The following is a 124,444-nucleotide window of genomic DNA, read 5'->3' on the forward strand; positions in this document are numbered from 1 at the left end:
TCTTGCACACCACATGTGTGCAAAACTGATTTTCAGCCCCATTACCATTATTAAAAGCGTAATTTATTCAGTGGCACACATGCAAGAGTATTTCCTCCCTTGCTGTATGAACAGCATGACTCAGCTGGGGACGGTCCACACTCCTGCTTGCACTTGCATCGGCTTTCTTTTTCCTTTTCCTTGCTAAATGCCCAGCGTGGAAGAAAACAGGCAGAGGGCGAAGTCGCACGTGGTCGGTCCACGGCCTGTTTTAGCTGGGCGCTTGGAACCAGAGGGCTGCAGTTGTCCCTAAGGGACCACAAATGCAGATCTGCCCAGCGGGGCCCTGGCTGCCAGCAGATCATCCCTGAGTTCTCCTTTACTGCTTCTCTGGCCTTGACTGTGAAGTGGTTGATATGGGCTGCTCCCTGCTTCCTCTGGCAGCCCGCTGCGAGTTCACGAGCTGCTGGGCAAACACTCATTGTTTGAATTTTATTGCCTGTGCTATCTCTCTCCTAGCAGCACTGTTATCTGCAGCACATATAATATGCCAGCTTTCCATAAAGCTGCCCGTGTTTATGGTTTTGTCAATGAGAACTCTCCCCTACGACACTTCTGTACGCTAGGCAGGCGTTGGCAGGAGGATCAGGGATGGCAATATTCCTTGCTGGGGGATCGGGAAGGAGAATTAGATGAGTCACTGATGCAGACATTGAAACTTCCACACTGCTGGTCTGGATACACGACTTCAAACTGCTGGTCTGGATAAAGTGACTGTCCCTCATGAGTTGGAGACCCACTTTAAATGCAGAAAGCTAAGGAACCACAAACCAAGGAACCTTACTGTGCTGCGTTACATCTCCAAAATGCTTTGCTGCACTCAAAATCCTCTGAATCTTCATGTTACAAAGTAAGAATGCTTTCAGCAGTGACAGCTGACCTGCAGCATGGCAAGGGACAGCCACCTGCACAGCCAGGCACTGTCGGCGTGGCAAGGCAGCCACCTGCTCGGCTGGGGCTGACAACTGGAGCTGGTCCCATGCTACCCCACCATGCGGGAGACGGCGATGGGGCCGTTTGCTCTGCTGCCCACCCAGCAGAGGTTGTCTGACAGAGTGGATCAATAGACGACATAAAACTCACGACCAAAGAGGACTGTGTCCCCGTGTGTCTCTGGAGTACTCCCAAGAAAGGGATGAAGGGTAATGCAGGTCCTCAGCCTTGGCTCTGCCCAAAGCGAGATGTGCAAGAGCACCTGTTCAGGTCAGATTGGCTCTTTCACAAATAAAAAAGTCCACCAATGGAAAGTGTAAGCATCTTTCCATTCTCCTAAGAGAAATCTTGATGCTGGCACTCAGGGGCACAGCAGGTTTCTGCAGCTCCATGAACCTGCTCTGCCGCAGCCCTTGGCTGCAGGGCTCAGCGTGGCTGCATCTGCCGTCGCAGTGCTGAACATGCCTTTTCTCAGCTAACAGAGAAGAAAATGTACTGGAAAGCAGAGATGAAGGCTTCAAATTTGAAGAGCTCAAGGCAATTGAAAATGCTGCGAGGAGAAACATGAAACGTACTACGAGGTGCTCCTACTGCAATGGTGTTACAGCCACCCTTGAGCAGGCACAGGAAGGGGAGCGTTTTCCAGCTCAGAGGTAAAAACAAAGCAAAAAGAGAACAAGTCTGGGTTAGCAAGACACGGAGGAGAAAACTATTTAATCTTGAGCAATCAGAAGCACTTAGTTCAACCTGAACATTGCTATGTTTCCGAACACTATATTTAACTCCCCTTATACTTAAGGTCACTTGTAATGGAAAAAATGCATTTTAAAAACTTCCGTTGGAAACTCAAATAGTTACAGAAGTCCTAAGGTGAAACAAAAGGGAAAATAGAAGATGTTGAAACAAACATGTTTTTCAGCTGTATCTGTTGTCGAAATCATGTGTAATTTCAATTCTCCCCAAATGCCTTTGTGCATTTAATTTGTGAAGGGGAGGTGTGTGAACTACTCATGGGCAGCAGCTCAGGGGCTATCCAGCAGAAGAGCAAATTATTAAAGAGTTTAAGAAGAAGGAGGCAGCTCAAGCCTGTACCTGTGCCCTCGTGTGCACAAGTTGAAACAGATCCCTGACTGCACTGAACTGACTGCGTATTTGTAATGAACATAAAATATCCAACTGCAAATAGCAGTGGGTGCCACAGTTCATCAACCCTCGAGCCTGGTGTCTAGCTCGTACCCAATACACCCCCTATGGCTTAGTTTTTGGAGTATCCAGTGCTGGAGGCAGTGACGAGAAAATGAAGCCTCCTTGCCAGGGAGCAAGACAGGCTCAGCAGCTCAGAGACTGTTGGTACCAACCGGAGCCAAGGGTGCTGCCAAGCAGGGGAGCCTGGGGTTTTGGGCTTCTACGTTTTTTAGGGCAGGATGGTACCAGGCACACCTTTCAGGGCCAAATTTCCTTCTGAGTATTTCCAGGGGACTTGTCGCTTAGCACCACCAAAGTCAGCGGCAGCTCAGCTCGAGGGCAGCAGTGCGTCGAGGGGGTGAAAGGTGTGAAAAGTGCAACGTGCGGCACCTTTTCTTCCCACCTCCCTGCTGGGATGGCTCCCAGCCTGCGGACTTTGTAGCGGTGCTTTGCAGGTTCCCTGTACGGGAGCATTTGCACCTCAGTGTACGGCACTTTGCCCCCTGTTCTGAAAGGGGATATAACGTTTCCAACTGCTAAAGCATGAAGCAAACAACTGATTTAAGGGGGATTTGGTTATGAAGGGTTTTGGAGAGCTGATTTCGATTCACGAGCTGTACAGATGAGAAGGGCAAGCACGGCTGTGCAGAGGGGCTGCTCTGCTGGGCTCTGGCGCGGCAGATCCTGGTACAACATGCTTTTTCTATTTCCCTTCCCAGAGGCATCATCCCTGCCAGCCGTGCATCCCAAGGACGCTGGTGCCTGGTGGGGAGCACTCAGGAAAGATCCTGTCCCACCCTGCAATGGTATCAGTGATCGTGACCCATTTTTCAGAGTTAGCATCTACCTCCACAACACCACTTAAGATGCATTAGAAAAGCGGTGTCAGCATTAGCAACAAGAGTGTCCCTCAACTAGTGTGACAGTCTCAGATTTGGACTTTACCTTGGACTGTATCCACTGCAGAGTGAAGGAAGTCAAGGCCTTAAAAAACCTTTGTAATGGCTTCTATATCAGAGGCCTTTCGATCCTGATAAGATTTTAAGTTATCGCATGCTAAATGCCAGAGGTTCTTTGAAACACTCTCTCTCAGCTACTCCACTCGGTAGGAGGACCAGCTCCTGCCTGCAGTACCGAAGTGGCAGAGAGAAGAAATCACCCACAGCAGCGCCTGTCCCTTCCCCTCGCCTGACACAGCGACCCCGGGAGCACAACCCACGGGCTGGCTCCCGCACCGCGGGAGCTCCCATGCTCCTGTGCTGCTGCTGGAGACCCGGCCCCCAAAATCCACTGTGTGCACAAACCCAGGACACAGCCCGAGCGCTGGCACCCGGTTTCCACTTGTGCATTCTGAGAAGCTTTTCCTGCCATGTCCCTTCCTTAGCTCTACAGAAGGCACTGTGCAGTGACCGCAGCTCCTGTCATAAATAAGGTGCCTGATCCCTGAAATGGTATGCATGTATCAGCTAAATAAGGATGCACTCTGTGCTGTTTGAGGTGGATCTTCCTGGTATGGGTTGGCTTTTGGGCCAGAAATGAGGGTGAGCAATGCTCTGCCTAGCACGCAGCACCAAAGCAGATGAGCTCCTTGCAGTCTTCACCATGTTACGCTCCTGATGCTGCCAGGAGGTAAGTGAAGACCCCGTGGTTTGTAGGCTGATGCTCTGATGCAGTTTGGCCATGGGCCACAGTACCAAGAACCTGCAGAGTCCCTACTCGGGCTATCGCCAGCAGCCAGTATCATCCCTGCAGCACAGCGGGGGCCACCCTGAGCTGGGGGATGAGAGCCGGTGAGTGCCGCCTGCTCCTCTTTCACCCTGCAAAGGTCTCCCACAGCACCACAGAGAAAGCTGGCGGTCAGGCAGCACTGCTTGGCCTGATGTTCTGCAGAAATGCCACAGGACTCTCAGGCTGCTGAGGCTGAAGGTATCACAGTAATCAGGATGCTCTCTCCCTTTTTCTTTCTTTTGTTTACACTGTACTTACTGTTTCAATTTAAATATTAACCCCTCTGTTACCCAGCATAGCCAGAAAAATCAAACACCTGTGTCTGAAAAGTGAAGGCCTGATTCCTCCATAGGATTTTGGATACCAATGGCAGTAAATCAGTGGCATTTTCCTAAAATGAGCTGCCAGAATGAGGACCGGGCGGCAGCCTGTTTCAGCTGCGTCTGTGATTCCTTTGTTATGATTCACCTTCCACAAATATCCAAATAAACAAGTTTGCTGGCAGGAATATGCTGGTGAGAGGCAAAAAGCTGCAAAAAAGTCACTGAACTCTCTACTTTGAATAGAGAAATCTCCTCCTGACAATTTAATCATCGAAGATGCCCTGGCTCACGCCCCGTGACCATCTGCGCTGGAGCCAGGTACCCGCACCATGTGCTTGGCACGGGGCGCAGTCACACCAGGAATATTCACAGCACTCTCTTCGCACTTCTCAAGGAAATGCATATTTTTCTCCTGAGCTGTCTTTTTGAAGCCTTAGAAAAGTATCACTAAATGCTGTTGCAATATTTTCCTCGTTTTTGCTGATCCTGGTATTTGGAAGCAGATGATGTTGTTATCAGGACTTCACCACTGCAACAAGGATTTCTACCTTAGCAGATACTTCCACAACCTCTTTTGTTTTTTGACAGATTCTATGATCCTAAAAAAGATAGCTGATTTCCCAATTATAGTGTCTAATGTATCAGTAGATCTAATGATTTCAGTAGATCAGTGGATATCTAGTATTGCTTTTACTTATGTGGACAGAATCCTTAGAATTTTTGAGCATATAATATAAATCAAATTTATGATTTTTATGCGTATTGAACATGTCTCTGCCTGCCATCATGTTTTTAAGAATCGGATAATGATCATCTGAACTGGCAAAGAACCACTTTTGGAGAAGAGAGAAGTAAATCACAAAAAATATTCACTAATATATATGGTTATAGTACATATATGTATTTCCCTCTCTGTTCCATGAAAGCAAGAAATTAACTAAACTCTTCACTTAGATCAACTCTGTAACTGGCCACATGCAGTTGTTTGCTTTGGTGTCAACAGTATCATCGAGACAAGGTACAGAGTCCCTCCCCAGGATTTCAGCGTGTGCAGCAGTGCCAGGCTTACAGTGTGACAGTAATGAAGCGTAATATGGCCTCTTTACCCAGAGTGAAGCCACCACGGTGGTCTCTGCAAAAATTCAGTAGAGTTGCACGAGAGAGCAGCTTGCAAAATATTTGAGATGCTGAAATATGTCCAGAAGACAACTGCTTTGGACAGGATGACAAATGAGCCTGTTACCCTCTGTCCCTCAGTAGACCTTGTGCCATATGTTAACTCCTGCCAGAAATGGCTCAGGGCTGATCCCCTGCGTGAAACGCTCCAGTTTTTTGGGTTGTACATAGGGGTCATGCAGAAGTCCAAGGCCCGGAGCACGCACAGCCTGAGGTGCGCAGCTCACTGCACCGCAGCGGTCTGCCACCTCTGCAGTCACCTACAGCCATTGCACAGGAAAGTGGGTCCACGGAGGGCTGAAAAGACAGCAGAGAGATAACTCTCTCCCAAATCGAGAGCTATGGACTGTCTCCTCTTTCTCCCTCTTAAGAAAGAATTCACTGAGCATTTCTGGGCTTGGGCTGTTTGCATGCTTGCATTAAGGCATGGTTAAGTTGATGCTTAACAGGTATTTCAGCAAAGGAAAAGAAACAGCAGGCCAAAGTATTTTTAAATGTACTTGGCTGTCTAAATTCTTTCACTAAGGCTAAGCTCAAAACCAAAACTATTCCTTCCCTTTTTCTCCAGGCAGTGCACACTTTCAGGATACAGAAATAGCCCAGCATCCCTTTTCAATAGTTTATGAGTTGTCAATTGATGCTCACTGTGTTCTGTATTTAGAAATCATCCAGAGCAGCAGGATGTATGTACCAGGCCCAAGCAGCCTGTTTGTATTTCATACACAGTTATTTAGACCAGCTGTGCTTGTGAGATTTCTTCGCATTACTGCTATTGTGCAAAGAGACATTGAAATACTGCATTTCAGAAGGCTGCTAAATGGCAGTGTTTGAAGTCTTGACTATGGAGCAAAGCCTCTCTAATTCGGATTTCTGGAGCTTTTCCTGGAGCCATGTGGATATTTCGGGAAGTCATTCAAAGGAGCAGTTTTTGGGAAAGAAGATGGTTCACAGGAGGATCTTTTCCTCCCAAACCAGTCCAGGTCTTGAGTACTTCTGAAGAAAGAGCAGTGTGTTATTTGAGTTGTGTGCTGACTATTTTTGTACTATTTCATAAGATGTGTGGCCTGAGGACTGCCGTGAGCAGCATTCGGGGAAGCAGCTTGCAGGAGCACACACGCATGCCTGGTCCCTCTCGGTAGAGAAACCCAGCATCCTCCCCTGCTGACAAATGGCAGAAGGAGATAACGCGCAGAAATAACGACCACGAAAGAAGCTGGGGAAGGGGCAGGAGCAGATAAACATGCAGAGACACTGGACAACACCAGGCTTTCTCTAACAGAAGAGAAGTTTGCATGGGAATATGGTGTTCTCTGCTGTTAAACTCCCTCTAGTTTATATGATGCTGGCTTTTCTGCCTGCAAAAGGGCAGAAATGTACGATGAAAATATTACAATAGCCATCACAGACTAATGCAGAAAAAATTATTAATTGGTTGTGGATCTTCTGTTGAAGCATGCAGCTCCATACAGCCTGGGCTGTGGAGCTCAACCATGCTGCTGGCTGTCCTGAAGGACAAGTCCTGCTCCAGCTGCAGCTTCCCAGCCACTTTCAAAGCTCTTGAAACTAGAAATTCATCTTCCACAGTGATTCAAAATATTCCAGGAGACTTCTTTTTTTCATACATAATTATTCTTTACTTTTTAAAAAGAAAATTGACTAAAGTGGTCAGCATTTTTCAAAAATCAGAAATGTAATTGTAAAGGATGCTAAAAATGTCAGTCTATTTTCTGTAAATCTTCAGATTTGCTCCAAAATGACCATGTTCATTTGGCCAGACATCAGCAAATTTTGATAAAAATTTCCCTAATCCTGCAAATGTAGTGAATTTTGTCTCTTTAAACAGCAAACAAATTTTTTTCTTTGTTCTTTGTCAGGTTAGCAAGAGCTGAGCTGAGAGGCTTATTGTGCCCCTGTATCCTGCTTGCTACGGGCAACAAGCTGTAGATGACCTGCTAAAGTGGGAGCAGAGGGATGCTGGCACATGCGTGAGGGACTCAGAACCACCCTGCGAATGCTATCGCTATATGAGCTGCTGCCTAAGAGCAGCTCTGCCTGATACATTCCTAAAACGCTTAAATGGAGGTGGAATGGGGCATTTCCATGCAGGTATGGCCAGGCATCTCCCTAGGTCGCTCCCTTGGGGTGTAGGAGACTGGTAACGTCAGGGTGTAGCCCGGTGCAGAAATCAGCTGTCTGGACCGGAGGAAAAATGCTCCCCAGGGCATTGCCTTTCGCATCCAGTGCTCTGCAGCACCCAGCACTGTTGCAAGTAATAACCACCACCAGGCAGGCAGGAATGTTCCAAGTGAGGCAGAGGTTGCCTGCAAATGCCCATCGGGTGCGATAGGAAGCACGTGGTGGCAGCACCCGGCCCATGGATGCAGGCTCAGGGTCCAGAGGTGGAGCCGTGCTTGGGGATGGAGTCATCACAACCCTCTTGGGACTCATTTTGAAAAACCTTTTAGAACCTAAAAACATATAGGATCCTCATTTTTGTGCCTCTGAAAGGATGGCAAGAGGTGAGCTTTCTGTCCTTGCCAAATACGTATATTTAGGAGACAAAATCTCTTCCAGTCTGGGGTGGAAGCACAAGCCAAGCTGTTCATGAAGCGATGCCCTGTGTCATTTGTGACATGTTATGATTATGAGTTACTAAACTAAGCTCAGCTGAGTAACTAAACAAAGCTCAGCTGAGTAACAGTTCCCCACATGGCTCTCCTTCCCCCATTCCCTGAGAAGCCATTTCACCTACATGCTGTAGATCTGCCCTCCACAGCCCAGAGGTGTTTGAGGTGAGGAAGAAGAGACCATCCCTGTCGCCATCACTGCTGCTCACCCCTTCCCTTCAGGGCTGATCCGTTGGCACAAGAGCTGCCCGCTGGCAGCACAGCTCTGCTTTTGCTGCTCCTCACTCCTCAGCTGCCTTAGCGAGCTGACCCCGTGCTGTGTGCCATCTCATGGCTTTTTTTCCACCTCTGTCTCCTCTTACTTTGCAGTACAGAAAAATCTGCAAATTAATGTTCCCCCAGTGGAGATTTTCCTTTCTGAACCCTTTTTGGGGAGGAGTAGATGGGATGTGTGCAAGAAAGAGACAGCAAGTCAGGCTGATGTTATGGAAAAGCAGTGCTCTAACCCAGGAGGGGCAAAGGAAAACTTCTTTTGTTGTTTTTGGATTAGTTCACCCAGAGTTTCTCTTTGTTTTTCTGCCAGGGTTGCTCCTAAATGTCTGACTATACACTTTTCAGTGGTTATTGAAAGATCATTGCTTCCCACAGCTCAACATTTTTTCCACCCAGCTCGCAAGCACTCAAGTGCCATGCAGCCCCCACAAACCATGCTCAGCCTCTCTGCAGCCGTGTGCCCGGTCCCGGCATGGCTCGTGGATGTGAGGAGGGGGCCAGCAAGAAGAAGGGCATCTCTGTAAGAAGCACCCTTTCCAGATTTTATCGGCTACAAAGCTGGGAAATCTCAGAGGAGAAATCAGGAACAGCTTTAGGTGTAAACGGTCCCAAACATGGTGCTAACTGTTGGCGGGGCTGGGTGTGCAGGAGCTGCTTCCAGCTGGGAAATTGGCGTGGTTAATTGAAGAAAATAGCAGAGCAGAGGTGGTGTCTGGAGCTGAGGAACACTGTGTACTTGTCCCTCAGGCAGTCCTGACATATGGCTGTGGCCAGCTTACCCGTGGGACATCGGCTCTGTAGCCCATGCCACCACAGTGAGCTGGTGCCGTGCTGGAGGATGACAGGGTGCTGGATGTCAGGGTGCTGCCCTCTCCCTGCCAAATCCTCGTGCAAACCAACCTCTTCACAGCAGTCCTGTCCTCAGCCTTTGGTTAGGCAAGTGGCTCAGGCCAGCACCTTCTCCTGAACTGCGAGTTTGGGGCAGTAAGTTTTGATGGGCTGGAAGGAGTCTGCTTCGCTGGGCTGTCTCAAAGGCAAATAGGGACATGGTATTCTGCAGGCCTGGAGGGAATATGCTGTCCTGCCGTAGCTTCCTTCCTTAGCCAGTAGAATAGATGCTGAATGCTCTCTTCTTTGCTGTCACCCTCACAGGTCCCTTAATTTTAATAGCGACAGAGAAAGTAGAGGCCAAGCAATGAGCATGTCAGGTATGTAAATCCTGACTGAGAACAAGTGAACCATAACAAGGCTTGAAATTTACTCTGGCAGATCACCTTGACCCCCATCTGTCTGCAAGGAGCACCAGCAGTGCGGAAAGGCAGGTGAGGAAATGGGATGCTATGGGTGGAAGGAGCTGAGCAACCCAGTCCTCTGGGCCGGGTACCATGCCCTGTGTGGCAAGGTCAGGGGTGGCCCCAAGTGGGACTGGTGAGACACTGACTCTTGCGAGGTGTAAGCCAGAACCTGCTGCCTATCTCCTGGGGACAGTTAAATTGACAGCCTCGGGTGGCATGCAAGGCTGATGTCGCTTTCCTTGCTTCTGACTGTGATTCTGTTTCAAAAGTGTTTTGCTATTTCTGGCTCTCACAACAGCAACCCGTGTTTGGTCACCAAACGAACTGGCCTCCTGTTGTTGCTCTTAGGTGCTTTCAATCCCTGTGTCCTGCAAGGCAAAAGACTGGCTCTCGTAAGAAAGAAATATGTACAGTAAATTCAGAAGCATTTTAGGCATCCCAGCAGAGCACTAAGAGGTTTAAGATGCATTTGAGGAAAGCTGCCCTTTGCTGAACTGTTTCACCGCACTCTGATTAATGCAATTTCTCTCTCCTTCCCTTGAATAATGTATATAATAACCACAGTTAGCCTTGGTCTCTGGTGTATGAATGAGAAACAGCAGCAATGGATGGAGGCCGGCTCTGGTGAGGAGGCACGGTGCTTCCACTTTCATCTCCGCAGGAGAGGAAGTCAGCAAGCACTGCCAACCCTCATAAAATAATGAATTAACGCACCCCGCTGTGCACACAGTGCATTACTCATCGGACACCTTATATGCACCCTCTGCCCAAAACAGTCAGCAGTCCGTATTACCACCCAGCTGAGATTGCATGTGCTGAACCGCACCATCAGCTGTGAGAGGGGCTGCAGCATTCGGGAATGGGGCAGCCAGAAACACAGCAAAGGATTTTCTGCCCCAGGGAAGGTGAACAGAACTGCTCCAGCCATTGCCAGGTATCAGGATGAGAACTGGAGGAGAGGTCTTTTCCCAAGCGACATTTTGTTTTAGTGGCCCCTGGAACAAGGATCATCTAGGAAAAGTTACGACATCCATATGGTTAGGTGGCCATGGAGTCTACAGTTAACAGCGAACAGCGGCGGTGGGTTACAGAAGGAGATGGGAGCATGAGGGGGAGGGTATTAAAGCAAGAACCAGGGCTGTGGCAGAGCACCCAAGAGAAAAAAGAGGCATTAAAAAACTTTTTTTCCACTAGGTTGCAAAGCAGGGTTTGAAAACAGTCATGGAGCAGTTCAAAATGTTTTAATAACAACGTCTCGTCTTATAAAGGGAATTTCTCCAGTGGATCTCAAACACTTTACCAACGAGGTTAACAACCCTTGTGCCCAAAGGACAGATAAGAAGAGTGAGGCTCAGCTAGCGGAAAACACCTAGGCTATCAGCTGTGGAGAGAGCTCTGCTAGAGCTCCTGTCTCGCACCAAGGGCTGCCCCGTATCCCCACCGCAGAGATGTGTGTAGCAAAATTCTCCTTCTCAACACGTGTGGCCCAAAGTGTGATGAAAATAGCAGCATTCTCCAGTTACATAGTCTTAATATTCCCTGTGGCCCGGCTGCTACCACCCATCGCACCGTGCACCGTGACAGTGGAAATACGTTGTCATGAGGAAGGTGACAGTGCAGCACATTGAATACACAAAGATTACTCTTTGCTTTTTTTGAGACTGAGATGTAACACACACAGAGAAATCTCCCTTCTGACTTGTCTGAAATGTCCCCTGAATTATCTGATTACCCTAAATATTACAGCTCAAGTGAAAGTTGAAAAGAGGGAAATGAAAAGCCTGAAAGCTTTTCTGTGAAACTCTCAGCTCTCCATAGCCCATTCTTCGCAGGCCAGGCATGCTGTCCTGCAGATGCCCAGCCAGTTTTGCTCATATTCATTTCCAAGTGGAGGCAGGACCTTGACCAGCACTGGGTCAAAACCCCACAGCATCCCTGATTCTGACAACAGCCTCGGTCGATTCAGCCGGCGGGCAGCATCCTGCGTCCAGCTGACAATGTCATGCAGGGCAGTAAGAAACCTGTTGTGATAATTCCATCCTCTTAGTCACCAGCTGCTCCTAAATTTCTCTGGAGCATGCTTGAAACCAGTTAGTGTTTCCATAATCCTGCTGCTGGGCTGGAACTTGACAGCTGCAGAGAGGACAGGGCTCATCAGTTGCTGGTGCGCACAGCCGTGTTCACCGGTCACAGCCTCAGCAGCTCCAGGGAGAGATGCTGCCTAGCCCCTCACGGGGCGTGAGCCAGCCCCAATGGAGCCTTTGGGCACCATCTCAAGGGAAATGTGCAATAGCAGAAATGATGTATTTGTGCACGCTCCAGAATCCCGAGAAAGGAGCGGTAGGACAGGGTGGCCTGCCTTTAATTTCTGGAGTTTCCTGCCAGAGCGCAAAGCTGTTAGGCTTTCAAAGGGTCTAGACTTCCTTGTGTATTAACGCAGGGGAGAGAGAGAAGGCAGCAAAGTGCCCTACTTCTTGCTTTCATTTTCATCTTGGCTTGATGATTGCTGCCGCTAGCACATCTCCTTTCTAATTCTCTTTTATTAGCAAATGCACTTTGACTGGTTGAATTATTCATTGCAAACAATTTACCAGGCCACATAAGGCCAGCTTTTCTCTGCCTGTGAGTTATCCACAAATGAACATGTACTTTTTTATTGATGTATTTGTTGTCAGTAACTGTTCTGCAAAAAGCCTGTGTGTACTTGAGATGGCGAGTTGCTTGTGAGCTGCTGTTTGCTCGGGCTGGCCTGTCTCTGGGTAAGAGGTTTCTGGGAGAGAAGAGAAGGGAACAGCCAGGCACGGAGTGAAGGTGGAGCAGTCTGACCCCATTTTTACTGGAAGACATCTAATAACCATCTTCCCTTCTGTCTCACAAGTGCCCTGATTTGTCAGAGCAGCAGCCACTGTGAACATTAATGCCAGCAAAGCCCTGCATGCATGGATGTTTGCACAAATGGGACAAGGCAAGGGGATGCACTCGGTTGAACACAACGTCTCAAGTGAACGTTTTGCAGCATTAGGTCAGGCCAATTGCTCACAGACTATCCATTTATGCCGTAGGAGAGATTTTAGCCAAAGGAAAATCCCAAACTTCCCAGACTTATTGTGCAGTATTCATCGTAGTTCTGTGTAGCCAGAACTAAGACCAACCACAAGTTTAGAGAGCCTTAATCCATTACCAAATCAATGGGATTTTCTTGAAGTGTCACCAATGGGATTTTCTTGAAGTGTCACATTTTTCTAGCAGCTCACCCATCTACTATGTAATTTTTCATTTTTAAGAGGAAATTTAGTGCTGGTTATGCAAAATTTAAACATGTCATCAGGTCTGGAGGCTCTTTGTAGTGTAAAAGTACAAACAGTCATCACTGCAAAAGAGAAAAACTTGGCTTGAGGAAATGAAACAGCACCCGTTTACACCAGGGAAACGTTTCCAGTATATACCACAACATCGTCCAGCTATTTCTTTTATGGAGATGTCATAAGTCTTGGTTGCTGGAATACAGTGCACTGTAAAGAGCGTTTCTCAGCAAGGAGGGTGCTGTGCTCCAGGAGATAAAGACAACACAGCCTACAGTGGCTGCTAGATCCACCTGTATCACTGGAAACAACTAGAAACCATGAAGGATGCTTTTGTGACTGATAGTCTGAGAACAAATTGTGTTATACTGTCGGAAAAAACAAGATGTGTTGTGAGAAGTGCTCTTTGCAACACAAACTTTCTATCTTGGTTTAGCTTAATGTAATGAAAGTGTTCCATTTTTTCCTGTTCTTACCACATTTTTGTAAGTACACTGTTTGTTACCTTGCAGAAGGACTTCAGTATCTTTGCACACTTTCCTCTTTCCATAGAAAAAATTTAAGGCGGGGAGAGAGGAGGAGCTACATGGCATTGCTCACCTTTGCCTGCATGCTCTACAGACAGGCTTGCTACCTTCCTAATTCTGCTATGCTGCTGTAAATCCTGCTGGACGTTGCGTTTTATTCACAAATTCAGGGTCAGGCTTGAGCATTAAACTTTCATGGGCATATCTCATCTTGACATCTGCAAGTGGGGAAAAAATCATTGCTGTTTGACTCTGTTCTGCAGCAAGGTAAATGGGTACACACAATTTACAGTTGCTCACAGCACTGCCCGCAGATGCACACTCCCAGTTTCCTGCCGCCACAGACTTTGTCTGAAGAAAAATCTCCTCTTCTCATTTACTCAGTGAACAAGCTTGATGAGGGCTGAAATTGGGCTGCTGAATGCCTGAAGTTCCATCTCCATGACCTCAAGAGTTCAAAGGAAGAAATGTTATCATACTGGAATATGTCCTAAAAACAAGATGCCGTATCTTCAAAAATAGAGAATTACTGCAGAAAAACTATAGGGAAGGTACCGTACAGCCACTGCAAGTACTTTCTTTGGTGTTTTTGCTAAAAAGTAAAACAAAGAGAGATTTAAAACTGATGGAAGATCAGTATTAACTAGTCCTGCAGATGCCACTACAGTCATCTTCTCACTAATGAGCCGAAAACCTTTAAAATATGCTGTCAAGTAGAGAAGACTTTTGTTTTTGTCTCAGTGGAGCCCTTTTCCTGGAAACTTATTCACCTCTTTACTAATTTCACTTTCCCTCCAGAATATGGGCTTTTGGAAATGACCAGAACCATCTCCTCTTCATTTTACCCGCTCCATCTGCCTGTACCAGGCAGAAAGTGCAAAAAAAGCAATACAAGGAGACTAACAAAGTATTCAATCAGCATTTCTAATTCCTAAAATCCAGGAATGAAATAACAGAGGACATTGAGTCATTGGCCCCATTCAGCTTGGGGCAGTCACTCCTTGCCCATTGCCATCAGTCCCAGCAGGCTGAGACTGGAGCAGCTGAGCTCACCCCATCACCGACGTTTTGTGGCTGCCTGACCAGCTCCATCACATGCGTGACGGAGAACAGGTTATCAGCAAGACAGGGAAATGACAGAGGAGCTGACAAATGGCACTCAAGGCAGGTGCTTTGTTTGACCTGGGCAAATTTCATTGTTCCAAAATACTTCCTTCGGTAATGGGACAAAAATAAAAAAGTCAAATAGTTGACTGCTGGTGGCTTGCTCTGGTTTGAGGGCACAGTGCTTTCCAGCCACCCTTGCAAGACGTGGCAGCTGCTGTCTAGACTGCTGCAAACCCAGACCTTGTGCTGGCGCAGTCTGAAACCTCATTGTCAGCCTCAGGTCCTGCTTTAAAATGCTTTTCCCCTTTTTCAGTGGAAACTTCTTAGAAAAAAACATCTCCCTCCCAGACTACAGGCGACTCAAATCATGCTCAGGCAGCCTTTCTCACGCAAAGTAATTCATGATAACTTGAACTTCACATCCATACGGGATCGTCACTTGTGCGTATGAAGCAGAAGCTTGCCCTACAAAGCTGAGGCAGTGAAAGGGGGAGAAACAGGCAAACAAAATCCAGCACCTCCCATTCAGATGTCAATATATTCCAGGATGCTCAATGTTTGGAGCAGCCACAAAAATTACTTGCAATGTAGAAACATACCTACAGGGTGAAAACATGGAGCTGAGCGGTCTGTTTATCCAGGAGAAGAAAGGAGGGTGATTCAATCACAGTCTGCCTACAGGCAGATGCATTTTCAAGAGCAAGCACTTTTCAAATTGACCTAAAATGAGAAAATTGAAATGAAGATGCAAATACCTAGTAAGGAAGATAGGTAATCATTAAGACAATTTAGAAAGAAGGTAAATTTTTCCATCACATTAATAGCAACAGAAAGAGTAGCTATTGCCCTTTTACAAAATATTCCATAGCACAATCAGCAGTGACAGGCTGGACGCAGGAGCTGCTCAGTGAGGATGTACAGCCCACATTAACTTCTTCCAAGGGATGTCATCCTACATCCTTTCCTTTTGCTTGGAATATATGCATGTGTAGCCTTCCCAGGTGAGTGATGCCATCTGTTTGGCTCAGGGAATTCTCATCCATTCAGCATCCTCCTTTTAACAGCAATAAGACTTGCATAATTAATTATTATTAACATTAATGAGACCTTTCTTCACATGCCTCAAAGAGCAAGAGAGAACTGCTGGGCTGATCTGGATTCTGCAGCACTGGTGACAGATTTTTCTCTAACACTGTGAGCAAGGTCTTCTCAGGAGCCAGGCCATTACAGGCAGGCTGATCGTATGAGCCTGTGCAGGTAGTAACTACACCTAGGTAAAATGTTCCAAGTCTGAAAGCAAAGAACAATTCATTGTTGTCTTCAGAACATCCCAGAGCTTTTGGAGCAACTCTGGATCTCATTTGGGGTTGGAGCAAGTCATACAAGAGTAGAGAGAGGGTTTATTGCAGCAACCTGTGCAAGATGATTGTGTCAGCCAAATTTTTCTTCAAATTCACAGTTCCTCAGACCTGGAGCCTGAAAACTGTGTGACAGTGACACAACAATTCTGGGATCAAACGATACAAGCATGAGAAAAATTGTTAACATCCTATTGCAAAATGATGCAGCATCTCTATAATGTTGAACTGTGCTTTTGCTGTACAGCCCTGAGATTCTTTTCCAACCCACATTCTCCAGAAAATCTCTCTGCTAGTTTGTGGTGGCATTCTTTGCTGGATCTGCTCTGTCTTGACAAAGATAGAGCACATGCAAGGAATTAATTGGCCAAGATGAACACTTGGTAGCTATCTTAGACCTTGCTAATATGATTTTTCTTTGTTGAATCCAGGTCCTTAAAACTGGCTTTTATGTAGACTTCGTGCAGTAGCTATGAAACCTGTTGAAGAAGCACGTGGGGTGATGGTGCTACAGAGAAATCAAGACAGCAATCTGCTAGCTAGCTGGTCTTGGAGCCAGCTCAGGCCTTGCCATGGCATGTGAGGCACGGGGAGGAGGTAGCCAGGGCACACGATCTCACTTTAGCCCGGCATCCACAGAAGGGCACAGGAGCCCATGGAGCGTCTGGGCTGGGATGTGGCACGGGGAGTTCTTGGTGGCTTATCCCTCCTCCCCTTTGGGGATCTCCACTAGCAGAGCTGTCAGGTCAGTGCGAGGCAGTGTTAGTCATGATCCCATGTGCTCCTCTACCTGAAGGTGGCTCATCTCACTGGACTGGATGTGATTCATGGTATATTCAGCTGTGGGTCACAGCCATGGGCATCCCTGAGACCCACTGCCCTGAGCCTCAGGCTCAGCAAGCTCGTCCTGTCACTGCTCTCTCTCCCCAGCATCAGCTTTTCCTCCAGGACTTGTCATTGCAAGTGATGCTGATGTGGCGGTTCAGGCTTCAAGCGCCAGGCACAGCGCTGGCGTCTCTGCAAGCCGGCTTGTTTCCATGGCTTGGACTGATCCCTGAGGTACCTTCCCAGAGAACTGAAGGACTATTCCTAAAAATACAGAAGTGTTTTAATGCTTACGGTCTTGGTATGTGTGATGGCAAAGGCACAGAGACAGTATTACCATTACGCATTACACAGACTTATACCACCACATTAAAACAGTTAAACACAGAGCTAGCTGGACACTGGACCAAAGTGTCTCCACTGTGAAAAAAAACGTTCAGATATAAAAACTTGTATTTTAGTTTTTAAATATGAAATAAAGTTCTTAGTTTGCAGTTTATTGCTACATGGTTTGGTTCTTTTTTGTTCTTTTCAAAAAGGAAAAAGGAGTCTAAGACACAAATAACATTTCCTGATATGGAAAGCAGAAAATACTCCTAACACATTTTCCAAGGTCAGCTCAGAAGAGGAAGCTGCTTCCAGACTACAGGTACAAAAATTAACAAGCCAAAAGTTAGAATCCTCTGCTATAGTTACTCTGTTTATAAAAAAAGACCGAGCACCCCAGAAACACACTGTGTGACCTTGGTGGGATATTCTGGGTATTTGGTACTCTTAATACTTCAGCAAGTGTCTAAATATGAACTCAGGAGCCAACGTTTGACTCTGTTACGTAAAAAACCCTCGAAGTCTGTCATTTCCAGCTATGAGACAGCAGAACAGTAATCTATAGTTTCCATGTCTTCACATAAATGAAGTCTGAATCTGTTCTCTCTCCTCTTTTTTTACTGTGCAAACTGCTTCCCCACAAAAAGAAATGAGCTTCCCAATCCAAACATCACTTTATTTAAAGCAGTGGGGAAGGAGTTTACCCTGGGAGGTGGTGACCACACCGCAGCGCTCACTGACCTCCCAACGGGCTCCTAAACAAACAGAAGCCAACGTGCTGATCATGGCAATGCAGCCATGAAATGATTCAGTAGCAGGCTATACACGTTCAAGGATCGGCAGCCAGGCGAAGCATCATGATGAGTTTTAACTCGCATTTGCTGAGGGAAAAAAGCACACACAGTCACTTGCTGTAACTCAGCAAATCTGCAGCATCTCAAGAAGCTGCAACATGTGTCTAAGTATTCACATTTGCAATGGATGAATACGGGACATGTGCCTTAAAACACTTGCAGCTCCCCAAATGGGAGTCCACCTTAGTCAGGATGGGTCAAACACACTGGTTATCTTTCCATGGTTGCTTAGAGAAGCCCTAAGGACAGGGTCCAAACCAGATCAGCTGCTCCTCCACAGTCCTCGTCTGCGGACGTGCCCATGAGTGCACCCAGCACCTCCTCTGGAGGAAGAAGGGGCAGGTATCTGCTCGGTGGCTGGGCCTGGTGCTTGGTGCACCTGCAAATCAGAGCATTATCCCACCTGCTTTCTGGGCGACAGTGCCAGGTAGAACCAGCGGTGCGCAGGATGTCTCTGCAGATCTTCTACTTACAACAAGGTGGAGACATTAAGAGGCAGGACAACCCATCAGGCCAGGATGTGTTAAAAATTACCAAAAAATACAAAAGCAGATGTGTGATTTCTTTGTGTATTTTTTATTGTCCTGTGATCTTCCTGAAATACCCTGCATGATTCAGAAACAAGCCCAAAGCCACAGTCGTTCCCCTGACACCTCCCTACCAACCTGCTCACAGCAGCCACAAGACCTTGCTGCCCAAAGGCTGTTGTTCAACTGTCCTGGCTCTGAGTTTAGACAATCCTGGGCTGTATCTGCTGTAATGAGTATGATCAAGACTAAGCACATGGGACATAAATAATCTAAAGGCAAGTTATACTCACAGCCTATTCGAGTTACAGCTTTAATTTGCACATTTCCTCTTTGAAAGCAGCTCTGTTATCTTCTATATAGAGCTGAACCTCTCCCAGATGACATTAGCAAGCCAGGAGAGGTGCTTTGCATCACAGCCAAGGCACCTGCAGGAGCATTTCTGACCTACGCACTGTGCCCTGTGTGAAGTGCAGGACAAAGTCCTTCCGTCAGCTCTGTTCATCAGCAATTCTCAGGCTCTCCCACCTTTCCAGTTAGCTCTGGGTCCAGATGGGAGAAAAACTCCAGAGCTTAGCATCAGTCTTTAGCTGAGCTTCCCACTCTCAGTTACTTATTGCAAGCAGCTATAGCACAGAGCAGGAGTAGCTACAAAGAGCTGGTTGTTACTAAAGCAGTACTTGTGGCTCTTAGTTTATAAACCTTTCCCCTTGTTTGCCTACCCGGCACCCCATTACAAAGCAGAACAAGCTACCAACTACTCTCCTTTTCTAGTTCCTCCCTGAATTCTCTGCTCCTTTCCAGGTGAGTGGTGTGGCTGTAGGTGTGCTTGTGTAGCTGTCTTGGGGCAGAGCAGTGGCATGACATGGAGCAAAGCTGCAGTTCTCTATCTCTGTACAGCAGCAAAGAGGTATGTGCATAGAGATGGCTTGTGATCCATTCTGAATCTGGGCTAAAAAAATCCCAACTTGTTGAAAAGCATCAGGAAAAGTACTCTAGCACAGCTCTCTGTTGTCTGGTCATCCCAGGAAAAAGATGTGGGTGTTTCCAGCGTCTGTGGATAGCGCTGCTATCATGTTAGTGTCTGCTTTGATGTCATTTGTTATGCTCCTGTAGAAACTGGTGTCATCCTAGCAATCACAGGCAGCCAGCCCCTCTGAGGACGTGCTGTTGGGGCTGTGATAACCTGGGCACACACTCTTAGGCTTTTGTCTCTCTTTACAGATCTTTGGCTGTACTTGTCAAACAGCAAAGTATCACAGAAGCATACTATTTAAGAGACCTTGTAGAAGAGTCTGCCAGCTGCATACAATGACAGAGGCAGAGCACAAGATATAGCCTGCTTTTATGAAAATATTTATTATTTACCATTCCAGCATTTCCTGCAGTTTTGGGATGTTATGGCTAAAAGATTTCATTAACAACTCTTTCATGAGGCAACTGTTCTGTTCTTTAAGAAATCTCATATTTATAAAAACAAATAAAACATAGGAATACCTCTTGGAGACCTGGCTTGGCCTTTGAAACACCTAAAACTAATTCCAGAGCAAAGCTGTGTTTGTAAGATCTTAACTGGTTCTACTGCTCTGAGAGCCCAGGGGCCAGCTGAGCTGCCTCTGTCTTCACAGCTCTGCCTTTACCCCACTCCTGCCCATGTGACAGGGTCTACCTGCCACCACCTATCCACCCATGGGAGGAAGCCTGACCTTATGTGCTCCTAAGCAAGGCTTCTCCCAGGGCAATCAGGGCTTTAATCCCCAAGTGAAGCTATTTTCATGTATTTGGTGGGATAACACAGGCCTACAGCAATGTCTTGGGGTGTTATCCAGGACAACAGGTTCAGGCTTAGCAGCAAAGCGAGGAGCAACGTCAGAGCTGGTCAGTGACTCCTTTAGAGGAGGGCTGGGAATTGCTATGAAAGGTAGGTCAGACATCATGGGTGCTGCTGGTCCATCTGCGTGGCCTCTGAGACACGGCTTACTGGAAAGTGTAGTCTGACGTCAGAGCTTCTCCGTTCAGGAAAAGCTTGGACTGAACAGCGCTTTACAGCTGATGATATTTCCTGGTGGCAGAATCAAAAAGTACCATTAGCCATGGAAAAGGGATATTTACCAACTAAGGAGAAGCTTGGATTTTCCTGTGCAGATAAATGGAATGACTTCATGTTCACAACTGGAAAAAAAAGCAAAACAAATACCTGGAAGTGGCAGCTTTGTCAAAGAACCATATGCCTGGCTTGGCAAGAAAGTTTAGCAACAAAATTTTAATCTCAAACTCCTATGCTAAGCTGATGTTTAGCAAGCCTGTTGTTTAGAACAATTACTTTGCTTCCTCTTTGAGAACAAATGCCAGCCAAGACTGGGGAAAAGGTTTTTGAAAGAAAAGTAACAGGACAATTCAGTCATGGCCTCTCAGCAAACCATGTTTGTGTTTACTCACTAGAAGCAAGACATTCTCTGGATCAATATTTGGACTAGATCCAACTATTCACTGTTTAGCCAAGAAATGGGACAAATCCACTAAGAATTGTTACTTATTTGGAAATTGGTAGTGGCTGCTATAAATCAGCTTCAGCTGGCCCCGATTCAGCTTAACATTTAGCCTTTGGGCTTGTTTATTTATTCTCCTGAATTCCTTAAATCCATTCAGTCCAAGCTCTTTGCTTCCAAGGCCTGACCTGGTGTGCTTGTCCCCACCAGGTAACAGTGAGCGTTGCTGGGTGGATACGCAGCTCTCGGAGGAGGAGGAGGAGGTCAGTAAGCTCAGGACACTAGCAGTAATAGGTGTTGCTGTGAGACACAATGATTGCTCTGAGGAAAATATTATGAATGACTCAGTTCTGATCATTAAAGTCCCTCAAACTACTGTAGCAGAGAATTCATGGGGATGTTGGCATACTTCTCTGGTTAGGAGTATTTGCCACAGGAGATGAACAATTTCCTACTCAGTTTCTGTAGAATATGTCAGCTAAAAATCATTCTGTAGTTTGCAGCAGCAGAAAAATCACAAGTGTAGTCAATACAACATCTAAACCCACACATTTGAAAGAGATGCACATGGCATGGCCAAAACCTTCAAGAGGCTGTACATAGATGGAGCTGCCTCCATGGAGGAGCTGCTGGTCTGGAATTCAAGTAATAGTATTTATTTGGTCTTGCCCAGCAGTGAGTGTCTTCGGGGAAGGGAGTACACTGTCTAATCCCAAGCAATTAGTTGCCTGGGTTTGATGTGAAGTTGTCCTTAATAAGCTTGATCAGGACATGGACTTCAGAAAGAATGTGCTGTCTGGAGAACTACACACTGAGCCTGCTTTATTCTGTGTTGATCACGAGGCAGAGCAGCAAGCCCAAATAGCTCTGCCTTCCGAAACCTCAAACACGATGATCCACGTCTGTTGGGATGCCAGAGCTTTGCATGGTGGTAAGAGACTGCACTGCCGTTTGCACAGAGATAACGGCCAGATTTAGGAAAGTTTCGCTCCCACGGGATTTTGACATTTCAACCTTCCCAGTCTTTCTGTTTAGGGGAAGACTTACTGGCTTCAAACAAAGCTTCCACCCTAATGACGCATTTAACTTTGTGCATCTCTGCTCATGCAGTTTCCTTATCATTCCTGCCACGTCACCTTCTTTCAAGCCTAACTATTCACGTAACTACAGCCTGTGGGACTCTGAGGGTGACTCTGAGCACCACCTGGTCGATTCGCTGTCATCTTCCTTGCGGCAAAGGACCGAGCTCTGCCTAGCGGCTTCCACGCCATAAGCGGTGGCTCCGTGGCTCCCAGATGCCATCTGCAAGCCAGGCGAGGTGCTGTGCATCAGAGCCAAAGCAACACAGAGCCCTGCAGCTTGCGCGTTGTTTTCTGCCGTGGGTGCTACAGGGGCTGAAACCACTCCCGGCAGACCTGGCTGCCACCCAACTTCCTTCCATTGATTAGATGAAACAAATAAACTCATGCAACTGCTGCAACAAGGTATCTGCAGGCAAACAGCGCTGCCAAGCAATTAGCGTCCAAAACACACCTAATTAGTCTCTTGGGTACATCTTATTACAGAACAAAGCAGAAGATGTCTTTGTCTGGGTATTATATTGGGAGTACGTGATTCTGATCTGATTTTGGCTGGTGCAAGGCCGGAGGAGTAGGGCTGTTAGATGCTCATTTCCAGGACATGTCTGCAGAGAGACCATCTCTTGCTCTCACTGCAGTGATGACAGTTCTGGTTTGTGCAGGTGGTTTGTGCCGGCAGGGGAGGGCAAGAGATGGGCTCTCAGTCTGTAAGCAGTGCAATATAGAGAGACGCAGCTTTTATTCTGAATTAGTAGTAAAAGATAAGATGCAGATATAAAGGCAGTTTTGTGTAGACTCTTAGACATACACTGTAGATCTTAAAGACTTTGATATACAGTCATTTTTACAATAGAAGTACTGGAGAACACTTACGTGTTGGTTTGGGGGATAGTCATGAGAAATAAATGGTCTGCTTCTAACAGATAACATAAGAAATTGCTTAGCTAAAATCAGCCAGATATGCAAAGTTGACCAAATGTTACCATTGAATTCTAGATCCAAAAATAGACAGAATCTGAATGGGCACTGAGATCCCACTCAGTAACTGTTGGTAAATCCCAGCAAACCACACTTCTGTGTTGAAAGGAAAACACAGGCATGCATCAGTTGGCTTTGGCAGAGCAAAACCAAATTTGCTTTCTCAAATCTGCTGACGTGTTTATCGGGATAACATGAATGAATGCACTGCACTTGCCAGTACAGCACACAGTAGCAGCAGAAGATAGAAAATTGTCTGAAAAGAGATGACAAACTCTTTGACTGCGCACACGGGGCTGTTACTTGCCCTTCCTCCACAATGAATTGCGCTTCTGAGGAAGATGCGACCTAGCAGCAAACCTGGCTGCTGACTCTGGCTCTGCGAAAAGAGTGATAGGGAAAGTCTGGGGCAGAGACTGGTCACCCAAGACCTGCAGCACCCAGTGCACCCCTTCTGCTGTCCCCGTGGGCCTGCACCTCTGCAGAAGTGGAGAGGGTCTTTAGTCTTAATGGGTATCTATTTTTTTTAAGCCTGAGAAATATTTTTATGCCATTTGCTCTAATTCTAATGTAGAGTTTGGGCTCTGTGTTGCCTGGGTGGAACAGAGAGCACGCAACAAAAGGGACAGGAGCTAATGATGAAAAATACCCTTTGCTTTCAGCTTTCTGCCTCTGCGTTTGCTGAAAAATAACAGATTTTCTTGGCAAATATCAAGCGAATATTTGTGACTGAGCTTGCTCTAGTGGACATGAACTGTGCTGTGCCTCTTAGGCCTGTTGCACTTTCAGATGATTTCACCACTTTAGAATTCAGCTCTTATGATAACATTTAACACACACTTGTTAAACCATTCAGTGCAAAGGCGGCACAAAGTCCGGCGAAGGGTAGCATTGTGCAGAATCTGTTTCTAGAGGGTCTCCCTCTTTCAAAAATGCAAGCAAACAACACAAAGGGCTGAGGTGTTGTAACTTTTTAGGGTAGGGAGTAGAAATTTATTGACAGTGCTAATGGGATTTAGCAAACTGAGCAAAATAACACGTGGAACTATCTTTTGGTTCTCTTGCATTGTGTGGGTTTTACTTTGTCAGTTGTTTTAAAAAGCACCCAGCAGTTTCTGGGAATGCTGAGTTAAAAAAAAAAAGTAGAGGGGGAAGAAAAAACTTATCAAGCATTTCTACAGCTTAGTAAATATGATTAATGTAACTCAATAAGACTGAACCAAAGACAACTCGTTGACCAGTTGATATTCAGAAACATTTTTGTTTAAATATGCCTTAAAATGCCACAACAATTGGATCTAGTCCTGAAACCCTCACACATGCAAAGTTCTTATTGTCTGTATATCTGGGTTTATGGTCAGATCTATTTTAATGTCTTTAAAAAATACAGCTGCTAGTAGAAAAGTAGAGAGTCATCAGGGCTTTTGCAGGGCTTAAAGGAATGCAGAGCAAAAAACAGCTCAAAATGAAAGTGCCTGGCCCAAAATATGTTCTTCACGTTCCCTTTTACCTGCTCCTTTGCATGGCTGCACAGTCCTTCGCAGATCCACTGCCTGCAGGGCGAAGGACGGGACTCCCCTCGCTAGTCCCTCAATCTGCCTCCACACAAAGGAGTTGAACGTGCCGCTGGCCCATCAGTATAACACAACAAGCAACGTTGAGGAGCGGCAGGCACGGGGGCAGGTGGCTGCGGTGCTGTACATGTGACGTGTCACCCAGACCTGCAGAAGCGGAGGACGGCAGCCCAGCTGTGTTCCTTGGCCCCGCAGCCTGCCCTCAGTGGTGCCCCCCATCCTTCCCCTGCTCCAGGGAAGCCCCTCGCTGCAGGGTGGCAATGCAGCAGCTTGGCTGAAGGGCCAGCAGGCACTCAGCAGTGCGTGTCTCAGTCCGAACTGTAGAAAATGCAAGGCTTACGTAGCTGCGGGCAGGATTGTTGGTCATTTTTGAGCTACCCGAGATATTAATCCAAGTTCAGGCAGGACGAAATTCATTGCTGCTGCAAAATGATGCAGCACCTCCAAGCAAGGCCTCCCTCAGACAATGTGAACTTGACATATAGGTCACATTAACTCCTATAATTTGCTGAATATTCTCTGAAAACCTTTTAAAAATTTTCCTTCACCGCACCCAGAGTTACAGCTTACAGTTCCCAGCGGCTATCGGGAAGGAGAGGACAGACGGGCACAGATGATAGCAGCTGTTGGGAGACCTGTTATAATGGCACCTGCAGAGACTGATACGATGTAGAAAGGAGCCCATAAATTGTTGAATGGTTCTGGGACTTGATTTGATGTATACAAAAGAACCTGAAAAAAGACTGAATGTCCCCTATCTTGTCAGGACACTGGTATGTAATAAATAACCCCTATAAAAATGTTTACCTCCTTCATCCCCAGCAGTGAGAGCTTCTTGATGAAACACACCATTTTCATGAAAACATTTCTGTTTCTCCTCAAGAGCTAGGAGGAAGTTCACCTGCACAGCTGACAATGTAACTTGTCCATCTTTGCCACCAAAATGATCAGTTTTAATATTTGAATGAAATCCAGAATTCCCATTCCTGGTTCTAACTGTCAGCTGTAAGGATTTTGTATGTAGACAATGGCTGTTTTCTAGCTGCTCCTAGAGACCCACATGAGGGCATTCAAGAAAAAACACTGTCTTGTTGGCAGTTTACTGCAAGTTATCAAGTGGTGTGGGTCTGGGATGAAATAACTTCCCACAGCCTGTCTGTCACTCAGCCGCTTGCCTCTGATGGACACATCTGTGGGAATCATGAACGACTGTGAGCTAGTTTTTAGCAGCTCCAGGCTCTTTCTCCACTCTACCTCCCTCCAGCTTTCCATGGTGGCTGGAAGTTGCTGACGTACGTGGCTGAGCAGAGCAGGACACCAGCAGCTGAGATAACAGAGGATCTGCCCCTGGCCCTGAGGTAGCCAGAGTCCTCAGCAGCCCAGATGAGCACGACGTTACCCAGCTATAAATCAGCAACCAAGCAAATATACCAAAATTTTCTGATTAGATGGAGTGAGTGCTGAACCAAACACTTCTGCAAGGGTTTTCTGCACAGAGATCCAGGATGGAGTTGGGCTCTGACAGCTCCAGCACAGTAAAACCCTCTGTGGCAGTGGCTGGGCTGGTGGAGCATGGGCCTGACAAGTCCAGGGTGGGCAGCAGCCATGGGTGCTTTTATGCTATGAGCTTGATTCTGCGTTTGCCAGGACACTGCAAGCACTATGCTGGAGCAGGGACTGCACTCTGCCCAGGACCGAGGAGCTGCTGCATAGCAGCTAAAGAGGTCAAGGTCCTCACAGCATACATGGGGATGCATCAAAAGCAAAGGAGAAGGTGGGGAGCTAGTTAATGAAGGTGAAGTGTGGCCAGCAGCTGCGTGCACTGTGGTCTGTGTGCACACCGTGGTCTGTGCGGATCTCATTTCTAACGCAGACTGCAGCAGGATAGCTCAGAGAGAGGAAAAACTCTGCCCTGGCCCTGCCTAGGCTCTGCGTGGCTGCCTGCTGAAATCCTGCCCAGCCCACCAGCATGCCAGTTAGCTCTCAGTTCATGATGTTTTAAGTATTTTTTTCCTGGTTGGCCCTAGTAAGAGAGCACCTCAGCAGAGAACCAGCTTGTAATTTGAAACGGATATAAAAATGCACTTCTCTAAATATATATGATCTAAACCACCTAGCCTATTTTCAAGCAAAGACAACCACACATCAAAAGACGTGATCGGGGGCTCTAATTAGAACATCAACCCTTGCATTAAAGCTAGGTGCTGGGTGGAAATTGCTACATTTTCACATTCTGTTTGTGGCTATGTTCTGTTATCGCCCTGCTTTAAAAGTGCTGCAATTACTGTCTATTTTAATGAACACTGCTGGAGCTGATATAAATACATCACCAGAACATCTTGCATGCAGTACAAAAAAGTCCCTTTTCCTGCCAGCAGTGCTGAGGTGTTCATTTGCATCATAGATTCGCGATCAGGCACAATTAACAGCATGAATCAAAGAGCTGCTAAATGCAATGTTAGACCCATTGCACCCAACGAGGCTCTGCATGCCCGTCAGTCAGTCCAGGGCAACTCCAGAATCAGAGCAGGCGTAGCCGTACCTGGGGCTGTTGGTGTGTTTCTGGATTGCTGTAGAAACGTAACAAGCCAAAACGCTCCATTTTTCCCCACTGGGGTTGCTTAGCAGGAACTGCAGCCACGAGCTGCCACAAACAGGGTGCCAGTCATCCAAATGCCTGGGCAGTGCTCCCCTGCCTGAGGAGACCCTGGGAACAAGGGTGTCTTGGGCGCTTGCTAACACTCAGATGCACCCTCCAGTGTTTCACGGCTGTGGTGGGGTGCAAAATGCCTCTGTCTCACCAGCTTCCTTCCAGCTGCAAGGTTTTCCTATCCTTGGAGGAGGTGATCAGGGAGCACAGATACGCAACAGAGGAGAGATTTATGCCAGCAGCTGGAGCATCCCACCCTGGGCAAAGGAGATCTCCACAGTTCCTGCAGGGCTTTGTTTCCTTTTTGCTTCCCTTTGCAGTCTCTCCATCCTCCCCAACCCTTCTCAGCTGTTTGGTGCCGAGGTCCAAGCAGGGCCCTTTCCTGATGGTCCTTTCCCTTTTCATCACTGTCAGCAAGGGGAACACACATATGATTTTTTCCCCTCACGTAGAGCTGGTGAACTCTTAAAAGACTGGTGGTTTTTTCTAGGAATCGAGATCCCTGAGGAACCTGCCTCCCCTGTATCATTCTTGTGTTGAGGTGGAATTAATCAAATTTTTTGCAGATAGCAGTTCCTCAGAAAAAGGAGCAAGATCTGGACAATTTATAGGCTTATGTAAAAAAAAAGGAAATCAATCTTGTTCTAGTCTCTAGCTGTTTGGGCTGTGTTCTCTTTTCATTGCACACAAGCAACTTCCACCACCACTAATATGCAAATACAGATATTTGACCTCAGTCTTTCCTGCAGGGAGAAAACCCTCAGTCGTGTCACATACCCTCCAGCCAAGGCTTGTTGCTTGTCAGACCGTATTTTCTTCCCTCGCCTGAATCCATGTGGGCTGAGGAACCCACAGGCTCCTGCACACCCATAGCTATTAGAGAAGACCGAGACATCTAAGGATGTTTCAGCTCAGTCCTTCCTCAGGTGAGGTTTTCCATAGTTATTTTCCATATCGCAGAAGTGTCGTAACTACAAAACCGTAGTGATGGAAACTGGGACTCAACTGGTAAGAGCTGTTTAGTCTGTTGTTAATACATAGCAGGCAGCTCACAGACACTGAAACTGCAGCTAGATTCCTGTCTTTGCCCCGGCATTTCCTGCATACCAAAATTAACTGTGGTCAACAGAGAAACCTTGGATTGGTCGACAGTGAAATCCTTTAAGCAAATGCACAGATGAAACATTGTGCCGGGTCTAGGGCAGGGGGAAAATCTGAATTTAGGATGTGTGCTCTCTGCAGGCCCACAGGAGGTGTGAAACCCAGGAGCTCCTGCAGATACCTCCTTGGCAAGGCTGACTTCGTGTGGCGCAAAAGTGGCTGGTATGAAATATTGCTGTCTTGATTGGTGATGTGGTTGTTCTTCCCAGCAGAGCTGCGCTCTGTGGTATGACACAGAAGAGATGCGAGGTCCCTGCACGACAGCAGGAGCACCATTCGGTGAGTGAAGCCAGAGCATCCACGGGGTGGGTTTTTGCATGAAGCTATGAAAAATTCAAAAACTGAAGGGCTGTCTACCTATAGCAGTAGCTTTGCTCGTATCTCATAGGTAAGACAACTTCTTCAGTTACGGCGCATTTGAGTACAGGATGTTAAGACCGGGAATTTTCCATTTGTGGGCTTTGAGAAGGGCTCTTAACAGGGCTGGGAGAACTGTGCTGAAAGAGGCAACTGCAAGTGCTGAGCAAAATGTAGGCTGGGGAAGGGACTTCTGCCTACATACACTCCTGTGGGGACACAGGACAGAGGAGAGGGGAAAACCATTTCAGCAGAGGATAGGGCTGACAAGAACAGGCAGAGAAGGATGCAGACTCATCTAGGTTGGAACGCTGAAGCTAGGAAAGGTCTTCAGAGCAGGGGATGCTGGATGTCCCTTGGCAGAAGCGGAGGGAAAGCCTGCCTGACCCAGGTCCTGTGGATTCCCAAATCCCTTAACCCCTTGTCTCTGGCAGTCCCTTACTTCTCCAGTGACATTCACTGGGAGGACAAAATACGTGCAGATCTTCACCTGTTCCTGGCACTGCTCATAACACAGCAGGCTCCCTGAGGTTTGTGAACACTCCCAGCAAGAATGACAAAAAGTTCCGCTCCTGGAGCAGCTGGGGGAGGCATTACCACCTGCAAATAAACTCACAGACAACATAAAGCAGCCTCCCTCCCTCCTTGGCGCTTGGCTTCGCTTTGCACCCCAGCCTGCATTACCCTTGGGGGTCCTGCCAGTCACCACGCTCCATCTTCACCCCATGGTACAACTCCTCAAGCCACGGCCAGGGTCAGGGACACCCTCAGCCTCCAGGGATGGGTGGCCGGAGAGTGACAGTGCCATTACTCATCTGAGGGCACAGGGCAGGAAGCCTGCACTCTGTCATCTTCCTTCTGGAGTCTGGCAAGAGGAGAGTTAATAGTTGCAGCCTGGTGTGATTTAGAGATGAACATTCTTTTCTCTAGTCTTGATCCCCGGAAAGAGCAAATCTCACATTTCTCAGGCATATGTGTTTCTGCAACAAGCTGGGGCTATTACTGCTGTGCAACTATGTGCTGCTGCAATGGGGGATGCAGGGACAAAGGTCTCCAAATGCTGGTGGTGGCACAGAGATCCCTCTTCACAATGAGATGTGACTATGGATTAATTCTGGTGCAGCAGTGAGCTCTGAGCGTTTCAGCCATGAGTCAAGCTCCAAACATCATGAGGTTGACTTAGAAACGTGACATTCAAGAAAAATAATTAAGAAGTTCCTTGTTTTTTTGGCATCTAATGCCCAGGTTTTGAAGTTACTCTTGGGTCACGGTCTTCCCCACATAGTCACAGCATTGCAAATTGACTTTTTAATACAGGCAAGCTGAGATTTTCACCTCCTGACCTGCCTCCAGGAACTCGGGTTTTAACTGCACCATTAAACATCACAGGACTTTCAATAAAATCACGAGAGCTGGCAGCAGTCCTGACATAGCTAGGAAGGATCTGCTTTAGGACATGGCTTAATACTAAATCCTAAACCTCTGATCTTGAGTGGATAAAGCCCAAATCCAACTTTTCTCCGCCTCTTGCCTCTACATTTTAGCATTGTATGTTATGTTGCCTATAAAAGTGGTCAGAGATGTAGATGAAACAGTGGGAATAAGACTTCAGCAAATGAACCTGCAATAGGGAAAAATAACTCTCTGTCTCGCAAATGGAAGTTAAAGGCCCATTAGTAAAACTCTGGAAGAAGCTATCCCTTTTCCAGGGTACAAAGTGCAGCTAACGCTAGCTCGGAGCAGGGCTAGCCGTGAAAGCAGGGCATCCTGCCCATTGCAACGCCTCAACTGGAGGCACTGGGATTGCCTGGTGCAGTCTGGAGGGATGCTGCTAGTTTTCCTGGTTGTCTAGGAAATTGTGGTAAACCCTTCAGGTTTGTAGCACTTTCCTACATCCCTTTCTCACCTAGTGCTGTGCTGGGGTAGCACACTGGTTTGTTCAGAAATGATATGAGATTTCTGGAAATGTTAGTTGATAAAGTACCGTTCAACCTTCCACAGACTGTTTCCACCCTCCAGGTAGCTTTGCTGTCCGGGGTCCAATTTGGTTCTTGCCTCACATTTCAGTCTAGGGGTTTGTGTGCCTTTTCTCCGCTTGTTGTGACTCCCTTTTCTACTGGGTTGCTTCCTGGCAAATGCTCTGCCTGTAGCTCAGTTTGTCCCAGCCCCTGAGGGAACTGCAGTGCCTGAGACGCTGCTTGGATCTCAGATTTCTGTTTAAATATTTTGCTTGTGGTTTCTGGCTGCCTGAATCCCTCCAAGGACCCCTAAAATCTAACAGCTCCCGCTGCTAACAGCGGGCTCCACCTCCACTGACGATTCCCCCTGCACCTTTGAGCGCGGGCAGCGAGTTCACACCCTGCCTGACGTCGTTTGGCAGCTGGACTGACAACCGCTGGCACAAAGACCCCCGTGCAATGCAGGAGAGGCTGCCAGCCCCGCTCTGTGATGCCTTGGCTGCTGCTGTGTTACCAGGACAGATTTGACCAATGGGTCTGCCCCAAACCACACATTTTTATTCTTGAGGCCCCTACTGCCATGCTGCTCCTGAGGCAGCACTTTGGGACCCTGCCCTGTGCTAGCGTGGCAATACATGTGCCCCAAAACACTGGGGAGTAACCTGATGCACATCTCCTCCTGCTCATACGGCACTAAAATCAGAAAGAACTGATAAACGGGGAAATTCGCAGGGAAATCTGGCCTTCTACCCCCATCTGTTAAGCTCATTAAAGGTAGCTTTTAGCATCAAAGCAGACATTCCGTGAACAGCCAAGAAAATACCGAAGGTCAGCGCTAGTCTTAGCAGGGAAAGTCAGACCCTCGGGCACATCCTCTTGCAGCCAGCCTTCCAGGTGCCCTCTCTACTACCGACACGTGGGCTGCGAGACTGGCTTCTGCGGAAAATGTTCCCTGGGAAGTTGTTTCATTAAACCAATACAAATGTGCCTTACCATTTTCTACTCCAAGCGGCTACTCTGGGTTAGAAAACAACTGGAATGTTAGGAATTATTAGGAGAGGAACAGAAAACAAAGCAGAGCCTCCCTATTAATCCATCTCAAATACCATGTCTGCTTCAGCCCTGCTGTCTCAGGCAGATGTAGCAGAGCTAGAAAAAGTAGAAAGGTACCAAGAGGGATGGGTTGGCTTCCAGGCAGTGGACAAGCAGACACACCGAGGCTCTTCTCCTAGCAAGGAGGCGAGCAAGGGAGAACACAGCACGGGTCTAAAAATTGCAAAGGGCATAAAAGAATGAATATTCACTTGTGATACCGGCCTTTGGAGGCATAGACGAATAAACAGAAAGTGAATAGCAAAATGCAAGTGGAAGAAAACCCCACCAAATGCTGTTAAACATAATGATACAAGTGGCTAAAGAAATAAATCATGGGTACTGCGGGTGCAGTGCGGTGACTGACTGGGGCCACACACATGTGCTGGTGTCCCCCATCCCCTGGGACGTGTTACGGGGACTCTCTTCAGACCCTTCTACAGTTTCAAACCTCTCGGACACCATCAGAGGTGTTATTCTGGAGATGGCTTCGGATGGCCTGAAATAGAGGAAAAACGTTTCCCAGGCTGCACAGCTGCCCCTTGCCGGTGGCCCCACGCTGCGAGCAGCCGTCACGGTGGGGGCTCAGCCAGCAGCCACCTGCTGGCATCTTCTCTGTCGGGGACCGCCGGACAGACTGTGCAGCACCATTCACCGCCACGGAAACCATCCAACACGGCCCGGCCGGACAAAGTCATCTCCCAGGAGACGGTTAAATAAGCGTGCTGAACCACGCGACACAAACACCCTCCCCAAAGAGCAGCCGGGCTCCACGCAGCAGCTCACCCTATGCACAACAGCAAGGATAATTTTAGAGATAATTATTCTGTGGTTTTAGTACTGTGACAGAAAGGGGCATTTTATGCCTGTTGGAGTGAACTGACTCTGCCTCCTCTCGGTCATTTTAGCATGATGGCTACACCTTTTTGCTACATATAAATTCGGTGCCCTTCCGTGCATAGCCTGTTCCATTTCACGCTGCATGCAAAGTCACCTAGACCTGTGGGGGAATCAAGCTAGAAAAAAAGCATAGTTTTTATCATTAAGCCCTCAGTTTAAATCTAAGGAGTACTTAAAAAAAATATAAGGTACAGATTGCAGAAAAACATCTATTTGGAGCATAGTATCAGGGTGTGCTCTGAAGACTGAGGGGATGCTGCACACTCAGGTGTTCTTTCAGGACTGAACGGCTCCATGCCTTTGCAATCTGGTTTGAGAAGTGATCAGGTTTTCTTAGCGAGTCCACCATTTTTGTCAATAGTTATAGAGAAGGTGCAACTGAAATCCGTGATATTGCCATTTGTGACAATGTTTCTTGTTCATCTTCCATGACATCCAGATCATTGGCACAAAGCAGTGATGTCTTCTCCTGAGTTCACTAACCTGAAGTCAGTTTGCATTGGTTTCGCTTTGGATGTACTCAAAGCCAGGTCTGCTCTGATAATTTTGCCAATAACGTTAAAGGCGAAAGAGATCACAGCAAAGATTTTACACAATATGTATTGAAAACTTCCCACTGCTTTGGTTGTGCTTTGGAGCCAGCTTTGCGAGCAGCAAACTGCCTGCGGGTGGGCACTGATGGGGACCACAGCCTCCCCAAAAGCGCCGAGATGGCAGCCCATGCAGCCACACGTACTGTGCCCCGCAGTGCCACGCTGAGAGGCTGAACCTGCGCCAAAAGCCTGTTAAAGGAAGGGAAATAACCAGAGGTGACATTTGACAAGTTAGTTTTTTATTCAGTGCATTGGACTCGTACATCACCGCTTTGTCAACTAAGAACATTTCACACATTCCTATAAAACCAACGCCGAGTCCAGTCTCTTGCTAAAGACGCTCGGTGTAAAATGTAAAGCAGTCTATCAAATATTTACCTTAATAAGTATAGCTTAGAGCCCAGTAACAGGCCGTGTCCAGCGCGTTGGTGCCAGGTTGCAGTAGTGGGTGGAGAATGGATCAGTGACTCATGGTTGGTGCAGGGCTTCGTTAACAAATGCCTAGACCCAGCTCATTAACATCTCAGCCAATGTTTGTCGGACTGCTGTAGGGCCTGGCCTCGCTCCTGCAGCTGCTAGTTTGATTATGTCGCTGCTTTGAGCATGGGTGGAGCTGCACGTATGAAATCCCTAACGCAGAACTACTGTAGCACTGGAAAGCCTGCTTTGGGCTGGGGCAGCCTGTCTGTGCTCCGGCACGGCACAGCACGGCACATCCCACCCTGTCGTCACAGCCAGGCTGGCAGCAGCAGTCAGAACAGCACAGCAAACCAAAGAGAAATGCAAGGTGCTCAGGCCTGACTATCGGGGCAGAGCGAGAGGTTTGCAGCATGGGGGAAGGTCTTACACTGCAAACCTCCAGGCAGGGATGCCTGCACGCACAACAAATCAGGCACGAGGCGGATGCTGGGGAACACAGGCAGCCGGAGCATCCCCGCTGGTGCCACTGCTGGGGCACATCCCTCAGCCCCGCACACGCTCTGCTCCCCGTTTCGCCTCCCACATGGGCAGGCAGTGTCCTCAACCCTCAACACAGGGAAGGCTCCACGGGTATGACCTGGAACTGGTTGCCCCTCTCTCTTGCAGGAGGCACCCCGGGGAGCACAAGGTTCCCTGGCAGGGGGACAGGGCTGGTGTCAGCCCCGCGGCTCCCCAGCAGAGCACTCCTAGAAAATCCATCTCCACTCATCCCCCTCCACCACCCTGCTCCTGTCCCACCTGCCGTGTGCTCTGCCCCAACGCTCCTCCTGCCTCATCCCTGCCCTCAATCGCTCATTCATTCTGTGCGTAAGGAAGGAGACGGCACATTGCCAAATTAGCTATCTCAGAGGAAATCTATCGAGTTTTATTGAGCTGCCCATTAGGGGCCTGGACTGTTACGGGCAGTCCCTGCGATGAGCATGTGGTGCTAAGGCATGGTGACCGTCCGACCGGCGCTCCTGGCTGCTGTAAAGCGCCTCTTATTCCTCAGACCAGAGAACCTCTCATCCAGCGTCAGGCTGGTCTGCAGGGGAAAGGGAGAGCGAGTCAGTCCCGCGTCTCATGACAAAGCATGGCCAAACTTGTAGCAGGGTATTGATTAGAGCCCATCAGTTAAGATGGTGCTTCACAGCCAGTTAGTCAATTAAACCACTCAGCACACGGAGACAAGGAGCTTGACAGACTGTGTGCAGCTGGAAAACCTCCAAGCAGCACCCAGCCCCAAGACACTGGGCATCCTCGGCAAGAACAGGAGCAAGCAGATGGCATTATAGCACAAGGCATCAAGTAAAACCAAACCGTCCAGACAAGAAACGCCGGCAATGAAGAAGGTGGAGCAGGATTTCTGACCTGCCCTGGGACTCTCGGAACATACTTCAGCGTAAAACGTGGCACTGAGAAGGTCACCAAAGCAAAGAGAGAGCAAAGCCCAGAAGTGCTGTGTGTCTCTGAGGAGCAGGGAGCACAGACAGTGAAATGGCCCTCCCCGGCCAGGACCACTCACAAGGAGCCTCTCCCTGCTCCAAGCAAGCACATGGACAGGCCAAGAGGGGCCAAAAGAGCAGGGAAAATCGGGCTGCATCTGTAGTTGCTGAACAGTCTTCTCGGGTGCCTTCAGTTTTGTGAACAACCTAGCCACCATGGCTACAGGACTTTCCTCCCAGGTTATGCTAGATAAACCCAGGTGGCTGCCCCAACAACCTGTGTGTGATGTTAACAGCTTTGTGGCAGGGCTGCTGCAGGGTGCAAGGCGCCTGCTCCGTCGGCAATCCTCTACCTGGTTGGCCATGGCACGGAAGTTGAATCTCAGCAGCACCCCTTTGGGCTGGGGCTTGGCCGCCCGCGGCGGGGGCCTCTGGCTTCGCAGGAACGGGCGCTTGGATCCAGGCCTGGGGAAAACACAGATCTGCAGTCACTCAGGACGCTAAGGCAGCTCACTTCCTATCATCTGCAAACCAGCAAGGAGGAAACGAGAGACCTGCACGCCCCATACGTCCCATGGCATGTCTCACAGCAGCCTGGGGGAGTCCAAAGGGTGCCAGGAGAGCTGCTGTGCAGGCAGAGTTCCAGCACTGGGGTCTGTGTCACGCCGAGGCTATCATGGGGTGCTGTCTGTGTCCACGACATGCCAAGTGCCCTCACCCACCCCTCTCTCTGCCCCTGGCTGGGTGCTGGTCCCGCAGCTGCAGCGGCTCAGCCCAGGGGTGAAGCTGCTCCCTTCCAGCCTCCGCGCTCCTCTGACACAGTGCGCGTGCCACATCCCTTTGGGACATGCAGCATCTCCCCTGCGACACTCCACAGCGAGCACAACCAGCCAGCTGCTCCCAGGTGCTGCTGGTGCTGCCATTTCTCCTTACTCTGGATAACAAACGAGCCACATGGTAACTACCATCCCCTTTCAGCTATGCCAGGAAGGGAAGGAGACATCATTTGCTAACCATTTTGGGTCTGAACCATTCATTGCACGCTTGTTACAGAAGAAGCAAAGCTGCAATAATGCTAAAGGGATTTGTGATGGCTTTTGTAGGGCTCCCATCCTAACAAATCTCCTCATTTACTTACATGCCGGTCTGGCCCGCCTGGGGATTAGCCACAGAAACCGTCAGAACTGCTCCAGGGCTGGGTTTTACTTGCCACCTGCCAAGACAGGGAGATGCATCCAGCTTCGACTGGAGCGTGAAAGAGCACGTCATGTTTGCAGCACACCTTTGGTCAGAAATTACCTTCTCATCCTTGGTGGTTTCCCTTCTCCATTAGCACCCATCTGCTGTGAAATATATTTAAAAAAAAAAAAAGACTTAAAGAATTAGCTCCCAGAAACAATGATTCCTTTTCCAGTATTTCATTTGGCATATCTGAATAGCTCTGTCCTTGCTTGTTGTCAAGAAATTTGCTAATCTTGGGTTTCCGGCTGTCACAGTGATCTGTATGGGGTGGCTTTACTTTGTCCTGTTTGTGCTGCTGTATAAGCTGCAAGGTTTACTTTTATCACCTGCTCAGGTTTTATTTCCCAGCTGCCAGAATATTAAGCTGCATTAAAAATTGCCTGTCCTGCAAGTACTTTCCTAGGAATATATTGAGTGTTAAAAGTCATCCATCTCTACCAGTTACTTTTGGAAGCAAAGATACAACTGGGCAAAGCCTGGTAAAACTGAAGGCTTGTCACCATCAGCAGGTTGCAGAAAAAAATGTCTCAATACTGACCCCTCTCTGAAAGTTGACTTTGGAGAACCGCTGCTGCATCCGCTTCTGCTGGAAGCCTGGTCCCCGATTTAGCAGGAAAGGCCTGCTGCTAAACGAGGAGAGAGACAAGGACACAGGTGAATAGGATGCCAGATCTCTCCTGGAGTTTAATGCTGAAATGTCTAACCCAGTGTGGCATTAAAAAGCAGTAGGAGAAGCAAATGAGGCTGTGTGTTACCAAGTTCAGCCCAACAGGTTTTTCCGCCAGCAAAGGATTTCAGAGGAACTTGTTTTTCTGCTCAAATGAAACAACAGCTTGTGTTTGTTCTGAACTCTGCTCATTAAAAAAAAATAACAAATCATGGAAGAAAACCATAGAAAAAAATCTGGTCAGAAGGGACCTCTGGAGGTCATTCAGTCCCTGCTCTACTCAGACCAGACAAAGACGGGATTGCGATGGAGCTTCCTTTCGAGCTCGGAGAACACAAAGACCACACAGACGGGCACTGAGACCATGCCCAGCGCCCAGCAGCCTGCCTTCATCCCAGCTGCTGTGGCACAGTGTCTGTTCCTGCAGCCCCTCACCGGGACAGACCCTCTCCCTGCCTATCCGTTATGGCTGGAGTCTATATTTCCTGCCTTCATGAAAATAAATGTTATTTCATCCTTCAAAAGTTTTCCTCAAAGTGACAGAGGAAAAGTTTAATAAAAATACAAAGGTCACATTTTCCCTGCTTTCTAAAATAAAGTGACAGATCTAATAGCTGAATTATTAACTATCAGCACGAGGTTGTTTTATTTCCAGGTGCTTTCCTAACATACCCAGGGGTATTTTTCTCATGCTGCATGTGCTCACGGCTGTAGCCACTCCCAGCTGGCACAGACCGAGAGCAAAGCCCCAGGAGCTGCACAGGGAATCGCTGAAAACCAAAAAAGCCCAGAGTTACCAAAGATTTTACCTTCTCCCCAGGGCATGGTTGCTGGCAGTGGCTGCTCTGAATCTCTTGGGGCCTGGGGGTTGCCGTCGCCATCCCTCTGGCTGCCCACTGCTACTGCTCTTGGCAAAAGCATCGTTGTTCTTGTTGCCCTGAAAGAGCAGTGAGAGCTCAGCAGTTGCCACTCGTGCCGCAATCTCAGTGCACGAAGAGAGAGCGACCGCAAGCAACAGAACGCAACCATCCTTCCCTCCGCCGACTGCGGCTGCCTGAAAAGCTGGTGCATTTATTTAGCATTTTCTTTGGCGCTATCCAAAAAATTGGCTCTGGGAAATCCAGCCTGCTCCAAATTGCGGGTGGTGATTGCTGACACTGCGGCCATTCCCTCGCTGCTCCTGGACATGTTCAGCGCCGCTTGCGATTGCTTCAGATGGGGCTCAGCCCCGTGCTGTGTGCTCTGCTTTCCCTGAATTGTCATTCCCAACTGTTTTGCCTTTGCAACTTCTCCAGTCTTGCAACAGAAAAATCCTTCTGTGCAAGTGCTTTTTTTTTCCTCCTTTGGTGGAAACCAACTCGCTAAATCCGTTAAAACCTGGTCTCTTCCACGGTCTTTTGTACCTATGGCAGGAATATTCCTACCGAGCAGCGTCACTGTAGTCTCAACATCTGGACTCAGTACACACTGTTGTCAAAAATCAGTATGTGTGCCTCGGTTCCTGGACATGAAACTACAAGTACCACAAAGAATGTTTCAGTCTAATGGTGTAGAAATACAAAAAACAATTAGTCCATGGAGAGTAAATCTCGCACAAGCCAAGCATTACAGCTTTGCTCAGATTTCCTTTCAGTCATTGACTCTTGCTTGTTTGGACATGTACATTGCTCGCTCCAAGCCCTGAAGCATGAAGCACATCAGAAGACCCCTCAGCAGTGCAGGTCCTCCTGCAGTTACTTATACAGACTGCCACGGACTCTATCCCACGTATTTCTGAGGGACAACCACCATCACTGTTACTACCCACTAACTGAGACGTGTTTCCACATTCTTCCCACTTGGTTTATTTCTGCAAAATGGAAGCCACCATAGAATTATGCCACCTAGCAATTACTTATTACTTTCTGTTAACACCCACCCACACTCCCTATCTGAGTCATCACAGTCTTTATTTTCAGGAATAATCACGCTCCACGCACATGCATGCTCAGTTTAGGGATCTCTTATTTATACCCCCAGGACACAGCCATTAAATGTGCCATCATGTTCACCACTTTCTTCTAAAAGCTTACTGAGCATATGCGACTTCCTAATTCAGTGGATTTCCATCCGTGCAGAAAAAAACAACCCCCTCTCACAGAGCACTATCCGCACACTTGATTTCCACCTTCTATGCCAAGCCAGTTTAATACTAGCGATACCTAGAAGAAACCTGTAAGAATTACTTTAATGGTGAACACTAGCTTCCTTCTCATCTCTTGAGTCTCAAAAATAACTGAAAAAACAAATGAAAATATTTCAATCTTTTTTTTTAAGCGTATTTAAGCAGAGACAAGACCTAAACATTTAAACTTGAAAAATGGAAAGCCATGAATGGAAAAAAAAAATGCATTTTACAGTGAAGCACGCGGGCAATCTGACCCACGACTGTCACAATACTGAGAATCAGTGTCTCTTGTGGGAATAACCACTTACTTTGTGAAAAGTATGTCTCTGAACCAAAGCCACCTGAAGCCAACAACAGTCTGTCCTTTGACTTCACTGGACCTTGGAAAATGCTCTGGGCGGAGGACGAATAATGGTGAATCTTAACATATCTCCTCTAAATGATAATACTCAGATGAGATGACATGGAATTTGTTTTTATGGAAATATTTTTAAATATTTTAAAATACATTTTTTTAAATCTTTTTTGTAAAACCCATGAGAACTGATTCAGTAAAATTATGCCAAGTCATAAGCTTATAAAACCAACTGGAAAATTCCTATGTTATATGCATATGTGTCTGTACTCAACAATGCACACAAATACTGTGTACAGGCATGTAAAAGATGGTGCCTGTAAATTTTTTATGTAGATTGTTCTTTGGGGTGATCCAGGATCATAGAACCCAGCAGATTTCTACATGACATTTGAGAACAGCTGTACCTTCCTCACCCCCCCTACCTCTTGAGCCGATGGCTGGCGATTTAAAGGGCTCACTCCATTTAATGCGGCAGCTGCTCTTCTCCTGGGACCGGGCACAGTATTCCTGAATTGTCTCCAATTGTACTGTTGTTGTCCAAACCCTCTTCTGAAACGGCTGGGTCCTACAAAAATAAACTCTTATTTTAGCATCCTTCCAAACTCGATTTATGATTGCAGTTTTGCAAATGGATTACAAGGTTAACTTAATATGATATAGGAGGATCTATATAAACAGTGATGCAAGAATCACATTAATTTATCCCAGAAAAGTGAATTCATTTTGCAGAATATTAAATAATTTATATTTCCAATGTCTCACTAACATTCTTATTATATGTAGGACTGACAAACTCATTACTTGATTTGAAAGAATATAGAAGAGAAAAGCCTTCCACAATTCTGACTCCTAATAAAGGCAGGAACACTCACATCAGGAAACTTGTCAACCTGTTGTCAGAGCTCACATTGCTAGGAATTAACTGTGAAAAGGAAAAGCCTTTTTATACAGATACACAAGTGATTCAAGCATCCAGAAGCCAACCCCAAAGCAGCCTGGAACAGCTCTGAGTGCCCACATTACAGCACTTGATAAGTGAAGACTGGACCATAATATATATTTTTTTTTTTTTTTTTTTAGCTTGACATATCCCTACTTACTGCATATATTGAAGGCGGCACCTTCTGCTTTTTTATGTAACTGCACAGTACATACACAGCAACAGCTTATCTTGCATTTAACGCTTTCCCCTAAGCCTATTATGATTTTGAAGTGTGCCAAAGTGTCGACCGAGAGAAAAGCACTCCGTCAGAAGGAGGCACAGTGCATTAAAGCCTAATTACTACTCCATGTGATACACCTCTGTACTCATAATGAAGTAGACATTTTCCGAGTCACTATACCAGCAAAACGTGCACATACACTCAGAGGGGTGCATAAATCAGGCATAAAGCACTGCATGGCAGAGGGCAGCAAGAGCGCAGTTAAACCCCTGCACCATATAGCAGAACCTCACTGACACAAACCACACAGCAGTCAGACTCATGTATTGATCCTATACCACTGATTCCTACACCACAGCAATTTATAATGACTTGAAGCAATTAGAAATGAAGTGTTCTGAGGCAGCGGTGACACTCCTGTCAGGGGCCATCACCGCAGTGATTAATGAAGGCTCCAGCCCCAGGGTGTAACACCAGTCAGCGCCAGCATGGGCTGGTTACACTGGAATACAGGTGAAGACAATTTGAGCTGCTCTGGCTCTAAAACAAAAGGACACCAGGACATGCCCGTGGGCAGCACCTCCCAAACAGCACGTCAGGGTGCTTCGCTCCCTACGGCTGGGGGTGCTGGTTGGGAACACTCACAAAAATGCAATGCTGTTCACAAGCGCTCCGGGGCCAGCAGTGATTTTCTGTGCAAAGATGCCCTCTCACTGCAGAAGTGCAGGTGTGTAAACACTCCTCTCCTGACAAACACTTGAATTTTGGCAGTCTGTCTTTTTGACCAGATGTGGTCTCGCTGTGTTTAACAGCCCTTTTTTCTCCTCTTGGTTCTGTCCCCACGGTTGGTTTTTCCCTTTCTTGATACCTTCAAGAACCACCCTGGGCTTGCCGCTCTCTCTTGCCTGTTTGCCAGACCCCTCTCCTGGGGGTCACCAAGCTCTCCGGCACCCTGGAGAAGGCATCTCCTCTGCAGCGAGACAGACCGAGCTCAGCTGCTTTTCCCAGGTATTTCACTGGTGCAACGGGAGGGACCGATGCAAAAGGCAGCCCTGGCTAGAAAATCATGCCTGTCAGTCAGTTCATATTAGAGAGCCTCTGCTCAGCGGTGCACTCGGGCATGCTTCAGCCAGCATAAATAACTAACGATGGAGCCATTGGCCTCTGAGGGGTGCCCCGTGTACTCCAGCTGGGGACCAAGGCCTCGGTCTGTCACGCATATCCCCAAGTGTGACACATGGGAGGCTCCATCTCTGCAAAAAGTCTGCCAGATATTTATTAACAAAAGAACATTTCAGTAAAAACCCACAGCATCAGCAGCTGGAGAAGACCCCTGTCTCATTTGGGTGCACGTTCAGAGACTGGTGCTGAGCACACCTGGCTTGGCCAAGGGGCACCTCTGCCCAGTAAGTCCAGTCTGGGGAGAAGCTCCAATGTCTGACAGACTCTTTTTCTGAGGAGATTTGAAATTCAAATTTCTTGCCATTAAAAAACATCTTTCCCCCACTGGGGAGATGGTTTAAGCCATATTCCAGGAGGGAGAACAGCACTTCGCTTGCACGAATTCTCTTGCCGGTTTAATCAGCGTAATACCCTTCTCCATGCTCTGTCATTACAGTGCTGGGCTGTTCTGATCGTCGTTTTGATAATGGTTATCACGTCTCAGCCCAGAAGGGACTGCATTTCAGCTGGGACCAAAGTGAAACAAGTCCCCGAAGAATTATAGGCTAAATTCCTAGTCGTGCTGAGCTTCCCAAAATTGCTGCTGGCATCAGCTCCACACACCATGGTGGGTCTCTACACTCGGCAGGGCTGAATTAAAACCTATGAAATACTAAGACTAGCACAAATCATTCTATAAATGAACAGAGAAGTTCTCTTTTCTAAGAAATAGCTAAAAAAATACTTTGTTTGATTTATTTGACTCTGCGTGCAGTAGTGGCTTGAGTGCAGAAAAATACCAAAGCCTGTGCTTCTGACAGAAAAATCAATTTGCAAAGGGCAATTATCATCACTCTGTTTTGAACCAGAACGATTCTCAGTAAGGCAATATGTGGTGCAGACCAAGAACATGAGAATGGGAGGTAGATCAGAGACAAGCAGGATCGCTCCCAGCAATCCCACTGTCCTGATGCGCCATTGGCACTCCATCGGGACTGCAAAGACATTGCTGCAAAAGTCACTAAAATCTTCAATGAAGTGATTTAGCAGTAATTTAAAAAAAAAAAAGCAAAATTTTTTTATAAAGATGCGTTTCGTGCAGCAGATTGCTTTGATTTTGTAGATAAAAGCCTGTAGAACCAAACACAGATTCGTGTATGATTACACAGTACTATAAAAAAACTCATCATAAAAATAGCATGGTTGGCAAAAGTGACAAATTAGCTCCAACAACTGAGCTATGAAAGACAGTTACTGAAGGGGTAATTTAAGTGTGTTCTGGGAAAAAGAGGATTAGGAAGAGGCATAATTAAAATATGCAAAGCCGACAGGCAATAGAGAATAGATATTAAGTCACTTTGAATTAGTAATTCATGACAGGGTGGAAGAGAGAGAAATGGATGAATTTATGCTCTGAAAGGGCCCTCATATTCCTTTGTTGCAGAGAGAAAAGCTATTTAGAGCCCGAATGCATCTTATATGCAGACAGGAATTAGACAGGAGAAGTATTTAAGAGCTGTATTTTGTTACACAAACATGTTTTCCAATTTGGCAGGCTCCGCCATCCCAAGGCGCTCACCTACCTTGCAAATTCCTCTGCATCCAGGCGCGGAAACGGGGCCGCCCATACCCATACGCCGAATTCCTGTTCTTGACCTGCTGCCTTCGCCCGTCACCTGCAGCGCTGGCATCTGTTTGCTCTTTCCTGTGGCGTTTTATGATGTCATCTAGATCAAAATGGCAAAGGGGAAACCCATAAAACCTGCACTTTCTACCAACAGTGATTCCCCACTTCCGCTGCTTGCAATTGTCCGCAGTAAAAATGGAGCTTGCAGTTCTGTGAGCTACGTTGGCCAGACAATAAAAGATTAAGCTTAGCTCAGAAAGTATAGGATCAATTTACTTGGCTCCTGAGGGCTGGAGATTAGAGTGCAGCAAATTATTTAAAAATATGCTACCACCCGGCACATCTCCACCATGTGCAGGACAGAGATTTCAGACCCACATCCCACTGACGGATCTGATCCTGCAGATTTCCCACAAGCATAAGGGCATATGTTTTTGCAGGGGCACCAGGAGCTCAGTGCCGGGCAGAGAACATTTTTTGAGAAGGTCTGATCTGGGAGGCTGTGGGACAGGTGATCAAAGCGGGGAGAATGGGCAGAAGCACCCATGGGTGCACCCACACTGTGACGGCCACTCCAAGGGCTGCCCCTGCCACACATGGGACAGGGGCACTCCCATGCAGGGGATACTTGCACCCCTGACATAACCAACAAAAAAGCTGTTCAAGTGCCATGCAAACACAAGTGGGATGAATGTCCCCCTAGCCCCTAAATTTGAAAAGGGGAGAAGTGAAGCTTGGTGCAATGAAGACTGCGACACGAGGGCTGCGGGCAAGGAATCTCACTTGTACGGGTCAACTGTAAAGAAAGGGGACAACAGGGTCCTGCAAACACTCATGGTTCACCAGGCGGTTCTACAGTTTCCTTTCAACTCCCATCTCCTGGAGTCAGCTACCTGCACGTCCCTCCTCAGTGCTTTAAGAAAACAAAGCAAGTTTCTAGCCCTTGGTGATAGAAGATGAAGCTTGAAGCCACAAATCCCCACAGCTCAAAACCCAGTAAGCAAACAGGTGTAACATGCACAACGAATATCAGCAGTACGTTGTATTTTAAGTGCCACAGTATTCAGGATCTGACTCTTGATTTTCTGACCATCTATCTGGAGTAAATGCTCCTGCTTAACTACTCAATAGAGCTAACCTAGAAACAGATGGATAAAGATGTATCAACCACAGAGCAAGAACCTCCTAGCTTCTGCTGTTGCCTGGTGAAGCAGAGGGAGAACATCTCAACTACAAGAGGACTGTGCAGGCGATGCTGCCTCTCCCCTTGCAAAACTTGGGTTTTCCCGCATAGACCTGTGCACCGCACCGAAAGAGCCAGCTCTGCTGCTTCACGTTGAACACATCGATTCGATTTCCATGCTTGCCTCCAAGCCAGCAGCAGTAAGATATTTTGGGAACCCTGCACAGCTCTCTGCAGACAGAATGGAGGGCAACCAGGCAGCTCCTGTGCTGCTGCAGTACGAGCGCCGGGACCGGGCACAGCTGCCTCTCACCTCGGAGTCCCCATCGCCGCCCCGCCACAAAAGGGGTATAAACCAGCCCGAATGCAGCAAAACGGACGCAGGATGTCCTGCCAACGTCTCCCCTCATCCAAACTGCTTACTAGGCAGCTCTGAACAGGTGCTCTGCTGAGATCTTCCATGAACTACGAGATGTTTCTCACTTTCTTTGTAAGACACCATCCAAATGCGGTTCCCAAGGCGCAGAGCCTGTATGAAACAACCAATTATTTTCCCTGTGATTTAGACACTTCTGGTTTAAAACTGTATTAGAAGCACTGAGAAGATGACACAAAATTTCTCCCAAGGACATTCTGCCACTGTGCTTCATCAGTTTGGACCCAGCCAAGCATCCTGGATGCTTCCCTAGGCACTGCTGCTGTAACCAGCTGCACATGCCCTGAGCTGCACTGACGTGCTCTGTTTTACGACAGAGAGAGCACAAGGGACACAAAGGAAGGTGGTATTCCTGGCAGGGTTTTGAAAGCTCTTTCCCATCCTGAACAAGTGTTTTCATCTCTTTAAAACACGGCATTGGAAGTTGGGGGATCTGGACCATGCACAAGCTACTTTTAGATGCAGAGGCCTGTGAAGAAACAGCTCAACGCCCCTCAGTTCTCAAGGAGTTGGTCTGAAATCAAGGGGATCTTGTTAATTCAAGCTGTTCTGATGAAGAGGAAAGGCAAAGGGACATCTCCTCATTAATTTATATTTTCCAATGATTTCTTCTTTTAATCTCAAATCTTCCAGAAAAATATTAGCAAGTAATAATGCCACATCCGTTAAGCTCCAAGTAGAACGTGTTAACTTTACTTTAACAAATCAGCGAGGAAAGAAGTGTCCAAATCAGGCCTTTTCCCAGGCAGTGGCTACTCCAGCTCCTTAATGAATCACTGGAGTGGAAGCACAAAAGTGCCATTAGCTTCCAAAGGGTGATCACCATGAACAGCACATCATACCTCCAGCGCTTGTCACTTGTCATTTACTATCAAGAAACTCCTGTGTCCAAATTAACAGAAATGCCAGGGAAAGCAAAGAAGACCAGATGTAAGAATACACTGCGTGACTGCTTTTGTGATTTCTCCATAAAGTCTGACAGAAAGAGCTCGCTGGGAGAGGCTGGGCGATGTTCCCGGTACGAATGCACCGATGTTCTCCGCTAAGTGTGCCTTTGGGACATGTGCTGTTTGGGGCACAGACTGCTTTGAAGCGTATCGACAACATCCCTGCTTGCTCTGCAAAGAGGTGGATGAAGGCATCCAGGGGTGGGCTAACTACAGTGTAAGGAAGAGCTTGCTGGGAACAGAAAGGCTGCCCGGTCTGTCACCTTTCAGTGTCTTTTTTTTGTTTGGGTACGAGTTGTTACTCTGCCTTTTGTGCCCATAAATATGATATGGGGTTAACAGACTAATGTAATGGAGTACCGCATGAGCTGGAACGGATCCTGAGAGGTCATTTAAAGTACCCCTATGCCCTCAAGATATAATTAGATCTACCAGGATTACTCTTCAGAGTAACTCCCCCTGTTTCCCGTGACTGCTAACTCAAGTAAGGCCCAACGTATCTGAACGCACAGAACAAGCACCTGACGGGAAAAATATCAGTTCTTTACCAGGGCTCTTGTTTTCCAGTTCTGTCTTCTGCCCTGAGTAAAGTGTATCCTGGCTTGAGGATAAGGGGCAACGGGCACAAACTGAAGCAGAGGAAGTTCCGTCTGAACATGAGGAAGAACTTCTTTCCTCTGAGGATGACGGAGCCCTGGAACAGGCTGCCCAGGGAGGCTGTGGAGTCTCCTTCTCTGCAGATATTCAAGACCCACCTGGACAAGGTCCTGTGCAGCCTGCTCTGGGTGACCCTGCTTCGGCAGGGGGGTTGGACTGGGTGACCCACAGAGGTCCCTTCCAACCCCTACCATTCTGTGATTCTGTAACCCAGGGAAGTGCTAATGAAGAGCAAAAGCAAAGGCAGTATCACACGTCAGCAAACAGAAAAAGGGTGTGCACCACCATAGGAAAAAACTAAATGAAAAATTATTGACCCACTATAGGTGTAAAACCTCACAGCACCGTTAAAACACAGGTGTCTCAGCCAAGGGATCAGTTTGAGCTTGCAGTGGAAAATGTTCTGCTATTCCTGACAAGTGGCTCATTGCTGGGAAGAAACGACACCAGGTTTTGGTTAGGAAGCTGACCAATAGTAAGAGGTGCTGGTGGACTTTCCTTCCGCAGTAGAGACGTCACCACGCTAATCCACCAAGATCCATCATCCAAGCGTCAGAGCCCAGGCCCTCGGAGTTAGCGAGAGGGCAGCTGTTTCTGCGCAGTCCACGCACCCGGTGCCAGAGGAACGGCGAGCACCACGAGCAGCCGCTATAAATAGCCCGCGCCCCCGAGGACCTGCCTCATGTCCTCATTCCAACAGCGGGCTGCCCGACGTCCGCCCCTCCCGACCCGCCGCGCCTGACGCTCCCCCTCCGAAGTTTCGGGAGCCGCCAGCCAGGCCCGGAGCTGGGCTGGGAGCCGCCATTCCTCCCCCCGGCTGCTTCCCCGCCGTTCCCACCCGGTCCCCCTCCACCGCTGCCGGCTGCAGGGGCGCCGGGGAGCACCGGCACTGCGGGGCCGCGCCGCGCTCCGCTGCCCGGCTCTGCCTGCCCCGCGGCGGCACGGGCCGCCACGCACCAAACCCCCGCGCCGGGACCCCCGCCGCCCCCCGCCCGGGCAGGGACCTCGCCCCGCCGGACCTACCCAGGGACATGTCAATCTCCTCGGCTCCCGGCTCCGGCCCTGCCGCGGAGCCCGGGCCCGGCTGCGGCCCCGCCGCCTCCATGGGCTCCGACCGCGCGCTGCCACCGCCCCGCGCCGCCCAGTGCGCGTGCCCGGAATGTGCCGGCAGCCGCCAGCGGCACCCGCCCCGCACCCACCCACGGCACCGCGCCCCGCACCCACCCACAGCGCCCCGCACCCACCCACTCACGCCACCCCGCCCCGCACCCACCCACAGCACCCCGCACCCACCCACTCACGACACCCCGCCCCGCACCCTCCCACGGCACCCTGCCCTGCCCCGCACCCACCCACGGCACCCCGCCCCACACCCACCCACAACACCCCGCCCCGGCACCCACCCACAGCGCCCTGCCCCGCCCCGCACCCACCCCGGCCAGCCCCGCCCCAGCACCCACCCATAGCGCCCTGCCCTCTGTGCCCGGACACCCCCTCTCCCTGCCAGCTGACCGACCAGCCCCGCCGAGCATTGCCCCCAGGCTTGCTCCACACGGGTCCCCTCCGGCCCCCTCCTCTCCAGCCCCGCTGCCCCCGGGCTCTCCCTCTCTTCCCAGCGCTGCCCGGCCCCTCTGCACCCCCTGCACCCCAGGAGCGGCCCTCGCTGCCTCCCCGCTTGTTCGGGGGCTCCTCTCCAGCAGCCCTTCCCCGCTAGCTCTCTGCTAAGCGCCGTTCCCCAGCCTCTCCGCTAACGCTCTTCTCCCCCCGCATCCTTCTCCTCTGGGGTGCGCGCCAGGTGCAGACACGTCGTAAAAACCCACCAGTCATTTCTGAGCGATGTGAAATAAGGAATGACTTTGCCTCATGTTGCAGACTAGAAAAGCAAGGTAACTTTCGAAACGCGGACTCTGAGCTTGCATTCAGTTTGCGAACCTCTTGGGGAGCGAGCTTCCATTTGGGATTGGTCTTTCAGCACCATCCTGGTCACTCGCAAAAGCCACGCTCTGCAGGGGATCTGTCAGTCTCTGCGTCACGCTGGTTGCAGCACTGGTGCTATTCTGCAGTTTGAATACAAGATGTGAGCTAAACCATCTTCCTCTACTTTTAAAGACATGATAAAAAAACCCAACCCAAAGCCAAACAAAATGGAAGAGAAGAGCTGGGAGAACAACCACTCCTCTTCCAACAAACAACCTCAGCCGTCTTTTACAATGACACTGCAGGATGTTCGTTAACACATTTTAACATGAAATGTTAGGAAATGAGGTCACAATCTCCCACTTGCAATTTTCTGTGATATGCAAGGTGTCCTGGGGGTGCTGGTGCTCTTTGGGGTGCCCTGGCTCTAGTGTTCCCCTAGTCCAAGAGCTGTCCTTCAAAGGGAATCATTAAAATATCCCAACAATTTGGTCAGAGCAGCCAGGGAAGCCGTGGCTGCTGGGAAAGGGCTGGAGGTATCCATGTAGGCCAAGCCTTAGCGATAGACAGGGAGAGGAGGTCTATCGCAGTGTCGTTTCCTACACGAGCAGTGTTGCAGGGTGAGGGGAAGGGCTGTCCGAGGAGGGCTCTCGAGGGCTGTGAGGGTGCTGGAGGAGGGCTCTGGGAGGTCTCCTGGAGCCAGCTGTGGAGCCACGAGCCACGAGGGAAGGACTGCAGGAGGGGTCTGGGGTCTCCTTTGGGTACAGGGTCAGCCGTGTGTTGAATGACCCAGGTTTCTGCACTAGGGAGAAGCTGGAGTTCGTCTCGCTGTGAGGACAGTGTAATGAAAGGTTTTGTGGCTTTCTACAAAAGCATACACGCTTGGATCTTCAGAAAATCTGAAAGCAACAGCTGAGAGATATCCAACGGTGTTTGCATTTGATCTCATTTAGTGAAAGATTTGAGATAAAACAAGACAAAGGCAGAGTTTAGAAATACCAACCGAATTCTAAAATAGTAAGTAGTTTCAAGTGACAGTTTTTTTGTTGAACTACAGCACAGATTTCATAGCAAATTCCACTTCACCAGGTGAGAGGTGTAATGATCTGTTTTCCTCTAAGCACATAGCTTTGAAGGCAGTGATAAAACCTTTACAAGCTGTATTTCTTCATCTGGGAAGTAAGAGCTGATATGTACTCTGTTATCTCCCAACTGCCAGTCTGTGACCTCTGAACATCTTGGCAAGTGTCCCATTTGCTTAGTATGTCTAAGCACTGCCATTAACTCAGTTCTGAGTAATTTCTCACATCAACAGTGTCGGTGACACATGCTGGAGTTGGTGAAAAGGCCTTAACCAAACACCAGAACCTCCTCTAAAGTGCAATAACCCTGCACTGGAGAGGACTGCAGGTGTCTGGCAGACGGACTTGATCCTGCATCCTAAGAATGGAATGTCAGTAATGTGACTTTCTAAAGGTTAAAACTGGATTATTTAAAAAAAGAAAAAAGAAAAAGAGAAATAAATAAAGAATAAAAGGATTCCTGTCATGCTTTCCTCGTTTGCATTGACTAAATAATACTGTGGCAACAAGCCTTCAAGTCAAGCCCTCGAAGAAAACCAGGGCACCTCTGCTGAAGGTGCCAGGTATTCCTTCCCTGGAGGGCCATGCATAATGAACTTTTTCACAAAGATCAAGTGTTATTTTGGGACACCGAGCCTTTCAATTTACCAGGTGCTCTTATTGTCACATAATCAAACCACAAAGAAGCCTAGAAGGATTTCAGCTAAAAACAAATTAAAATAGAAGTCAGTGGGAGAAGTGAACACATGCCAGCATTCAAACACTTTTATTATCCAAAATGTTTTCTCAGATCACAGCTATCTACCACAAAATTAAAAAAAAAAAAAAGACTGTTCACTTCCAGTGAAATGGACCCAAACTACAAGACGCAATTGCAAATAAATGATTTTTTTGGGGAAGTAAGCCTGAGAGGCTGTAGGAATACATGTCATGGAAACGTTGAGCATCTGCATGCATACGTTTGTACTTATGGGTGTGGAAGCACCCCACGCTATATCAGAATTGCTCCAAGCATAAGCAATTTGCTTATGTCAATGGGCCAAAAAGCCGATCACTTCTGTGGTGTTTTGCATTTTGCCCACAAGGGGGGGTGTTTAGGCCTCTTAAGTGGTGAGAACCACGGGAGCGTAACTCTCGGCTTTTAATGAGGAACACTGGTAGCAGTGCAGCTTTGTTAGCTTGCTCCAAAACCGGTGCACTGCTGCCGAAGAGCTCGTGTTTTATTGGTAGATGCTGAACATGGTCTTTTAACCATATGTCGCTACTTGAAAATCATCTTCTTGAGAAGATGGAAGAGAACAAAACTGTTCTTGAGAATTTTTGACAAAATAAAACTCCAGATTATGCCAATATTTCTTTACATTACCCGTTTCCAGAAAGGGAGCTATGTGGATGATGTCAGTTCTTATGCAGAAGTTCTGACTGGATGAAATAAAGTGGCTGAGGTGCACACGTCACTGTGTTCTGCTCAGTGAAACCAACCGTTCCCTGACAAGTCAACCACTTCTTGTTAACAGTTAATGACAAATTCCATGATTTGCTTGTTACATATTTAGCAGATGCAGCCTGTATACTGTAAGACTGCAAAGTATTTAGAGAAGCGGTTGTTTTGGTTTTTCCCTCTCTCTCTGCACGTGTATTAAAACTGAGATCTCAGCCTGGTACACGTAAAACTATTCTTACAATACCCATTAGCTATACCTCTGGACTATGCAGAATTAAAGTCATCCCATAAAAATGCATATCTAGATCTGGAGGTCTGCAGCGTGCTTTAACGTTTGTGTTCAAGCACAATACAATTGATCATCCTATATGCAGTTATCTAGGACCAGGTGACAACAGTTACTTCTTATCTTAGCTGTCTTTTGTGTATCAGAGATGTAGCTTGTGAAATGCATGGCATACTTGATAAAAGATAATTGCGATGGCACAGGCTTGGACTCAACATGCACGTGTGCAGGATGACAAGGGAGTTGGTAGATTCTGTGCAAGCTGTAACCAGCCTAGCTACATCCCAGTAAACTGAGATATACAGATACACCACACGGCTGTGCTTCTGATTGCAATGTAGGAGTAGTTTTAGCTCATATTGCTTCTTGGGGTTCCTCAATATTAAAGTAAGCCTTCACTGAAAGGGCTACATTTCTAATTTTTACCAAGAAATAAGCAAGGCAAATATGCTACTGCATGGCAAACACATGTTATTCAAAATAGAATACAAGGAAAAATCCTGTTAGAAATCACACTAGACTGGTCAGTTAAGGATAAAGTCCTCTGCAGCACCACGAGGAAGTATTTCCAGTGCATGTAATTGGCATAAACGGTACTTGAGATTACATGTTTGAGGGTAAAAGCTGCCCTCCCCCCTGCCTTCAGAAATGTATTTTCTGGTGCTCGATGATGCATTGCTAGCTGTACACTTAATCAGATGCCCCGGACAGAAGAGGTACCAGGAATCTTCTCCTTAGTGGATCTGCTGTCTTATGGTGAACTGTGCAAAAATACTTTTAAGAACAGATACTGGTCACCAAAGCAGCCACAGGGAATGCTACTTACTTCTTTTCTGTTCAAGCATCAGATGCTGAAGTATTTTTTCCCTCTAGCTCGTTCAGAATGATGTGTTGGGCTAGATGACCTCTAAAGGTCCCTTCCAACCCAAAGCATTCCATGTTTCAGATAAATCACTACCTGTTAGCACAGACAGCGTGGCATTTGGCTTTTGACCAAACTAGGAGCACATGGTTTGCTTGCTTTGCTTTCAAAGTGGGCCAGATGATGCCATTTTAGTATGAATCTTGACTTCAGTTATTTGGGGATTATATTAACTGCCTGTGGGAAGCTGTGGGTGCTTGCAGGTCTTGAAGAAGAAAAGCAGTAGCAATTAGGAATAGAGCATGCACTGATACACAAAGTAAATGAGGAGGAACTGAAGAGTAATCAAGGAGATGGCACAAGGATCATGTGAGTGCTGAAATAACAGTGAATGTGTTAGCTCAGTACCTCACACATGTAGGAGGACTGAGGCTACTCATAAAGAAGCATAGTAAGAACATTATGTAAGCTCTGGTGTTTAATTGCTCAAAGCAAGAAAGTCTCTAAAGGATGCAAAAAAAGGTCAGTGCTGAATCTCAGGAGGAATTTGTTTCTCACAGCAAACGGCAATCTGGACTGACAAAGATCTGCTTTGTATTCAGCTCAAGTATTTAATTCAGAAACACTGAAAGCTTCAGGAGTGTCTCTGCTTTTGGCAATCTTGGTTGCTTGGCCAGAGGTGCCCAGAGCTTGCGTTGCCTGGCAGAGGCCTGCAAGTCTGGTAGGGGCGTTGAGGGAGCATTGCACAGCATGACACCCCAGGCAGCATCTCGGCTTTGTTACCATGCTTTGATGTTCTTATCGCATGCACTGACCTGACTTGGGACACAGCCTGCCATATACTCTGCAGAATTATCAAGGTACGGGAGAGATAAGGGACCACACTCTTGCTTTCCTTGCTCTCATAATCAATTTTATACTGACATTTCCAGTACAGGTGAACCCATCTGGGTCTCTCCAGAAGGCAGTGCTCTGGGGAAATTTGGAGCTGTGGGTGACGATGCTGAGCAGGGGTCAGAAGAAGAGTGGGAGCAGCACAGGCAGAGCAGCAGGATGGGCACACAGCTCTCGCGCTTGCTCTGAGCATGGCTTGGGCTAACCATGCCAAGGACTACGTCACTGCAAGACTTGTGAGTAACCACATCTTGCAATCCACGCTGGAAGTTAGACAGATCAAAGCCTTATCAAACCTCATGCCTCTAGGCACTAACGTTACCTCTTAAAGTTTGTTGATGTCATATCTTTATGAGTTTTTATCTCATCTACAGCGGATGTGGGTAACCACAAAGACTCTCAGAGTGGAAGCTCTTCATGGAAGTAGGGGATTTTCAGTGGTTTTCAAACTCCTGAAACATAGACTCTGCCTATATAGTTTGACAGTAAGAAAATATTGTTGTCTTGTGCAGTCTCATTACAACATTTGAGTGTTTCCGCCTCTTCCTCTACTCAGCTGGCTTAATAAATAAGAAAATGCTATCATCTCTGTTTTACAGAAGAAACAGAAGGATGGCACAGCTGTGACTTACTACTCATTGTGAGAAGGTTGGTTTTGGGAGCCTGCTGCCGCCAGACTAGTGACTTTGGTTTTGCTTGTGAAATGAAAAAGAGAGGGCAGTGGGGGGCATGGGGAGAAAGAACTGTTGAAAGGCTGTGAAATGCAGTATAAATAAAGTGAATCAGACTTTAGCATTCCAGACATCTGTTCTGATTGAGCAGCTATTTGAGGTGATAAATGACCCCCACAGGTAAATCTGCATGTAGCTATACCACAGGAAAGTGAAATCAGTTCCCAAGCCTTTGCCTGACTAAGCAGCAATTTGCTCAAGATTGGAGATTTTTGGCTAGCTCTTAGAAAAAGTCTCAGACATTGCTTCCAGCCTATTGTAATGGGCACTTTAATGCATTTGAAGATGTGAGCATGTGTCTGAGCAGAGTGAGTGTGCTTGGTTTGCTTCTCCGTTGGAACACCTGCAGACACAGTGAGTATTTTTTTTAAAGGTAAAAAGGCCCCTCATAAGTGAGAACTCCAGCATGTCTAAATGGTGTTTTGAGCCCTCTGACAATCTGTCGGACCTATTTCTTGCAAAGCAAGCTGAACCCCTTTCTTTGTCTAAGGTCGAAGAGATCACTTAGGCTCTAAACAGCAAGCAGCTGTGTGATGTGGCTTAGAGGGAGGAGAGCAAAGCTGCACCTCTGAGCTGGCCGTGCGCCAAGCCACCCACTTGCTAAACTCAGAGCAACTATTTCTAACATTCAGCAACATTTTAGTTACCGAGGCTGGTCCTGGCTGCTGTTTTGCTTCACTCCTGCCAGCTGCAGAGCCGCTGTACCTCCCGCTCCATGTCTGCAGGCAAAGTCATCATACGCAGTTGGCCCAACATCAGTCTGTGAGTTTATTCAACCTCCACCCTCTCTGGCTGGAAACTCGACCCAGGGCAGCAGTCAGCAGTGTTTATGCAGGTTTGTCTGATTTTCCTGCTGTGCACCCAGGGAACAATTAGCTTTTTCAGAGCAAAAGCAGAGGCCCAGGCAGACCGATCTGTAGATATTAATCTGTAAGCTTTAATCCTGCAGACCACTAAAGTATCCACAGCTAAAATTAAATAAAGCAAACAGCCACAATATTTGCAGGTGACAATGGAAGCCCTTCCCCCATCACACACACATTTTGCTCATAGGCCTCTTTTGCTGGAAAGCCAATCTATTCGCAATGACACAGTGACCCCGAAGTCCATATTCTGCACCAAAGGATTAAAGCCTTCACTCTTCAGTACCTTCTCACTGATCCTGGCTAATTTGGTTCTATTGAATCTCAGCCAGATATCACCCACAGAATATTACAGGGCTGTTCCTCTTTTGACTAATAATGGCTCAGCTGTCTCTCACTGACAGGCTGCTGACTGAAGGCTAGTCTCTTGCATACTGCTGGTGGAAGGAATTTCCCTTAGATCTCCAAATTAGTCACGATGCATGCCTGCAAAAAAATACCCATTTAAGGACCTTCAGGAGCATCAAAGCATAAAAGCAGATGCTGCTTATCAAACCACAGCAATTGCATTAAAATGTGGGTCTATGAGACTTTCTTTGGCATTTCTTAATTACGGCTCCAGTCATTTTTGACAGATAAATATGCAGCACCTAACAAGCACAGATTACATGCTAATAGAAATAATTATTCACCCACACAGTATTCCCGCAATTGTGTAGGATTTTATTAATACAGCCGGGCCTCGGGCATGGCAGCCAGTGTCTGATTTCAGTTTCACCACTCCCCTTTCTCACCCTGAGTCCAGAGCGTCCGTATCCTTGAGGCTTTCGCCAGCGTTTCTTAACCCGTTGCAGGGTGACAGCCTTGCCCCTGCTCCCCTTTGTTCTGGCTGTGGGAGATCCCTCACTGCTGGTTTTTTCCACGCCACTGACGAGGCTCTGCCGCTATCGACAGGCTCCGCTCGCTCCCCGCAGAGGCGACGCTCCGATGCCGCCTCACGGAAAAGTCGCCTCTGTTTTGCGGGGCGGCCCCTGCCCTGACACCGCCCGCCACCCCCCGGCAGCTGCGTCCTCCCGAAGCGCGGTGACCGGCGCCCGCTCCCCGCCAGGCCCCGCTCCCGCCCCGTCCCGTCCCATCTCATCCCACTGCAACCCTGCGGGCGCCGGCATGCAGCCCCCCCCCCCCCCGCCCGGCCCGCGTGCCACAAACTGCCCCGCCCCTTGGCGCGCGTGCGACCCCTCATTGGCCAGCACCGCCCCGGGGAAGTGCACCCTGTTGCCCCCGCCGCTGCGGATTGGTGAGGGAAGCCGCAGGGGAGCAGTGGAGCCGCGCCCCTTCGCTCCTCGTCGCCGAGGATTGGTAAGAAGGGCCGAGGGGCACGCTGAAGCCACGCCCCCTCCGCCAGCGGCCCCCCGCCTCACTCCCTCGGCCCCCCCCGCCCCCTGCGGGCCGGCGGCGCCTGCGCAGTGGCGGCGGGGCGGCCCTGGCTGTTGTTATTGTGGGGCTGGTCTGCGCCGCGCGAAGATGGCGGCCGGGCAGGGGGGCGGTGGCGGCGGCAACGGCGGAGGCAACGGCAACGGAGCGGGGGGGCTGGGGATCCCCGCTCACCTCACTCTCTCCTTCTCGGCCGGGCCGCACTGGGGCGCGGCGACTCTGCCGCAGCCCCACACGGTGCGCAGCCTGGACCGGGCCCTGGAGGAGGCGGGCAGCTCGGGCATCCTCTGCCTCAGCGGGAGGAAGCTGCGCGACTTCCCCGGCAGCGGCTACGACCTCAGCGACACCACGCAAGCAGGTGGGGGGCCTCTTGCCGAGGGGGCCCGGCTGCGGGGCTGATGTGGGGTGGGCGGGCGGATGGGGGCCGGGCTGCGAGGGTGGAGGGGGGTTCCCCGCTGTGGAGGCAGTTGGGGGCGAGCGGGGGGAGGCTGGGGGCCCTGTGGTGGCAGTGGGGGGTGCGGGGGACCTGCTGGGGTGGCGGTGGGGCGGGCGGGTGGAGGGTCTGGGGGGCTCCTGGACGTGCGTGCAGGGGGAGCGTTCCGCTCTGCGGGTGTGCGGCGGCGAGCCGTGCACCGGGGGGTGTGCGTGGAAAGGCGGGGGTGCTGTTGCGGGGGGCCCGAGGAGGTGGGCTGCGGGGGACCGGGGTACCCCGGCAGCGTGCGCCTGCGCCGAGCACTGCCGCCGTCGGTGCGCAAAGGCAGGGCTCTGCGGGGAGAGGGGCTCCCGCTACACCCCGGCCGTGGGTGCGTGCACGCCGCGGGGCGTTGTGCGGGTGGAGGGGGGGGGCAGCTCCGTGTGCCTGCGGGGGGAGCGGGGCTGCCCGCCTGCAGCGGGGAGAGAGGTTCCCGTCTGCGTGTGCTGGTGCAGCGAGAAGGGTTCTGCTTTCTGTGTGCGTGCAAGGGCGGGGGGAGGGGGACACACGACACACGGGGAGCGAGGCGTCGTGTCTGTGTGCCTGCCTATACGCGTCGTAAGGATGGGGACTTGCGGTCCGTGCGCGTGCACAGGGTGCCAGGAAGATGGTGTAGTAGTGGCTTTCCAGAACGTTGTTTGGGTGAATTAATTCTGTGGGGTGCTTTTGGTTTGGGGCTTTTCTTTCCTCGTGGGTTATGATTAGCTGGCTTATTGTTTTGAATATGAGACTGCCCATTGTGGTACCTTATCCATCTCTGACAGTCCTCTGCTCCTGGTCTATCAAATACTCGTTCAGTTGCTCTTTGTTGTGGGCTGCATTTGTGCAGAGGGTTAAATAATGATGTGCTCATTCTTCTGTGATATATTAGGTTGTGTAGGGTGTAGAATTTGTGAAGGACTGATTTTGAAATCCAATTTCTGTATCCAGTACCGAGCCTGCTAATTATTTGTGGATTATTAGCTTTTTTTCCTGACATGTGACACATCCTTACATGCAATGCAGTGTAGGGATAGGTAAAAGTGTGCCGGGTATTTCATTATGGAGGCACAAGTTTAAAATAAAAACAGGTTCCATGAAATAAGAGCTCTTTTTCTTTTTAGTAGCATAAAACTGCATTCAGCAACATAGTAGTTCACTTCTGTGTATAAAAATTCAGTAATTAAAGCAGAAAAAAGAAGCATTATATGTAGATAATCTATTATTAAAAAGACTTTCTGTATCCTGAAGCAGGTGCATCAAGGATCCATGTCTTGTGTTTGCTTCTAATTATCACTAATTTCTAACTACTAATAAATATCACTAATAATTTTGGGTTTAATTTTTGGTTGTTTTATTTTGAATCTCAACATATTTGAGTAAAACCTGTCTACAGCGATCTTGTCTTTATCTGTTAGGATGTAGTAGAGCCCAGTCACTACCATCAGAATTGATTTTTCATCATGAAAGATTGTGTGAAAAAGTTTTAGGGCAGTCTCTGACAAAAATAGCCATATTACTTGCTGCTGTAAAAAATCTTGTTTAAATAGTTGATGTGGGTTTATGCAAGTACCATCTCGTAACAATCCCAATTTAATGTAGTACTTAGTTATGAATCAATCCTATGAAATACACATTTTAGATATCTTTCAAAATATACTTGTAAACAAAAGATTTGTAGTCTTTATTTTGACTAATCCATTGATTTTTTTTTTTTTTTTTTTAAGTGGGTAAATGGTATTCTGCTGGTGAATCACAGACATTCCTTACAGAGTATCAGTATGACATAGAGCTTGATGGAAGATCAACTGCCTCAGAGTCTGTGGTCATTTACTTAGTGGCATTTTTGTAGCAGTTACCACAGTTTCACGTTACAATATAGCCGTGAATAAGGTTACAGATTTAGACTGAGGCGTGGGAAATGGGGGGTGGGCCAAAAATCTTTGCTGTGTTTCACTTTCTGTTCTAAGTCAGTGACTCTGAAATTCAGATCTGTGGTAGATGAAACAAACATTTAAGAAAAAAACCTCAAAGATCTGGATATTAACTATTTCTTTTCTGTATCACAACCCCTTATGCAGTAGGATCTACAGTGTCACTGTAAATCTAGAATATTCTGCCTTAACATCAATAAAATCAGCAACAGAAAGTTATTTCTAGGAATGAAGTAAAACCACTACAGTCTCAGTAAGGTTCAGATATATATATGTTAAAGCATAACTGCTGTCAATTTATCAAAAATACCCTGGGATATTTTTTTTAAGGTCTGGCCATATTTTACATCTACCTTACATAATGGCTTGCCAGTACATAATTTGCAAATAATGTAGCATGTTTTGAGCATCTTTATGTGACACTACATTATTGCTGAGCTAAAAGCATAATGACGATATCTGGCTGTTTAGCTCTGACCTTGTGTTTGTCATATCTTTTTTTAACCATGAATTGTCATAGCAGCTCTTTGGCCAAAAAAAACACCCTTATTTTGTTATTTCCCTGAATTTCTTCTGGCTGTTCAAACCAATCTTCTGCTGCTGTTACATGAACTTCTGGAAAAAAAAAAAAACCCTGTGGGTCATGAGATATCAAGAGGCATATTGAATATTCCAATCATTAATGTGTGTAATTTCGCTTCTTGCTGCGTTAGCAACATTAGACCCCCTGGCAGTTAAGTAATTGAGTATATCACATCAATGTAATCACTGCCTGCTTAGCTGAAGAGTTGTGTTTTCTGTTTTGCGTTTTAAAGATGATTCCTGTGCTATACTGCCATGCTCAACTAAGTCAACCTATGCCTGTAGCAATTTCCCCTCTTTTTGGTCAGCACTTCTTAAAATGTGAATTCAGTAAATACGAAAGGTACTAGACTGACAGCTCAAGACATAATTTATTTGCTCTGGATAAATACAGTGGTGCCATCAGGCTTACTTGTTTATGATTTCATCACAACAAACTTGATTCCCAATTTCTAATTCTGAGGAAACCTCCAAGCAATTATTAGTAGGTGAATGATTTCCTGTACTTATATTAACTTTGATATTTCTGCTTTCTTGCCACCTGCTACCTTCTTATGTAGCTGAGAAGTAACACCACTGTATTCCCAATGAGGATGAGCCCTCCTGTTGTGGCCGATAACAATCTCGGCGTCACAGGCAGGGGTCCTGCATTGTGATTCCTGCATGTATCTGCTGAGGGGATGGGATGGGTGGAGACACGCTTGTTAAGATACCATTGCCTAGCATTACTTGCGTGACTTTCTTGATTTTTTTTCTGTTTTTACATCATATTTTGGCCCTGCTAAGATATATAGTCATTCACGTGATTATGGCTTAATAACAACAAAACCTACAGGTTAATATTGAGTTTCATGAGAATGTTCATTTATAATGCTCCTCTTCTGCTTTTATAATATATACTTGTAAACCAATGATATTTTCCTGTCTGAATAAAGTTATTTTTGTTGGTGGTATTAATGTTGATCAAAGTGGTGGCAGGTAATTGAATAGCAACACCAAATCCAATTTTCAGCTTAAGAAAATAACATTATCTGTGATGTATATCCTAAATGTAGATTACATTCCAGAAATCAAACATGTTGAAAACCATGTAGTTTTGCAGTTGTGACTTCAGATATGAATGAAAAGAGAAATTCAGATTATATGTTTTTTGGGCGATGGTGTAGTGTTTATGCTCAGAAATGCATCAGATGCAAAATCTGGAAGTGACACAGTCTATAAGCAAGTAGTTGTGGAAATTCCCCACAGTGATTTGTTAGCCTATCCAGTGTTTGGGCTGATGGAAAAAGTGTTATGTATGTTGTCTGAGGCTGCTTTTCTCAAGGCCAGTGACATGGGTACTTGTTAAGGATACTTGGTGTTATAGAGAAGTTAGCAAGTCTCAGTTTGGTGAGTTGAAGTTGAAACAACTGGTTATTAGTTCGCCTGCATAAAAAGCTTGCATTATGAAGAATACCACTAAATCTTAATCTAATCTTAAAAAAAAGTGCATGTTATAGCCTTATCTGAAATACTGACCTACAAAAAACGTGCAATGTATAACTTTAAAATTTTTTTTGTATTCTCCATACAGCAAAAATAAATTTGCCATCACATTTAGTGTTATTGTGCCTTGGAATGTAGAAAAGATTTAACCTCTGAAATATTTCTGCTTTTGATTGGTCTAAAGAACTTTGTGTTACATATTTCTGTTTTATTACTCCTTATTTGAGGAGGGGGCAAATGTGTTTAGATCACAAATTGCACTGCAAAGCCTTGCGCAGTAAGAAAAATGGGCTAGCCTGTTTGCTCTTTCAGGTTTTTTTGTTTGTGAAAAATATATTTTCATTTGACTTCTGTGGCTTTGTTGGGGCTGATTCAAAATTCTGTGTTCGCTTTACCGGCAAGGCTGGCATTTAATGCTGAAATATGTTCTTGCCAAAGAGATAACCAAACCAGGACTGAAGGCTAGAATTCCACAGAAAATGCGAACCTACTCGCTGGATCTTTTTAGTAGTAAAAGTTCTACATGACAGTGTGGAGAGAATTCTGAATTCTCTGTTTTTCTATGGCTGTCCAACAATCTGATTTTCATCATTCTTCCAACTAACTTGGTATTGTTTTCTGCTTGCTAGGAGAATCTGCCACCAGGTCTGACAAATGTAGAGAAGGTGTAGCACTCTAAGCAAGGGCAGGGGAAGTCCTATTCCCTGTTAAGGAACTAAAATACTTTTTTGCTTGACAGATATTATCACTAATGTGTTCCCAATTGTCACTGTATGATTTATCAGAAAAGGTTTCTGTAGTTACAAGGCTTGAAGGAACCCTGCATCTTGGGCCTGTTCGTAGGCTGCTGACCAGCAGATGTAGCTGCACAATGAGCAAAATCCCTGACCATCTGTGTAGTAAAACATCTACTTTGATTTGTCACTTTATCACTGTTTCAATAGGTGGAACCAGTATGTAGCGGACAAGAACTTGATGTATTAAAGACTGACCTAGTACTAAACAGTTTATGGAAGTGTTCAAATCATTACATGCCATAATGAGTGATATTACATACTTATTTTTAAGCTAATTTAAGTGGCTACAGCCATTCTTAAATGCTGCCATGAGGTTTGGCATGAGTAGGACAGAGTCAGCAGGAGGCACCAGCAAGTGAGAACAGATGCTGAAGCTGCTACAGCACTGGCCTTCATATCTCAAGAGAACATACTGTAGTGGTTGCTAGACCCTGTTCACTCTGCTCACGGACTGTTAGTTTACCCATTTGCTTCAGGGTTTTTCTGGTTCACTCGTACTTCACTTACCTTGTTTTCCTGTGTTCTTTGTCTTCCAACAGTCTAGCTTACTTTAAAAATGTTTCTGCTTAGTTTATCCAGTGTCAAGCAGTTTTATCCACACAGAAGATAAATGATATAGTAAAAACTTGTTACGGTTGATTGATTGTAGCCTTTTATGTCTGTTTAGATTGTCAGCTCTTTAGGGCGAAGGCCTTGGATGTATGTAACAGAACATACAGAGACTAACACAAGAAGCTTTACTTGGGAGTCTTGTGTGCATTTTAGGTAGTCCTGAACAAACCCAGACTGTCCTTCATTTACGAAATATGATTACTTGTCCTTATATTACTTTTCTGTGAAAGAGTTAAAATTGAAACTGAAACTTGGAATTTAAAAATTTTAAGAACAAAAAAAAGAAATTGACATAATTAAACCCATCAGTAATGGACAATTTAAATGCAAGGAAGATTCCCTGTGCTATAATACGCATGTTTAATAAGTCTTGCTGACTTGTCAGGAAGCCATGTTTCACCTTCTGGTAGTAAGCTGGTTTAAGAATTATAGTCTAGATTAAATACTAAAGTGCTGTGTTGTTTAGGGAAACAAATAAGCTTCCTGTGGTATCTGCTGCTTACGATTTCAAACTACAAAAGATTTGTGGTGGCAAGATGCCTTCAGAAGTGGAGAGGAAGATAATCCTTGACATGTAGTAAGGTCCTTTTGACTGTGTAGCCAATTGGTGTGCCAATTTACCCCTTCATATGCCAATTCAAGGAGCAAATGATTCCCTCCTCTTGGTGGTATGTTCTTTAATTTTTTTTTTGTTTGAATCATGCTGTGATAAAGTAACTGAACATATATATTCAAGAGTTGAAGCTCTCTCGTGTTGGAAGTGCCCGGGTCCTTCTCATGTGGTATCATGGTGAGGAATTCCCTGAATTCATCTGTTGGTTTCATCCCTGCACTGGTGTCCAGCAGGTCAGCACCAGCATGCCCTGCGTTTGTTCCAACATTTAGATCAGAGCTCCTAGCTTAGTTTTTGATGAGTGCAAATTTCGGGGAAAACCTCACGTACCTGAAGCGACATGTGCTGAGTGGAGACGAGTTACACGAAAAACAAGAATTGCTTGAACTGAACTGCCAATTTAGACATGTTCAGTGTAGACGTGTCCAGTGTAGACTAACAGACTAGTCTCAATGAGAATGGGCAGGTATAGTGGATTCTTCAAGGCTACTTTGATTTGTAAGCAGTTGTGCTGGATCTCAATCCTTCCTCCTCGGTAGTAGAAGTCTGTGAGAGAGAACTGTTGGTCTGCTCGAGTTACAGAAACATGTATCTCACATGAATGAACTGTGGTTCAATCTGATGGGATGCTTTTTCTTGTGTAAAGTAATAGGAGTATTTTTTTTTTAAAAGGATTTTTGCTTTAGGAGTGCTGTTTAGTTTGAAAAGCCAAGAAGTCAGGATCTGTAAAATACAGTTTCTAGTTGCCTGTACAACCTTCCTTCTGAGCTTGATGAGAAACTTAATTACGTGGTTGTGTACAGTTTCTTCATTTGACACTTTAAGTGCACAGACTGAGTGTGTAACTAAAATTAGTGACATGGATAACCATAAAGCAGGTATTTCCTAGCTTTTCAGTTGTGGAATTTAGAATCCAAACACCACTTTGTAATACCTTTTTGTAATAACTCTGTCACAAAAATAGAAGCTATTCTGTGCTCTGTCAAACACTCAGTTATAAAAAAGTAAAAGCTGCTTGTAGCCACCTACAGTCTTCGCAGTGTTTTTCCTTCTTTTAAACAGCTTGATGAAGAAACACAAGCAGAGGAGTATGAAACTGAGAACCACTGTGAAAAGATGGTTGGCTTCTCTCTAATGTGGAACAGCGCTGTCCTAAAATATTTGATGGTGTATTGCTATGAGAAGCATGGTGCAGTCCAGCACCCTGTATTTCACTTCAGTAGCATGTAAGGAGACCTTGCATGTGTTAGAAGACTGAATAAATGATTGAACATACAGTGGAAGCTGTTAAACTGGCCAAAGTAACTAATTTTCCTGGAAGGTATTTTCAGCTCTTTCTAGATACTGAACAGTGGCCATGTTGGTGGCAACGAAACAGCTCCTTTACACTTCTAAACTTGCTCAGAAGTCGACTTTCTCATCCGTGCATGTTGCATAAAAGCTGCAACTCTATATCAGTGCTCTTCCTCCTTTCAGTTTCAGAAATGTCTCACTATTATTTCCCTCACTGACAAATTAGTCACAACGCTTGCAAAGGGTTCTTTTTATCATAAATGCTGTTTCCAACTGTATCCCCTGGCACAGTAGGTGCTTGGGAACAGGGCACTGGTCCATTCCTATGTGCAGTCTCTCTGATCATGGTTATATGTAGGCTTATATACTATATATCTAGGAAAAAATACAGAAAATTATATGTATAGTATATATTCACAGAATGGTCAGGGTTGGAAGGGCCCTCTGTGGGTCATCTAGTCCAACCCTCCTGCTGAAGCAGGGTCACCTACAGCAGGCTGCACAGGACCTTGTCCAGGCAGGTCTTGAATATCTCCAGAGAAGGAGACTCCACAACCTCCCTGGGCAGCCTGTGCAAGGGCTCTGTCACCCTCAGAGTGACGAAGTTCTTCCTCATCTTCAGATGGAACTTCCTCTGCTTCAGTTTGTGCCCGTTGCCCCTTGTCCTGTCGCTGGGCACCACTGAAAAGAGTCTGGCCCCATCCTCCTGACACCCACCCTTAAGATATTTACAGGCATTTACAAGGTCCCCTCTCAGCCTTCTCCAGGCTAAACAAGCCCAGCTCCCTCAGCCTTTCCTCACAGGAGAGATGCTCCAGTCCCCTCATCATCCTCGTAATCTACCGCTGGACTCTCTCCAGTAGCTCCTCATCTTTCTTGAAGTGGGGAGCCCAGAACTGGACAGAGTGCTCCAGATGGGGCCTCACTAGGGCAGTGTAGAGGGGAAATATTAGAGAAATGTTTTTCTAATATAAAAAATGGACATAATTGTATTGATCAAAAAGGTGTATCTAGCCCAAGATTCTCTATTAAAAGCTAATAATAATCTTTTTAACCTGTTACTTGATAACTTCCTTTGCAGCCTCATATTTTTACTGAAAATAGTGAAGATAGATTGTGTCCTCAGTTGTCTATTCCAGGCTGATGAAACCTATTCTCTATAATCTTCTCTTATACTGAAAAATTCTTACTTGTGTACGCATACGCTTTGTATTTGTTGTACTGTATCTTTTTTGAGATAAGCCAAGAACTGCATGCAGTATCAAGATATGGGCATGCAATTAAATAACTTCCTATTCTCTGTTCCTAGCACTGTTTTGTGCCTTTGAGTTGTCATTTTCAAAAAAATCAAGAATTGAGTAATATGACTGGATGAATATCAGTTTTGAAATGTCAGCATATTCACTTATGAGTTACTAATTAAATACAATACATTAAAGTTGGAGAAGTATGTGAAAGTGAAATCCTCACAAAATTGTGCCTAAGATAAATAGGAAGCAACACTGGAAACACAGAAGTAGAACTAGCTGTACATGTAATATTGCTGAAAATGCAAAGTGTGTGTAAGACTTTCCCTTCAATTTTTTTTAATCATAAGCTACTGCAGTATTAACCATGAAGTCAAGATAAAGTTCTAATAACATCATTTAAGTTTATTTAAATGTGAAAATTCTAACCATACTGTTTTGAAAGTAAGTCCTTCTGAGCAGGGACACAAAAAAGCTCATTTCTTAAAATCAGGTGTTGCTTCAGTACAAACTTTAAGTGATTTGCTTTTTCTGCACATTGACTCCATGCTCAGATTAAAAAGGCTTCTACTCTTCTAAAAGTTTCTTTGGTTTGAGGGAGCTTTCTAGGTACAGGTTTTACAGTTAGTATTCCAGGTGATTTGGACTTAAATTGCAAATATGCAATGTCATATTAACAGAACTGTTTGGAGGATGATCTTTTACATGGTGTTAAATACTTGTATATGAAATCTTATTTTCTAGAAGTACCTTATTTTTTGAAAGTAAAACAACATCAGTGTTAAATGCTCAGGCGTAACTTCATAACAAGTTGTCTCTGCATCTTCTGTTAAAAAGTTGCTTCCCATTTGTGGGAAGGCTGCTGCAGAGTGTGAATCCTGCTGTTTGTGATTCCATAGTAAATGCTTACGGGACTTATGAACCAGTTCTGGGTTTTTGTTCCGTGTCATTTTGATACATCCGTTAGAATATACAGTAACCACAAGGACTAGATGAAAACAGAGTGCTTCTATTTTACTGAAGAGTGTACACAACAGATAAAAATAAATTAAAATATTACTACATAAGCTTAGAAAATAGACTTTAAATGTATTTAGTTTTCCTTGTGACAAGGAAAGTGCATTGGTCAATCTAGTTTCCTGAGAGCTGTAGGTGTCTGACGGGCATATCAGAGTTTCTTTATTGCGCATAAGAGCTGATGGGTGCTCAGTTTGTTCTGTGTAGTCCTTCACCATAGCTCATAATGTCGGAGAGCAAACATATTTGTATATGAAATACATAGTTACATGCAAGAATTATTTTGCTGTAATTCTTGACCATTCTTTGTTAGTAAATTCTTAAATTTTTTTATCTGTTTTGCAGCTGAAATGGTTCCTGTTTATGTGCACAGTTGTTCTACATTTGGACATATTTTAATTGTTCATTGATTAATTTTACAATCTAAGTAAATATTAAGAATTCTGATATTAGTTAATTAACCAGGCTTCTTTTTTTCCTTTTTCAAAGGAAAATTTTAAAACATTTCTATGTTTAACAACACTAATCATGCATTAACATTAAGATTTGAACCCTGAACCTGCAAGTAGGAAGTGTAAAGTTTGAGGGGAATGGTAGAGATGCTAGAGGACATCCCTTCTGACATAAGCTTGGCGAGCTTAATCAGGATGAAACAGTACTTTCAGAAACCTGATTCTGTTTCAATTGTAATGGAAAGTGATAGGTAGCTTATGCAAAGGACTTGTAATCAGAATCTATGAGGAAGAAGAGTTCTTGAATAGTCTCTCTTCCCCCTACCAAATCCCCCTACCAAACTTTTCAGTTTCTGGCTTAGTCTTCGGGTTTTTTCCCCCTATACCAGATAACAGCATAGGAGCAAGATGCTTAAAACACATTGTAGTGTGGACACAGGATACACATTGCCATTCTTTCTAGGTGAATATAACTGGGATATTTTTCTTCCAGAACTCTGTATTTGAAAGCTCCAAATGAGGATTTGTCTTTCATTAATGGTGCCATCAAAATTCATGGCTGGCAGAATTAAGACCCTTTATAGGAAGCAGGTTCTTATTTAGGTGCACTTGACTTTGCCAATACATCTTTAGTTTTCCTGTTTCTCATTGCAAAGAATTGATACTTGAAATACCCAAACAGTGCTAAGGTGATTATACTCCTGTAATACCAACAGACTACAATTTTATGTCCTGTAATTACGTAGGTTGAAAGATATCTTCGTAGGTAGTCTAGGACAGTCTCCTGCTCAGAACATGTCCAGTTAGAGCAGGTTGCTTGAGGCCTTGTCTGGGTGAGTTTTGAGCATCTCCAGTGATATTTCAGTCTCTCAGTGAAACGTGTTTTCTGGATTCTTCTGGAAGCCTTAGTTAATTTTTCTGACTGAAGAAAGCATTGTTACATGAAACAATGAAATTGGTTTGTTCCTGTCAAGTGCCCCTTCTGTGGTTAGTAACGAAAGCCAGATCTCTTATTTCCTTTCCTGGTGTCTCAACAAACTGGGCAAGGAGCCTCAAGCTTTGATAGACTTGGAAACATACTATTTCCTTAGTTTTTCTTTTTGTTTTACATAAATCATTTGTCACTTTAATATTTGGCTTATAGACAAGCTTAAGATCAGTAAATTCAACTAGTACCTTTGATTACCTGCTGACTCACTAAGCCATTTTCCAGTCTTAGAATGATCATGTCATTTATATAGTACTTAGGTGACTCTTTTGAAGATTAAACAAGATAGAAAACAAGGATATTCTTAGTGATTACACTAAAGACTAATCGTGCTCTCAGATTACGTAGATATTCACTACTGAAATATCACAACAGAAACTGGTAGCTTCAATTTGCTAATAAACAAGTACTATATACTATTTGTGTGGTTTTTGTTACCTTTTTTACTCCTCAAAGCAGGATTGCTACAACAAGGAGGGAGGAAAATATAATACAAGTGGGTTGATTTTTCTAAACTGTTTTGTGCAAAAACTTGTAGGTTGTTAGCAGCTCTTCAAGGTCTTCGGAAGCTTGATACTGACAGAGTAGTGAAATGAAGGATGGTGTTTTCAGATGTGGCTGATTCAAGTTCAGTGTTAGCTCATCGGTAATTCTTTGTAATAAAATTTCTGAGCATCTGCATTTTGTTATTCCCAGTAAAGAAGATGGCAAGGCTAATAATATGAAAACACAGTTATTACAAACATACCTGAATCAGAGATGTATGGGCTTGGAAGATTCTCCTGAGGACGAAAGTAGCAGTCTTTCACCATATGGCCGTGCAAACTGTGCTAGTACAACATAAAATAGGGTGGGAGCTAATGAACTTATGCAACTGCTGAGGAGTTAGTTGTTGAGCCACAGTCACGAGCAATAACAGCACTCCAACTGAGAGATTTGGAGGGTCTTTTTCTGCTTGGCTTTGAGTTTCTGTGACTCTCATTCTGCAGCCCTGGTTGCTGTTCATCTGCAGTAGGTGAGAGATTCCCTACATAATTTAGAATTGTAGAATAGTTTGAGTTGGAAGGGACTTGTAAAGTTCATCTAGTCCGACCCCCCTAGATCAGGTTGCTCAGAGCCCTGTCTAACCTGACCTTGAATGTTTCCAGGGGTGGGGTGTCTACCACCTCTCAGGCCAACCTGTGCCAGTGTTTCACAACACTCCCTGTAAAAGAAGTTCTTCCTTATATCCAGTCTAAATCTACCCTCTTAGTTCAAAACCATCACCCCTTGTCCTATCACAACAGGCCCTGCTGAAAAATCTGTCCCCATCTTTCATATAAGCCCGCTTTAAGTACTGAAAGGCCACAAAAAGGTCTCCCTGGAGCCTTCTTTTCTGCAGGCTGAACAGCCCCAACTTTCTCGACTTTCTCTCACAGCGGAGGTGTTCCAGCTCTCTGATCCTTTTTGTGGCCCTCCTCTGGACCCGCTCCAACAGGTCCATGTCTGTCCTGTGTCCAGGGCTCCAGAGCTGGACATGGGACTCCAGGTGGAGGTCTCACCAGACCGGAGCAGAGGGGCAGAATTCTGTCCCTCGACCTGCTGGTCACACTTGTTTTGATGCAGCGGAGGATACGGTTGGCTTTCTGGGCTGCGAGCACACGTTGATGGCTCATGTCCAGCTTTTCATCCACCAGTACCCCCAAGTCCTTCTCAGCAGGCCTGCTCTTAATCCCTTCCTCCCCCAGCCTGTATTGATGCCAGGCGTGACCCTGACCCTAATGCAGGACCTTGGACTTGGCCTTGTTGAACCTCATGAGGCTGACACGGGCCCACTTCTCAAACTTGTCCAGGTCCCTGTGGATGGCATCCTGTCCCTCAAATGTGGCAGTTTGGTGTCATCTGCAAACTGTAAATATTTTGCTCATGTTCTGTGTGTTGATCTGAGATTTGTGTTTAGATTGGCTGAAAGTGTATCTTTAGGATCAGGTCTGAAGAGTGTTATTTTTATACACTCATTGGCTTCTGTAGGACTAATAATACAGTTGCTGTTGTTCTTAGATGTTTTTTGGCATAGACTTGGCTAAAGAATTACTGGAAAAACTGGCTAGGAAAATCTGTACATATTACAAGTTAGGAGAGCACATCTGTATTTTGCAGGGGGCGGGGGGGGAGTGTTTGTTTTCTTTTCGATTAAGTTTTTAAATAAAATTTGGAAAACTTGGAGCAAGAGAAAACCCAGCACCAATATCATAGGTCAGCATATTTTCTATGAAAAATGTTACAACCTTTTTCATAACATGAACATGAAGTTCAAGTGTAAATTTCACAACTAAGCCTTGTATTTAAAATTCAACACGTAGTGCAAGCAAAGTATGAATATAAAATCGATTGTACTGGTCCAAATAAAAGGCCAATCTGTTCTAGCAGCATGCCTCTGGTAGTAAGCTGTAATGAATGCTTAGGGAAAAGTGTAAAAATAAGGCAAACATGATGTTAATAATACTATCTGACTACCTTGCTGCACACTGCTGTAACCTGACAGCTTGAGCTTTTTGTTTTTCTTTTTGAAATGGCTTAAATTTATACAATATACCTTTTTTCTTCTAATAGCTTCCCCTCGAAACTCTGATTTCCTAGAAGTCTTTCCTTTGAACTTCCAGTGTGCTGTCTTTTAAGCATTATCTTACAGTCAGTAAAGACTTTGCTTTTTCTGTTAAAAAGAAACTAAGCTGCAACCAACTGCTTCGTATTTTTGTAGTTCCTCTTTTAAATTTAACCTTAGTAATGGTGTACTTCTCACTTTTATTGTTTCTGCAGAGATAGTGAATTGAAATATCCTGTGATTTGTGAGCAGTCATGGGTAATGTCTTCTATTTAGTCTTCACATAACACCCCCCAATTTAGAGTTTTCCAGTGTAAGCTGGTTAAGCGAAGAATTCCTGTAATCTCACTTCTAGAAGAGTTGTCATTTTAAATCATCTGCTGCTCTGCATTTAGCAGCTTTCCTTGCCTCTGCTGTGTATTAACCCCTGCAAAACCACTCTCACTTTAAGTGCCTGCAATGTATTTCCATTTTGATTGAGATGAAGTTTCTCTTGTTTACAGAGAAATACTCTGTTCCAGAAGTTTCCTCCTTTTTTCTTACAATATTTTCTCATTGGATTCTCTACATTGGATTATTTGTCTTTGTAAGTTACCTATGTGGCATAAGCTTCACATCTACATTTTATTTAGCATAATAGATGAACTAATCTTATGCATTTTTTTGCTCATTTTGAAAACACTTTTGGAGTAGAAGTAATTTTTTAGTTTGGATAAAGAATAGCAGTACTTGTTTTTAAAAAGCTGTAAGTTCATTTGGTATATGAATGTTGTGGAAAACTAGATACACTTGAATCTTTTACTTTACAAAGATCTGAACTGGGCTATGCTAATACTGGTTTGTGATGAATGAATGAAAAAATGCTTGGAAGAGAAGTCATACTATCTTCCAACTCTTTACCTTTTTTATTGTATTATTGACAGGTATAATTTCTTATTTTAATAGGACTTCTGGCTTTCATAATGGAAAAGTGGAATCCTTGCCCTACAGTGTCTTAAGACATTGTTTTCAGGGAAGTGTTTTCAACAGTAATATATACCAATTTCACAGTATTTGTACATTTTCTTCTAATGTGAAATTGTTTGGGTTTTGTACAAGGGTACACTAAGGGTCTTCAACCAGACTGTGCTAATGTGATTCTTGTCAGGCCAGGCTAGAAACCACAGCTGATTTTGCATTGCCTGTTGAGTACTACAGTCCTGGTCCACTCGTTGTCCAGAGCAGAGAGTTGGTGCACACTATAGTTGTTGTCTGGCCCACCTCTGGGTTTTATTTCTGCAGAAGAAATGGTGAAGCTGTTTTTTGTGTCTAAGATGTGTGGTTGGGGTATGACTGGAGGCACATACAGGGGCAGAATTTTCATGGTGCTCTTGAATCTTCCAGTTCAGATATAACACATAGTAGTGCTCTTTGGATCAGTGGCAGTAGAGTGGGATTCTGTCCTTTGTAATTTGTGGACTAGATCTTTGTACTAGCCTTCAGTTATCTTTCCAGATGCTGATAAAACAAGATCAGGAAGAGCCTTAGAGCTGATTTCTTCAGAATGGGATTGTATCAAAGACTATCTGTTCATCATGTGGTAGAGGTTGTGGAACTGTGCCAGCAATAGAACTATATGCATCTTCTCTGCACACAGTTATCCCGCTTTGCTGAGTATTACGAGAAGAGAGCCTTTGATTAATCTAAAAAGGGTTTTGTAGAAAATTCTTTCATGTGAAAGCTGCAGTTTTTCTATAATGTTTTGAAAATTGACGTTGTGGAAAACAGAAAACAAACCTCATTTTTGTGAAAACTTTCTCAAGCTATGTGATTTTTTTAGTAAGCTTTTTAATTTTAGTTGGGGTGTTTAGTTTTAGTTAACTTTATTCCATTTTTCATTCCCTTCATTAAGAATGCCAGTCCAGCAACATAAATCTTTGTCTGTCTGCCTCTTGCAGCTCGAGTTTGTAGAATTGTGTCAGCAGTGATGCCCTGATCTAAAGGAAGGCTTTGTAATACTTTGAGAGTGTTTCTTAGAGAAGGTGGAATGATGGTGTGACAGCCAGCTAGCTCACAAATAGCGTACATTCTAGACTGCAGGAACCAAAGTTGAGGCTAGTTCCAGAAATAATGCCACTGGAAGGAGATGTTTCATTGTACCAGTCTATTTATTTGATGGGCACGTGCAACACACTGTGTGGCTGGCCCTACGTACTGCTAGGCACATTGATGACTTGCATTCAGCCTGTTGTATACCAGCATCATGTGGTGTTCTCCGCAAAGCTATCTTTCTACCATGTTGTCCTCCAGCCCACGCTAGTGTTATTCTGACACAGGTATGAGTCTTTGCATTTGCCTGTATTAAACTGTCTGGGACATCTGCCAGTCGAGGTCACTCTGGCTGACAGCCCGTCCCTTCAGGGAGTGAGTTGCCTCTTCGCTCCCTCCGACTTGGCGTTGTCCGTGTGCTTCCCGAGGGCACATTCTATCGTGTTCTCCAGGTTGTTTATGAAGATGCTAAACGATATTGATTCCAGTGTTGGCCCTGAGAAATGCTGCTCATAGGTGGCTTGCCAGTTGTACTTCAGACTGTTGAGCTCTATTCTTTGAGCCTGACAGTGACTTTGAGCCACTGCTTAAGCTACCTTCTGGTCTTTTTTTTCAGTCTAGTGTAGAGCAAACTATATGTTCCAGTGATAATGTGATAGAAGCTAAGCAGAAACACAGTTGTTTCATGCAAGTGTTAAAAACTGAGAACTACAGCCTGAAATAGCAAGGGATCTGTGTTGCTTCTTTGTAAAAAGAGTTTGTTCAGCGTTTCTCAGAAACCACATCCTTTTGAAATGTCTTGGGTTGGGAACGAGTGTTAATTTCAAAAAAGTAGACAGTCATTCTCAAGTAAATATCTCTTTCTTCCAAGATAATTTCATGGACTTCCTATGGCATGGGTTTTGGTAGTTAACTGATAATTTCCAGGATTCTTGGGTCACATCCTGTTTAGATTTTCTGGTCTTTTTAAAGATTTCATATAGTCAGAGGGTATGCATTTCTGTAGTGTGCTGGGTTTTCATATCTTCTGCATGCAGATTTGCATAATGCAGTCATGCACTGTCAAAATAACTCTAGTTCAAGTATTATGTTTCCATTGTCAACAATTCCTCCTCTTTCTGCTTTTAGGCTAGGCTGAATTGCATCCTTATTTTTATAGCTAAATGCATTTGGCATTGGTTTTTGCAGCTTTATTCTTTTTAGCTAATTTATAAATGGGTAACTGGAGAATTGTCTCAGTTACTCTGCTTGCAATAAAGAATATTCTTTTAGATGAGGTTTGTAGTTCTTTAGCAAAATAAATATGTAAGGGTTTTTTGCAAACTTGGCTTTGGCATTGCAGGTATTTTGTGCAATGAAATTAGATTCTAATGTAGCTGTCAAACAGAAAAAGTAATGTTTACTGGGTTTGTACCTTGAATTACTGTTGTGCCTAGAATTGGAGGACAAAACACCAACAGTTGCACAGAACAAAGACTGATGGGAAGGGACAATCATAACTGGTATCCAGTTGCATTTTAATTGTTTTTAATTATGTGGTGGAATTTTTGAACTCTTGTAATTTGTCTGTTTTCTATTATAATTGCATGTCAAACAATCTAGTATTTTAAGTCTGTTTTGGGTATTAATTATATGCAGTAGCATCTGGTAAAACTGAATTATTTTACACTTCTTGCCACACATTAATTTTTAGGAGCATGACAAGAAGAACAGTGGATAGTTTTATCTCCTCTTACTGCAGGGAAATTTTTGACTAAGAAAGGATTTTTTTTTTCTTCTTCTTTTGCTTTTAGATCTTTCAAAGAACAGATTTACTGAAATTCCTCCTGATGTCTGGCTGTTTGCACCGCTGGAAACTTTAAATTTGTATCACAACTGCATCAAATCCATTCCAGAATCTATTAAAAACCTGCAAATGCTTACCTACCTTAACATTAGGTGAGTAATGCTTGTTATTTTTGATCTTTATATAATTTACCTCATTGGAGAGGTGGCATTCTACTTCATCAGGACATTGAGTGCCCTGGTGCCCTGATTTTTGCGCAGACAGATAAAATTATTCTTGTTTGTTTGTTTTATCCTAGATGTTTTAGGGCCAGCAGTTGTTGCTTCCTTTGTGGGAAGGAACTGACTGTTCAGTCAGTAAACGATGGTGGCTGAGGATAAGGAGAGTTTACAGAGTTTTCTTTGTTTTTAATATTATGCTGACAAACGTTGTTTAGAAAGTATAGGTGTAAATTTTTGCTGCTCCCAAGAAGGTAGTTTACTCTGGCCAGAAGGCCCTACTCATTTTGCACATTATTTACATCCATTGCTGTATTGCTGTTCTTAAACTTGGAAAACATATGGTCGGATCTTCTCAGAAGAATAGAAAACTAATATGAGCTCTGGAAGGAGAGGGAATCTAGAACAACCCTCCCATAAAGAGTGGAGACCATTTTCCACAATATTCCTTTTTTTTTTTTTTAGAGGATTCTAAAGAGGATTAATGATATGATAAAACTCAGTGTTTTCTGAAAGAAATTTGGCCTAACTTTCTTCAGAGCAGCAACAGTCCATTTCTCTTTTGATGGTAATTGAGCTGCTGAATGCAAATCTTTACACAGAAATAAAGTACCGTGTAGTTCTAACTGAGCGTTTTAGGTTATTTCAAGAGTCGACTCTTTCTAATCATCATTTGCCTTACTGTGCTTTATCTTCTTTTTTGTGCTAATGTCTGAGGACACAATGCATGAACATGTGAACTACAGTAGTTGAAGAAACTGCTAAAATCCTGGCTTACTAGTATTCAGTATTTTGTTACAGAAGAAAACCATGTGATCTCAAATGCTAATTTTGGGTTCAGATGACTGAAGAAATATATTGTGCAGTTCGTAGTAAAGTAGGCAGCTCTTGGAAAAAAAAAAAAAGAAAATTGAAGCGATGCAGAGAATGACTGTTTCATTGCCATGTTTTAATAATCAATTAAAAATTTTACTTGCACATTGTGTTTTTGCTTCTCATGCTCTCCAACCAGAAAAGCCTATCATATCTGCCTGAAATGTAACATAAAAATACTTCATATGTACATCCAAAACTTATTATTGTTCACTTAAAATTAACAGAAGAAATACTTCCATAAAGATACAGATAGAAGTTTACTTTAATTTTATGGTGTTAAAATTGCAGCATTTCTTGAAGCTGATATGTTGCAAAGATGTGAATTTATTTTTGTTAGTTTTACAGCCCTATAAACTGTAGTCATGGAGAAAAATGATGTAAAAAAAACTTTGGTTTAAATATCAAAACAGTGCTCTGATTCATATCAATTAAATGGTAGAAGTTCTGGGTTTTTCTTAATATGGTGTGAACACAAATGTCAACACTTAAAAGGATTTGGTGTGGGTTTTTTTTTCAGACTAGAACTTCTGGCCTTTACACAGTTCTACTTAAAGCAACAGCAATTACTGGAATTTTTTTACTTAACACATCTGAACAAGCTGGTTGTCCAATGGCTTTTTTAAGTGTATAAGTACCTTATTAAAAAAATTCTATGTCTTTTTGACCATGGCAGTCTGAAGTTCGTAGTTTTTTCCAGTACAGATTTAAATCGAATTGTCAGTAACAGTATATTTCTTATGTACAGAGCAGACATACATGCATGCAGTTGGAAAATGATATACACAGAAGAAATCAATTTTAATTAAAACTTACCTTCCAGACTATTGATCAGCAAAGTAATAAATTGATGTTAAAGGGCTTTTTGTGATGGCTTGGGAGTGACATGACCACATGACATGAGAAGCAGTGGTCTTGTATGAAGTTCTGCTTTGCTGAGAATGTTAGCTTTATATTGGTAGCCTGTCAGTTAAGGTGGTCCTACTGAAGGTATCGGAAAGCAGAATAAAAACAAACATCAAATGTTTTTTCTTTTAAAAGTTCTCTATAAATTTTAGTGTTAGATTAATTTATAGTACATACTCATTTCATTAAGCAAGATGGGGACCTAAAATTCACCTGTATGAGAGGCTTTATCTGGTTAATGATGGAGATTGTACCTGAAATTTAGATGGAATTGTAATATGTGGTGAATATCTCCTGGAACAGGAGAGAAGTTGTACAATGTATGTCTCTGACTCACCATCAGGCTTAAAAACATTATAATGTAGCCTTGCTTGTTCATTTTTCTTTCAAGTCGAAATCTTTTATCAACGTTGCCAAAGTACCTGTTTGATCTTCCACTTAAAGTTCTGGTTGTCAGTAATAATAAGCTAGTCTCCATTCCAGAAGAAATTGGAAAGTTGAGAGATCTGATGGAGTTGGTAAGTACAATTGTGAATGATTTTACTAAGTAAGCTTAAACTTTAAGAGGTTGATTTACAGTGCATGAAAAATACAATTTAATAATTTTTTAAGTATCAAACTACAAAATGTAAATTCAGTTACTACTTTTTCTTAGTGTTTGAGCTCAAATTACAGGTGTAATATATTGTAGAGTTTCAAAAATGAGGTTAAACACAAATCAATATGTTGGATTAACTAAAGCTTTTATGGGGCTCATAAATAAAATTGCTTTTCAGTTTAATGCATTTGAGTCCCTTGCTAGTATGTTGTTAAAATGGTGAATTTTTCTGTTTACCATAATCATAATTCTATTTTGCCTCATATGTTGTCAGCAATCTTCTTTCCAGCTGAAGAGTTCATCTCTATTTGCTGTGTACTCTTATACAAGTTATGCCATTCAGTGATTGGTGTCTTGTTCTGTGAGTTTTTTTGGAGGGTGGTTAGTGTTTTCCCCCCCCATTTCTGCTATTCCTTTATTTTGGTGGGGGTGAATAGAATGAAAAGTGATATTCAGTTAATGTGTTTGTGCAACATGATTTTCTCCTATGGCATACTAAGGTTTTGTGCTTTGTCATCCATTACTTTATGTATATTAATATCCTGGGCTTTTTTGATCATTACTCTGTGTTAAGCTCATGTGTTCTGGAGAACTACGCACAATTATTCACCGACGTGGTACTTGAATGAGGTTTGATCCCCCTCCCCCCCCGCAGTATGTATGATTTTTTTGGTCAATGTGAGCAATCCTTACACTGTTTCCAGAGTAGCTGTGTATGCCCCAGTGATTCTTTTTAACGTGACCTAATTTCTGACCTATAAATCAACATTCTTTTTAATTCACAAGTAATATGAGGTTTTCTGAATGTTTCTAAGGCTTTTCTGATGTCCTCTATTCTTTGATGAGAAATTCTTTATGCTCACTTGATAGGACTGCAAGGTGGGATCGCTGGTGTTGTTTACAGGAAGTGAATGTTTTTCAGAATGGTGGTAGTTGTGTTTTTGGCTTATTTTTCAAAATTGTCAAACCTAGAATGCATGATTGAGGGCACGGCCATACTAGAGAGTTTCATTCCAGTACCTGTTACACCTGTTTAGAGCATAAGTAATACCTATACATCAAACAAACCTGACAACTGAGCCATGCACTAGAAAGATCCTTTTAGGAAGGAAATCCTATCTTAAATTTGGTGACGTGGACGGAGAAGAACTTGTGGTAGATACACAGCAGTTGGTCCAAAGCATCCTGCACTGAGACATACAGCTATGTGCAGGCATCGTGGTTGCCAAAAGTAGGTAAGCAGTGCCTAAGCTGAAGCTCTGGAAGTGTGTAGTGGAGGAGGAGGCTGGATTCGTCTGGTTAAGGCCTGGCTTCTGGTTGCTGACTCAGCTTGCCTTTAAAATCAGCTTCCAGTTTTTCATCAGATAGATACCTGTCGTTGTTACCTAGTCAAGGAAACTCATCTCTGAAGTGAATTTTATTGAATCAGAAATAAAAAAAGGTTAGAAATGGTCTAATATCAAGGGAATTGACTCAGTCTGGACTACATAAATAAAAGTTAAATTAGTGGCAGAAATAGGGCTAGCCTGTGTACACTTGGTGCAGCTTTGTCACCCTCTAGTGGTTGTATGCCGAAAGCTGGTGAGCCTGCTACTGCTTTTTGTAAATTTTTGGTTGTACGGATTGGTTCAAGGTTTTTTTTTTACGGAAGAAGAATTTTTATAAAAGGAGTAGAATGTGAATCATTTGCCAGCAGTAGCACAAGAAGTTTTTAACTGATGGTAACTACACCAGGAACTCCTGATCCCTAAACTACAGTTTCAGTCTCAAAACCAGTCTTTCATCCTTCATTGGTTTAACTTTTTGAAATGAGTTTCTGAAACATGAATCACTGCATACTGAAGAAACAGCGAGATCTGTTATGGTACTTCTTCTCTTTGTGGAAAAAACAAGAAAGATAGGATTTTCTTTTTTTTATAGTATGCTTTATAGTAGTTTTGATAGCAGTTTTCCTTTGTTTAATTTCATGTAAGATGTTCAGTTAATTTATTAATGATATCTTTCTTAGGATATTAGCTGCAATGAACTTCAGGTTCTTCCCCAGCAAATAGGAAAATTGCAGTCACTTAGAGAGTTAAACATAAGAAGAAATAATCTCCATATGTTGCCAGATGGTAAGCTGCTAGTCTTCATTTCTTTGATGTAGGTAAACTAGGTAAAGTGTTGAGAAGGTATCTGATTCTTTTTTTTGTTTGTTTCCCTCAATGCAGAATTAGGAGACCTTCCTTTGGTAAAGCTGGATTTTTCTTGTAATAAAATTACAGAAATTCCAATTTGTTACAGAAAGTTACGTCACTTACAGGTTATAGTTTTGGATAACAATCCAATGCAGATACCGCCAGCACAGGTTAGTATTAAAGCATTCTAGTTCACAAATCTGCTTTAGGATCCTAAGAAAGAGGAAGCTGTTCTAAGTTATACCAACCAGGTTTTCATTTTTTTAAGCTGTATTTCTCCTAATGGGAAGTTGCGGGTACAAACTCAGTGTAGAAAGTATTTGTTGGGGTGTGTTTTCGAAACAGGTGCTATGTAATTAGGATGTTTTTTTGTTCGTTTGTTTCCCAACAGATATGTTTAAAGGGTAAAGTACATATATTTAAATTCCTCAGCATTCAGGCGTGCCTCAGAATAGATAAAAAACCAGATTCTTTAGATCTTCCGTCATTAGGTAAAAGAATACCCTCCCAGCCACTCACAGACAGGTGAGTAATGGGGTTTTTGTTTTGTTTTACTTTGGCATTTGCTATGAAGTGATCTGTTCATTACAGATAATAGCTGTAATTTCAATACTTTAGTTGTTCTTTATTTAGGAGTCATAGTATTATTTTCTAAACTTCCAATAACATGACCTTAATTGTATCATTTGAGTTGCTATGGAAAATTTTCATTGTACTCACCAAAGACTTGGAAATCAGAACAAAGATGTATTTAAAATTTACTTATTGGAAGACTCAGCTATATATTTCCCGAACAGATATGTCAAAACAGTAGATGAGTTCCCATAAATGTCCTGAATATAGAGTTAGTCTGTTGGATGGAAAGTCTGCCTCCCACATGTATATATATTAAGGGAAATTTACTTGAACATCGGTGAGATACCATGGATTTTTTCATTACATTAGTTGAGGTCAAAAAGTGCAGAATGTTTTGTTGGACTTCTGTACTGAGTACCTTCTGGGTAATTACATGGGAATGCTTTTGTGTTTTCTGTTGTCAGCTGGCTTGCCACTGGAGACCATATGGAACAATGCTCTCTTTTTTGCCTATTTTCTTAAAATGTCACGTGCAACTTGTGCCTCTCTGCCTTCAAGGCTGAAGGAGAGATGAAAGTTATGAATAAAGCTTACACCGAGCAGTTTGAACCATTGTATTCAGTCCATGGTCTTGGTCTTGGGCAACTGTGCCATAGGGAATTAGTTCACAGTGTCTATAGGTAGCTTCTAAATGCTCCTGAAAGCTGCGGTCCACATCTGCTCCTCAAAAGCCTCCACTGAACTTAAGGCCTACAACTAAAATGTATTGCAAAGGAACAAGGTCATGGGTATTACCACTGTCCATCACGTTTGTAGTAGCGAGAACTTGTTTAATTAAACTTTCCAGATAATCTTACGATGTAAACCAAGCTCTAGTATACAGTTGGAAAACACATCCAGCTGATAACTGCCAATTTATGTCTTTGAAAGGCATAAATTTGGAGGAAATATTCATAGATATTCAGACAGAGTTAAACCATTATAATATGACAGTCTATTGGGGAAGGCAGATTTACTGCTAGTAGAAAACTATGTCTGCCAATAGAATTCAAGGAATTGCAGCTTTTCAGAGGAAGCCTTCTTTTCCAAAGGCAATATTCTTGAAGGAAACAGAGGAATTCTAAAATTGCATAGATACAGAGAGAGCACCATAATTGATTGTTTCCACTTTACTGTGATACTTTTTTCTTGAACAGCTCTGGGTAGGAGATTAAGAATTTGTTTTCTGCATGTGGGGCATTGTGCAAAAATTCTGTACCAGCAACTGCAGATGAGTGTAGAGAATATATTTTTAAAAGGATGTTTATTTTCTTTTAGAAAAGTGAAACTGCTGTTTCTTTCATTCTTGTGTGGTTTTTTTCTGTTTTGATCCTCTTAACGTAGCATGGAGGACTTTTATCCCAATAAAAATCATGGACCAGACTCTGGCATTGGAAGTGATAATGGGGATAAAAGGTTGTCCACAACAGAAGTGAGTATTTTTCACTGTTGAATTTGTGTAATTTCTGGGTTTTTTTAGAATTTTTTTCCTTTGTATTTTGTATCATTTGAGAAGTACTTAACGAAATTGCATTTAATGTTCTTTGAATATCTGTACATTTGAGTTTAAACCGTCAGACTGCCAGTATCAGACACAAATGATCTACATATTGCTTTGAATTTTCTGGTTAAGGTTCATACCAGTTCAAGATTCATACACTTTAAAACTGAATTCTGACCTAAGGAATTGTTTGGATCTTTTAATGTGTGAAGTACATAATCATTTTACACAAAGGGCAAAATGTATTTGAAACTTTATTTTATTATTAATGAAAGTACTTAAAATGAAAGTTTATTTGGACTGAATTTGAGTGTTGTATATTTTAGCAACCCTTGTTGTTTAAATTTTAATAAATTTCTGGGTGATCTGCTAGGTTTAAAGTGATGAACAAAAATCCCTACCAAGTTATCCCCCCCAAGCCCCGCCCACAAAACCTCCCACCTGACAATGTTATTTTCTCTGTCCTGGGAGCCATCCCTTGTGATAGGGTCAGATGCACAATAATTTGTGAATTCTCAGCTAATTGTGTAATAAAGTAATTTATACCTAAGTTCTGTATTAAATGTGACTGTATTTGCAGCCATCTGATGATGATACCATCAGCCTTCACTCCCAGGTATCAGAATCAACAAGGGAACAGACATTAAGGAATGACAATCATGCAATGGGAAGTAAACTCGATCCACAGAAAGGTAATATCTCTTGTGTGTCTGTTTTTTAGGTAACAGAAATGCTTTTGCTTAGGCAATCTAATATAAGAATGTTGCAAAAATTACATAATCACATGTTGGCATTGTATTTTAATCATTCCAGAAGAGAATGTAATAATCACAAATAGACAAGGCCAGAAAGAAATAAGATTATTTCTAGCTCAAGGAGACTTGATTTCATTGTTTTATCTTTATCTGACATTTTTCATAAGTACTTACCTCTCTCAGGATTAACATTTTGTTGAGAGAACTGTTTAATATCATCTTTTCCATGCTTCATCAATCCTCACTAGACCAGGAGATGTATGATTACATTGATCCAAATGCAGAAGAAGGAGCTGTTCCTGAGCAAGGAGACGCACAGATTGGACCATTGCTGTCTTATATCAAGGTAGCATAGCTTGACAAAAGAAAAACTGTTCAGCAGGCTTGATTTTTTTTTTCTTCAATTCAAGTCTAAGTTTACTTTTCATTCTGTGTAAGGAACGGGGAAAACATCCTGAGAAATCCCAGAAAACAGAACAGAATGAAGACTGGGGAGATCAAAAACGGTAAATCTTGATCCTTTTTTGAGAAGGTTTTACTGACTGGGGAGTGAGGGTGGTTTTGTTTTAAGCTCCTTGCATATGGAGGAAGGAAATCTCATATTGAACACACAGAGTGCTCCTTCCTGGATGGAAAATAAGCTCATAGGAAGCACTTCTTAGCTGTTGTCCAATGATGTAGCCATTTCTGTGTCTTGCTTTAGTGAAGTCAGGCAAGTCACTAATGTTTAATTTTTCAGACTTCAGAAAGAACAGCTGCTGGCGGAAGATGATGATGAACTCAAAGAAGTGACTGACTTGAGAAAAATAGCAGCTCAGTTACTGCAGCAAGAACAAAAACACAGGTATTACAATATCAGTTAAGATAACTTGTGTAACAATTAATTTATTCTTTACCCTGACTTACACTCAAAAGCTCCTGACACCTTTTTTTGAGAACAGTTTTGTGCAGCTGTTAAACAGTTAAAATGACAGACTCTTTCAAGATACCTGTCCTTTGTTTCTTTTTGTAAAATTGCTGTCTAGAGAAGCGCTAATATACCCCCTGTGGAGAGGGAGAGATGAATGTGAAAGTCTCTTGATTTCCTGGTTTGCTGTTTGCTAACTTTTTTTTGCAAAGCATTACGCTTAGGTAGGTATGGTTAATGGTTGTAGAAGTAGATTATCGGTGCCATGTTAAAGTGATTTTGTCTTAGTTTGTATGAGTTACAAAACCTGCATACAGTTTGTTTGTGACTGTTGTTGTATGTGACTTCTTATTTTATTCAAGTACAAGGTAATTTAGGTGGTACTTTCTCCATTCAGTCTGATGTGAGAGGTAAATTTCCTATGGACTGTAGGGGAAATTTGTTCTGGCAAATGACAGAGCATATACGTTATAAATAAAAATAAATTTGAACAGTGTAAGTTCATCCTGATGAACTGCCTGACTTTCTCCACTTTATGTTGGGCATCACAACAGAATGGTTGTTGAAAAGGAGCTGTAGAACACGCAGGAGATTAATGTAATAGAACAAGTTAACAACTGTGTAAAAGGAATAGCAGGAAGGAATATCTGGAGTTGGCATAGGATGTGGACAGGCTAGAGTATGAACGTCTTCTCTCTGGTTCCTTTACCAAGGGGGCAAATAACCAGTGAGGTACTTTGGTGAGAGTAAGCCCTTACCTGAAAGGTAAAAGTTGTAGTTAATTGTAGTTAATTAACTGAAATAGTTCATTACAGTCATTCATTATTCCACAGTAGTGCATTTAACTTCATAGCAACTTATACTATTTTTTTCTTTTGAATTTCTGTGTAATGATGAGATTCTGCACTGCTATTTTTCTTTTAAGATAGTTCCAATAAAGGTGAAGCCCTTAGAAAAATTGATACCCTGATACTATGAATTGCAGAGGTATAAAAATTCACCGGTGTTTTATATTAGTTAAATACAATAGCAGTATCATGGGGGGGGGGGGAGAGGGAGGGATGAAACAGATTTTACTTATCACTCCAAGCATAATATTTAAGATTTGGTTGTTTACATTGAGAAAGGAAAAATAAGAATGAAACCTTAATGCTAATACATGCTTATTACCAAAAGTACTGCAAAAAAGACCAAGAATGCTACACTTTCTTGTATTAATTTATTAATAAAGAGAATAAGTGTGATTTTCTTTATATTAGTTTTCATATGATGGTTACTTCTATTGCATGTGGGTTTTGTTTGATTAGTTTTAATATTTCAAATTTGAAATACCAAGCCACTCCTCTTCTGAAGTACTGCAACTTAAATTTTATTCCTCATATGTTGGTGTATTTTAATGCAGCAATCTTGCTAATGGTTCTGCTTTGCTCTGGAACTGTTCAGACATATGCAGTCTTACTAGTTGTGAGCTTTACTACTTAGTTTAGCATTTATATTTTAAAGCTTGCTTGTGTATCTTTAGGTACATAAGGGCAAAATCACCTCTGATAAAAAATTTAGCCTTGTTCTTTAAATCCATAGTTCTGTGAATTTATAATTTCTTGCCATGAACAGCAATAAGGATATTTAGAAGTTTAGTGAAGATATTTCTGTGTTTATTTGTGGAAAATATGTTCTGAGTAATCAGAATCCTCAGAAAAGTGAGCATTGTGAAATAATACCTTACTAATCGTATTTCTGTTCGTTCAGTGTGCTTTTTTAAATATTATGCAGTCTCTTTTCTTTTTGCTTGCTATGCTAATGACTTCCCTGTGCTCTCCCATGAACCTATCCTGCTTCCTACTTCCGTCTTTGGCTTTGGTGTACATGACATACGAATACAGACGAAGGCCATTAAGCTATAGAACTTCATTCAGTGAAAAACTCTTCCAGAGGACAAGGGCGGCAGGACGTGCGTCAAGGTATAAAGTGCTTGTAGAGCTTCAGACTTCCAAAGTTAAAATGTGGACAAAAGAGTTTTGGCCATTTCTTGAACAAAAAACAGAATAAAGGGATTGACCACGTTAGCCTAAGATATTTTGTTATCAAAAATAGATTGCAATGCATTTATTGTCCTTTAAGATTAAAAACTATTTAAGGAAAATACTTAATTAAACAACTCTCCAAAGAACATTTAAATGAGTCCAAACCTAGAAGCAGAATTTCCTGTACCTTTGGCATGCTTTCTCTTCAGTTTTTTTATTTTTGTTTTGGGTTTTTTTGTTTTTTTTTGTTTTTGTGGTGGGTTTTTTTTTTTAATTTATAGTACTTCAAGTATAGAACCTCAGGCAAAAGGCTTTTTTTTATTTAAGATGTCTTGGTTTTAAAGTGATTGTTTTCAAATTTGCATGGCCAGTGACAATATGTCTTGCATTTGACAATCATGAGGGAGGCATTTGCAGATACACAAACCTCACAGGTAACAAGAAATCTGGAATGGGCTGTGTAGACTATGCTCAGACATGTAGGTGATGAATCAAGTGATTTCAGCCCTTGTTACCTTATCAAATGAAATGCTGTGACTTACTCTGGATACTCCTGGTCTGTTTCAAAAGAAAGTAGGATAGCTTAGATTATTTAATCTTCATTAGTACCAAACGAAATGCTTGTTTCAGTTTGTGTCGAAATTGAGTGTGGGTTCTTACCTGAGAGCAGTGACTTCTTTAAACTGTCTGAATCCCTAAGAGCATACAAAGCAGAGCCATATGTGAAGACAGGAGACTGCTCCTGAATGAGCTGAAAAGCCTTATTTTTTTATCTTGCTGTAAAAGATTTCTAGTGTCTTTATAGACCCTAGATATGGCTTGCTTAAACTTGAAGACAGCTAACCTTAAAATAGCATTATCATCATTCACTTCATTTGTGTGTCTTAATCATGATGTTATGTTTGCCCAAAATAGGAAAGTATAAGTGACCGAGAAGAGATTCCACTTTTTAAAGTCTCAAACTTTAGAAAATATGTTCCAATACCATAACTGGTCTTGCCATCGCATGTAGTCAGCAGTTTGGAGCGGATGTTACGCTTGCATGATATAAAACCAGAAAAATGAATCACAATGCTGTTTTTTGAGTTTAAATGTCTGTTGTTGTGTATGTGCTGCTGGGTAATTTACATTTCAAAGACTGTATGAGATTGAGAACCTTGTCAAAGTAATAGTTTGTATGTTACCTCTGTAACAACAAAGCTTGTGTGGTTAGTAGGAACTGTAAGTAGAAAATCAATTGCAGTACTAACACAAGTGTTTTATGCGAGTTCTTATTCAGCAGTTCAGCATAACCATAATTAAGTAGTTGGTCTGATAATTGATCTGTCTAATAAAAAAAATGTTTTGGGTTTAGTGACTTGTGGTATGAATGAAAAAAGTTGCTGGAATCTTTGCACCACTAACACCACACTTAAAAATCATGACTTCTGAATATGAGCTACTTGTACTTTCATTTTGCATACTCAGTTTTGCATTGTATTTCCTGGAAGATGGTTCTTAAATGACTACAGGGATTTATTCCGCTTCCAGCTGGACAAATTATTTTGCAATTAATTCCTTGGTCTGCAATTTAGTAAATTCAGATTAATTTTCTTCACCGTTTTCTTTGACTGAAAACTTTCAAGTTCCTTATTGCACAGGAATTTCAGATTTTTCTGACTGGACTAGTAACTGCTAACCTAACAGATACTGAACTTGCTGTTACTTCCCAATCAATATTCTTCAGTTTTTAAACAGGAAGTTTAAAAAATGATTGTTTTTGTTTTACAAAGTATAAAATATACTTTGTTTATAATAAACTTAGTTTATATAATAAGTATAAAAAAGGAGTGTCCCGTGTTACAAGCAGTCATTGAGTTTACATCGACAGTGTCAGTTCTGGAGCAAGGGTTGCATCAGACTCTTTAGGTGACTCACATTTCTTTTTCTTTAAAGCTCATTCTGTTGTAATGGTCGCATTTTGCTACAAAGTTGCTCTGAATTTCTCATTGCTTTCAGCTGAAGACATAAGGCTGGAATGGGAATTCTAAAAATTAATTACTTTAAAATAGCATGCTTATGTTACGGCTTGATAACCTATGCTCTGAATATTTTTTTGTAACACTTTTTTTCCGGCGATAGTATAGCTTAATTCTGAAATGCACCCTGAAAATTAAGTTTCTGAAGACAAAATATAGGGAGCATATGTTGCAGACTGTGAATGCTGCAGACTGTATTGGTTTAAAGGCTTAGCTTCTCATAAGCCCATTAAACTGAGGTTCACACAGTGAGAGATTTATATGACAAATGAGATTACTGAGTTCAAAGTTACCACAATAATCAGAGAAGTCTGTTTGAAAATCATAAATCATTTGAAGCTAATGGTTGTACTGCCCTGTGTAATGATAATAAACTACAAAAAGGTGCCTACTGTTTTACTTTCTTTGACTGAGTAGTTGGTGTTCTAATTCTTTCTGGTTCTTAATGCCTTCTAATTCTCTGTATAATTCAGCATAAATATACTTTGATCACAGTTCTGCACATGAAGTCAGTGTCGAAGTGTAGTATTACTACCTCCCAAGAATTTAGAATTATTTGTTGTATTTACTGTTCAACATGACACTTACTTGAAAACATTTAACTTTAAGTGTTACTGGTTGTTTTGTTATTTTTAACACTTTAAACATCCTTAATAGCTCCTATTTTCCTGTGTGTGCACACGTCTGGTATGTTTGTTCAAGATGAAAAAAATGTTTCTGATTCTCCGTATAAGTTAAGGGTTTTTTGACTGTTTATCATGTAGAAGACTGGAATTTCCATTGGTTCATTTCTGTGTTAGAGTTTTCATTTAGTTCTTAGCCTGTGTTTCTCCATTTTCCATGTCTCGTTTTTCCTGACATTTCCTTTGCACTTGCAGTGTTTCTTACTCAGCTACCTTCTTACCTGTTCCTACTGACTGACTTCTTGTGCTCAATCTGTGTGTTGGTTCTTGTCTGCTATAGGTGGACTATTGTCTGTCTCCTAATGTTAGTGAACAGTGGGGCCTTTTGTGTTGAGGGCAGCATGACTTTACACAGCTGTGAGGTCAGTTGAAATAGTCTGTATTTAGGGAGAAAAATAAGAGGAGACTTCATTTTGGTTTGAATTACCGAGTTTTGCTTCCTTAAAATTCAGAACTTGAAATATTTCAAGAGCTGGAAACAATATTGTTGATTTAAATGGAAGCAGGACTGGGCTTGGATTTCATATGTGTACAGACATACATATTCCGATTTTATGGAAAATGTTACCTTAGTGTTCAAAACTTTTTATTTACAGGAAATGTTACACAGTGAAAGTAACATATATTCTAAGAAAAAGGTTTAGCTACAAAACTGTTGGATAAATATGCATTTTTTTTCTTTCTAGGCTTCTGAATCATTCAGTTTCAATAAGCACAAGGAACAGGCCAAAGCAGCCAGTGGAATCTGAAAAATGGTATTGATATAATTAAATGTATCATAGCTTTCAATATTTTATTAATTTAATTTTTATACTTATTTTGTGTTGCTACTGCCATCTTCTGTCATAACGTTTTTAGCTCAAGATGAACTAGAAACTACATAAATAATGTGGTTTTGAGCTTTCTTTCAGATTAAATAAAAACACAAACTGTTCTTTTGAGTCTTTAGGAAAGTTGATGTCATCCAGAATGTAATTTGTAGGTCTGACTATGACAGCAATTCAGGTGCCTAAGGATAGGTGTTCAGTGATGTCTGACATCAGTTCCAGTCCAGAAGTTCATGTCTCCCATAGGTAACAGTCCTGTGCAGATATGTTAGATCCTGTGTTACACAAAATGACAAGCTGGACTGTGTTTAGGCATCTAAATTTTCTTCCCTGGCAGTCCTTTTGTGCTCTTAAGAGCTGTTGGAAAAATGTTGCTGGGAGTTCACCCTGCAAACCTTCACTGTTTGTGGAGGGTGTGTTAATGAGGAACCCATTGTCTGCAGGAGCTGTACGCTTATGCTCTTTCTTTGAATTATCAAAACCCACCACAAACCAACAGCAAACCAAAATACTCAGCGCCTTGTCTTTAGGAAATCACAGCTTCCCGTTTCTGACTACACGGGTGAGAGAGAACTTAGCAAGTTTTCTGCCTTCCCTCCCTTAAGGAATCCTATATCAGTTGTTTTGATTAGTTGGGTCAAGAAATATTCTATTGGAATTTTTGGGCTGAAGAGGGAGAGCTTACTGGCAGCCTCCTAATGAGAACTTTATTCAAACGGTGGCTTTTGTGATTTTTGCCAGTCCCATAGTCGTCTAAAATCTGTACCTTCAAAAGCATCTGTATCTGCTTGTGTCCAGACCCTAGTTCGGCTGTGGATCTTGGGGACAAAAGCTGTAACTGCTGTTGGTGTTGCCAGAGAGCACTGGGGATGGTAGCAGCGCTCTACAGTTCAGGGACACATCAGGAAAGTATTTGCTGAACAGAGAAGGGACAGTGTGGATATTGCAATGTGGTACATTGTATTTTGACTATCTTCTCTGGCATTGGTATCTGTGGTTTTAAAGAGCAAGTCCATGTCCTGTGGTTATACAGACCATGCTGCAACTATTACCCATTTGCATTTGAAACTTTCCAGTCCTTGGTTATTTAACACGCAGTTTCTGTTCCTTGGGATGTTGTCACCTGTTGTAGTGTATAGCTCTGCTTGGCCTTCATATTACAGGGTAATCCAGGAAAGGTTAAATTTACTTCTCCCTGTTTTCTTAATGAAACAGAAACAGTTTTGAGACCTAAACAGAAAACAAAACCAACCAAACAAAAAATATCCCCAAAAAACCCCAGCGTTCCCCCCCCATAATTTTGAGGTGTGCACACAAAATGAGGTAGATTTTGCAGGCTATTTGTTGTTTTATTGCACTGATATGTAGAAACCCAAATCATACACTGCATAAGGAACATACAAAGAGAGTAGAAAGAGTGTCACATCCCTAAAGAATTTACACTTGCAGAACATGTATTGATTAATAGATACATATATATCAAGAACAAAACTCAATTATTTATTGCAGCAGTTCCTGCAAATCTCAGCTGGATTGTTTCTCAAGCCATTGGACATGATTCAGACAAATTTCAGATGTCCAACAGCTGTAAAAACTAGCATTTGTTTGAGGCAAGCAGAAAAGAAAAAGGGAGGAAAAGGAATACAAAGTAGCAGAAGCTAAGTGCCTAGCTGCTTTCACTTTAGTATTTGTTATAATTGCTCATGGTGTTATGTCGTCCTTGCATTCAATCCCTAACTGTTAGCCTTTTGGTATACCACCTAGTTTCTTAGCCAGTTACCAGAATGTGCATGAAATAAATGGCTGTTGGTAAAATGGTAGAAATTAATTTCACAGAAAGATTTAGGCAGAAAATTTTGAAGTGACACCAAATCTAAACATATTTATTTTCCTGAGACCTTTCAGTAATCTCAGGCTGTCCATATTCCAGAGCGTATTTTATGAGTTTTTGCAGTTGCACTGTCGCATCTTAAAATGTGTTTCTCTTCCCTATTAGTATAAGCTTCTACTTTAATGTACAGAGTTAACAGTGAAATGAAGCATATGAGTCTTACAAAAGTTTAAGAATAGATATTTTGTCACCTTTGAACAAAATGTTTCATCAGTTGCTTTGAGAAACAGAACAATGAAGGTGCGTTAGTAATCGCTGAAGATCAACATACTTAAGAAGTTTTATCTGAATAAAGTCCTAGAGTGTGGAAGACCTGTTGTCAGCATATGGTAAAGGAGAATGAAATATGGTTTGGGACTTTAGGCAAATGGTCATACTTTTTAGTCACATTGTGACATCCTTAAACAGTAGCCAAAAAATACCGTAGCGCTGCAGAGAAGGTGATCACGTTTTCTGATATTTTAAAGTAACGATTTTAAAGTACACAAAGTAGTAAATTTCATAATGCCTCTCATCTTAATTTTTAGTGTCTCAACAGATGAAGTGAATTCCCCAGTGTCCCCATACAGCTGGCAGGTAAATATTCAAATGTAAATATGCTGGCTTTATATTTGAGTGATTTTGTTTGTTTTTCTTTTTATTTTTTAGTTTTGTATTTCTAGCAGAAAACTATTATACAGTCATACGGTTGCTTACACACATTGTTATTTTATGTATGTATTGTGGTGGAAAATATAAAACCTTTGAAGAACTTGGGCTTCAAGATAATTTGACTTGTATGTAATGGAGGCCTTTTCTTTTAAGAGCATATGGTGCTAACTTGAAGATCTTGAAACTAATGCAACACAAGTTTTACATACTTGGTTTTAGTGTTTCTTCACATATAAAGTTTATTGCCTCACCATCATGTTCTTTTTTTGAAATTTCTAAATATTTTGAATTATGTAGGCCTTCCATTCTCCACTGCGAAGCTTAAATGAGATGATAAAACTGTAGTGAAACTGTAGAGAGTACTCTTTTATTATTTTTAGATTTTAATCCATCAAGTATTTACAATTGCTTTAAATGCCTGATATTTCAATATGAAGAAATACTTGGAAATGTAGTTTTAACCTTATTAGGGAATGTTCCTTTCAGGTTGTCTGCTTTCAGTTTTCGTAAAATAGATACTCATATGTATTCATTGTTGTTTTAAAAATAAGTCTACTTTAGCTGTCTCTTCAGAATACATTGCATAATACAATACTTTGAAAGAGAGATTTCTTTTAAAGCTAGTTGATGTGTATGATCTTTTAGATAAGAACAGCAGATGAATACTTAACTTGTCTTCTTGTAGCCATCTTTCTCCTGTGCAATGAGTATTCAGATTGAGAAATTAGATAGGCTAGTGGCTAACCACACTTCTAACTCTTTTTTTTGAAGTTGTTTATAGCAGCCTTAGGTGGCTTCCTAACATACCTGCAAAAATTAGGCTCAGTGCAGAAAATGGTGTATTTTCTTAAGAATTATTTCATAGATTTTTTCTCTTCTATGCAATATGTTTTGAGATTTGAAAGGAAATAAGTGATTTCTAGCAGAATCACCGTTAAGACTGAGAAGGCTTTCATGTCATAAAGCTAGATTGAGAGACAAACAATTCTTAATTGTAGTTCGTAATAATTCATGTTAATGCATAAAAGGTATATTTGCCACTTCCATAAAAATATTTCTGAACCTTATAGCCACTGGAAAATCGGAAAGATTCAATGGATGAGCAGCATTGGCCAGAAGCACAGCCAGTGATTTGGCAGAATGAAGAAAGAAGGAGAAGTAAACAAATAAGAAAAGAGTATTTCAAGGTAATGGAGGGGAGTGTGGGTGGTTGACACTGTTTTTAATGAGAGTAGAAGAAACTATATAACCAAGTAAAGGTAAGAATGTCAAAGGTTGTCATGCTTTTAATTTTACAAGTAACCTGTAATTTTCTATTTGGCTCTTGTGAGTTAAATAATTTATATGTATTTAGGGTCATGTGAGAGTGCAGGAAAATAAGGAGGAAAAAATCAGCCAGTACCTTGTTTATCCTTTAAAAATAATTTACAGTTGTCTTCTAGTTCTTTCTAGCCAGAAACTAATCTTCAATCATTGGTCCCTCTCCATCCATTTTGAGTGTTTGTTGTGGGTTTGGGGTTTTTTTTTTTGTTGCTTGTGTTTTGTTAGTGCAGGGGAAATATACATTACCGTTTCTGTGAGGCTTGGCTATAAGAATGATTTATGTATTTTGCTTCTCACTACATTTGTTTGCGTTTTAGAGAGGAAGTTTTCTGTTACTTTGCTGTAGTGTGTATTGTTGGTCACCAGATGTCAGTGTCTGCTGCTCGCAAAATAGATGCGAAGTTACAGCGGCATTGGATAAAATTTGATTTTGGGTATGGTAGAGAAATAGGAGAATTCTGACCAGTGCTAGATTAAGTTAAAATTAAATTTGTAACTTATAAAATTAGTTTCTTGGGTCTTGTGCCATCAGACATCTTTATGAAATGCTAGGGAACTTCAAAGAAATTATATTCTAGGAAAAATAGAGCATGCCATACAGCTCAGATAAATTCTTGCGATTATGGAAGCTATTAACTTTTTTCCTGAAGGCTATGTGGAGTTGTATCCTAACTTAAATTCTACTGACCTTTTTCTAGGGTTTTCATTCCTAAATTAACTTTGCCCTGCAGCCTTTGAGGGAAAGGAGAGAAACTTCTAAGTAAAATAGAATTCAGTCATTTGACTAATTAAACAGCTGTGCTGTCAATACAAAAGACCTGTATTAGTGATTCCTCATAATTTTAAAGGATGTCTTTAAATGCTAATACAGATTTCAGTTTTGATGGAAGTAGATACCTGAAATCATGTTACATACAGCTGTGGACATGTCTCAGAAATGAATTAAGCAGCCTGTACCAGTAAAAAAAAAAATACTGTATCGCTGATAGTTTCATTTGCAAAAACAAGGCGATAAGCAATTGAAATTAAGTCTGTGTTCTGTGGCAAAGTGAGAGAAAGAAAATAGGTACCACTGCTGTTCTGAGAAACCAGTGAAAATACAATTCATATTGTGTCCATGTTTTCTTGGCAAAAAAGCTCATTGGATAATCATATCTATACTGCCAACCATTAATATCTTAAGAATACATGCCAAATTACTGCAACAGGCGTCATTAGAACAAGAAAAATTTGCTTAGATCAGCATCCAGAAGTATTTATAGAGCATCTTTATTATACATATTATATATTTTTATTATGCAATTGTACTGTGCAGCAGAAGGGTGGGAGAACACCCATGAGAATTGGAACTTCTTTTCTTGTGGCGTTGCACTGAAATCTTGCTGGAACCTGAAGTCTTTGTTGCATTAAATATGTAAAAAGAACTACCACTGAAGAAAATGTTATCAACCAAAAGACTTTTTTCTTTTTCTTTTTTTCTGGAATAGTTTGTAGCTGTTTTGGTTTCTTCCTTCATTTCCTGCACTTTCAGCATAATCAGGAAGTGGGACAGTGATGAAGGCAGTGCACAACAGATCAGACAGAACTGTGGAAAAAGTGCTAGTCTTAAATAGATAAAAGGATGTGATCAGGCTTTGAAGTTGTAAATGAAATATTGATATTTTTTGTTAATTTTTTACAGTGTCAAGTCAATATCTCAGTGTAAGCAATTTAAACTTATGTAACAAAATATTGTAAAAGTAACTTTGACGGGTTGAGTAATTTTTTTCGAACTAATAATGCTTCAGAACAACTGCTAAATTAAGTTCTTTTCATTTGAATCAACTGTCATATGCAGTCAGAGTTCACATTATAAAAATGTTTAGTTTTAAAATGCTCTTATCCTATCATCAACATAGCAGAGATCTTGACTAGCCCAGGAATGAGATGTTTTTTTCCTGTTTTGTTTTTTTGCTCCTTTGGTTCTCTAATGTGTGGTTTTTCTCAGCAACTTCGCCAGTAATAAGTAACATCTAATGATATCAAGCCATTTAGTTCTAATGAAAACCATACTTCCATTTTAAAAGTAATAATTGTGTGTGTTTTGCAGTATAAGTCTTCCAGAAAGAGTTCAAGTGGAAATGAAAATGATGAGGTGAGAAATTATGATTGTGTAAAATATTTAAGAGAACATCTTATTAATTTGTCTTTTATAAAAGCCTACAAGCCACAGTCACAGAACAAGAGAATGTTGGCTAGAGTCTACGCAAACTAACTTTGCATTACAAAGCCATAGCAGAAAGAAGTATTATACTCCTTTATTTGAAAAAAGTCATTAAATTGTGTACTGGGGAAAAGTAGGACATTTTGCTTGTTTTGGTAATAGGAAAGATAATTTGCCTATCAAGCAGAGGTGATGTAAAAGTAACATTTGACACAGTGTTTTCTTGTCTTACATATTTTTAAATTTAATTGCTGCCAGTTTGTCGCATGCTTGATAAATGTTGCATGTCTCATGTATTGTGTATTTCATAATTTCATGTTTCTTCTTAAATCATAATTTTCATTTTTATAATTTCACCTCTTTGATTTCTTTTTAGCAAGACAGTGATAATACTAATGTGTCCCCACAGTCTCCTGTGTCATCTGAGGTACAAGTTTGTGGTTTTGTTTCTCATTCAACAAACATTTCTTTGTGCGCATTACTTGTCACCAGGTTTTCCATGCAGATATAAAGCTGTTTCCTTTGAAACTGCAGTTAGAAATATTTCATAGTAATAAAAAATTGAAAATAGACAGAAAATAGAGACATATTACACCTTGTTTTGCCTTTGCAACTATATGATCTCTCCTAGATATGTTCTTTTTGACTGGCACGCGGAAGGGTTCATTGCTTTGTCTCCATTATCTTCCCTAATGAAATCAAATTTACCATATTTTGTAGGTGTCCCTTGTGCACTACCCATCCAGAGGATTTTAAATTAAACTTGTGGTTTACTGTTTTATATATGACAGGGAACCCAGAGGTGCTGACACTTCTTAGAGAGTTTCATCCTTTACAGTTCTGGCTGCCGCCTTTGTGGTGCAGCCTGGCAGCTTCATTCACTGGTTGCTTTCCTTTTAAAGGAACGTCCATGTATTCTCACTGTGGCTGCAATGCACTACTGAGCTCCAAAGAAAGCATACCAAAGGTGAACGTTTCCAACTCATGTCAATAAGGAAACTAAGGGAGTGGAATGAGAACATCCCCCAGATACAGTGAAATGAGTTGAAATAAGGATATCTCATGTACATAACACATTACTGAGTGCATCTCTCTTTTTAGATGGTGTAATGAGAAAAACCTGATCTCCTTAATTGAAAGTAAACATTTCTTAAGAAATATTTTGATGCTAAGCATTAGAAGGATGTTTGTGTTTGCTCACAGTTGGCTTAGAACTGTTCACAGAATGGTTTGCAGTTGTTTCAAATGGTTTAGAGTAGATTTTAGTTAATCTGGTACTGCTTATCTTTCTCAGTAATATATTTTTATCTGCATGTAGTGAGATTACTTTCATTCAATTTATCTTGTACTGTCCCCTTCAAAAGAGTCTTTTACAGTTAGGCAGAAGGACTCACTTTTCTTAGGCAAGAATAATTTAACACTACCTTGTGTGGGAACAAAAGTTAATTCTTCTAATGAATGGAAGAAAATTGACTTCATCTCTTCCAACAGGATTATGAAAGGACAGATAATAACACTCATGGTCCATTTGGTCTCAAACCAAGGTCAGGTAAGCTGCTGTTCTCTAACATAGCATGATAGAACAGGTGTTTTTTTCCTGAGCTGGAACAGGCGGTAAGGATGGCAGATGCATGAATTGAAAAGAATATGAAGAGACACCACAGTACAGCAATCCACTTGGTTTATGTATCACAGGCATAGAACTGGGAAAGATGTAAACAGCTACTTTGGCAAATGAATAATGCAAAGTTTCTGAGGTTGTACAGTGATTTTTTTTTTTAACTAATTTTATTTTTTTTTCCCCCCACTGATTTATATTGTGCTTGTTTAATCACTGTCAAAGAACAGGGAAGCAGCATGGGATTGTTCTTGAGACTTGATGGCTGAGGCAGGAGGGTTTCAAGAGAAGCAGATTTTTGTAATTTGTCCTACAAAAAGATGCTTTGAGCAGATTTTTTTGCCAGGCGAATTATGGCTGAGTGCTTTGTTGTACCCTGACTCTTCCAAGGCTCTGCCATACCCTCATAAGAAAGTTGTATTGTCTAAAGCAGACTTTCAGTCCTCTGAAATCTAGGTAGAAATAGTACTTTTTTTTTTTGCAATTCCAATATTCTTTTGTTGGCAAGTGTCTATGGATGCCAACAGTGTAAAAGATAGTTTTGAAAAGCCACTGTGCAATCCTTTTTCCAGTTAATAGCACCCTTCTTTGTTTTTAAGGGAACAGTCTTTGTGCAAATTCATCAAGAAAGAATGATATCAGTGCTTCAGTTCAATTTCATTCAGTGTTTATGGTAGCAAAGCTTGACCTCCTTAATAACTAGCCTCTGAGCCCTCAGTAGCAGAGTGTGTCTGCCTTAGGTCATGCAAGTGGCTTCTTCAGAGCCCTTAAGTCACTTGAGATTTGTAAGAAATTGCATGAACCTTCTGTGCCTGAGGAGGTTAGGTTAGTTGCATGTACCAGCACATGCCTGACTGTGTGATCACTTAGTGGCTTCTGAGTTATCTATGTCCTTGGCTGCAGCAAGGCACAGATTTGATAGGAGGAAGCAGGCTTGTTAGAACTTTTCAGCCCGTCTTTTCTCAGTGTGGTAGTAGGCTTCCTAGGAGCCACTGCCAGCTCATGCCTGTAGAACAGCAGCACCCCTTTCACTCAGTCCTAGGAAAGTGAATGGCATTTTGTTTCTTAATTACAAGCCAAAATCTTTGTGATTTTTAGATGCTTCCATAGATACTGTCAGTAACATGCAATTGTATTTTTCTGTATACAAACTACATACTCTCATATAGTATAAAAATAGAGCAATCTAGAAGTATCTATAAAATTTCTGTTATTTTTGATTGTACATCTCTTGCTAAAATCCAAACTATTAGAAATAATATAGAAAGTTCTAAAGGTGTAAGTTGGTGAGTTTTTTTGCTCAAAAGCATGGGGTAAACTGCTTAAAGATACAGTAGTATTGCTACAGAAGAGTTTTTATTTGTAAGTGTTCTACAAAATAATAGAATTGTCATTTGAAGGCTTTCAACCATGAAGAGTAATAAAGTGAACGTAATTCTTTAAACAGGAAGTCTGTTAAATAACTCTGAACTTTTGGATGAGACATTTCATATTTTTCAAGCAATCACTGTGCCTCTGCATATGCACACCTAACTTATGCACATGTATTTTAAATGTTTCAGTGTAAGTTATATCAGGGAGTTCTGTCCCTCTTTTAGTCTCCATAAATACTTTATACTTGAGTAAACATAAAACACAATAAAAATACTTTCAAAGCTAGATTGCAAGATATGTTTGGAAAAGTGCAAAATGGAGTTGTAGACTTCAAACAGATAACTGAATATTGAAGTCAGTTCTGTCTCTGTATTTTCTAGTTACCCATTTGCACTTAAGAAAGATGATCCGTGTATTTGAAAGAGAAGTTTCATAAATGGCATCTTTTAAATAAGGATACTTAAACATGTGTGTTCTGAAACGTTCTGCAGCTTTTTTCCCTTTTTTATGCTTAGGAGATTGTTAGTCATTGCATTTTATTAATCTGAATTCTGAAAACTAACTTCACTAATGTTTAATAGCTTTCAGCCGTGCATCTCGCCAGGACTATGGTGCAGTGGATCCTGGATTTACAATGAGGAGGAAAATGGAGCATTTAAGGGAAGAAAGGGAACAAATAAGACAGCTCCGCAATGTATGTACCATTATTTACTATATGGGTGCAGTGCATTTAGTTTGCTCTGTACCACAATTTAAACCTTTATAATCAAGGTCTGCAAATCATTACGGTTGTACAAGGGCATCTCTGTAGTGATATTTCTTCCTAGGGAATTTCATGTAAGGGGTTGCACTGGTACTATTTTTGGTCGAGCCAAAATACCAACCAGGAACTAAATGGGGTTTTTCAGGTGAAAAATGAAATGAAATGAAAAAATGAATTTTTTTTAGGTGTTTGAGGTTTTAGGTTTTCATAGGGAGGCAGTAAGTCTGCTTGTGTTTGCTGCTATTTGACCTGAGATTTGAAGAAAGATGGTCATAGTCTTTTGAACAGCCCAGTGGTTTTTGAGTGTAGGAAGTTGCTACTAGTTATACAGTACTGAATGGGATCTAAATTTCAGACTTCCAGTAAGTTTTCTGTGTAGTTCTGTTCTCATGATATTTAACAGTTAGTTAACTGTAAGTCATAGCACCTCTGCTTTCCAGAGCAGTACTAATTTGGGGTGTGATTTCTATGAAGGCTCTTTCTGTCTTGTCTTGTTCACTTCCTGAGCAGTGAAGACTTGTTGCTGGGGTGGGAAAAAGCAGTCTCTGCTTCCCTTCTTTGTTTTGCAACACAAGTATAGGCACATCTTGGCCTTTCCTCAGCCATTTAACTGTCATCTGCACAAAGTGATTGTGTTCCCCCCTTTTTTTTCGTCCTTCTGCTAGTATAATTTTGTGTGATTCCAACCCACAAATTCTGCACACTAACAGCTAATGAGGTATTCGGCGTAACGTTTCTGTCCTTAAATTCTGTGCTTTCCTATTATGAATAGTGAGTTGATCAGATGGCTTTGAGAGCTATGTATCATGGTGGTCATTGGCTGAACGTCTTTCTCAATGTATGTAGTTGTGTCAAAAAAAAACAACACAAGCAAAGGGAATCTAAGGTTAATGATAAAGAGAGAAAGATATTTGTACTCATTAAAGTGTGAGTTGACTCCACTTCAGTATTAAAATGTCCCTATTAAACTGAATGCTTGAAGATACCCTGGATTTAAAATTTTAAATTAGCTAATATTGAAAGTAACTTACTTATGGATTTCTTAATAGAATCTTGAATCAAGGTTAAAAGTAATTTTGCCAGATGACATTGGAGCAGCATTGATGGATGGAGTAGTTCTTTGCCATTTAGCCAATCACATAAGGCCACGTTCTGTTGCCAGCATTCACGTACCATCGCCAGCAGTGGTAAGCCATTTGTCTCACTTTTGTTGCGTCTTACATGAAAACAAGCTTTTGAAGTTCAGTATTAAAACATCATGAATCATGTTTACCATATTAATTGGCTACATTCCTCACTTCAATTTTTCTGCAAGAAGCATTAAATGAGGCTCAGAAATTTAGTTGAAGAGCTATCTTCATATACTGAGTCTTCATAGAATTTGTTTTGTGTTTTAGCAACTGTTACTCAATTTGCAACAATCCTTCATGAATGTATGATGAAGATCTAACATCCTGTCTTTACAGCCTAAACTCAGTATGGCAAAGTGCCGAAGAAATGTCGAAAACTTTCTCGATGCTTGTAAAAAATTGGGCGTTCCACAGGTATACTAATGGCTTTATTGACTTATTAATAACCACAGAAAATATCAGTTAACTTCAATACTGCAATTGAGGTTTTCTGGGGGCTTAATTCAGGGAGCAATACTGATTATAACACTGACCAGGCAACTTGAAGACAGGAAAAGAAGTCTTATTTCTGGCCTGTGGCATGAACTTGAGGAAGCTTCTTTATGGGTTTCTGGTCAGTTCCTTATGGTAAAAAGAAGACTGACCTCCTCGTAAAATAAATTATCAGTTACGCAGAAGTGATGTAAGAGAATGATGTTGTAATATTTGAAGGTCTTGAGTTTAGCAACTCACTTTGGGAGGAATTTCATTGTCTGCCTGGGAAAAGTCCTGCATTTACAGAAATATGTGGCCTAAATGATTAGCTATTTTTTATAGCACAGCCATAGTTGCAGCCCATTATTAATGCTTCTATTGCCCAAGTTCATCCTCTTACTTCCTTGTATGAGAGGAAAAAAAGTCAAATCATTTGCTGCATATTATGGGAGACAGAAAAACTGTCAACCCTTTTTAGTGGAACAAGAAAATTAGTTCATGGATTTAGAAACTTAGAAGCTGTAGCAGAGCAGTATCCCATCTAGCATGGAGCCACAGGCCATTCAGAAGTTACAGATGCTAAGATTTACCTCCTAAGTTACGTGTAACACCAGCTAGCAGTTGGGAAAATTGTCCAGCTTGTGCTGAATTTTGAAACTGAAAGATGACTTTCTTGGGTAATGGCTTGTTACTGAGGACGCGGTCTATCAGCACTTCCAAGTTTTTCCAAGGGTAAAATTGGTGATAAGCCTACAAAACAAGGGAAGGGGGAAGTAGGCCACTGAGCCAACAGTGACCATCAGCCTGTTTTTCTTGCTCTGCTTGTGAAAAGAAAGTCTTTGGCTTTGTGAAATTAGTCTTTTATGTATCTTCTGGTGTTGCCATAGTTTAACACTTTGAACAGATCTGAGATATAATTAGTTTCTGACCATTTTCTTACTGTAAAGAACCACATCCGAAATTTAAGGCCAAAGACATTTTCTATACAAGTATCTTATAGTGATATATGAGTGACTTCAGAGAGTGCATTTTTTGGCAGCCTTGGGGAGAAAAATGAATGAAGCTTGATACATGTGCCACTTCATTTTACAGGAGAGACTTTGCTTGCCTCATCACATTCTGGAGGAGAGGGGTCTGGTGAAGGTTGGCCTCACAGTTCAAGCTCTGCTTGAATTGCCAACATTGAAAGTATCTCAGCTTTCCTCCATGTGACATGACTTCTTGGAAGCTAGACAACTTACTATTCGATCTGTTGATTTGGATTGCTCTGAGGCAGTTCAGCTTCCTACGTGGGAACATCCAAGCCATCAAAAATTAGTATCTGTCCAGATGCTGTAGAGCGCCTTACTTTGGAGTTGTATGTGAAAACCTTGGAGTCAGCTGACAGTTAAAAACATAATAATTATTTTTTTCCTTTTGTAATTGGATGCACAAAGAGATTGTGGTAGCATCAGGTTCTCTTTCCAGTTAATTTAAATTAAAAGCTGCCATTTGACATCTCACAGTGTTTAAGTTAAATGCTGGATTTCTTTTCCTACATTGAAAATGTTGTTTGAATTATTTTAGAAGTACAAAGCACACCCCCCCCCTCACTTTAATCTTTCAAGTCAATCATTTGATTTAAAGGTAAGACAAAAATGTAGCGATGGTATGATGGTAATAATGCAAGCAATTGATCACTTGCAATCCACTTTCATTCTGTCAGAAAGCTTAATATTTGTGTTCTTCATTTTTTTGCACTCCTGATTGTAACTTACACACTTCTAACATTGCCAGTATTTAGTCTGAGTGTATGGTGATTACATGAAACAGTATACAATGGGAGAAGGACACAGTGAGTTTTTTCCAGTCTTCTAGGTTGGTGCCAAATATTTTTTTCAGTTGTACTGTAGATTGTTTACATGTGAAGTGCCTGTGTAATTGACAACTCTTAATAGTCTTAAAGATTTTTGAGATTTCTTTGTTTAAAATAGATAAAATGGAAATTTTTAAATATTTTAATAGTTTTTTGTAAAATCAGTACGTGAAGATTTAAGTGATCCTTCACATTTTTGATGTTGGGTGTTTTAAGTTTGCACAATTCAACTGGTTATTTTGTTGTCTAATAATTAGAAAATATTGTAAATACTTTTTATTTATGATATTTAATTTGATAATACCTAATCACTTTTGGTTTAATGTATTGTCGGACAAAAAGAAATTGTCTACTTTTCTTTGTTTGGGACAAACAAATATACACGGTAAGACATGAGGACTAGTGATGCATACAGAGTAATTTAGGACATTTTGATAAAACTGCCAAAATCTCAGGTTTACGCTGTGACTTTCAGGATTTTGTGTAATATTGCTCCTGATCTCACATTACATTTTTACTACAGGTATATCCATAGTTCAGTTGAGAAATATCAGTGTTTATCTTTTTAGTGTTTATGGGATTTATTGTGTAATTTACACAAGTGTGGCATAGCACACAAATCTGTACAAACGTCACTGTGCTGAGACATTAGACTTTTTGGGATAAATGTGAAAAAGAAAAATTTCCACTGTGGTGGTTTTTTGAAACTTCAGAGTTTATGTATTTGTTTGCTTCTGCACAAATTCTTGGTGTTTTGAGAACGTTCTGAAACCATACACAGTTGAGTTCTTCTCCAAACAAGTTGCAAATAATTTCATCATTTTAGTAATAAATTTGTTTGCATTAGTTCGTTCTTCATGAATAGGTAGATCTGACTGTCACAGATTTTCTATTTCAGGCCAAGTTAGTTTTGAAAGAAGGATAGGTTTGCCAAGTGTATAACAAGATTCGATTCTGTTCTTTCCAGTTGATCAAGACACCACGTAATATAATTTAGAAAAGAATGAGGGAGGGGTATCATTTACTCCTTCATTTACTGTAGTCCTTAAAATCAATAGCTGAGAGGAAATATAATCTTTTTCTGATGACAAGATTTTTTTTAAAAAAAGATACATTATTTTAAAATCCACTAAAACAAGCCAATTCATTTATTGTAATAGTTGAAAACCACTTTTATTCATGTAGTGTTTTCTTAAAATACAGCTCACGGAGGGGCTGGTGTAAAGCTTAATTTGCAAAGTCCTACATATAATTCTTAAGTTACATAAATATTTGTTTAAGGAAACTGGATTGCTTTGACCTTTGAAACACGATATTTCCAATATCTCATTGTGTTTTAAATCATTCACATAATACTCATTTTAACAAGTTCAATCTCTATTTTTTGTTTAAGGCAGTATCTGAAAAGTCATGCTAAGACTAAAATGAAAAAGTAATATAATTCATTAAGCAAAATGCTTGTTGTCTGCTGTGTTTGAAGAACACAACCATTAAAAAGGAATATGGCATTGTCTTTCAATTCTTTGCTATGGTATTTGACAATAATAACAAAGTTCTATGTTAGCCATAGAATAGCTAACTGTAAATGGTCTCTTTCAGTGATCTGGCTTAAACTGATCTTACACTACTATTTCATTGTCATATTTAAATATGTTTTCTGATCTTAAAGTAACTTTTTTTGTACTAGAACTAAGTTTGTAAAACTGTATCACAGTGTAAACGTTAAGAATTCCCTTGATGCAGCATGTCAGATGCTTACCAGTTTTTTTTAAGCTTAGCTTATTTCTTAGGTAACTTGAAAACCAGATATGAAATTAATGTAGTCATTTTAAACTATTTCTGAAGTTGAAAACTACTAAAATATTTCTTTTTTTTAGTACTCTGGAGTACTTCCCCACAAACTTGTTAGAAACAGTCTTGCTTTGCCATTCATTGGAAATCATTCTGGCCTTCTTTGTGCTTATGGGGAAGGATAATCATGATTCTTCCAGGGTTTACTTTTTAGTATTGCAAAGATTAAGTCCTCGAAGTATTATTAGGAGCAATCTGAGGAAAGGTCCACTATGCCTGGATAAATCTTCTTTTCTTTCTTCAGTTGTTTTTACAAGTAATAATCTAAAGCCTTGCTAGAGGGCTGTTCCCATTGTGAGTTTTTAGGAGCAACTGCAAAAAAGGTGTTTAAAGTTTTGAATTTTAAGCTTTAATTTTAAAGCAGCATGTGGTAGTTTTTGCTGTCTTCCCTGTACAAGGATTTGCCTATTATCCCCTTTCTGCCTTTCCATTTGATTCCCAGCATCTTCTTATTTATTTTTGTTTGTTCACAGATCTAGTGACTTCAGATTGTTCGTTACTGCATGCCACTTTCCTCCTTCCTCTCTACATTTTTTTTTTCCAAGAAATTGCTTCAGTCAGTGGCATTCGTGAACTACTGTAATTTCATAATCCCTGCTCCCAACATCAAGTATGTTTGAGATACCCTTTTCCTATTTTGTGGAGGATGCCTTGTCATTACTTGGTACAGCTGATAGGATGGTTAAAAACAGAGGCCTGCCCAATTCCTATTGTAGTCACTCAGTTTTTACTTTAGATGTGAAGAAAAGCCAACATCAAAAGCTTTCAGAAATTGCATGAAGTTTTCCAAACTACCTAGAGTGCTTTTGTTATTGCCAATGCTATACAAAATGACTGCAGCAATGTGGTATGAACTGTAAATTGCAGAGTGAATCAACATACTGATAAGGCTTCTGGCCTTGTGTATTTTTTCTGTTTTTTATGTCTTAGGACGCAGTATGTCACAACATGAATGACCTTTAAGCAATAATGTCCCAGATATTATGAGGTCTTAAAGCAGTGGCATTAAAATAGTTGCTGTGAAGTGTGGTGACTTCCCCCGTGGCATCCCTGCAATGCTCCCTGTCTGTTGTGTAACACTGCTAACCCAGTGAGCTAGCTGGGGCAATACTGGGCATGCACAAACCCATCTATACCCATGTATCTGGAGGCCTTTCACAATATAACTGGGAACTAAAATGATCATAAAATATGCAGGAATATATTTGGAATGATAAATAACTATGACATGAATCACAAGAATTTCTGGGTAAAATCCTAGCTTCACTGAAGTCAGTGTGAGTTTTGCTCTTGACTTCAGTAAAGATTTCACCTTTTTAATTTATGGACCACTTGAGCTGGAGACTGTAACAAATGTGGCTTAAACTTGTTTTACACTAGCAAAGCTCTAGTGTCAAACTCTTGACTAAAAATAGTGATCTCTGGTAAGTCAAAGGAAGCTGTAAAATATTACACCACTTCATTTAATAAAGAAATTCTGATATGCTATATGCAGTATTAAGACAGTAGGAAAAATTACTTTGAAGCACAGTTTTCATCTTATGGGAAGGCATGTCACCTCAGTAAAACTGCAGGTGAGGACTACCATCAGTTATTTACTGTACTAAAAAAACTAAACTTGCTTCAAATATCATTTAGCGGTAGCCTTTTCAGATTTTTGAAGTCAATCTAGACAAATTCAAACAAAAAATGAAAAGGCATCTGTGTTCACTAAAACCAAATCTCCAAAGTGTCTTCTCAGTATTGAAGAGGAGGACGAAGGTATGGCATTTCTTCCTTCTGCTGATTTCTTAAATGCTTGTACGAAAGGTAGCTGTTGTATCTAATACAGCTGCAGCCTCCCTGTTTGTCTCAGAATTGGTCTGTATACCAGTGCAGAGATAAAGCACGTTAATAATTCAACTGAAAGCAACCCGTGGGAGTTTTTAGCACTTTCTGCAGATAGGAGATGATTTTGTATTTGTAAATCAAATTTCTTCTTCCTCACTAACTCAGGCTAATGCATGTGATTCTCTCAAGAGGTACATCGTATTAAACAGTGACCTCTAGTTGAAAAACAGAAGCAAATAAACAAAACACCACTCCAGCACACACAACTGGTGAAGTATTTCTTGTTTACAGGTCACTCTTTGGAATCAATAACAAAAGTCATCAAGATCAGGAATGGGAAAGGCAAAGTATAGTTGTCCAAGGAGAGGGTGCTCTGGGTTGATTTCACGCTGAATCACTTCACAGCGAAAAGCCTTTGGATTTAGTAGAGAGAAATAGATGTTTTGTAGTTACTTCATGCTGAGGGAGGCAGATCCTTAAGTACCCGGAGGTTTCCCAGGAGGTTATAATACCACGAAATTTGGCATCTTTGTTTTCCCGAAAGCTGTGTATTTCGGATAGCTCTATCCAAGTGCTGCAAAAAGTGTTGTTGACTGTGCAGAGCACATTGCCCAGTCCAAGCCTTGGCTGGGGTGCCTGGCTGGTACCACTTGCATGACCCTCTGACTTTGTAACAAGACGGGGCTGGGTGGTGTGGCTTCGGAACTGTTTCATGCTGCTGCCACCTCCTGCATAGGCTGCAGAATTCTTTTAAATAGATGTTTGCAATCTGAATAGATACACTAGCAAAAAGGAAAGCGATAACTTTACTTGAGAGTAATAGATAAGTAGATGTTTACCAATATTTAACTTCCAGCAGCAAAGAATGACGTAGTGAGACAGAGGAAGCTTGCTCTGGGAACTACAGAAGTTCACTGACTGAAAATTGCAGCGTGACTCTTAGCAGGTTAGTGTGTTACTCGTCCTCTCGTGTGAGTGATTCAGAAGAGTAATAATACTGTTTCTTCTTCCATACACAACACACTGTGGGATGTGCATAATTCATTTACAAATGCAGGGAAAGGCAAACTGTATTTGTAATCAGGAATTTTATGGCATAGATCTTTTTGGTAAAATAAATATGAAGGTAAATTATTCTCTTCCTGTGAAGAAAATTTCTGCTGATCTTGACACAAATTAGAGAACATAAGTGACTAATTTTACTCGCTACTGCACAAGAGCAGTTCTGGCTCCTGTGTTTCGTACATAATAAAATGCCACTTTGATTTATTTGTCTTTAAGTATCAAGCATAGTACAATTCTGACAACAATCATAAAATTGTGGTTATATGCAGTATTTACTCTCTTACTGGTTTTTGGCCTTTTTTTTAACATGGGAGGCAAAGGGAGGCAAAATTGCTGCAAGCTACCTGATTAATTTCCATGGAATATATACAAGTTGTTATAAAAATGACACGATGAGTCACTTCTGAACTTCTAGTTCAAATGTTTTATAGCCAACTACATTTTCAAAGAAGAATTTTTAATGTGTTTTTTTATAGACATTTTAGAATCCTAATCTTAAACAAAACCAAAAAGTCTTTCCAGGACTACTTTAGTACCTTAGCAAATACTGAAGGAGAAGAATAGCTCAAACTGACAGCAAACTTATTTTGGGAAACTTTCCATTTTGGCAGTGTTAGGTTTATGGTTGGACTCAATGATCTTAAAGGTCTTTTCCAACCTAAGTGGTTCTATGACTTCAATGAAACCAGAATTTCTCTCAATAGTTTTGTAACTAAGTTACAACATGAAGTCAGTAATTTAAAATGAATTCTTGGTACTAATGAGGATTTCCTCATTTCTTTCAAAATTGTGTGAAATAAGGCAAACATAACTTTTTTTTCCACAGTTTTATGAAGGCAGATTGTGAAATAGAGAATTTTTGGAAGTAATCACAAAGATAGTTTTTGTTTTGTTTTTAAATATGAGCAAACAAGTGAAATCTTTCCAGAATTGCTATATCTGTTTAGGATTAGCTCATGCCGTTCCTGGCATGGGAGCTCCCATGATTCAGTACTAATACACTTTCTGGAGTACATACGAGATGGTGCTGTTCACGGGCAAATGTTAATGCAGTTGTGTTAGCTGAATCGATGCGTTACGTCAAGCATTGCTGCACCCGGGGGAATTCCTAGCTGCAACTGTTGATGTCTGGTGCACCAGCAGGCAATGCAAGGCTCTGATTCCCATGAGGGGCATCCACAGGCATTGCAGAAGGCATTGCAGAAGGGTTGTTTGGGTGATTACGTTGGGAATAATGTGAATAATTTTTACTATTGTGTAATGTGTAGAACAAGGAATATGTGCTTGCTTTACGATTATCATTCAGTTGGTATTCAGTTATTTTATTTTGTAACTTGTGATTATAAAACTCGGAAAATGCAGTGTAACCAAACGATCCTTATGTAATTGTGTGCAGGATGTGGCAGAAGTAGTTCTGAGGCACAGTTGCAGAGTGATGATTTGAAAATAGATGCTTAAATTGTGTATATACTTGCAACATCTTTGCTAGTGCGTTTTAATTCATTTTTGCATTTCATGTTCTTGTAAAGTGCATCTTCCACACTCTGAAGATTGTCTACTTGTACAATACTGTATTAAGTCTTTTTTCAGGACTTCCATTATTGCTGGAGCTTCCAACATAGATGTTTCTTCTGAAAAATGTTCCTACTGTTATTCTTTTGTAAATAGTTTTTTTTGTATTAAATTTGCATGGATAAAACCCACATTTCCAAAACCAGTGTACATACTCTCTGTATAAAATACAAACTGTTTCGTAACTTTCATGTAGTCAAGTTATTCAATTTGATTTCTCTTCAGTTTTTATATCTGTGTAGTAAATAATGAGAATTTGTTGTATGTTATTTCCAATGTCTGTGTTGCCGTTTTGACAGATAAGTGACCTGCCCCATTACATATCAGGAAAAAGGTTTTTATAATGATGAACAAAAGAAATGTTAACTCTTATTCCAGGGAAATATAGGATGCTTTTACATATGAAGTGTGTTAGGACTTTGGTTTTGACCAACAAGGACATCAGTGGTGAGAATATGTGAAGGTAAAGATGCCTTCACTTGTAGCAGGGACTTTATACATTTACACACTTTCTGGTCTTACACAACGTGAAAACCACCCACTGTCTAACAGCATGTGTATTTGGAACAACATAGATTTTTTGAATCTTGCTAATAATATGCTTAATCCAGTACAGAAACTCTACTGACAGAGGTGATCTGCTTCCCTTTTGTTCCCTGGGTTGGAGCTGGAAGTAGCCCAGAACATGTTTTGTGTGGTTTGCAGTCATTAATTGCCAGATCCAGCATTAGGGAAACAGAACTGCCAGGATTTGGAGTTGTAGTTAAGTTTTCAAATATAGGTTAAAATAGGATTCTATATGACAAAATTGGTTTTACCTTAATTTCTTTCTGTTTGTTTAAAGATCTGTACAATTTTGTTTAGACCTGAATATTGAAAGTTAAAGATTCTCTTCTGAGAGATGTTTTTCCCTGTGAGACTTTACATTCTGTACCTGCATGCACCCAGCTGTTGTTTGTTTCCTGATGAACCACAATGTGGGACTATAAAGCAGAAATTGAGGGACAGCATTATAAACAGTGATCGGCATCCATTGACAAAGGCATCTAAACAGTGAGTGGTTTGTGGTTGAATGTTCTGTGAGTCTGTTCAGTTTCCAGCTATAAAGAAAACTTTTCTCTTATGAAGAGGCCTTTTGGGCCTTCAAGGGAAATAACACTATGTGCAGAGACCTCTGTTCCAGGCTGGACTCCATGAACCATGAGATTCCTGTCAGTCCTTTGTCATCTTCATGGGGAAGCTCCCTGTTCAATAAGTGTTGTAAGTGAAGAAAATTTGCGATTTCCATGAGATGTATTGAGAGAAATGTAAAATTCATGAAGGTTTGCAGTGTAATTTTTTTATTTCACCTTGGTACCTTTGATCAGGGTGTTCCTTTATATTACCAGCTGTGGGTAATATGGCTCAGACATGGATTTTTTCACTGAGTCATGAAGTGTTAAAAGTTTTGTAAATGACAGGCTTCAGCTATAAACAAAATGTAGATAGTTTACGCCGCCTGCCTTGGTAAAGGTGTCTGCTGCTGGTGGGCTGCATTGATTCCAGCAGGATTTGAGAACTAACAGCACTGAATATACTTTATAGATCTTTATTGCAGTGCTGCCTCCACCCAGTGATTATTCAGGAGTAGTTCTTAGGTCTGTATGCGTCTTGCTGACTGCAGCAGCCTTTTCACACAGAGCTTACTCAGCTTCTATTTCCTAAATCAAAGATGGTGAGCGACTGCTAGATGACCAGAAAAGAATACAGTTCCAAGCTTGAAATCTGCATCTCCCTCCATAGTCTGTCAATACCTGCAATGTGTGTTCTCATGCTCTGTCTGCTTTTACAGTCTCTCTTTGGTGTCCTGCTTACAGACTGGGCATACACCTTGCTGTCTTCAGCTGCTGGTTTGCACTGGTTAAGATTCGTTGTTACGAGTGCAGCCTTTTATGTTTCCTCTCTGATTAAGATATGTCAACACCAGTGATGGGTATAACTACAGTGCCCCAGGCTAGCATCGCTCTTCTGATACTCTTCGTTTGTGGAAACTATAAAAGTTGAAAAAAAAATAAATTCAACTCCGCATCAATGGTTTCACAGAATTCTCCTGTTTCTGGTTCTCTGTTCAGACATGTTAATCAGTTACTCTGAGTGGCTACAAATATCACTCAAGTGGCTGTTAGAACCCTTCCAAAAATAATTTTTTAAAGTTTGAAGTTTAATGTTGCAATCACTTTAGCAGATTAAACTTATTTGCAAAATGCGTATGCAATTATTTGTGGGTTTAATTATCTAGGCCTCATTAATAGCAGAATATTCTGATTATATAGCCAAAGAGTAGACTATAATACAAATACTTAGTTTTCACAGCTATAACGCATTGCCTTCAGAACTGAACGATGCATAACTCAGCACAATAGCTTGTAGCTACAAGTAAGGGCAATATAAGAAGAATTAGAACATGTTAACTTTTCTGAAATTCGCAGGTGATTGTTAAAGGTTTGACTTTGTATCATCTTCACGTAGTTTTCATTATAGTGTGGGAGTGGAACAACTAGACTATGTGGAACTTCTGTAGGTTTTTTTAGGTAACACTTAAATGTGTTGAACTTTTACTGGAATACTTGTATTTTTCAGCAACTCAATAAACATCTATCTTTGGAGTATTATAATTGTGGCTTTATTTAGAATTTTTTCATTATCAGAATTCATACAACTTTTCGTGTATCCATAGACAGATGCAGTGTGTGTGTGTGTCTGTGATCTCTAGATTTATAATCACAACTTGAAGAAATGATAAGCTCTTTACCCAGAGAAAACCATGTGTTCTGTATTAGCTGATTCTGTAGGGCCTCTGCTTATATACCTGGTTTTGTTGCAATGTCTGTGATAAAGAATCACCTCTACTGCTATATCCATAGGAGGAAGAAAAACAAAGTTCATATCTAAGAATGCATCTATGGGACTGTATATTATTGCCACCATCATCGTACACAATTATGAAAGTTTGTATCAGCATGGGGACTGCAGGAGGCCACTGCTGCTTGCATCTTCATCTTGATGTCTTTTCGTAGAATCATAGAATGGTAAGGGTTGGAGGGCACCTTAAAGATCGTCTGGTTCCAACCCCCCTGCCATGAGTAGGGACAGCTTCCACTCGACCAGGTTGCTCAGAGCTCCATCCAACCTGGGCTTGAACACTTCCAGGGAGGAGGCATCCACAACTTCTCTGGGCAGCCTGTTCCCGTGCCTCACCACCCTCATGGTGAAGAATTTCTTCCTAAGATCTAATCTAAATCTGCCATCTTTTAGTTTACAGCCATTCCCCTTTGTCCTATCACTACATAACCTTGTGAACAGTCCCTCTCCATCATTCCTGTAGGCCCCTTCAGGTACTGGAGGGCTGCTCTAAGGTCACCCCAGAGCCTTCTCTTCTCCAGGCTGAACAGCCCCAACTCCCTCAGCCTGTCCTCATAGGAGAGGTGCTCCAGCCCTCGGATCATGTTTGTGGCCTCCTCTGGACCTGCTCCAACACATTCATGTCCTCCTTATGTTGGGGGTTCCAGAGCTGGATGCAGTACCCCAGGTGGGGTCTTATGAGAGTGGAGTAAAGGGGCAGAATCACCTCCCTCAACCTGCTGGCCACGTTTCTCTTGATGCAGCCCAGAATACGGTTGGCTTTCTAGGCTGCAAGCGCACATTGTCAGCTCATGTTGAGCTTCTTGTCCATCAGTACCCCCAAGTCCTCCTCCTCAGTGCTGCTTGAGCTGCTCTCTGCCCAGCCTGTGCTTGCATTTGGGATTACCCCGACCCACGTGTAGGACCTTGTGCTTGGCCTTGTTGAACTTCATGCGGTTCACACAGGCCCACCTCTCCAGCCTGTCAGGGTCCCTCTGAATGGCATCCCTTCCCTCCAGCGCGTCAACCACACCACACAGCTTGGTGTTGTCAGCAAACTTGCTGAGGGTGCACTCAGTCCCGCTGTCCATGTCGCCGAAAGAGATATTGGACAGCACCTGCCCCAGTACCGACCCCTGAGGCACACCACTCGTTGCTGGTCTCCACCTGGACATCGAGCCGTTGACTGTAACTCTTTGTGTGCATCCATCGAGCCAGTTCCTTATCCAGCAAGTGGTCTATCTGTCAAATCCATGTCCTTCCAATTTAGAGACATCCCATTTGCACGTGTTGTTATATTCCTCTATGTATAAGAAAGTCTGTTGAAGCTGGTGGTCGGAGGTCTTGGGTCTCACTGCTCCGATGAGTTTAAGGTGCGAACCTTCCAGGCAACCATCTTCTCCCTTACTCTCATTCTTTCACAGGAGATGGCCCCAGTGCCAGTAGTAAATTGTTTCATTAAATGCTATACTACTATTTTTATCTTCTATAAAGCTGTTAGAGCTACACTATATTTTCTGCTCTTCAGCATTTCAAAGAGGTTCATTGCTTTTTGTCCTAATGCATTTATAGATACTTTTCTATTCCAACGTTAGTGGTTTTTTGAAATCCTTTTGAGCTTGAGTGAGAAATACTGATATCTTAAGTGTAAACATTAATTTATGTTAATAAGAATATGACATTCCAAATAGACAGGTATGTATTCCTGAGCTGGTGAGACATTGTTGATTTCAGCCACTTGCTTTTGATCTCCAGAATCTCCTGTTCCCCTATAATAATAATAAAAAAAAAGTAAAGCAGCAAACACTGCTTCCTAGCGTAAGCTTCTATGTGCATGAACATCTGAAAAATATTTGATATGACAAGCCATCCTACACTCCAGCCTATTCTCCAGCCCCAAAGAAACTCAAGAAAAAGAAAGGAGGATTATCTCTGAAAACTTTCAGCAGTATCATTTAGAAATGGTTAAGTACTATTGAATTTGGTCACAAATAACGTTCATGTTAAGGCTGTTCTCCACTAAGCAGTGAGTGATGTGTCTAGCTTACACATTCCACTCTGCTGTACTGAAATGGTAAGGTCATTCTGTTCTTTCTCCAGTAAGACATTTATATAATGATGAAATTCAGATACTTCTGCCAACAGTGATAATTGTGTGATTTTTGGCTCAAGCAATGTAAGCTTCCGTTTCCCAGGAATATCAGTTAAACGGTGATTGTATTGTTTCTGGTGAAATGGCAGGGGAATTGTGAGTTTCCTTCCTCCTGTCTTTGCAAACTGAGGATTACAAAAGAAGAGAGGTAGTAGATAAAATTATTACTCTTAGACTGCCCCATTGAATCAAGCAACATTTGTTACTCAATTTTCTTGCCCTTTTGTGAGCAGTACCGTGCTTGCCTGTTTATCCGTTATTGCAGTATTGCCTGTATATGGCATCATCAAGTCTTATTTTTCTGTGTTTGGGAGATTCAGAACTCCCTTTGCCAACATTTAACTTTTGCTAGTGGCCTAGAAGCAGCCTTATGCAGGCTCAGCTTGATGTGTGCTCTGTTTGATAACTTGCATTAACTTTTTGTTCAAAGTTCTTTCGTTGCAAATTTAATGCATAAATTGAAATTGCAAACCTTGTTGTTTTTAGGAAAAAGTATTTGATTCTTTCAGGATTTGTGTGCCCCAGAACTGGGTTTTGATTTCACTTGGTTACATTGTTTGGCCCACAACAAACAACATGAAATTCTGTTTTAACTAAAATCAAACTCAGAGTTGCCATAATGTGCTTATAAGGCACCTGTAAAACACAGCAGATCTTATCACTTCTGTTCCCACAGGTACAGATGGAGAAAGAAACCTCTCCCCCATCTGTTTTTTCTTACTGGGACTTTTACATAAACCAAGAAAGCCTTATACACAGAAGGTTAAAGTTAGTTTTTCTATATAGGAATTTTTTAAACCTAAATTTATTGTTGTCTTTTAAGAAGCAGCAACAAGTTCATGTCTAAATTGACAGGTTAGTCTAAACATCAAAACTGTTAAAAAAAACGTAGGTATTTTTAACTTTCTAATGGACCACATCAGTTTGACAATACTGCAACTTGAATTTTCCTGTGATCGCTGCTGAGCACAGGTCATGGTCTGCCTGCAGACATTGAAGCCCCTTTATTGCGGTAGTAGAGGGCTGCTGCTGCATGCTCGTCTCCAGGGGAATAGAGCACTCTGCTGTTTGTTTCAGCCTGGTTGTACAAAATGCCTTTACTTCATGCCACTGAAGCTGTTTCTCTTGCAAGCTTATAAACATGAAAAAGAATACACATCTGGGTAGGGGTCAGGGCTGCCTAAAGGGGTTTCAGTTCTCCATCAGCTTCCAGCAGTGTTGCCGTGTCGCTACAGTCTCTGCATCCCTTCATCCCCTCTCCAGACCAGATGAGTTCCCTGTCTGCCTCCTTTATAACCCTTGCCTCAAGGAAGTCTAGAGCTAAAACATGTCTTGCTTAGATTTTAAGCCAACTCAACTATTAGCATGTTTGAACCATCTCTGCCCAGGAGGTTGGACTAGGTGAGGTCCCTTCCAGCCTCGGCTCTGCTCAGGTTGGCAGGCATCTGCAGGCGTCAGGCTGGCTGAAGCTGTGAGCATCCTTCTGCTCGACAAGATCTGCAGCTTGCTGCCTTGTGGGCTCCTGGGGACAGTGCCTGGGGAAGAGCTGGCTGGCCAGCAGACTTTGGATAGCTGTGGAGGGTGGTTTGTGCCAAATCCAGTGATTCTAATAGATGGGGAGCACCCAGGTGCTCCTGTCAGCTGGCAGAACAGAGGGTGGGATGTTTCTTCACAAGCAACTATGCTCTGACATAGCTAAAATGAACAGTTGGATTGATCTGAAAGTGTATCTGTATTGCTGGTGAATGTCAGCCACGCTGTGATTTGGGTGGACCAAAGGAATCCAAAGGCATTTTTGCCCTGCCCCACACCACGCTGTTAAGCTCACAGTTTTGACTGGGGAGTTTGTGTTGTGGTGCTGTGAAAAGCACCCACAATAAGTGCTGCTGCAGGCCAGAAATTTTTTAAACAGTATAGGAGACAAATTTAAAACCAAAATAAAGCATTTGAAATTGGGCTGTCAGAAGAGATTAAGGGTGGGGAGCATATTTACTACTTCGAGTTGGTTTTGCGCCCTCCCCCCCAGCAGGAAGAAGACAGTGCCTCACTTGTATTCTGTTAAGCTGTCCTCCCCAGTGAGGAGGAATTTCTGACCTCTGATGAATGTTTTATGTGCCAGACATTCACAGACAGAAAATCTACAAGTATGGGAAAATTTGTTTTGTGCTTGATATTCTCAGGCTATAAAATAAAGAGTCAATGAGGGACAGATGCTGTGGGCTCGAAGATAAGCCAAGACAGTTTCCCTTGAGCTGTGGCTCATTGGCTTCCGCTGGAACAACCTCCCTGTTGTGCTGGGCAGCCCCCCTCTTCTACCTCCAGCCTCTTCTCTCCTCCAGCACACACAGCCTTTCCAGTATCCCCAGTGCTCTCCCATGACCGCCCCTCTGACCAAGTCAGGACAGGCAGGGTGGGCACCAGGCTAACCCAGCAGAGACATCGATAACCTCTGCTCATTTGTACCTGCAATACCAGGCTGTGTAATTAAAGGAACATCCTGGAGTAGTGAAGGCAGGACCATTTGAGGACCACTGAGGCCCCATCTGGAGTACTCTGCCCATTTCTGGGCTCCACACTTCAAGAAAGATGAGGAGCTACTGGAGAGAGTCCAGCGGAAGACTACGAGGATGATGAGGGGACTGGAGCATCTCTCCTATGAGGAAAGGCTGAGGGAGCTGGGTTTGTTTAGCCTGAAGAAGAGAAGGCTGCGAGGGGACCTTATAAATGCCTGTAAATATCTTAAGGGTGGGTGTCAGGAGGATGGGGCCAGACTCTTTTCAGTGGTGCCCAGCGACAGGACAAGGGGCAACGGGCACAAACTGAAGCAGAGGAAGTTCCATCTGAACATGAGGAAGAACTTCGTCACTCTGAGGGTGACGGAGCCCTGGCACAGGCTGCCCAGGGAGGTTGTGGAGTCTCCTTCTCTGGAGATATCCAAGACCCGCCTGGACAAGGTCCTGTGCAGCCTGCTGTAGGTGACCCTGCTTCGGCAGGAGGGTTGGACTAGATGACCCACAGAGGTCCCTTCCAACCCCTACCATTCTGTGATTCTGTGACCATTTCAATGGCTGAATGTCTGTGAAGAACTTTCCTGCTTATTCTGTTGCTGACAATACACGGGTGGTCTTCAAACCCTGTTTATTTAAATATAGTTTGGTTTATAATGAGCCGTATTGTGTAATGGTTTGGCTGAGCCAATGCATGGATCAAGGGACTTCATGTCTTGAGGGCCTTAGTGGGAAGCATGACTTCACTAAGAAGCATCAGAGAGTGCTGGTGTTCCCGTGGCCGGTTCCCAGGGGCTTTCTGTAGAGGCACTTGGTGCGAGACTGGGAGATGTTTCAGAGGAAGGGAACCCTTCAAGATTCAGGGTTATAGTTGGATTAAAAGTGTATAGTCACTGCTCAGTCAACTTGTGAGGAATTTAGGAGAGCATAACTCATGTTTAGAAGAGTACAGATTGCTGTATTGACAGGTTTAAGGTATGTCTTCTACAAAAGCAGGCAAACTCCTGAGATCTTATCATTAAAATAAATATTTCCTTTCCTCTTTTAAAAGAAATCTTCCTCTGCCAACTGAAATCCATCTTGTTAAGTGGCATTTGATTAGCATGTTGATGAAGGATTTTTTAGTATATTTCTTAAAGCCTGTTGAAAGATTTTTTTCCTGTTGTACATCTTCATAGTATTACTCAAACATACTGAGTCAGCTCTTAGTAATGTAGGGCAAGCCTCAACTACAGAGCATTGCACCAGTGAAAGTCAGAAAAGGGAACAAGCAGGAAATAGCATGATGATCTTTGGGCCTAATCCTGCACACCCACAAGCGCCTGTACCCTTAGGATTTCTGTATTTCTCAAGCAGTAGACTTAAGATGTTAGGTGTTAGCCAATATTTTTGTGTGCAACATGTCTAAGCAGTCTTTAAACAGGTTGAGCTGTGCCTGCAAGGTGTATCTGAGGCAAATGCTAGTTCTTTCCTACCAGTAATTTATCTGGTATTAAGCTGTCCCGGCCTGGGTTTATTCTGGGATGTGGCTGTGCCTCTAGCAGTGCCCAAGCGTGAGAAATGCAGTAGGAGAACTGTATTGTTTTGATTAAGAATCATGTTCTCGCTTATTTTTCCTCACTTTGCACATGGCCATAACTGTTATCACTGCAAATGTGATCATCTTTTGAGGAGCGGCTGAGGGAGCTGGGGCTGTTTAGTTTGGAGAAGAGGAGGCTGAGGGGGGACCTTATTGCTCTCTACAACTGCCTGTAGAAGACCGCTACAAACTGGTTTTGTCTTGACATTGCCATTGTCATTTCTTGCTGGCCTCTGGAAAGAAACCGCCACAACGACCTGCAGGAAAGCGCTTGCGCACAGAGTAGCCCGTGGACGGGCAAGAACGGACTTGTCTAAGCAGGCAGCACGCATGGCAGGAACTGCACGTATGCAGACATGCTCTGCGCATGCACAAATGCCCCTATAAAAGGGCAGCACGTGCTCCTCGCCGCCCTCTTGCTCTCCTCCTCGCCGCCTCGCTGCTGGGCTCTGCCCTCACCGGGGCTCCACGCCTGCACAGAGACTGAGCCGACCGGACATCGCTGGACATCGTTGAATCCGTGGTGGTGGTAACTGATGCCGTCCTCCCCCCGCACTTCTTTTCCTCGCCCGCTGGGGTTTTTCCGACTTTACTCTTTTTTTTTTTTTTTCTGTCTCATCTTCTCCCCCCCCAGTTGCCGTCCCCACCACACCTCCGATTCCCGGTTCACCGAAAATAAAGTTTATAAGGTTGCACGGCAGATGACTGCATTTGCGTCTTAATCTCGTCTCCTGGGATCGCATCGAAACCTCGCCGATATTGGATCGGGACACTACCTGAAAGGAGATTGTAGTGAGGAGGGTGTTGGTCTCTTCTCCTACCAAACTAGTGACTGGAGGAGAAGCAATGGCCTCAAGTTGCACCAGGGGAGGTTTAGACTGGATATTAAGAAAAATCGCTTTACTGAAGGAGAGGTCAGACATTGGAAAAGGCTGTCCAGGGAGGTGGTGGAGTCACCATCCCTGGAGGTGTTCAAAAAACTTGTAGATGTGGCACTTTAGGATATGGTTTAGTAGGCATGATGGTGTTGGGTGGATGGTTGGACTTGATGATCTCAGAGGTCTTTTCCAACCTATGATTCTATGATTCTGTGATCTGCTTCACTGAGGGTAAACTGTGAATTTGTTGCACAACCTGGATGTTGTGATGGAGAGGTGCCATGCTCTGGTCTCCTGCTGAGAGCTGCAAGGGGGGAACTTTCCGAAGCCCTGGCTTGCACCATCCCTGTAACTTGAAATTACCCACCAGGGATTTCAGGCACTGACTCCTGACAGCTGTATGCTTGAGGACCCAAATTTGCACCCAGACATTCCAGGGTCAGGGCATTCATTAAGGCAAACCATGGACATTGGGACACATTTGACTTTCAGTTGCAGGAGTCCTTGGAAGAGGTGCCTTGTTAGGTGTTCCAAGCTCTGCACCCTCAGCAGTTGCTGAGTGGGAACTCAGGCGTTTATTTGCTTATGGGACTTGTCAGTAGTGTCTCTGCAAGGACTGAACCAATAAATCATTGATTTATAGCTCTTCAGTAGTGCCTTGATTCATCTTTTCACTGGACTGCTAACTGCACATGCTCAATCACATCAGATTTTTGGCTCTGGGAATTTAGCACTCCTCTGTCCATGGTGAAGCAAACATGTTGATTTATGTCAAAGATTTTTTTTCCATTTCCTTAGGTTTTGGGTTTTTTTTTACCCCAAGTAAAGGGCTGTGGTTAGTGGAAATGCTGCTCTGTGAGCTTCTCCGAAGGGCAAACCCAACACAGCTCCTACTGAAAAGAATCACGAGGAGAATTGTGTGGGAATGGCCCATCCAGGGCTCTGGCTTTGGAAATCCGTTGTGTTTTCGTAGATCTTTGGGCAGTGCTACCTTCAGGTGTGGTCACGTGGACCCACTTCTTCGTCAGTGTTATAAATTATCTAGAAAAAAATTCTGTCCCTGACATCCTAGGGATATCTCTGGCCAGAATCCATCTCTCCCGCTACCAAGGGTGGCAGGGGACAGTTTTCAAAGCAGGGCTCTGACTTTCCAAGCACAGCTGAGCTGGATTAGCCAGACCACCCTGTCAAGAGGCTCTGTGCGTCCTCTCCTGGCTGCCCTCGGCAGACCACAGTGCCGCAGCAGCTGCCGGAGGAAGGCAGCTTGCGCAGCAATGCTTCACAGGGAGCAGAGCTGCAAAGTAGCTTATCAGGCTCCCCTGGATTGCTGTTCCTCTACTTTTCACTGTTACCTAATGTGTGCATGCTCCGAGGCACGTACAGGGATTTCAACACAGCCAAAAGAGCCTGGTCTGCCCTTTTTCCCTAATCAAATTTCCTGTTGCAGAACAAACCTATGTAAGAGTGTCCACAAGATAAGCTATGACCGTGAAATCTAACCTGTTCCTGATTTCACTGGCCGATAACCAAGAGATCCTAGTAGGTGCTGGGGAAGACCAACCAGCTGTACCTGCAGCTCCCTGGAGGGCAGTCCTGCCAGCAATTCCTCCTCCAGCACTGTAATTTGTAGCTGAACTGTCACCATCTTCTCTCAGGACGTGAGATCTGATCTCTCAGGGAGTGAGCTCCATCCCACCAGTGTCACTTCTGCCTGTAACTGCTTGGGGCAGTTTTTTCCATCTGCTGCGTTCATGTCCGAAAGCAGCAATCATCTGATCAGGACCTCGGTCTAAACACTTTTTGTGGGAAATAACAACGGAACAAAGCCATTCCTTGATGAGAAGGAGCCTCATGCAGTTTGAAAGGATACAGGGGAAGTGAAGACCAAAATTTCCCATTGGATAGAATGTTACAGTGTTTTACTTTTATACAATTGTTTGGGTTTTTTTTCTTTTTCCCACAAATTAAGCCATCCAGCTGTCATCTGCTTGTGGAGACTTGCCCGCCCATAGCTGGGATGCTGGGTGTTCAGGCTGTGCAGAGCTGCAGCAGTCACCACGTTGCAGGTGATGGGAGCTGGGAGACCTGCAACCTCCGTGACCAGCCAGGATTTTCAAGGTTTTCCAGCCTGGTCACGGCAAAGCCCCTAGCCCAGACCTTAGACACCAGAACCTGCAGCGAGCCGCTTGCTGCCTGGCTGCCAGGGGTTTGCCTGGGACGCTGTCCCCACACCAGGCTCCCTGCGTTACCGGCAGCCTCGCTGAGAGCTGGCCGGCAGCCAGGCAGAAGTCTGTCAGAATTTAGCTGGAACCAGTGTATTTCCACAAAACACTTCACATCAATAAGGGTTTTCTGATCAAATTGCATCTTGCGGCAGGAAAATCCCTCGAACGCTGCTGTGGGGCTGTTTACTGTGTCCCATGTGTGCAATGTGCTTACTTTGCTGTCTGGGAGGGGATCTTGAGCCAGGCGCCTGCCGTGGGCCGTCAGCAGTGGTTGTCTTCCCTTCCCTGTTTCTCCATGTGCATCCTATACACAAAACACTTTCAGACTGCCTGTTCAGATGCAGCTGCTTGAAGCTTGCTCTCTAGGAACAGGAATATATGCAGGACTTTTTCTTCCATTTTGCTCTTCCCATTTTCTTTTTTTAGAACTAGTAAATATTTTCATCTTGCACATTACCTGGCTCCAAGGAAAACCCCGACGTGTTATGGTAAGCCGTAACTATGCCGTCAGCATTAAATCTCAGCAACTTGCTCTCTGCTGCATTTAGCCAAATGGGCGTGGGAGAATTTTTCTGCTTTATATTACGATTTCAGTTTGTCGTGTGTGTTCTTGAAACTCAATGTAGCTTTTCAGGTATAATGCAGAATATGGATTTATGCATAGCAGCATTTCTATATAAATTTGCAAGAGTTTTCCAGCACTTCTTTCTGTACTGATGTTTGTGTTCTTGAAATAACTTTGGTTACATCTGCTCAGAGTTCAAGGTGATGCTTGAATTGCAGATTTTCAGGCAGGCATGTTCATACTTTTGTGTGTGTGTGTTTACAGCACTGTTGCTTGAACCAATGTGTCCCATCCCTTGTAAGCCACATTCTGGCTGTTCTGAAATCCTTCCTGTGGTCATTGCTAACTTAAATGTCTGCTCGTATTTTTCCTTTTACAGGAATATTTAAATAGCTTTCAATGTAATTAACAGCATTTAGGCTTGTCCTAAATCAGTGTTGGCTTGCTGGTAAGAGCTGCCAGAAAACATTGTTGAAGGGCTGTCTCTTCCTGGCCAAGCAGTTATTCTGGGTTAATGCTGGGTCTTTTGGGGAGTGGTGTCAGATGATTTGCATCTGAAAAGGACAAATCCATTTATAATTTTTGGAGTGTCCTTTTTTTTTTAAAAAAAAAATGATTTCTTTTCTGTTTGTTCATCATCAGACCAAACTTTGTGCCTTTAATAAAATGTTTAATGAAACACCTTTCAACCCCAATAAGATGTTTACGTGAGAGATAAAGGCTTGGGGTACTGTTTGTCTTGGTGATCCTTGGCCACCGTACAGGACATAGAAGACATGGGAGAGCAGGCCAGCACTGCTGTCCCCTCCAAAGGCACCCCAAGCTCTGGGAATGCCACCTGCCCCCAGGGTAAATGCTGTTTTATATCCCTTAGGATTGTAGCTCAGGGTTCAAGGACCAGTCTGTGATAATGATCTGGATGTTGCCCTTTCTCATGCGTTTGCCGGCTGCCCTGCTCACTCACTGACCACGTGCTCTTCCCTCTGGATCTGGCTGCCCGATCCTGCTCACAACTGCAAAGTGCCTCCAGGACTCGCCAGCCGCACTGTTACGGGGGAAGGACAACTTCTCCCGGCCAGCCTCCTGGAGTGCTGGGCTCCCTGTGGGGTATACCCGCCCTAGGTGTGCTGGGGACTCAGCAGTGACTGGCCAGGGCAGCAGCAGTGTGGCAGGGCTGCATCCCCACTGGAGACAAAGGCAGGAGGCAAACATGGAGTGGGAATTGCCAGATCCCTGAGCACCCCAGGTTAGGGCATTCTGTCTAGAATCTTTTACACTTCTTACTCCCACTGCACAGTGATCGCGCCAGAAGGACATTTGCCAACATCTCTGTAAACTCTCCAGTACAAGACATTGGATGGTTTTAAAGCAGAAGAAAAGGGAAACCTATTTTCGCTGTCCCAAGGGCTCAAAGGCTTGCAGAGGAAAATTCAGGTTTAAAAAATGATGCAGAAAGGCGAAAGCTGTGAGATTCAGATGACCTGTAAAGCTGAGATGGAGCACCGCTCCTTTTACTGTTGGTGCTGGTGCTGGCAGAGGCAGTTGGTCTCTGCACACCAGGCACGCTGCTTTGCCCATCATGTCTCCTTCCCTGTCCGTGCTCTCGGGGCCAGTCTGCAGTGTGCTGCACCACTGCCAGGCTTGTTTTCTGGAGCAACCTGAAAACCAGGCTGGAAGTAATTACCACTGTCCGGTGAAACCTGGTGTGTTAAATTAGGCAGATTAAAACCCACAGGTAGAACACAAATCTTCTTCTGGGGGCAAATGCTGCTGGGAAAGAAATCAGCAGAAGGCAGGGCAGGTGGCCGGTGGGGAGTGGGATGCTGGTGCAATACCTGCGATGGCTGGGCTGAGGCCTGGGCATTCATCACAAGCAAAAGGCTGAGTGTGGTGCTGGCAGGGCTCAGCCATCCTACCAGGAAAGTCCTAAGGATGCAGTAGGGTGAGATTTTCCCCTTTTCCCCCAGTATTTAGCACTGAAGTAGCCATTGAATGCCTGGCTGCCGTCTGTCACATCACTCTGGTGACAAAGCTGCTCTTGTGGAAGTGCACCAGGCTCTCGGCATGGTGCTGCACACTCAGGTTTTCAACAGCACGTCGGCAGCCAGCCTGGGAGCTTCCTCTGCTCGCCCCAGTAGCCGCAGCTTCAGCTGGGTTCACCATTGCACAAAGATTTAAGACCTTTGCCATTCCAGGCGAACTCATTTTTGCAGCTGGGCTCAAAGCCACGTGGTGGGAAGACTCCGGTCTTTCCTACGACAGCCTCTGGGCTGGCTGGGGGACCCACGTATCCACCTGTGGGAGCTGATGGGTTTGATGGGAGGAAGCAAAAGGAGGTTGTTTTGTAACTCTAAATGAGTGAGCACAGTCTGCGGTCGGCTCCTGCCCGACCTGCAGGACAGGCAGAGGAGGACAGTGTGGATGGGAGCAATTTATCTTTGGACATTTTCAGGTTCTCTGCTCCAGACAGGCTCACGGCTCAGTCTGATGGGTACAAGATGTTCTTTCTCTCTGTGCTTGCCTGAGGAACAGAAAGTGGTCCTGGAGCAGCCCTGGGCTTCCCAGTATGGGCCAGCAGCTCCCAAAGCATCCGGGCAGGACAGGTCCGAGTCTGCAGATGGGGGGAACAGGCGAAATGGCACCTTCCTAGGGATCAGGCATGCACAGAGCTTTCTCGCGAAGCCTGCATCCCCTGGCAGAGCCTGCCATAGCCGTAGGACCCAGTTGCACTCAGTGCTCATGGTGCTGGGACCAGCCAGCTCTACCAAGGGCAGCCACGTTCAGAGCTCAGTCTTCACGCATATGTAGGGCGGCTCTTTGTCCCCCCAGCTCCTGCTGGGAGCTAGGTCCTTCCAATTCTGGAGATAATTTTTAGCTGCTTCTGCATTTCTCTCTGGATGTATTTGTGTCCCTTTTACTAGCAGTTGTTTCTTGCCAGCTTTGCATCTTCATTTCAGTTCCTCCTGTAATGTCCTGGTTCACTTAAAGCAGAATTTGGGCTCCAGCGTGCCAGGCTGTGCTTCTGAACCCCTTCCAGCTCACTGGTCCCCAGCGTCCCCGCAGATGTCCCCGCTCATCCCTGGCCCCTGGAGCCCGTCTTCACCGCAGGCCGGTTCCCCGACGCAGCTACACATACTGGTCAATTCTGTCTAATTCCGCAGCCTGCCTTGTATTTGTTTTCTACAAAAATTTCATGTGCCAGGGTAGAACCTAGTCACCGAGTTGTTTATTGAAAGCTGCCACTGTGCCACAATAAGAATGACATTATTCTCATGGGCTCTGCTAAACCCCCAGCCCAAGCCCGGCTGCACGGGAGGAAGAGTCAGAGCAAGTCCATGTGTGGGCAAAGGGCACACACAGGTTGTGGAAGAAATTGCTCGAGGAGCAGAAGATGACAGCTTGGTGTGATGTGCAGACAGGAGCCAGCAGGTTGGGGACAGTTTGGTCAGGGTGTGCTCCCAAGGCTGGAGACTCTGCACGGATGCTGTTTCATCAGCAATTACAGGAAACAGAGATACTCGGGATGAGTAAGGGGTGCCTCTGACGCCTCTTACTGTGGAGTAAGCCGAGAGGCAGAGCGAGTGTGTGACGCTTGGCTTTTGGCTGGGTGGACCTTTCTGGAAACAGAATGGATTACAGAAAGCAAAGATTTCAGCCGTGCCAGCTCCATGAATGCTGTCTTCCTGGCTGACCTGATAGAGGCGCATTCAAACAGCTGTTGTCCCTTCGTTGAGATGCCTTCTGAGCCAGGATTAGTCGCCAAGAGTAGCCATCAGCAAAGATATAGGGAAAACTGAGGTATCCTCTCACCACAAGGATAAATAT

At 43.2% G+C, this 124,444-nt stretch overlaps 2 protein-coding genes across 4 annotated transcripts; one reads left to right on the forward strand and one right to left on the reverse strand.

The window, feature by feature from the left end:
* Positions 1 to 33,454: 33,454 nt before the first annotated feature.
* LOC104335742 (UAP56-interacting factor) lies at positions 33,455 to 47,894 on the reverse strand. 3 transcript variants are annotated; one of them, XM_075435634.1, is made up of 9 exons: positions 47,773 to 47,894; positions 43,483 to 43,626; positions 39,998 to 40,140; positions 37,860 to 37,987; positions 36,922 to 37,006; positions 36,441 to 36,484; positions 36,280 to 36,354; positions 35,495 to 35,606; positions 33,455 to 34,741 (listed from the first exon to the last, which is right to left on the reverse strand). In XM_075435634.1, exons 1-9 carry the CDS (start codon positions 47,852 to 47,854, stop codon positions 34,646 to 34,648), a joined length of 909 nt encoding a protein of 302 aa, XP_075291749.1. In that variant the 5' UTR covers positions 47,855 to 47,894; the 3' UTR covers positions 33,455 to 34,645. The 3 variants fall into 3 exon arrangements, with proteins under 3 accessions (XP_075291749.1, XP_075291748.1, XP_075291747.1); XM_075435633.1 differs by having other exon boundaries at positions 36,441 to 36,481; positions 36,922 to 37,009; XM_075435632.1 differs by having other exon boundaries at positions 36,922 to 37,009.
* Positions 47,895 to 56,352: 8,458 nt separating this feature from the next.
* Positions 56,353 to 110,497, forward strand: LRCH2 (leucine rich repeats and calponin homology domain containing 2). The gene is made up of 22 exons (XM_075435172.1): positions 56,353 to 56,620; positions 74,139 to 74,283; positions 76,520 to 76,646; positions 78,735 to 78,840; positions 78,937 to 79,073; positions 79,295 to 79,428; positions 80,863 to 80,950; positions 81,600 to 81,711; positions 82,023 to 82,120; positions 82,213 to 82,280; positions 82,514 to 82,618; positions 84,565 to 84,642; positions 88,093 to 88,161; positions 90,652 to 90,700; positions 91,846 to 91,962; positions 94,188 to 94,232; positions 94,678 to 94,728; positions 95,793 to 95,850; positions 97,875 to 97,987; positions 99,106 to 99,243; positions 99,523 to 99,600; positions 100,753 to 110,497. Exons 1-22 carry the CDS (start codon positions 56,353 to 56,355, stop codon positions 100,870 to 100,872), a joined length of 2,304 nt encoding a protein of 767 aa, XP_075291287.1. The 3' UTR covers positions 100,873 to 110,497.
* Positions 110,498 to 124,444: the final 13,947 nt, after the last annotated feature.

The sequence above is a fragment of the Opisthocomus hoazin genome, chromosome 14 (genome assembly GCF_030867145.1).
Source record: "Opisthocomus hoazin isolate bOpiHoa1 chromosome 14, bOpiHoa1.hap1, whole genome shotgun sequence".
Taxonomy (NCBI): Eukaryota; Metazoa; Chordata; class Aves; order Opisthocomiformes; family Opisthocomidae; genus Opisthocomus; species Opisthocomus hoazin.

Coding starts and splice junctions, on each gene's coding strand:
- LRCH2 (XM_075435172.1), top strand. CDS start 56,353: ATGGCGGCCGGGCAGGGGGGCGGTGGCGGCGGCAACGGCGGAGGCAAC. Junction 84,643..88,092: donor GCGGCAGGACGTGCGTCAAG/GTATAAAGTGCT, acceptor TTTTCTTTCTAG/GCTTCTGAATCATTCAGTTT. Junction 90,701..91,845: donor TGTCCCCATACAGCTGGCAG/GTAAATATTCAA, acceptor TGAACCTTATAG/CCACTGGAAAATCGGAAAGA.
- LOC104335742 (XM_075435632.1), bottom strand. CDS start 47,854: ATGGAGGCGGCGGGGCCGCAGCCGGGCCCGGGCTCCGCGGCAGGGCCG. Junction 43,627..47,772: donor GGAGATTGACATGTCCCTGG/GTAGGTCCGGCG, acceptor ATTTTGATCTAG/ATGACATCATAAAACGCCAC. Junction 35,607..36,279: donor CAGGCGGGCCAGACCGGCAT/GTAAGTAAATGA, acceptor TGTTTTCCCCAG/GCCTGGATCCAAGCGCCCGT.